The sequence below is a fragment of the Alligator mississippiensis genome, chromosome 13 (genome assembly GCF_030867095.1).
Source record: "Alligator mississippiensis isolate rAllMis1 chromosome 13, rAllMis1, whole genome shotgun sequence".
NCBI classification, from domain to species: Eukaryota; Metazoa; Chordata; order Crocodylia; family Alligatoridae; genus Alligator; species Alligator mississippiensis.
The window spans coordinates 48,515,035-48,647,237 of NC_081836.1; the positions used below are offsets into that span (position 1 = coordinate 48,515,035).

At 43.7% G+C, this 132,203-nt stretch overlaps 2 long non-coding RNA genes across 4 annotated transcripts; one reads left to right on the top strand and one right to left on the bottom strand.

Annotated features, from left to right (window-relative positions):
• The first annotated feature begins 1,041 nt into the window (after positions 1–1,041).
• Positions 1,042–24,505, top strand: LOC132244606 (uncharacterized). 3 transcript variants are annotated; one of them, XR_009456212.1, is made up of 3 exons: positions 1,044–1,645; positions 21,373–21,488; positions 23,536–24,505. It is a non-coding gene; the product is annotated as an uncharacterized LOC132244606 (long non-coding RNA). The 3 variants fall into 3 exon arrangements; XR_009456211.1 differs by having other exon boundaries at positions 1,046–1,645; positions 21,308–21,488; XR_009456210.1 differs by lacking the exon at positions 21,373–21,488 and having other exon boundaries at positions 1,042–1,645.
• Positions 21,488–78,899, bottom strand: LOC109284942 (uncharacterized). Its single transcript, XR_002092572.2, has 4 exons — positions 78,561–78,899; positions 78,091–78,325; positions 77,170–77,237; positions 21,488–21,580 (listed from the first exon to the last, which is right to left on the bottom strand). It is a non-coding gene; the product is annotated as an uncharacterized LOC109284942 (long non-coding RNA).
• Between the last annotated feature and the right edge of the window lie 53,304 nt (positions 78,900–132,203).

The window sequence follows — 132,203 nt, forward strand, 5'->3', positions numbered from 1 at the left end:
AGTTAAGGCTGGAGAATGAGAGGTCATATGCAAAGTGATTAAGTGAATCAAAGAAAGTGTATGTGATCCAATATGCATCTCACACCCTGCCATCCCATTCACTGCAGAATGCTACTTCCATTGTCTGATTAAGTGACATCTGGTTAGTATATTTGCCTGATTATCTGGTTCTCAGCATCACTGTGAGCAATGAAATCTCTTTAATTGGTACACAGAGTGTCTTCCAGTAGTGTTAAAACCAAGCAGATTATGTATCCATATTCTTCATGGCTGTTTTTACTATTATTGTTGATCCAAAAATAGTCAGATTCTGTGTTCATTCATTCACACAGTTACCATTTTTGCAACCTTGGAAACAATGTTTAGCTCTATAAACTGAGAAAATAAAATGCCTTAATTAATTTTCTGCATCGCTGAAATGGAGCTTTGTCAAATGGGGACAGTACACATCTATGCTGAGATCCTACAAAAAGATAAATGTCTTCTGGGTAGTGATGCTATATCCAGTGAGGAAACAGGCAACCTCAAAAGAATATAACCCTAGAACCACGGCTCTAGTGCAGTTCAGAAGCAAAGGGTAAGAGAATACCACAGCAGAGATTAAAAACCTGTTAATAAGAATATTTTTTGGATGAGATAAGCAAACAGGCTTGTAGCTGCAAGTAAATCTAATGTCCTTGTGTGTTTTCAGCTCCATTCTGAGTCCACCATACAGTTTAATTTGCAAAAAAACCCCAACAACCCCTAGTCCTATTTTTACACTTCAGGCTACAATATTCTGGATGGCAAACAACCTCTTTCTTTCACCTCCCTCCGTCTCCCCTCCCCCCCACTTCTTTTTAAACTAAAAACTAATGATTAGGTCCGCAAGATAGGAAGGCAGTCTATGCCTTTCTTGATAGCACAGCTTTTCTTGAGTATAAACAGATCTGATTTATTTGGTCTAGAGTGTTTTCCAAGAGGCAGCCATTAATTAGTCCCTGCAGGGATTTCTGTGTCTCTCAGAACTGAACCAACAAATCCATCCCATGGCTGAAAAAGATCACGGTTAGACATGTGCTCCCAATAGGGAAGGCTGGGAAATAAAGAAGCAGTCAATCTCAAGTTAAGGTTAGCAATTGATTAACTAAAGGGAGGTACAAAGAAGTACAGCTCCTCGAGTTATGGTTTCTGTTTCTTTGTGGATCCTGTTTGTAATAATGCACCTGCTTGTAATAATAATAGCACTCTGGATTTCAACTGCAGCTTTTATCTGAGCATCTCAAAAGAGATTGCAGGTATTAATTAAGCATCACAATATCTTTGCTATGGGCGGAGAAAGTGATAGATAATTTCTGCTGCACAAACATCAATTTTGAGATAGAATCACCCGTGACAAAGTGACAGAGACCGTGCGCGCTAGGACTTGGGGTTTTAGGAGAGCAAGAAGAATGATAAGAGGTTTGGGAAACATGATTTACAAGGAAATGTTGAGCAACCTGGTTTTTGCTCTGTCAGCTTAGGAGAAGACTGAAGGAAGACATGATAACAGCCATTCAGTATATGAAATAGCTTCGATCCAGAGGTCTTTTTGGCAACCTAATCTATGTGTTGGTCTTCTGCACTAACATGAGGTCTGCTCAACCAGCTCCACGTCTTCTCACAGGTAATGTAGCCTGTTCTTTTCTGCAACTTCAGACCAAAATTAGGGCTTTTATTGTCAGCACTGCACTGTACACTGAATTCAACCAGACTCCCTGTGCCTCCCACCTGGTGTATGCTGACAAGCAAATCAGAAAGTGAGATCTGAATTTATCTTCCTGATTTTTTGAACAAAAGCTTCACCTTCATAAGTTACTAGAGAACTATGTGGGCTGCGAGGTGCCCTGCCTGGGTGTCAGCTGACTGTCATTCCCCAGAAAGCTCCTGACGTACCAAGCAGTGTTGTGCTGAGACACCAGGATGCTCTTGCCTCCAAACAGCAAGTAGCAGAACTGCCTGAACATGGTGCTGCATGGAGCTAATCTGAGCTAATTCACTCAGGCACAGCCTGAATGCACCTAAATCACTGCTGTCCCAGGGCTAGCATGTGCAGTGCTAGCTCAGGCATCTCTACAGTGAGCACAGCAAGAGTAGCACTTGGAGGGTAGGCAACAAGGCTCTATATGAACCCGGACAGGAGTAGGTGAGCATTGTATGGGAGGCAGAGGGGAGGTGAAGTGTGGTTCTGTGTAAAGGGATGGTGGAAAGTGGGCTATGGGATGGAAGAGACAGTGAGGAAGAGTTAGACTAGGCCAGGCTAAAGGTAGGTTGTACAATCAAAACCACTGAGAATCACTGGGCTAGTGGTTAACACAGTCCTGGGAAGTGGGAACCCTAACCATACTCCTAGGACTGCTCAAGTATTTTTTTCTGATGACTGTTTCATTTAAAAGATAGGAATAGTCTGAGGAGTGGGGACCAGAACCCAGGACTCCCTCCTTCTTCCAGGGGAGCTCCCTTATCACTAAGTTAGTGAGGAACATTTCTCTTGTACCCCCTGTTTCTGGGCCAAATACTAGGATGTTATATAATGAAGGTGAGATGTGCACCACTGTCTCCTGTAGCTGTCTTAAAAGAGAAGAGAGAGACTTGCTTAGTTCTTTGAAGGAAGATGGAGGCATCTCTGAGGGCAATAGGATTGTAGGCTGTGGATCTTGATGGGCTGTCCTGGCAGCTCTGATTTAGTGCTGTGTGAAGCTTCAGTCCCTGATTTGATTCAGCAAAAATTCGGCCTGATTCGGCGGCCAAATCTCTGAATCTGAATCAAATCAGAGGACCCTTTAATCTCTCCAAATTGAATTGGAACCTTCCGAATTGATTCGGAGAGATTCAAAGATTCGGGCATAGAGACAGCTTTAAACGTTTTTTCTACATACCTCTAGATAGCTGGGGCTCATGAATGCTGCGATGCTGGGGCACATGGAGTGTCCACAGAAGCATGGGGGCTTCCCAGTGCACTCGGCAGCAGACCTGGAAGTAGACCAGAAACACTTCCGTTCCACTTCTGGATCAGCCAGGGAGCATACGGGAGGGACCGCATGTCCCCTCCAGCTCGGCAACTGGTGCCTCCTGAGTCTGGGGGGGACACCTGGGGTCCTGCCACAGCCGTTCGCTGAAGTGGAACGGAAGTGTTTCTGAACTCCCTGTGCACTCTAGACCCCCTGTGCACTCCCCATCGGACCCAGGAGTGGACTGGAAGTACTTCTGATCCACTTCCCAGCACATGGAGGGCCCCTCTGCACTCCTGTGGGATGCTCCATGTGCCCCAGCATCTTAGCGTTCACAAGTAGCACTGATAGCTCAAGGTATGTAGAAAAACATTTAAAGCTCTGTCTATCATCTGATCTCTGAATCAGCGTCAAATCTTCAGATTTTGATTTAGCTGAATCAAATCAGGGACAGTGATCCAAATCAACGAATAGAATTATTGTCCCTGATTCGGGTCAAATCCAAATCGAATAGGGCCCATTTCGCACACCCTTACTCTGATTGAGCTGTATCTATACAGGGATTGGCTATTTAACAGACTGGGGGCCCAATGAAATACAGAATCCACAATATACAGTTTCTATGCCTCACAAGCTGAGGAATTGCTGTGGTGAGGTATTCAATAGTGTTGTAATGTGAATATAATGGCTAGAGACAGACATTACACATACACCAGTTTAAGTGATCAGAAACTGGTTTAAACCTGTAACAGAACAGATGTTCAGTACATAAAAAACAGTTTGAAAAAGGCTGGAACCATTTGAGATAAACCGGGTTGAATGTAGTATCAAATTAAACTGATTTGGGTCAAACCAGCTTATACAATGTCTGTCCCAGACCCCTTGCTAGTTTCAGTTAAATCAGAGTCTTTCAGCATCCCAGATGCTTTGCAACTCTGGGCGGGGCCCTGCTCTCTGCTCCAGCCCAGCAGGGCTGGCCCCTCCCCTCTGCTCCCTGGCTGCAGTTCCAGCAGAGACTGCAGGTACAGTGGGGTCTGCCTGGCTTCCTCCTGCTCCCCCCTCTTTCCTCTCACCACTCCTGTGCAAGCAGGGGTTCTTCACTTCCCTCTGCCTTACATATACACCTCTCAGCATTAGTTAGTATACCACATTCTGGCTATGGTCCGTGCTGTGGGAGATGGCACAAAGGCAGACAGGACAATGTTGGCTTAGGGCTTTTTGGAGCTAATCAAAGCTGGTAATGGCTCTCCCTTCCTTCCCTGGAAAATATGTTTAAGAAGAGCTTGAACTAATGAGATGGGTTGTTGTTTTGCTGATGGGGTGATAAATGCTAACAACTCCCTTTTTTAACTCCCTGCTGTATAACTCAGTGCTGTTTTATCAACAGCAGGTGGGGTGGGGGAGCCCTTCCCAATCAGTGGTCCTGGCCACAGCCCTCTTAGCTCAGCACTATGGAAAGGAAGGGGGGGCTGCTCTAGTGCCCCCCAGCATCTAGCCTGAGCCACTGCAGGCATGTACCTGAATGTCTTCAGTCCAGAGGGGATGTCTGTGTGGTTACAAACCGGTTTAGCATAGCCAGATTAGACTAACCTCCAAAGATAAAATCAATTCAGACTCAGGTTTTGTGAATGTCTGTCTCTAGCCAATATGCATAACAGCAGGTGGAACCAGGGAGGCAGTTTGCAAAGTTGGGAAGTCTGTTAATTTGGACTGCAACTCCCAGAACCCCCCCCCCCCCCAAGGCTGTGGGACAAGGAAAAAAGGAAGAGAAGCTTGAGGTTAGAGTAAGGGGAAAAGACAGCAGCATGGAGGTGAAACATGATCAGCCCTACACAGAAGAGTACACAGTGAAGCTGGAGTCTCACTGGGCCAGGCTTCCAGGAACTGTGGACTGATGGAGCTGGACTTGGGGTCAGCTACAGGCTGCTGTTTGAGCACTCTAGGGCATTTATGGGAGGGGGGTGCTTTAATTAGAGCAGCTCCGAGAGACGCTCTAATTAAGGTGCCCAGAGCTCCATGTGAATCCGCATCCCCACGCTGGAAAATGGTGATGGGGGAGCTTGATGGGGGAGCTTTAACTAAAGCTCATCAAATGAGCTTCAGTTAAAGTGCCCCCAACACCATTTTTCAGCATGGGGAGGCTTATACACATGACACTGGAGTCTGCTGCAGTAATTCCCATGCTCCAGCACACTCGATTAATCAAGTCTGCTCTGACGCAGTGTAATTACAGTGCATCAGTGCCACTTCCTTGCATGTGTATAGGCACCCTTAGAGCCTAAAGATTTGTCTGGGGACACCTCCGGAGGTGTGGGATGGAAACTAAGGTGCTGCATATACATTACCACAATGTTGATGTTTCTTTACTTTTTACCTGTTCCCTCTCTTTTGCTTGTTGGCTTGTGGCTCTAATCCCTATGATTCTCTTTGTAAAAGTGGGAACTCCCCCTTGCTTGTTGTGCCAGTTACTGGGGCTTCAGGGTTGGCACGGTGTTACTTCTCTGTGACCCAAGTGCTTAGCCAAAACTAAGGAACCTGGCAGTTGTTTCAGCAAGGATGAGACACTGAAGATGGAGCCATGTATTTTTGACGCAGCTCTGTTTGTGTATAAAGAATGTGAAAAATCCTTTTTCTCTGAACACAGCAGGGGTCAAACACCAGGAGACAGTTTCTTTGCTCATATTCATAAGCTTCTTTCAGCCAGCACTCAGCCTGAACAAGCAGTGGGAGTATGGCTGTGAGAAAAGCCTACACACAACTCTATGCATGCGTGCCTTTTTTTTCCTTCTCCCTCTCTGGGGCTCTTTCTATAGTATTCTGCCTATTTTTCTCTCTCAGTCATATCTTTCCTAAAACAAGACCCAGAAAAATAATTCCCTTCATATGTATATTTGTTCTGGGTGGTAACACATTCCTCTGGGAGGAGGGGAGACTGCTATTGTTTCAGCCATCTGGATCCATACAGCGTCTTACTTGTTTCTTAAATTTATCCTAAATAAAAGGTGGTTGTTACACCCATCAGTGGTAAGAGTTATAACCCATCCCCATAACAATAGGCTTTTTGACCATTGGAAAAAACTAAATCACAATCTGCAGAAAAGATGGGGTCCCGGTACATCTAATAAGGATGAAATATGCAAGAGAATTGAGTAAAAAAAACCCCACTTTTATCCAGGCCCACTTATAGAGGTAGAGTATAGAAAAGTGAACTATATTAGTAGTGCATTAATTGCAAATACTTAACACCATTGGCATACTCCAAAGTACCCTTGGCAGCTATTCTGCCTGTAACACACACATACTGCTTTTCAAATCAAACGAGATAGAGAGTGACATATTGCTGCAACTGTTCATTAGCAGTACTGGATGGGTCTAGAAAACTGCAGAGAGGTGCTTGGTTTCAGCATTGGAAATATGACTGTGCATCCTACACTTCTGCATCTTTTGCCTCAGTGATGGTGGTGACAAATACAGAAAGCATTTATTGGCCTGGCATGGTTTTACAGCACTTGATGACAGAGAAGCCAGTGAACCCAGAGAGACATCTGATGAATCTCCTGCATGACTGCCTTTTCTTGACAGTTTGTTTCGAATGCTCTCTAGAATTATTCAGTCTGGTCCTCTCAAAACCTATTCACATTGCTTCTCTTTGCTGCTGTTATTGTAGAATTAATCACATACTATTTTATCTTGGTGAACATACTGTGGGTTTGAGGCCATGGAGCTACATTGTTACACAAGGTCTCTAGACTTGTTTATCAAAATAGGGCACTGGACTTCTTGGCTAGGTACAGAAATTACACATAAACCAATAGAAGTGATTGGAAACCAGTCTAAGCCTGTAACAGAACAGAAGTTCGGTGCACACAGAAAAATGGAGGGACCCAGGCTAAGATGGACCTAGATGGATGTCATATGATTTTTAATCAGGCTAAGTTAGACCGGTCTATCAAAATTCTGTGCCACTTCCCCTCCTGACTCAAGTTAGGACACAGTCCCCCAGTATCCCAGGATGCTTTGTGGCCCCTCTGCTAGCCATCACAGGGGAAGTGGGCTAGCCTTGACCAGCAATCCTCTCCCCACCAAAGGGCAAAAGTATATTCCGTTCACTCCTGATCCAAGCTACACAGCTTAGAGAAACCTGCATGGATTGGATCAATTCTGCCTTGGACTTTTTGACTGTCTGTACTTAGCCCTTGTAGGGCCAGCATGGTGGTTGAGAGAAAAAGCTTTATACTGTACACAGTTACAGGGCCCCTTATGACAGACAGATTGGTGCTGGCTTGCAATGCAAGTCAAAAACAGGCCCTCTCAGGGACTGTTTGTAGGTAGGTGTTGGAAGTACCCTTTGATATTTACAGCAAGTCCAGGCATGGCAAGAATGGCACTTGTGATAGCATTTTAACAATGGCTCTCTTATACAATATTACAACGATGCTAGCAGTTGTAATGTTAACTTACGTTGTTTTGCCAAATATAGCTAAGCCAACAGCCTGCAGTGTATTTTATTGAACCTCCATTAGTAAGCTCCAAGAAAGTGCTTTTCAAGCTGCCTCCTTTGTTCTCTGTGGTAACAGCTGATTAGAAGTTGCACTTCTGGAAGAGCTAAGAAACTTGTAACTCTACAAGAAATCAGCAGGCCTCATACATACAATCCTAAGAGATTTTAGATCAATGCAACAAACGTTTTGAGCTTCCTCATTCTAAGGCTGCATTATGTATTTTTATTCCTTTTTCCACTTTGTTGAATGTCAAACCATACAACAGACTCTCAACACACTTTCCATTTAAGTTTGTTATAAGTGGCCAAAGGCTCTATTCATATTTGTTATTGGCTTGGGTTGTACTAGAATGAAACTTTAATGAAAATGCCCGTGTTTCTTTCAGCAAAATTCAGAATCTCAGGGCACGTCCACACATCGCCGTATGGTGATGTTGCTATGGTGCTGTGCTTTAGTGCTCCCCTTTGGAAGTACTAAAGCACAGTGAAGTATATGCTGTGTGCATGGTGCAGGGTTAGATTTCACTGCTAAGTCACCATAGCAGCATGCTATACCAGGAGAGCTGCTTCGGTAATATATAGCAGTGATCGTGTGTAGACCTGCATGATCACTACATTGCTGTAGCACACCGTATAGACCCGTAGCACGTTGCTACATAGTCATAGGGCGATGTGTAGACATGCCCTCAGTGGGAGATTTCAACAAAATGTAGAATTCTGAAATTCTGTGAAAATGTCTGACTAGCAAACCCGAATACTTGCAGTTCATCTCCTAAAATCTACCAACAATTTCCTGCAATCTAATTTAAGTTCTAGTATTTGTTCTCTGGAGGTTGCCAAGTCTAGAGAATATAAACCAAATCCTCCAAGCCTGCAATTCAATAGGCCAAATTTAATTCTAGTTTAAATTGTTGTAATTCCATTCCGGCCTGCCCTAACCTTAAATGTTTGGCCAGCGTACCTATAGGAGTCTGAAAAAAAAATCACATCCACTAACTGAAACAGCTTTACTGGAATATGTTGCAGCATGAATACAGTCATATTGGCTGAAAGCCTTTTTGACAGTGTAACTTTTTTTTTTCTTAGATGTGTTATAAACTATACCAGAAAAAGATCTCAGGTATAAGTTGTGTCTTCTGGCATGACACAGCACTACACCAGGTCTGAATGCTGTTTATAAACTATAGTGGCAATTTACCTTGAGTAAGGATATAAGAATTCGGGGCTCTACTTGCTCCAAAGTCTCTGAGTCTTAAATCTCTGGACCTCAGTTTTGAGGGTTTATGTAGCACCTGAGTGGTCCACAAATCTTATCGTAGCTTGCTTTCAAGAGGGAGAAGTTTCAGGGAATTGCAATATGTGCCAAGCTGTGCTGAATATTAAAAACGTAATATTATTTTAAACTTAATTATCACTAGTACTGAAAGGTGCTATTAGCTGTCAAGTATGCCAAGCATCCTCCTTCAGGTGTTATGGAAGGAACAGTCAATCCCTTTCTGTAATAAAGAAGCCTACAAACAATGGAGCATCATATTCAAAGGAATATTCTGCATGACAGGTCAGATAGAAGACAGGTGGACTGAGGGGTTTCTCACTTGCCAGCTCAGAAGCCAAGATGTTGGTTTGTAAGCTGTGTGGCTTAAAGGCAGGAAGGCATCCATCACAATGACCTGGAGGAGGAATAGAGACAATGCTCCTTGCATAGAGAGCTCGCTGGAGTGGCAGATGAGGATGGCTATAACAAGAAAACCACTTGTTACTTGTCCACTGTGCTCAGGGATACTGGACTTTTTTGGAAACAAACCTGCCACGCACAATCATTCCCCCCTCCCCGCCACCCATGGAAACAATGCAACAAGGCCTAATATTGGCACTGGATAAAGTGGCAATGGTATCATCCTCCAGATTAGAACGTTTAGTAAAGGAAGTAAATAATTAGAATAAATTGAAAAATAAAATAATTATTATAACTGATGACCCTCAGATGAACCAAACAGTGTAGTAGGGTCTCTAAACACTACTGAAATGTTACCACACTCAAATGCCACTTTCTAAGCTTTGTTATTTGAAGAAAGAGCATCACATGAGTTGAGAAACAGCCTAGGTGGTCCACTAGATTAGCTTGCTTTTATACCCAGAAGCACACAAGGGAGTGGTGTAACTAGCTAAAGGTTTGCATCCAGCAATTCAAATCCACTGACTGAACAGTCAGGTACACATTTACGGCTGGGAATACTGGGGACAGCCTTTGGCACAAGTATGGGGTACGACTCAAACTCATGCCTCTAGACCTGTAGAGAGACACCTTAACCACACTGCTCCTAGGCCCCTCCTCTGAGAAGTAATTTGGACTCCATGCCATAAACCAGGGAACAATCCGGTTCAAGCCAATGGCATCAGACTGGTCAAACTGGGATGGGATCAGGTTACATTGCTGATGGCTAGATTTTAATATCCTTTTACATACCCTGGGAATTTATAGGAGAGATTTGACTAGTAAGGTACAATTCAAAATAAGTAACGCTCCAGGAATCTGGGCCTCAGATAAATAAGGATACAAAATCCATCAGAACCCCAGGAGTCATAGCATCGCAGTATACTGAAGCAAGCTCCTTGGGAAAAAATTCAGCAGAAATATATATGAGCTCCTGTTTCCTCAGCAACAGTGAGCATCTCTGCAGCTCTACACTCTAGGTGAATCTTCAGCTGGCAGGGGGGAGGGGGGCAGAAGGCAGAATCCATTTAATTCAAGATTCGGAAGGTCTGGGGCTTGAAATTAGTAAACAGCAGATTTGTGCGTCACTGGACTGTAACTGGAAGACTATTTTGCAAATAATCCCTCCGCTGAAACCACCAACTGTAAAACATTTTAAGAATATTGACATTTTGACACAACTATAGAAGCCTCAGAGTCAACTCATATCATTAAAGGACTAAACACATTTCACCTACATAAGTGAAACAACCCCCTGTACTCATAACAATTATGAGAACACCTTTTCGTTATTATGTTACCCTGCAGCAAAAAAGAGCGGTATTGATCCAGCCCCAGGTTCCATTTACAAACCATATTTATACCGTAACTCATATCGAGGGTTTTTCTGTGGAAAAGGGGTCAGGAGAAATGCTCACAGCTGTTAAGCAAACAACATTGAAAAGACTTTTTTTTTTTTCTTCCTAGAACTATATTGCTTTCAAGCCTTTCTTTAAAAAAAGCAAACAAAAACCAGGAGCCTACGTACAACCCTGGAATCAGGGGGAAGCAAAATCTGTCAGCACAGGATTAATCACTGCCATCATCATGAATAGTAATTTTGTGTTGCTACAGTGGTTTGAAAGGGGTAGAGTGGGAGTGCAGTTCTCATGCCTTTTCTATGGCTGTCACTCTCCAGACCTGGAAATACCCCAGTGAGGGCACTCCAGGGCATCCCTACATGGGCACTCATGACATATGCTCTTTTGTGTTTGCGAGTGCTTGCAGAGGGACCTGATAGAGGGAGTATTTCCAGTTTTGGAGGGTTGGAAGCAAGGCAAGGGAAGCTTGGAAACAGCCTAGCTGGGACATTCTGCCACTGCAATGTAGCCATTCATAGGCATGCCTTAACTACAGTAGTCTAATGGGCCGGTAGGCTCAAATGCACCTTTAATCATGGAGCCTTAAGGTCCCATCCAAGATCCAGGCCTTATTATACTAACCCTTGAGCCCTCCATTATTCTCTGCCCTGAATAAAGATAAATACAAAGGAACAGAAAAGAAACAATAAAGAATTATTGTCCCCATTTCATAAATGGGCAACTGAGAGAGTGTGAGTGGCTTGCTTAGCATCACCCCAGAGAGCTTAGGACAGAGCTGGAAATAAAAGCCAAGACATCCTGAGTCCCATTCCAGTGCTTTAACCACAACCTAGGCTAGGCCTGAAAAAGGGTGGAGGCAAGGACAGTAGAGGATCTTTCTCCCCATCTTGCAAAAGCTTCACCAGTCTTAGTCCCCAAAAACTGGAGTGAGCATGCTGGGAGTGTGAAGGGACAGGACCAAGATAACTGAAACTTTCTGCTGGCATGGTTCTCTCCACTTATATATCCATCCAGCATTTTCTTCTGTTCTATACTTTCCCTTTCCAGTCATTGGATCTACCATGCACCTAAATGGGCATAAACCCCTATGTGCATGTAAAAGAGTGCATATGCATGTGCATGTAGAACAGTAGGCTCTGATAGCACTTTGTTTCTTTGCTAGTTGGGACAGAAATTAGGTGTAATTTTTTTTTTTAATCACTGACACAATATGCCAAGGGAGGTAGTAGACCTCCCTCCCCAACTGGCTACCTTTACATCTTCAAGTTTGGAAGCCTCCTTCTAAAGAGATATACTCTGCCTCAAGCAGTTGTGCCTGGTGCAGTGATCCCTAGATAGAGATTTCTGATCTCTTATATGGCAACCTGGATTAGTTCGTCATGCATCTTCCTGGCCTTAAAAAAAATCTAGTAAACTTTTTGGGGTCTGCCCTTTCTTTTGAACAAAGGCAAAAGGAACACAGAACGACCTTCCTTCCCTAGATGTCTGCTGGATTTCACTCTATTTTTTATCAGTGTGCTTTCTTCCACCCCATCAGCTCCAAATGTCTCTGTTATCGTGGGCCCTTTTGTCCCCTACCATTGAGTACTGAACAGGTTTCCATCAAAGCCCGCTATTAATCAAAGCTTTGCACAAAGAGGACTATTTGAGAGCATTTAGTCAGACTAGCAGCTTTACTTATTCTGGGTGGCACCTTCTTCCTAGAAAGGTCCCACTGAAGCCAATGAGACAAAAACTATCCAACATGAGCAAGGGAAACATAAGCACAACTATGAGGGGCAAAAAATAGCAGTTGTTGCAGCTGCTGACCAGCCATCTTGCCACTGCTGGCAGCTGGTGCCACCCTATTGGCTACCACAACTACCCAAAATTGCCCTCTTACACCTCTGCAAGGTCCAGTGCAAAGCTCTTCCTCTTAGCCATTTGAACATAGTCCATCTTCCTCCAGCCAATCTCACTGGCATGAGAAGTAGGAGCAGACTATTAACCATTATAATTATGTTGCTGATGAATGAAAGTAAGAAAAAAAATTGAAGTTCATATTTCAAAACAGTGCTGAGAGACCCAAGTCACTGTAAATATTTTAGGGAGATGACCTTGTGCTAATGTCCTTTTGCTATATAAATAGAATATTGGCTCTAGTGCAGCCATCAATCTGCTGCAAGTGGCCAGCTATTGAGAACCTTAAGAAATGCTGCATTCATTGGGGTGATCTGTTCCCACTAACCTACAACATTTCAATATTTTTATATTTATTTATATAGGAGTGTGTCTATTATCTTAGTCACCCAAGTAGGATCTTTTGAATCTTTAAAAATGACTTCTCTCTGTCACTTGCGCTTTTTCCCCCCCATCAAAATTTGGAGTTTTGTATCCTCAGTTGTGTTGGTGTTTTGTCTGTTTCTGAGCTTTTAAAAACTAGGTGATTTCCTGAAACTTCATATAAAACATTCACGTGCCATGCAAAGGATTATCTGTATATATTACATACAATGTTAAAAGTCTTATCACCGTCTTACTGCTATTTTATAGGTCTTGTATAAAAACACAATATTTTTTCCTGCTTTCGCCAAATCAGCAACAAACAAGTACTTGCTAATAGTGCAGACATGATTAAAAAGGTTGCCTCAAAAGAACAATACTCTAATAAAGGGGTTGTCAACCAGGGGTACGTGTACCCCCAGGGGTACTCGGGAAGGCCCTAAGAGGTATGTGTAGGCGGGTGTGGACGGAGTGCCGCCACCCACCACCCGCCACCCCACACTGCCTCTTCCCAGGAGCATGGCTGCAGGGTTGAGGGCAGTGGCACCCCTCTGTGAGCTGCACAGGCATTGCCCAGCTGGCCAAACGTGGAGGGAGGGGGAAGCTTGCATGCAGTGGTGGCCACCACCACCCACCACAGTGCACTGCCGCCGCTCTGCATCCAGCCCCCCACTTCCCTCCTTCCACTTGGTATCCAGCTACTGAGGATACACTTATTAAAAAAGGTTGAAACCCCCTGCTCTAATAAATTAGGACACTGTGATTTCACATGTATTTCAAGTTATACATGTGAAAACAAAACAAATAAACTCTGTTCAAAATAGACTCAAAAAGACAGGACTGCAATGGAAAGGAAACTGTATTATGTTCACATTCTAATGTAACTTTTCTGCCAAACACCATTTGACAATAAAAAGGGCTGGGTTCAACTTCTGTAAGTTCTACTAATAACTTGAATAATACCAGCTTGAGCCCCCCTAACCAGAAACCTGAGAAAACTGAATTACACCATCTGGGCAGTCATGGTGAACCACATTTCTTTACTCATAAACAATGAATTGCAGAAGTAAACAAAACAGAACTTTATTGTGGGAAAAAGAAAATGTCACTAGCAACAACTTGGGAACACATGGATAACAAATCAACAAGAGGCTCTCCTGGGTTCTTTGGCAGTAGTCTGACCAAGTCTTCTCAGAGCTGAGGTACCATTATGTTCCACCCTACTCACAGTTCATTGTCCTAACTCTGAGGAATCTGGATAGCAGACAAGCTGATTTCTCATACTGCCACTGCTGAGCAGGGAGGCCCTTACCAGAGTAATCTGTCTAGGCTGCCACTTTCAGCTTAGTGCTTTTGCCCAAGCAGCTCACCTTTTTTGCAGCCCTACTGGTGTCAGGGACAGTGGTTGTTACCTTGCTAAGCAATGTGATTTTCCTTGTAACTGCAGCGAGTGCACCATACTTCTTCCAAATAACTTCTGCTCTGCCACTCCTAGTCTTTGTTGCTGAGGCTCCAGCTGTCCTCAGTTCTTTCTAGGCCAGATCAACACAGGATTCACAGTGTTACAGCTCTGTTAGGGAGAATCAGTGACCCTGAGTCCTTAATCAGTGACCCCAACAGAGATACATGCCTAGATGAAGTCTCTTCCTCTTCTTCTTCCCTAAGGAAGGACCTGTGGCTTGCATGGCCCCAACTAGCTCCTCACCATCCACACTCATAGATGATCATTGTTGTCCTCCTTGCTCTCTCTTCTTCCCCATCCCCTTCATTCTCTGCTTGTGCTTTGCCCAAGACTTCTTCACCCAACCTCTACAGGGTACAGCAGTCCCTGACTGCTGACATATTCAACATAATTCACTCCTCCATCAATTTTTCAAACATGACTAGCATTTCTTTATTCTACTCAAATTTTAAAACTTAACAGTAGTTAATGAAATTGTCCCCAGCTGTCATATCAGACAGGTTGATAACTTGCATGGGGGAGGGCTCCCTTCTCTCTGGGGCTTTTTTTCCTCTAATGTAGTGGTTTTCAACCTGTGGTCCGTGGACCCCTGGGGGTCCACAGACTGTATTTAATAGGTCTCTAAAAGATCACTATGATTAATCAAATGTATGTGACTCCCCATGCTTACAATTCAAAGGGTTCCACATCTCCACTGAAAATTTCCAAAACGGTTTGCACCTCCATTCAATTTTTTTAGGGGTCTGCAAATGAAAAAAAAGGTTGAAAACCACTATTCTAATATTCTTCAGGATCTTATGGCTTCTAAGTCTCCAGTTGGATTGCTCTATACTTTCAGAGCTTCCAGCCACAGGATTACACTTAAACAGTTGTAGAAAAAATGGAGAGTAGAACAAAAATTGCACTATTACATTCTTAACAGATTTTTTAGTTTTATGTCAAGCTGGTTAAATTATTCATTTGTGAATGAAGGGATTTAGCTCTTTACTCTGGTTATGAAGCAGATCTTTAAATATATTTTTCATTTTTACATGTTTACTATAACTGTAGTTGAGACAACCCTTTTCCAGCATAAGGAGGGAGGGCTTGTGAACTGTTCACTTTGATTCTTTCCTGGTGCGTGATTAATCACTTAACCCACATGGTGTTCTTTCTTCTCTGTGATCAGAAGACTGAATGTTTTTAAACAGAATGAGGACTGACAAACAGCAAATACCACAGAAAAATCTGGCATTCACACAGAGATCATTTATTACCCCTATGTTCTGGTATAAAGACATATATTTGTAGAAAAGTTCGTGACAACATGAAAGGAGAAAATATTGAAACTAACAGCTATTTTTGACTTTTCAGTCAGATACTGATTTGACCTATTCTTGGTTTAAATAAGTCCAAAGTACTTACAGAATTTCAGACAAGGGCAAAAATGTCTTATGTTTTCATGTTGCACATAGCAAAATGACAGCTGATTTGGCCCGCAAGGTATAAATGACATACAACAATGAAATGTATTCTGCATTATTCAATTTATTCATAACGGTTATTTATTATCACAAATAAAAATAAATGTCAGGCTTTCTGTTCCATACTTGTAAAGGATTCCAAATTAAAACAATAGACAACTTTTTCCTCTGACAGCAAAACCCAAGCAAATCCATAATCATTGCTATAGCCATTAGGGAGTTAACCTTCAACTGAGTTATGGCAACAACTCAGTAGGAGGGAGCTTACTGTTAATTGAACACAAACCCTGCACACAGTTCTGAATCATGTGAAACACTGAGTGTGCCTACATGTGCGCATTTACTGCGCAGCAACCAAAATTACTGCACAGTATAGATGCACGTCTACATGTGCACACCCATACTGTGCAGTAAATATGGGATTTACACCAACTTGTGCATAAATTTGATACCTGCATCATGCAGGTATTTACTCCTGATTTGTTATTACACAGTAACATACATGTAGATGCCTTACTGCACAGTAACCCAGGGGCCTCCCTGCTGGGTCCCCAGCCACAAGCCCCAGTTTCACCCTGACCCCTCTAGGCATTACACCTCCCCAGAGGAGAGGACCTCAGGTGATCAGCACCCTACCGTGCCCACCTCCTTGGCTGCTGCACCCACTAGCAGCTCAGGGACCCCTGGCCAATGGCTACTTTGCCAGCTCTGCACTCCACTGCCCTGTCACAAGGAGTGGCTGGCCATGACATCACTGCCCACCACCAGCACCAGCTCCACCCTGGGGGTGCCCCTGGTTGGGCACCAGGCCACCAACCACCATAGGCCACAGACACCAGGAAGAGACACTTGCCCATGCTGATGGGGAGTCCCACACTGAATCACCAGCCTTGCCAGCCCCAGACATGTGGTAAATCCCACATTGTGGGGAGGGCACTCTCAGTCCCTGCCCTGGCTCCTGCCGCTACTTCCTGCCCAGCCTGCCTGCACTCCCTTGTCCCTGGGGCCCCACTCGACAACACACAGAGAAGCAGGACATAGTTCAAAACTTTATTGGGCAGTGCGTATCCCAACAGCTGGGTGGGCATGGGCCTCTAACACCCCAAGGAAGGCATCAATGCCAGCTGTGATTCATGGCCCCTGGTGCAGAGCATCTTATCTCTGAACTGTTGCAAACTCTCACAAAAGGCTTTTGTCTATTGCCTCTGTGGAGCCAACATACGGACTTGGGGGAGAGGCCACGAGCCATAGTGCGGATGCAGGGTCTGGGTCACCACCAACCACTTCTAGAGATGCCCAGATGTACCAGCACTGGAAGCAGCATACCTAGGACCAGACCATCCTACTCCAGTGACTGGTGGTGGTGACCAAGGAGCAGGAGGCACAGGAGTGCAGGACCAGGTGCGGGAAGAGCAGCAGCTGGCATGGTAGGTGGAGGATTTTGCCTAGGAGGAGGCATTCCAGCAGGTGATGTGGGAGTACCAGGGCTGGATGGAGGCCCTTGAGAAATGCCACATCATGCTTCTCAAGCAGCAGGCCAAGAGCCAGGGACACGCAGTGGTGGCTGTGGACACTGACTGCCAGGCCCTGGATTCCCTCCTGAATCTGGCAGGTGTGTCTACGTCCCCTGGTACTGGCCCCTGACCCCAGCCCTAGCAGGGCCTCTTGACCCCACCTGTCATCCTGCTGTAATCCTTTCCCAGCATCTGGGAGGAGATCCTCCAGTACCTCCCACCTGCAGGAGCCCCTGGCCCTGGCCCTGCCCCAGCTCTGCTGCCTCCCATCTCCCACCAAGGCCTGGCCCCACCACTCACCCTGGCTCCACACTGCCAAGGAACCAGAGGTTCAAGGCATGGCCACACCAGGGGGCACTGGCCTTCTTGGGCCTGGAGACAGGCAGCCAGGAGGGGTGCCTCCCACCCTGCAGAAGCACTGGCCACCTGCACTGCAGCAGGAACCCACCACCCACTGTGGTCACCACAGCCCCCGGACACACAGAGGAACTGTTCAGGGCTGTGGTACTGGCCACCTGCCACTGGGCTCTGCACTCTATGTGGCCCCATCCCTCAGCCCCCCCCACCAGGACCTGGGGAGCAGGGTGGACAGTTTGGGGCTTGGGTTTTCTACTGTTGGTGGGTGGGAAGGATGGTGGAGGGGCACTGTTGATGTAGGAGGTGGGGGGGGCTGTTTGTTGAGGGAAGATGGATGGGAATGGGGGTTATTCAGGAAATAAAGCTGTTTTATGTCACCCATGTGCATATCCTGGGGTAGTGTTGGAGGTGGGCAGCAGGTCAGGGGTGTGTGGGCAGCAAGGCAGACAGGAGAAGGGAGTACAGGTAGAGGGGGTCAGACAGAGCCTCCTGAAGCTAGTGCCCTGTGCCCAGATGGCAGGTGCATGGCTGTCCTAGGGCCTGGGCAGGGGGACAGTAGGGCCAGCACCATGGCCAGCAGGAGCATGGGGCACTGGTTATTGCTGTTGGGGGCAGGGACATGGGGCAGAGGCAGGGGCAGATGTGGTGCAGGGAGGCAGGGTTGGCAAAGAGGGAGCTGCCATGTGCAGCCCCTGCACTGGGTACGCAGCTTTTGCACAGGGAAGGGGCTAGCCAGGGATCAGAGAGCAAGGGTGAGCTTCTAAGATGGCCACCAAGTGCTGGCAGCTGCCTCTGGCCTCAGCATGGCTGCCAAATGCTGACAGGCATGTGCCTGGAGACTGGATCTCCCCCCAGTGGCCACAGGAGCCCATGGCAGGCTGCTCTGACCTGGAACTAAAGATTTAAGCCAGAGTAAATGCATGTGTAGACACCCCCACTGAGTTACATTTGAAGTGCAAGTCATTTCAACAAGGCTTTCCTGGCTTACATTGATTGAATAGCCAGGGCAAGGGTAATGGAGTGAGTGAAATCTGAGGTTAAAATGTACGTCAGTTGATGACTGACAAATTCCTCTGGTTGAGAAAGTGAGGCAGGAAAAACTCCTTGCAGCATGTGTCATGTCATAATACAAATACTTCAGATATGTATTCCCTCTTATTTATTCTTATGCTGAAAAGTAACTGGGTTTCTATGATAATTAACTGACAACCTTTATTAAAGCCATTTCTAAAGCCCTGAAATATGTATAAATATGACCTCCAAATTCCTACTGGTTGCACAAAAATCTTTCCTGGAAATGGTTTAATCCAAATCACCAAGGGCTAGATTGCTTCAGCGCATAATCAGTTGCATATGGGGACAAAACCCGGCAAAGAGCCACATTAAAGCCCTGTTTAGCTAAAGGTTGGCTAGGGACAGAAATTACACATAAACCAGTGTAAGTGATCAGAAACGAGTTCAAATCTGTAACAGAACAGGAGTTCAGTGCACATAAACCACTTTCAAAATGGCTGACCAGTTTTAAGATAAACCTGGATGGATGTAGTACCAGACTTAACTGATTGAAACTAAATCAGTTTATTGAAATTCTATCTCAGATCCCCTCCAGATTTAAGTTAACTCAGAGCCCCTCAGCATCCCAAGATGCTTTGCACCTCCCCACAAACCATCCCGCCCCACACAGGGTGGGCAGGCTAGCGATGGCCCAAGCTGTCTGCTCTGGCTGAGCAGGAAGGTAAGCTCTACCACCACACAACTTCTGGCCTGAGCCACTGCAGGCATGTGGCTGCATTTCTTGAATCAAAAGTGAATGTCTGTTCGCTTGCTCATCAGTTCAATCTATGCAACTTAAACTAACCTGCGAAGGCCAATTCAATTCAGCCTCAGGTTTTTTGACTGTCTGTACTTATCTGTTGTGGCTCTAGCCACATAGAAGTAGGGTCATTATTTTTTGTCCCTACATCACCCTGTTAGTGTGTAAGTAGGGAGATAATGGGCCATTTCCTACACACCAACCTGAGTAGGTGGTCAGGGTAGAAATAGATGGAATAGGTGGTGGGGGAGGAAAGTGGGAGTATATTGCTCCAAACAAAAGGGTAAAGGACTGCCGCACTCTCCTCAAAATAGGAAGACTTCCAGTTCTCCAAATCATTAGTTACAGCCAGTTGCAAGTAAGGCAAGGTGATTGGGGCAGTCACCCTGGGCACCAGCTTAAGGGAGGGGGTGCAGAAAAAAATGGTCAGCTGCAGCCACATGATCACACCAGTGGTGTGGCAGCATCTGGAAATCACTGCTAACCCTGTGTGTGTATTGGCTGCCCCAGGTGCCAGGCTGCATCATTATACCTCTGATTTGGGACCTCTGAATTGGGACAGTCCAGTTCCCCTTCCCTGAGGCAAAGCAGCTCTAATCCTTGTCATCAAATAGCCCCCAAGAGCACTGAAAGCTGGACTGAAATCTCACTGCGCTCCTATCGCTCTTTTGGGAATCTCTAGTGATGCTTTACCTGCGGCAGTCTTTATGCCCCTAACAATGATGTGGCTGTGCACATAGTTGTGTCATTGTGAACAAGCCGGAGTCACTTTCAGCAAGTGCATGAGTGGCTCTGCTTGTTAAAACATCTATTCTTCTGTTAAAAGGGGATCCGGGGTTTGTGATTGTGAAAGCCTTAAAGGTTCCCACCGCCTGTGGAACACAGGACATTTGGCAGCCTAGCAGATAAACACATTTTAATCTTAGTTGAAAGGCCGAACTTTTCAAGGAGGTTTGTTTTCATGTTGTTATTCTGTATCTGTCCAGGCTCAAGAGCAAAGATGAACTAAAAAAGCAGGAACTGACTGGAGACTTCGAGATTGGTCTGTGTTTATTGTCTTCAGCTTAACTCAACCAGGGGTGTGGGAGGTCAAATATTCAAAATGAGAAAAATGCAAGCAAAAAATCTGTAGGGCATGAACAAGATCTTGAAAAATAAACATGTTGTGCAAAGTCCTATGTGCCTGACTCAGAGCCTACCCCTGTCTGTGTCGAAAGCCCTCCCTTCCCACTGACGTTCCAGTAAAGGCAACAGTGAAGGAGGACTGCAGTTAACAACATTACCTCTCTGCTTTGCTTAAGGAGCAGCTTGTGTTGACCTACTGACCATGGTATAAGCTAATACATTTGTTCTTTGGTACAAAAGCCTTTTCTTTCACATGCACAGTACTGAATGCAGTGGCACACTAATCTTATCTAGGACCTGTAGACATCATGGGAGTACTGATGAACAGATGAGGCTGGGATTTGCAAACAAATTAGGGATCAAGTCCCACAGAAACTCTCTGGAAACCCTTGAAAACCACAGCCCTATTTAAAAAAAAAAGAAAGAAAGAAAATATTGGAATATTTTCTTAGCCTTCAAGCCGGCTACATATTGCACAAATCACTCCTAAAACTAGACTGGTACTTACCAGAAGTAATGCATTTTCTGATCATTGTACTTTAGCATTTTATACATCACCTTGTTCTTTTCACCAGCTGTCGTTAGATTTCCTAAAATAAGAGTGTTCTCTCCATTGGCATCACTCACTTTTAGCTATGTTAACATATCAAAGTGAAATCCGTGCATGTAGTCCTATGCTTATTGGAAGAAAATAAGTGTTTGAATTATGCATAAAAAAGAAAAGCAATGTTCTGCTTGAATTTCCTTTTATTTTTTTCTTGACTAGTACAAAACACTTTCTGGAGCTGTTTTTCAAATATGTACAACCTACAGTATACAATATGCTTCCAGATATGACTGTCATGAGTAAAGGAAGAGACAATGGATTCAGTCCTAAACCAGAAGGAAATCTCTTGGACAGGTCACCAAGGTGGAGTCCAGTCCTATCCTCTTGGAAAACCTGAGAGGTAGGATCTTGCCACAAGGAAACCTTGAGTTAGTTGTGCATATGGCCAGTAATTCCAATGTACTCTGTCGCTTCTTTACTCTTCTGGCATAACTGCAGGCAAAGTCAATGTGAAAACAATTATTAGCCATGTACTTTAACACTTTCTGCTCCTTCCCTCCCCTCCCCCAATGCACCCTAATGCAAGAAGTTTCAACCAGCAGCTGAGCTAGTAAAAGTGCTCCCAGTACAGGCCAGGAAGTACTTTTCTTCTATATGGGTTAATTATAAGAAAACTCATTAAGCTTAATGTCAGGGGAAACAGTCTTACTAGGGAAACTCTACTGGCTTTTTGAATGGTCTCCCAGGAGAAATGATGACAGCATTAGCTCACATGTCATTTAAAATTGGGTTGGACAAAGCATTCAAAAGCTATATGGTAAGAATTGTCCTGTATTGTCATTAGTATAGATTACAATGGACATAACCTTTGACAGCATCGATTACAGTGACTGATGAATTCCTGAGGCGGTGGACCTCCTTGATGGTAGTTTTACATCCATTGTTGGCCTTCAATATCTTTTGTCTTGTGATGCAGCTGGGACTGGCCAAGAGTTTATGGAGTAAATTCAAGATAGTTATGTACGGAATTTATAAGGGGAACATGATCATTTGTGGGGCATTTAATCACCTTTTTATCACTGTTGTTAAACTCTGAGAACTCAAACTATCCCTACACTGCTATTGGAAATGAGATTTCACCTTGTATAGATATATCTAAGATAGGACCATAGGATACGTATTTAAGTGTTAGAAAGCACATTCTAATTCTCAGCCGTAATTGACTGATAGCTAGTGCATGTCTAGCTAATTGCCAACAGTACAACCAACACTTGGAGAAAGTTGAATTTTTTTGATCGATGTGCCTCTTTCCTTGGGTAGGCAATGCAATTTTATTTCACTCCTCTCAACTACAATATTCTGAAGTCAAATAAGTCAGGGAAGAACAGAGGTTGTTCAAACCCTAAGTCTCTCTCCCTTGGAAGTGAACCTTTGTTGCTCCTTATACCAGCAGGATATGTACAGGATCTGTCTATCCAATTGTACCACCAGGTGAAAAACCTGGTGTGTTTTTCTGTGTGTTTAAGTAATTAGTGATAGCTGTTGTGCTTTGTTTCTGCATTTGTGCCATATGTCTACATCTCATCCCATGTGTTATAGTAATAATATGGAAGACTACTTCCATGGGCACCTCAGTTAGGCAACACAGGAGATACCTGGGATGTCCAGTTCTATGTTTTAGTGTCATAGTCTAGGACTGGCAGACCTTGGAGGTTCTTTCTGGAGGGGCACTGAGAGATGTTTGCCTAACTTTTGATAGCTGGATGAAGTATGCAGTGCATATAAGCCAGGCAAAATTAGGTGCATGTGGACTCCTTTAAAAGCTCAGCAGTTGAAGGTAAATAACTTTACCTTTATTTTCTGTAATTTCCTACATCTACTATAGCAGGGATTGTCAACTGGGGGGCTGCGCATACCACCAGGGGTACTTTGAAAGGTCCAAGGGGATACGCAAGGGCGGGCGGGGATTAAGTACCACCACCCCATGCTGCCGCCTCACAGGAGCAGGGCTGGGGTGGGGCAAGAGCAGCGGTGCCCCTCTGTGGGCCAAACAGGCACTGCCCAGATGGCCGGACATGGAGGGAGAAGCATGCAGTGGCAGTAGCAGCTGCCATCCACTACCCTGCGCTACCACTCCATGTGTGGCTGCCGCCACCCCCCGCCCCTGTTCTGTGACTGGTTGCCACTACCCCCTGCCTACTGCTCTGCAACCAGCTGCTGCTACCCCCCATCCCACCCCTCAGCCGGCTGCCAGGGGTACACTGATCAAAAAAGCTTGAAAACCCCTGTACTATAGGACAATACAGAGACTAGTGCAAGAATATAGTGGTAAATTCTATATTATACATAAAATATTATGGCAAACATATCAAACTAAGGCAAAATGGACAAGAGTTTAAGGTCCATCACTGTTGTATCTATCATTGCTCATTTTTTTATCATCACAGGTAGAGAATCTCCAACTATCTCCGGTGCAGGAGAAATCAACCCCAAGACATCACTGGAGATTTATACCATACAGTTGTTTGGGTCAATAGGCTACTTATGAGGAACCTATAAACAGAAGAGTGTATGTGTTGCAATGCTACTCCAGTGGAGGACTAAACACATCGATGGAAAAAATAGAAAACCAGGACTTCATCTCCACTACAGATGTGCTTAGCATTATAATGAGTAGGCTCTCTATCTTATGAGGGAAGCTTGTCTGCCATCCTCCTCTAAGCAATAGGTCATGAAGGCCAGTTCCAATAACCATTAGTGCGTAGCCATTTTCAACTGCCCCACATCCAAATTGATGCGACAGCTGAGTCACAACAGTAGTTCAGAGGAAGAAAAGGGGAACAAAAACACTGTCTAGCTGATGACAAATAGATAGAAAATAAACTGCAGATGGACAGGCCACCTGAATTTGCTTATTCTTATTGGTTTAATTTTGCACGCTTGATCTTTCATCCTGATTTTCATTCTGAAACTGTCTGCTTGCAGTCCTAGTCCCCCTGCTCCTGCTAATATTGTTACAGGGCTTTGATCTGGAGATGTCACTCAGTTAGTAAAGACAAGATGCATGATTTACTGATGGAAATGTTTTTATTGTTCAAATATTCTGTATGAGAAAGTGCCAAGGTTTCTTATGCTGCTATTGTATACTGTGGTACCTCATACAAAAACTCAGAGGCAAAAGAACCAAAGCAAAGAAAGAGAAGAAAAAAGAGCCACAGAGAATGAGCAAAATATGACACTCATATCATTGCATGTCAGAAATGTCACATGGGTCCTGAATACTGTCATCATTCAGCAAGGACATCAGTCTGCATCTGTCTCCAGACCTATTTCACTAGGTCCATCAATAGAGCTCCCTAGATACTTCATTGTCACCTGTCAATCATGCTCTAAAAATAAAAGTCCAAATGACATTAAGTTTCTGGAATCCTTGCCTGTTTTGATATGCTACTCACTCATTTAAGCCACCGCACCAGCTATCCCTCTTAGATCTAAGAGGTGGAGGCAATTTCTAATGAGTTGTAACCTTCATAGTTTTGGTATCTCAGAATCTGAGAGCTCAGTTAACTTCCATTAATAGCTGTAAAAAATACATTAAAAATTGTGGGAGATATGACATTACCCAGCATCCTCTGGCAGTCAGTGTGACATGCATCTGCCATACTGATTTCCTGCTTACACATATCCTTTGTCAAATGCCTTCAAAGGTTTGAAGAAATGTGTTTACCATTTTCCCCTTGTACATCTGGGTTCCAGCTGGGATCAAAGGCTAAATTTCTGATGATAACACCTTGGGCTGTAGATAAAATATTAATCCTACTAATGAAAAAATTATTATCTCCAATGCACGTAGAGAAGATCAGCTGAAACTAGGGGTAATTCTAGTGAGTTATAAGAAACAAAGGGCTAAATCCTAATTCACCTTCATGGACCCAAGCAGTATGGATGTAGTCATGTTAATGGTTACAGTTCAGATTCTGTTTTCATTGGTGGTTACATAAGGTCCTCCTGCATCCCTGCCTGAAGTAAGACAGTAGCTCCATCCACCCTTCAGCACAACAGCATAGTGGCTAAAGCAGTTGCATAGGGAGCCCAGGGTAGGTTTGAACCTGTACCTCCTCTTTCACAGGAAGGTGTTCTAATTACAGCACAGGCTAAGAATTGCTCAGAAATTTTTCTAGCCTTCTCTTGAAGCTAGCCCACTGCACCTCACTTTTAACATTCATAGAATAAAATCGACAACCTACACAGGAGTAGTTTATTTGCACTGGGGGGGGGGGGGGATAGGGGGAGAAGAGTCCCAAGCTACAAGCCAGGGCTCCCTTTCTTCTGCAACAGCAGCACCCATTTTACGGAGGCATCCTCCTCCAGACTTGTCTGCTTCCTCCTGCCATTGCATATCTTCCTCTCCTTGCTTCCTGTTGGCATTGGATTTATGACTCAGATACCTTGTTCTGCATGGACCCAAACCCTTAGACTGAGCATAGCCTCTCCAACTAATCCTAGATGAATTTTATTGATACACAGTGCTAGCAGATAAGAATAATGCAAACAATTCTATGTCTACCAGTCCTAGAGCTGTCATCAGAGGGAAAGTATGCCTGGCCAGTCTTTGAGCTTTACCCTGAGGTTCTCTCTTGAATAGAAGATGTCAGCAGTCTGGAGGTTGTAGGCTAAGGCCCACCCCTCCCCCAGTGGGGTGGATGAGATGGGCTGGTGGTGTGTCCTCTGTCCATGGTCGCCTCAGGTTTGCCTCTCGGGGACCCTTTGCTGCTCTGAAATCCCTCTTTTTGTATTTTTTCTCCTCTCTGATAACTCTTCATCTCTGGGCATCATTGTTTGGTTTTCCTGTGGTTGTTCTACTGTCCACATTCTGTCCTGTCAGTAAATTCCTTTGTTTCTCAAACCCATCACATCCACACATCCTAATTTGGGCTTTTACCAGTTTCTCCTAATTTGGTCCATCTACCAAACCAGAAATCCCATGGGCTCTGCAACTGGGCACTGTGACCTAATGCCACCTTATCTCATGCTATGGAACAGTGTGGTACATGGCTTCAATTTCCCAGCTTGTGTGCCTGCTTGCTGCTTGCCTGTGTCAGGCACAGTTGAAGGAAACTTTGTCACAAACAGGCTTTTAGAAACCAGTTACCCCTTGCCTTTGCCCTGGACCACTGTTCTAATGCATATCTACTTTACCTACAAGATAATTTCCAAAACCAAACCTCTAAATATAATTTTCTATCCATTACTTCCCAGTGAGCCAACTTCAAGAGGAGGGCTAGAGTGTACAATGGAAAAAAATGGATAAGCAGCAATGAGATAGTTCCTACCCTACTCTGAGCTGGAACCCAGGACCACAACCTATCAGGGTATCCAGTCAATGTTTCTCTATGACTTAAATGATGGGACTTAGCGTTACCCACATGCAAAGGATTCTATTTCCCCATGGCACGTACACAATCAGTGAGCAGAATGCAGCCTAGTAAGCATGCTCAGAAGGAAAATACAAGGTGAGCTTAGCTCCTCGGAAGCAAACACGGGAGTTATACCTAAGTTCCTCTTAGGCACATAAAAGAGAAATAAGATTTAGCTCAACATGCCTAAACATGCTTCCATAGCATAGTGCAATGGGATACATAAACCAAACACCTGGCAGGAGTTGCTAATATTTAGAGGTGGTGGTTAAGAAAGACACAGTTCAGTTGAGGGAAACAAATCTCTTCTGTGTATTCCCTAAAGGGAAATATTAGTTGGGCCACAACCTACTCGGAAACTTCTAAACACTAGGGCCTCTCTGAGGGGAGGTAGGCCCGATGTTGTCTCCTAGGTTTCTTTTTCTTATCTTATCACTCTACATATGCCCTGCTTGTTAGGGCTGTATGAAGCTTCGACCCCCTGGTTCGATGCAGCTCCGAATCCGAATCAAATCAGAGGACCCTTTAATCTCTCTGAATCTAATTGGAACCCTCTGAATTGATTCAGAGAGATTCAGTGATTTGAACAGACACAGCTTTAAATGTTTTTTCTATATACCTCTAGGTACCAGGCAGCTCATGAGTGCTGCAATGCTGGGGCACATGGAGCGTCCCACAGGAGTGCAGGGGGGCCCCCCATCGTGCACAGCAGCAAACCTGGAAGCGGACCAGAAGCACTTCCAGTCCACTTCCGGGTCTGCTGGGTAGCATGGCGGGGGGGGTCCTCCGCATTGCCCTGGCTCGGCTACTGGCGTTTCCTGGGTCTAGGAGGAGCACCCGGGGTCCCCCCATGGCCAATCATCAATATGCAGGGGTATGGGGGGGCCTGCACGGTCCCTGGTGGACCCAGAAGTGGACCAGAAATACTTCCGGTCCACTTCTGGGTTTGCTGCTGAGCATGTGGAGGGCCCCCCTGCTTTGTGTGGGAAGCTCCATCCGCCCCAGCATCGCAGCACCCACAAACTGTGCCTGCTACCTCAAGGTATGTAGAAAAAACATTTAAAGCTGTGCCTATGTCCAAATCGCTGATTCTCCACATCAGCATCGAATCTTCAGATTCAGATTCAGTTGAATCAAATCAGGGACAGTGATCCAAATCAATACATCAAATCACTGTCCCTGACTCGGGCCCTACTGCTTATGTTCTGGATAAGATGATGCCCTGCATGCCCCCTCAAGGAGACACCGAATCTCTGTTCGTTATTGGTTTGTGCCATATCATCATTGTGCAGTGATTGTCATGAGGTCCAAAGTAACCTTCTTGACATATCCAGCCAAACTGAAAACAGGAAGCACAGTAGATCTCATTAGCAGTCCCATCCTAATAACCCCTTCAGTCTAATTTTGAATTTCTTTATTTGTAAAGTCTCAGTATCTACCCAAAGAGCCAAAATAAGGGTGTCCAGTCAATGTTTGCTACACAAATTGCTACATCATAGAGCATTTCCCAGTGTTAGAAATTGCTTACGTTTAAACAATTAAGCTTAAGTTTAAATGTTTTGGTCCAAATTGAATCCCTGTAGCAAATGTAGCATGTAATTCCCTCTCTCACTCTCTGCACTTATACTGTACCCATCACTTGGATATCAGGGGGGCTATCAAAATTAATTAAGAATTTGATCTTAGTTAAGGACCAAAGCCTTGGCATTTAACTTGCTTTCAATATCCAACGTATTCAAGTGTGAGTCCTTGGAATGTTTTTTTATTGATTCTGGACCCCCTGCAACAGCTGGCACTAGTACTGCCAGATGCCACCAAATTGAGTCAATCTAGCATTGAAAACAATCTAGCCCTAAGCCACAGCCTGGAAGAGTGATGTCATTTCAGTGGTTATATGGTCATACATGGCAGCTACACAGCACTGAGCAGGAACAAAGAAAATTAGTTGGAGAAACAGAGGGAGCATGTCTGAGGATTTCAACTTAAAAAAAAATAATAAACCAAAAACCTGTGATTAAAAAAATATAGCTTGAAGTTGCCAGCAACAAGAATAAATGGGCACCTGTATTCTCTAAGCCTACATTTTCCCTTGGCAATTCTTTTTCATAAGCGATTCACAGATAGACTCTGCACATGATTTATGGAACAAGTCTGAGATGCATAGACAAGGATAAGCGTGCAGATGGAGATATCACACACAGAAAAAAATTCGTTCTGGAGTCAGAGGTACAAACCTTCTCCTTATGGGATCATTTTAGGTAAAATGTAGACCATCAGAAGAAAGAACTTGTGTAGCAACATCGTGCCTAGCAATGGCCTGAGATAGCTCATAGTGGCAGCTGATGACATAGCAACATGCTTTGGATAGAAGCTGACAGCCAGGGATTAGTCACTTGATTTTTCCAGTCACTCGGTTTTACATCTTAAGCAGAGTATGGCAAACACAATGTAATAGGTCATAGCAGCATTATCCATGGGAGTTCTTGGGCCCAGGCTGCTTTGTGATGCACTGCTGATGCAAAGTAGCCTTAAAACAACAGTAGCTGGCACAGGAGGCTATCCTGGGCCTCTTATCCTGTAGTAAGTGAAAGCTAGCTTGGCTCTGTTTCACTATCTCAGGATAACAGTAGTCATAGACAGTTACTGAAGAACAGCTGATGCACCTCTCCCCTCACCTTTATATCACTGTAATTGGTGCATTAGGCCATACCGTGGGTCCTAATCTAAAACTTCACCCTGAGGCCAATATTGAGTATATGGCTAGTAGAAAATGATTGTGGTCAGGGCTTTACTATGACAGGTTTCAAGCCTTTGTGAACATTGGCCGCTAGTGAAAACTAGCCCTGGGAACTACCCCCGCACCCCACTGTATAGCTGGCTGAATGGGGTTAAAGCTCATGGATCATGCTATATAGAGGGACTGCTAACTTCAACAACCCTGTAAAAGCAGGGTTTCCTTGCTTTACCATAGCAAGTATCTATTTTAGGCAAAAAACAGGAGAAGCAGCCCTTTTGTGTTCATAGGGGCAGAGGAAAGAACCACTGCTTTACCAAATGCCTTGGCCAAACTTGACTGCAAAGCTGGCCCGGAGGACTAATAAAGCACAACCACTAACACACGACTCTGAAAACACATGTTCATAAGAAAACTTGATCACTCCCTCTCCCATCTTTAGAACACTTTGGACGCTTCTTAATAACTTAATTCCCAGGCAAAATTCCATTCTCTCATGCCCTCTCATGACCCATTACCAGCAGCATCTCGCCTTCAGTAGGGACTTTCTGTAGCACAGTTAATACATTCAGCTGCAGCGCATCTCTGCTGACATATGGGAGGATGAGGTGAGTTTCCTAGTGGAAAGTTGAAGTGGAAATATAAAGTGCTTCACTGAATGATTTGTGAAACTTGCAAAATATAATAGTAATAAAAACTAGTAATGAGCTCATTACAATAGAAATGGTCTCATTTCCAGTGTGAATGCCAATGGTATACGTGTCCAGATTCCTGATGGCACAGGGAGTCCTTTAGCCATTGTCCTTCCTCGCCCCAAGAAAAGAATCCTCCTTGGAAAATGTCCCATGCTTTCAAACTGTGCGCTGCCACCCTTCTGCTGCCTGCCTGAAAAGTCACCATTCAGTACAGAAGCCACTTGGACTATTGAGACCAAGTTCTTTCCTGAGTTAGCAAACTTTATGTAGTTCTACTGTTATCACCAGTCCTGCTGGGAGGAACACAGATGTCCAGTGCTTCAGTGTAAACCAATCATCTACCTACAGGTAACAAGCTGTTTACATCAAGTATTGTACGTATATCACACATTAGCCTCATTCTAATAATATGTGGAGGCTTTTTTCAGTATCCCCTAAACCAGTGGTTCTCAACCTTTTTTGGACTTGAGGCACCCCTCAATGGACTTTGTGAATTGAGCAACACCCAATTTCAAAAATGAACACATATCACAGTGCTTACCTCCTCACACAGAGGTTGGGCAGTAGGGCTGGGGGATCATCCAGGCGGGAACAAGTAGGGGTGTGCGAAACGGGCCGTATTTGATTCAGATTTAGCCTGAATCAGGGACAGTGATTCGATTCGTTGATTTGGATCACTGTCCCAATTCGATTCGGCTGAATCTGAAGATTCAATGCTGATTTTGAAAATTAGTGATTCACCCATAGACAGAGCTTTAAATGTTTTTTCTACATACCTCAAGGTAGCAGGCATGGCTCGTGAGTGCTGCAACGCTGGGGCAGATGGAGTGTCCCACAGGAGTGCACTGCTCAGCGGCAAACCCAGAAATGGACCAGAAGTACTGGGACCCCCCCCCAATCTCCTCCTGGCTCAGTGATCAGCTGCAAGGGGACCTCAGGTGCCCCCACCCCAGACCCAGGAGGCACCAGTCACTGAGCTGGCAGGGGATGGTCCCCTGTGTGCTCCCTGCCGGACCCAGAAGTGGACCGGAAGTGCTTCCAGGTCCACTGCCAAGTGTGCTGGGAACCCCCCTCTCCTCCCGAGCTCCCATGGCATGTTGCATCTGCCCCAGCATCTCAGCATTCACGAGCCACCTGGTACCTCGAGGTATGCAGAAAAAAACATTTAAAGCTGTGCCTATGTCTGAATCATCAAATCTTTCCGAATCTCTCCAAATCGATTTGGAGGGTTCCAATTCAATTCAGAAAGATTAAAGGGTCTCCTGATTCGATCTGGATTTGGAGATTTGGCTGCCGAATCGAATCAGTGACCGAAGCTTCACACAGCTCTAGGAACAAGCCTTTAACCTGGCTTATCTCCTTAATTTAGCTGCTTATCTCCTCACGCCTCATGGCACTCTTGCAAGGATCTGACGGCACCCCAGGGTGCTCTGGTACTGTGCCCTAAACAAACAAAGAAAATTCCACATGCTAGGAAGGATTCAGGATACGTCCAGATTAATAGGAAGAACCTGGATCATAATTCAGCTTCAGACATTTTAGGACAATGAGATTCAGAGCACAGTTCAAGCAGCGCATGTCGTAGGCAAAGAGACAAATCTTAGTGAAGTGATATGAGATACATTGGCATCAGTATGCAGCTGATACACAGCTTCATCTCTCTCCCTTGCTGGATGATCCATCTACAGCTGGATGTTATGGGCTTTTCTTAAAAAGTGCCTGGCAGAGATACAGTCCTAGTGTTTGATGCTCAGTCTGGATATGTAAGATATGGGAGGACAAGAAGCACTTAGAGGAGATTGTGAAGGGCCCTAAGCAAGGGAGTGAGCCTCCCCATTGCTAAAGAGATGCAGACTCTGAGTGCTTTTACAGCCCCACTGAATCCTAGATTCCTTGTAGCATTGGAATAGGGCAATGCCAAACAATGCAGAGAGTTGCTTGGGAATATCAATTTGACAGCAGATTTCAGGTTTGCCATCAGTCATGCTTCTCTGACCTACATTGCAGCTATATCCGAGCACCTTGCACTATGTATTTACCCACATACAATGTACCTGTGAGGTATACAAGTACTATTATTATATATTGGTATAACAGTCAGAAGAGCCAGGGATGCTAAGGTGCCTAATTCCTATTGGTCTTGTTTGGCATCTAAATACCTTCATTCACTGCGTCTAGATGCCCAGTTCTACTAAGAAAATCACAGCCCTGACTGCACAATTAACATGCAAGTCTGCTTGTGCATCCGGCTCTAACCCTGTAGAGTGGTTGCTCTTAGGTACTTCAGTTCCTAACTGTAGGTACCTGATGCCCAGTGGAATTCACAGCTCCAAGTTAGGTGAATGGGGACATGGATGAAGCAGAAATACTCAGGAGTAGAATCTACAAAAGCCCTCTTGATGGGCAGTAACCATCTACGGCTGCCAACAAGAAATGCTACCCCTATCATTTGTTACTCTGACTCTCCATGATTTGCTCTTGGACACAAGAAGTGTGGCAGGAGCAAGAACTTTGATTCCAGCTCTCCTGAGCCCCAGACTAATAACCTCACTACTGCACCATCCTCCCTGTACACAAAAATGTGCTCACACTCTTTACCTAGACTCCCAGGAATGTAGAATTAGGTCTAAATTTGCAAGGTAATAATGAGCCCTGTTCTGCAAAAATGTACAAGGATGAATGTGATTAAAGATGTTCTAGCCTGCAATTACCCACTACTCACTTGTGCTCTAAAAGGTACATTTTTTCACATCTTTCTAGGAAGTCGTAACTTTTCTAGTTTCTTTAAAAAGCATGAATGCTTCTGGCAATTATAGGAAAGCAGCCACAGCAGCCAGTTAGCACTATCTAGCACTGCAGCAGTCAGAAACGGGGCTTTCTGAAGATCAGCCAGTACCTGTAGGAACATGAAAAAGCTGCAGCGCTTTTTCCAAAGGTCAGCAGGTAACTAGTGCTAGATCTAACTGAGAGGCCCCTCACTGCTTAGGAGTGCTGACTGCTGGCAAAATTCAGGGTTTTCAGGATTTTAAATCCACTTTGGATAAGCAACAAAAAAGAATGTGGTAAATAACAAGTTGCTAGATGATGCAACTCTCCCATAATAAAGTTAATTTGTTTGAATCCAAACTAAAATTTGCCCCAGGAAAAGCCTGTGCTACAAAACAAGCCATAGCACACATCTACCCTGGGCAAACAATACATATACCAGGGTCACTTACTCCTATCTGGCTATTATATATTCCTCTGCCACCTAGTGCTGGGTTGCTGGAAGTTCTTACTGACAGCTCCAAACTGCCATGTGTCCAGGCCCCGTAGCTGAACTTCTTTGACAAAATTCAGTCCTGAAAAGTGAGGGGCTCTTATGAGAGTGGCAGTCACTCATACTGTGGATTAATTTGACACCGTAGAATTAAAGGGTATGGGGGGGAGTTTGCAAGCTCTTTGGCACTTCTGCTTGTTGCACAGCAGAAATTAATCAAAATACATGTAGACGCACAAATCTGACCGCCCACTGCTGGCACATACGTTTCTGATTTTTGTTAGCTCTTGCAATACTATAAGCAGGTTTAAGTCCTGGTTTTCTTGCACCTGAAATGAAATGCTATGACAGACAAGCAGCGGCCTAATAAACACATCAGGAAGCTGTTAAAAAAAAAAGATTTTGGATAAGCCATTGCAGACTGACAAGACGGCTTTTGAAGAATATTTGCTGTAGCTTTACAATCAGTTTGCTGCTGCTGCATCTCCAGATTAATTAGGCTAGAGTGTTTCCTCAGATTACTTTCTCATCTTCTGTGGCATGATGTTATAGTCACAAGGGGAAAAAAGGAAGTAGCCATTGTTAGTGCAGTAGGCATTTGAAGTGAGATTGCATTCCTGGGCTTCATAGGCAAAGGCAGGCTCATCAGTATTTGGATGTAATCCAAACTGTGATGCATTCCCTGCATTTCTGATGAAGACAACCATATGTTTCATCAAGATGGCTGTCACACCCTGCCAGTTGGTGTCTTTTCCTGTATGTCTTGATAGAAAAGGCAAAATACTGTAAGTAACAATTTATTTGCTTTTGGCCACACTTGTCTTTCATTGTTTTCTAGATTAAAATGTGTAGTTCAAGACAAAGGGCATTTCTCAGGGCGACACACTCAGCGTTCTGTCACTGGCTTTGCTCTGCTCCTTCCATATGCTTACATCTGTGGTATTTTCCCATTCATTCGCCCTCTTTTTTTACACAAACACATGCGCCCCCGCCCCAGTCGAACAATGCACAAAATCACTCTACCCAGATTGTTCAATTTCCTACATGGCGTTATACATGCCTTCGTTTGGGTTGGTGACATACGCTCATTTTAATTCAGCCACCTTTGATATCAGAGAGCCTGTTCCCTTGTTCCTATAGAAAGGGCAACAGTTGTAATCCCCCGTTTCGATGAGGTTTAATGCTATTGTTATTGATTGTTTGCAACAAGGCCTCTTACTTGTCTGCAAAGTACCAAAAGCGCATCGTGCATAATAATAATAAATAATAAGGCACTTCCAAACAGGAACAAGTTCCACATTATCTAGGCAAAGTGAATATTTATCTGGGAAAAAAATGGAGGGGGAAAGGTTTGCCCATTAAAAATATATATAGCAAGTTGACATCTTGAATACAGCATCATTTTACTGTATGGGAAAATGATTTCCCTCAGACCTTAAATAAATAACAGGATGCAGCCAGGCAGGGCAAAAATGAATGAGGGAAATAGTTGGTATTTCTGCACACTTTAATTTAGCTTCCACAAAATTTTGGACTTCGAGGCAGGTACAGTTGTGCAACAATTCCAGACAGTCGGGACACACAGACACTTAAACACTGCTTATGCATTCCTCCTCCAAACAAGTCAGTTTAATTACCCCTAAAACCACAAACTAGCTCATGAACCATAGATTTGACTAAGAAAATGGGGAAAGAGGAAGGCATCTTACTGATCAGAATTCTTGTGCCTTTATGTGAACTATATGGAGCACCGTGAAATAGGATGGGGCATTTCAAACAAGAGAAGCAAGTAGGAACAAGACAGGAAAGATTGACCGGCATGCCAGTGCTGGCTGAACTGTGGCTTTTGGGCAAGCCCAAACATCTGCATACATAATACTAGATATCATTGTGGAGAATTTAGGGCTGACACTAGTTGATCCACATTTCTGGTTACATCTTGACCTGGATAGAGCTGCACCATCTATAGTAGGGAGGATCTTGCCCTATATGTGTAAGCTAAAGACTGTTCCTTATGCTCTCTCCTCCCCAAGGTGTGGGGGAGTGGGAGCGGGAAGAAAAAAATAATCTTTGTCTCAATCTGAGGGAGATGGAGAATATCAGTTAACAAAAGCAAATGAAGAAACAGCAACAGCAGCATGACTAATACTACCAGTATGAACCTTACTGGCAGCCTGGAGTCGAGGCATCCCTATCAAAACAGATTGTGTCCATCTCTAACACTGGGGGGAAAGAATATATTTACACAATGAGAAATGTCAAAGTCCATAAAAGAATGATTAGCTTGCTAAAAGCTGAGGAACTGGCCAGGGACAATTTTGGCAACAATTGCCATTCTTTATCAGGGTTATTTAACATGCATCGTTTGCTCATTGTGCATATTTCAGCGGTGGGTGGCACATTTGTTGGCTAAAGACCCATACGCAGCAGCACACGAAACGATGAGCTCCTCACTTTTTCCAAACGACTCTGGAACATTTCCTGGATTGTACTTTTCCACCCCTGACCTACATTTCTAAGGATGATTGCAACTGAGAAGAAAAAGCAGGGCTGATTGCAAAAAGCTTTGAGTATGCTAAGGCAGGGGTAGCCAACCTGAAGCAACAAGTGGCACAGGTTGCCTGTGTGTGTGGCACGCGGCAGCAGAGCCAGTCTTAGCAGTGGGCGAACTGGTGCTATGGTTAGAGAGATGCCACACATGCGCACACACACTTGTGCACACACACAAAGCAGTGCTCTACCCCCACTCTGGCCTGCTCCAGCCGATCCCTGCCCCCAGCCTCTGCTCTAAAGGAGCCAAGCCAGGCAGTACAGACAGCTGCAGGAGCATCCCCCCCCATTGTTGACACTGGATTTTAGGAACCCAGACCCTATAGCTTTGTTCTGGGTGGGCACAACCCCCAGACCGACCACAACAACTGCTAGTTGATAACAGGCGAATTTATTGATACAGAGGGATAACAAAAAAAACAACAATACAAAAAATCACGCGATTCAATATCCACCAATCCTAGGACTATCATCAGAGTCAAAGTGCATCTGGTCAGGATGCAGGATCTGCTCTGAGGCTCTCTCTCTTAGGTGTCAACAGCCTGGAGGTGGGATGCCGAAGCCCACAGCCCCCCTCCAGTGGGGTGCATAAGACGGGCTGATCATATGCCCTCAGTCCACGGTGGCCTCGAGGGCCCTTCCCAGGGGATGGAGATAGGGATGGGGACCCTCTCAAGGAGCAAAACAGGGAGGGACAGGGGGGACAAAAAGGAACAGGGAAGGACAGGACAAAGGGAGGGACCCTCTGTTACTCCCAAGTCTCTGCTTTTGTATTCTCCTTCCCCCTTGATGATGTGTCCTTGTTGGCTTCGTTGTGTTAGACAACCTGTCTGCCTTCAGGGCCATGAGAAGCTGTGTATGCATCTCCCAAGCTCTTTAGAAAGCCATTTGACCCCCGCTGCCCATCTTGACCCCTTATAATGCATATATCTATACCTATAAGCCAATTTCCAAAAAATAGGCCTTTAAATACCATTTCTAAGCCAACACCATGTTGGGGCCAGGGAGACACCCATGGCATTAAGAACCAAGCCAGGGATGGGGCCACCAGCCCCATGTGGCTCCATGTGGACTCTCAGGCAGTAGTGGGCTAGGCTGCCAGCTGCCAGGTGGCTGCAGCATGGCAGCCAGGGCCAGGGCCACGCTGAGGATGGGGCCACCTGCTCGGGCAGCCACGCTCCCCTCCTTCTCCCGCCTCCACATCTGCCTCTGCCTGCAATAGCACCACTGACTTGGGGGGGTGCAAAATACAAGTTTATCCAGGGCATCATTTTCCATAAGGCCAGCTCTGCATGGCTGTTCAGGGAGAGGGCAGGCAGCCCAGAGGAAGGTAGGACGGGAAGCAGAAAGCAAAGCAGCAGATTGGGGTAGGGAGTGAAGAACTCATTTGTGGCACACCTGATAAAAAAGGTTGGCCCCCACTGTGCTAAGGCTTATCCCGGTGTTTTTACTCTAAACATACATCAATGCATTACTTAAAGCAGCTGCTCAGTGCACACAGTGCTAGAGTTAGCCTTTAATAATCTTGTCACTAGCTGGAAACACACAAACATGATCTATACCAAGTGCAAATCCTTCCATCACTCTGGGCTCAAACTTTCTCCTACTGACGTCAGTCAGCGTGTGTGTGTGTGATGGGGGATCTGCAAACTTCAAAGGGCATAAGACAGGCCTATGGCAACACAGTAAATATGCACATATATTTTAGATATTGGGAGAGAGAGCAAGCAAGACTGACCTTTGGACTAATGATTTACAGAGTATTTGCAAAGGTTATAAAATGAACTCATGAGTGGCAGAGAGAAGGTGCCCCATTAGTGGGTTGGCAGTGGTACGTAATTTCTCCAAGCATAAATAAAGTCTATGTGCAAACTGAACCACTGCTGCATTTTGTTTATACTCAGCACATAGGCTTTGGAGTTTAAAGTGAACTGAAAAAAAGATTCAGGTCTAGGGCCTGTGTGTTTGACTGCTGTAGTTACAAAATATTGCAGTGTACAGAGTCGTAGCATCTGATGAAGTAGGCTGTACCCTACAAAGGAGAGACAACCAAGACAGCATACAAATATGAATGAAGATTGATCTCTTCTAGTGGTTACTGCCAGCATTAGCCATTACATTCCTCTCATTAGGATATTTTATTTAAGTACAGTGCATGCAACAAGGTGAGGCTTTGCCATCTTGTGCCTTTTTGAGTATGGAAGAAGAGTAACATTTGGGAGGTCAGAATGAGGAATAAGGAGGAAGCCAAAGAAGCTATACCAGTGTACCACAAATCCTGTTGCCTTTTCATTCAGATCTCAGATCCCACAGGCAGAAATGCAAACTTTGCTCTGAGCTTCTGCCAGATGAGATGTAGTTAGCTGTGTCAGTCTGAAGTCAAACAGAAGGCAGGGGAGATTTCACCTTATAGGTAAAACTTTGACTTTGGCGTTGGAAACATTTTACTTTCATGAGATGCCACAATGCACAATTAAACACAACCCAAGCAGCCTGACTCAAAATAGCAGCCAATCAGGCCGGCGCATAAACAATTCAACAAGATAACAATGCTTGCTGAGGGTTGTTATTTGGGAGGGGAAAAAATAAAACTTCTAGGCATTCGAATGGGAGAGTTATCAGATACTTGCAATCCTGAAGAGATAAAAGCTCTAATTACTTCTGCTTTTTGTTTCTTTGAGTTACATTTCTTCTGAAAGTACAATTCTGTTTTTGGTTGTTAGATGTATAATTTGTTTAGGTCTTTTTTATCTTTTACCGTGTTGTTCTAATATTATCTGTGCTTCCCTCCCCAACCACGTGCTTCTTTTCCCAACAATGTATACTTTCTCTGCCGTCAAAGTTTCAGGAAAAGGAAATAGTCCTGAGTCAGGAAAGAACTCCTGAGTTCACTTCTGTAGAGAAGTTGCAATTTCTGGGGCAAATCTTATTCCACCTATTATGCATCTATAGTAGGCAATTCTATGCATGCTATTGGGGCCCATGAATAAACTCTGGACATTATAGTTCTGGAGTTTATTGTTTCCAGGTGCTGCATCTCCACATGTGCCTGGGACCTCAGCATGTTCAGCCAGCTCAGAGCAGCCCTGGCTGGCACAGAGCCTGGGAGAGTCAGCCTGCCAGCCCAGGGCTGCTCCCCGTGGCTCAATGCCATGCAGAGGGGCTGGCTGAGGCATGAGGGTGCTTCAGCAAGGGGCTGGCCAGTAGGCAGCTCCTACATTGAACCACCCTTATCCCCCAGCCAGCCAAGGTGGTGTCTACACAAGCACTGCTGCAGAGTAAAAAACTTCTAATTACAAATTCTATCCTGCTGTGGAGTTAATTAATCTACTCTGGCCTAATAGGGGAGCACGTGTAGATTTACTGTGCAGCTAATTAGTCAACTACACAGTAAATAGCTCATGTAGATGCTCCCTGTGTGATCCTATTTTACCTTGCTCAAGTCGCTGAATAAATGTTAATGTGCCTACACCGGTAATATGCTATCATTTCAGGCTTAAAATGAAGCTGCAAAAAACAACGATCAGAAGGAGAACCCAGCTCCCTTTTGCATTGTTCTTCAAGGACTTGGGGAGGGTGAAGTGGGATTGCATGTAGGCACCTAAATGCAGTCAGGAATTTAAAAGGTAGAATAGTATCTGGGTGACTTAATTCTCTTATCTGTAAAACAAAGACTGTTACCTACCGTTGTAATCTAGCAAATAGAACAGCAGGCTGGGATCCAGGAGACTTCAGCTCTGTTCCCAGCTCTGCCCCTTGTCAGGGTCACTTAACTTCTCTGGCTAAGTATAGACAGTCAAAAAGCTCATAGCTGAATCAATTCAATATTTGCAGGTTAGTCTAAATGGTGTAAATTGAGCCAATGAGCAAGCGAACAGATATTCACTTTTGATTCCGGAAATGCAGCCACATACCTGCAGTGGGCCAAGCCAGAAGCTGGGGGGGGCACTAGAGCATGCCTCCCTGCTCAGCTGGAGCAGACAACTTGGGCCAAGGCTAGCCTGCCCACCCTGCAAAGCATCTTGGGATGCTGGGGGACTGAGTTAATTTGAATCTGGAAGGGATCTGGGACAGAAGTTCAATAAAGCGATTTAACCTAAATCTGTTAAATCTCATACTACACCCATCCAGGTTTATCTTAAACTGGTTTGGGCCATTTTTTAAATGGTTTATGTGCCCTGAACTTCTGTTGTGATATAGAATTGAAGCAGTTTCCAATTAGTTTTACCAGTTTATGTGTAATTTCTGTCCCTAGCCTTTGTGTTTGAGTTTGCTCATGTATTAAATGGAGTGAATGACAAAAATCCATCATCTATGGGAATCTGAAATGTGATGCCAGTATATTATTTTGATTACCACAGCAGTGAGTAATAATGGTTCTGATTCCCTTTTTTCATGTTGCCAATTAGAGAAATATTCTTAGATAAGTTCCTGCTAGATTATGAGTTTCCTTCATTTTCCATAATGAGACAACCAGGAATTGTTGCTAGAATAAGATTTCAACAACTCCACTAGCCAGAGACTGGTGTAACCCTGAGAGGTTCCTAAATAGGTCTTTTGCATAATTAGGAATGTGATGGCAACATCATTAATAGCCCTAATAATACCACTTACCAGACACACATAAGACACTATGGCCCAATTAAGTGTTGAATTCCCATTTCCTTTGGGAAACTGAGGCTATAGAATGAGGTATCATCCTCCTCATTTGTTACCTTACTTCTGCATGCTACTTGGCAGGAAAGGAAATACATCAGTTCTTATAACCTCTGACAAGTCCCCAGAAAGTTACCTCCTCGTCCTAATGAAATCAATAGCAATTTTGATATAGACTGAAATAAGAGCAAGATCAAGCCCCTAGGGCAGGCTTAGAACATAACAAAATATATAAAAGCACACTGGAGTGACATTAAAAGACGATTAAGACCGCAAAGTCAAGCGTCCAAAAGTTAGGAAATGCAGGAGCTCAGGTTGCTCGCGTGTAGCCCCAGTTCAAATTCCTTGTGCGCATACATTAAGCGTGTGGTCTTTAATTATACAACCCCCTTTGTTCCTGTTCACTATTCAACACCAGGCCCAGACACAAGCCACAGCAGCTTTGAGCTGCAAATGCAGAGCGTGCCCCAGCTGGACTATACTCATTGCTGACACGAGACAGAATCTTTAGGGATTTAGCTGCTAAAATCCTAGGCAGTCTTTGCCGAGGCCATGCAAACTGTGGTTATTCCAAAGGCGTATGCGGTTGGCTAAGTTTGGGCAGATTTTCACAGGGATACCAAAGGCCCAGAGACCTGACATGAAGGAAACCTCTTGCCTGCCAAATTTCAAGCCTCTTCTCCAAACAAAGGAGCAATAGAGCTCTCTCTATTATTTTATAAAGAGTTGCCAGACTTTTTCAACATGTGCAAACCAGCATATTTTTCTTCAGCCTCGCTTTCCAAAACAGCTTGGCAGTTTGGGCTGAAATATAACAAGTATTCGGCCTGAGGCAAACACCAGCGTGGCAAATTTCAGAACAAGCGGTTAAAAATTGGCAACCTTTAAAACAACCAAGATGAGGGTTTCACAAGGGGGAAAGTGTCAGGCAGCCTTAATTACAGTAGGCAGCAATTGAGCCCCACCTATAAGAGAAGTGCAGGGTTGGGAAATGCATGGGTTATTAAAGTAAAATAGAACGATGTGCCGTGTACAAACAGCTTGTTATTTTCTAATCTCGACTGTCACCTTTTTTTGGAACAGGCAGTGTATATCAGATCTTTGCAATGGGAGTGCCAGGACTTCATTTAACTCTGCTGCATCGCCAAAGGCCTGTGAGTTTCTTTAAGTGCTTATTTTAAACAACCCCAATGAGAACAGTTCGATTATAGGCCATTTTTTTATGTCTTCAAAGAGTAAGCCATTTCTAAATCAATAGCTTTAGGTAGAGCTGATTGAAAGTTGGAATTTTTGTTCCATGGGAAATGTTAATTCTTCAACTTTTGGAAGGAAAAGTAGGAATTTCAAATTCTGAAATTTCATTCTCATTGAATGGGGGAAAATAGAACAAAGTTTTACTTGGAAATGTCCTAAGTAACATTGGACCTGGGAGCCCAAGCACCAAGGTTTCCATCACAGCCTTGGCTGACTTAAAGGCCTCTGATCCTTGTCAGCCATGAAGTGCTCATGTAGCCAGGAGATGGAAACCAAGTGGCCAGGAGCCTCCGAAACAGAGAGCTGAGGAATCTGTTTTTAGGAGTGGAAAAAGGAGTTACTTAAACAAAAAAAAACTTGAGGCCAGTTTCAAAAAGGAAAACCAAAATGCTCTGTTTGGAAAATGTCTAAACAAAATGTTTCAATTTCAAATAACCTTCAGCTTCTTTTGGGGTGAAACCCTTTGCTGAATTGATACCAAATTTCATGCATAGTTTATTCACTGAAAAATGTGTGTTGGGGTCAGCTAACCTATTCATCTGAAAAAAATCTTCCCAGATCCAATCTTGACTCCTAATTGGGTTTCATCAGAAATAACTGAAAACCAGTACTTTTCCACAAAAGTTTGACAAATTAGCATTTTTTTTTCTCAAAAATCATTTCATTTGGTTAAGTACAATTAGTTTGGAGTATAGTGATACTTAGGAGTCCAAAGCAAGAGTAAGGGCTCTATTTTGCTGTGTACCATACAACCAAGTAACAAAGCTAATCTCTACCTTAAAGAGCTGAAACCTTGGGTTTTGTAACTGCTGAGGACAACCTGATGGCTGTTGGCATGAAAAAAAATGTTAAACATCTTCAGGCCTCACTCATAATGCCTACCAAAAAAAAAATCCCCAAACAAAAAACACACCTTAATTCCAGCTAACAGCATGTTGACACCAGTAAACCAGAAAGGTTTTGACTAGCTGGAATTATATTTGATCACTTCACTACTACATTACAAATACATATCCTTTATAAGCAAGCCCAGAGGTCAAATTTCACAGGGAACTCTTTGTAAGTATGTAAGTCATAAGACCCAATCCCATAAGACAGAACTAATAGAGTCAAACCATATAATACCTTGAAACTTCAAGGATGGAAACCCCCGGAGAGAGGAGGATAAAACAAGCAAATGCACATAAATTTGGGTGGTGAATCCCATTTAGGATTTATTACTGGTTTTTTTCTGGCCTGTATACCGAACAATGCTTCCTGTATCATAGGAATAATTTAGCTCGGAGCATAATAAATATACAGTGCAAGCAAAGCCTGTGATGGTATAAAGCCTAATCATACCGTATATCTTTTCATAAGTGCTTATAACACACTTCACTATCTTTAGTGCAGTTAGCCTCAGAACATCCTCATGAAGCAGGGAATGCTTTGTCCCTATTTTACAATTGGAGGACATAGCGGAGACATACTGAGTGCATCTACACATACGCTTTAACGAGTGGTAGCCTATTTTACTGTGCATTAAAGCGCCGCATAAAAAACCTGTGTAATTACACTAATGCATAATAAAATAGGCTACTGCGTATTAAGCATCACTTAAAAACTGCGAGCATTCATTACTGCTCATTAAGGCAGTCTAATGTGCATTTGTTTAGTACCTCATATTGGAGGGTGGGCTGGAATTCCAGCGCGTTGGAGCAGCCTCGATTAATTGAGTCTGCTGGAGCATGGCAATTGCCACACTCCAGCAGCATCCTGTGTCTCTTGTATCAGCATCCCCACATTTAAAAATAATGGTGGGAGCACTTGTACTAAAGTTTGTTAGATGAGCTTTAATTCAGGTGCTCCCACCATTATTTTTAAGCACGGGGATGCTGATACAAGAGACACAGTGGCACTTTAATTAGAGTAGCTCTTGAAGCCGCTCTAATTAAAGTGCTGTCCCTGTCCCCCACCCCTGGAGCACATGTAAAAGTGCCCAGAGGTACTAAATTTAATGTGCATTAGGAGAAGCACCTTAACACACCTGTAGACACACTCACTGTGTCCCTGTCATGTCTGTAAAGTGATGTCTTCAAGTATGCCACCATAAGGACTGGCTTATAGGCAATTTTGAGGAATATGCATGCTGGCGGGGGAGGAAGGCAGAGAAGGGGAAGGTAGAAAACTACATGGACCAGAGAAGAATCCAAACCATGGGCCAATGCTGCATGAGAAGGCCAAAGCAAGGAGTCCAAGTCAAAGTCCTAGTCAATAATTAAGATCCTCATTTTTAGTCCAGCACCAGAAGGCAGGACACTCAAGCAGGGTGAGCAGGAACAAAGAACCAAGCAGCAGCTGGACTGAAGAAAAACAGGTAGAGGTTATAATGGGACTAAGCAGCCAAAGTTTAAGTGAAGGGCCTAGACTTATAGACAAGGGCCAGGCTACTCTGCATTCAATGCAGCTGGTACCATTCTGAAATCAGGTGTTTCTCATGAGGGTGCAATTTGCCTATAACACCTGCTGACCCTCATATACTCCAGCCCTGGGAATGAAGGAGAGAACCCACTTGGGAGTATCCTTCCACATTTGTTCCTTAGACCTTAGTCTTTAAAGAGCAGCTGCCCCTGCACCTAGCAATGTCTTCCCTTCTGCACTCTGATGGAGGGACTAGGAAGTAACTGGTGCTATACATGCTCTGAGCATTTCTGTGAGATCGGTCCATTCATAAATGATATGTATCCCCCTCCCCCCATCTACTTTGAGAATCCAGCTTTGGCCATTAGTTTGATATAGGGTCCTGAGCAACATCAGCCCTTAAGTAGGCTTACAAATACTGACTGGCCCCTATAGAATTAGCTGGCAACTGAGCATCAGATTTGAAAATGCTGATGGTACCCTTTAGGAGACTGAGACTATGTGACTTGCCAAAGATCACCGAGGACGTCTGGAGCAGACCACAGACCTGATTCAGAGTCTACTACCTGCTATGCTCCTACTCAAAACCCTGATCGGCCTGCCTCTCACACAGTTCTCTTCTCTTCTCTTATTCCACAGAGTACCCGAGTGCTAGTATTGATGCCACAAATCTCTTTCATGTTTTTGACTCTACTGATACTAATTTAATTGTCCACATCCCAATAACTGAAATAACTAAAAACCCTGCTGTTCCAGACTAAAAAGAACGCTCCCAAAAATAAAAACAGGACAATTATCTTGTTACAATAAAATAAAAGCATTTTTCCATCTCCCTGCTGGAGTGGGTATATGCAGAGTCACTTGTTTGTTCTGCAGCTGGCCTCCTAGTGACACGCTGGCCACAGAAAAACCTCTCATGCATAGTTGGTGCCACAGGACATTTTTCATGAAGGCACAGGATTTTAATTCAGTCCACAGGCTGAGACAGTGAATTCTCTAAATCCAACAGCTGCAAAACATGCAGAGCAATAAGGCCGTAACTGGAAGAAAAGTGGATGTGTCTACACAAGATGCTTTGCTGAGAATTAGACTACTCTAACGCACAGTAAAGTGTCAGCATCTACATGTGTGTGGGACTTACTGCACAGTAAATTAGGATAATGTACCATTTGCTAGTACCAACAAATACAGGTACTAAATTAATGGCGCATTAGCTACTGCACAATAACTCACATGTGGATGCTCAGTGGAAGCAAATTGCTCCTGGTCAGCCTAGCAGGCAGGGGGCCATAGGCAGCAGTGAGAGCTGTCCTGGCTCAGCAGGATGCTGCCTGCTGACCACCTGGGGATTGTGGCTAGCAGGCAGCATCCCCACCCAGTGGGGACAGCTCTCCTGGTCATGTGGCCAGGTCTCCTGGCTGCTGCAGGGGGGCAGAGCAGGGCAGGGGTAGATCTGAACTGGGGTAATTTGCTCCCAGCTATCAGGTGTAATTTGCTCCCAACAGGGGGCGCACATGTAAATGTGCACCCCTGAGCACTTTAATAAGCCTCAATTTTCGTTGCAGAAAATTCAGGCTCATTAATTGCACATGGAGACATGCCCAGTAAGGCCTTTGAAATGGGCTAATTGCAGATGTGACAATACTAAGGCAACCCCATTTTCCATTCCTCTTTGTTCCTTGCTTCATGCCTTTGCAGTTTAGGAAGCTGAAAATATGAGTGGTGGCAGGATGAGTGACATGGCTTCTTTCCTTGAAGGCTTCCCTCCTTCTCTCTTACTTAGTGGAAGGAGCTTTCACTTCAGATTCATTACTGCCTGTCAGTCTAACATGGGAACTGAAGAGGTGCACTGCTCTGGTGTATCCATTAGAGGACACAAAGAGAAAGAGTACAGAGAAGGTTGCTTTCAACTTGACCTTATACACGAGGGGCTCCTCCCTTCTATTATATGCTGGGGATGGCTCTCTCCTCACACCCTCATCCTGGAAGAGTTACCATTATTTTACTCTCCACCTCTATTTTTCACTTTCTTTTCCTCCTCTTTTTTCTCTTTCTCTCCCTATTTAGAATGCTGCTTTGCTTGGTTGGTTGCTTCAATTTTTATTTTTCTCCCTTCCCCTTTCTTCTACGCAAAATGGTCCCACTTCTCTTTCTTCCTGTGATGGGATACTGATCACCTTCGCTGACAATATATCAGTTATTCCTATCTTGTGAAAGAGAAGGCCATTTGGGTCCATACAAGCTTTCATGGCAGAGCTGAATGGCACATGTGGTAGAAAAACCCAACAGATTTGTTTCCGACTCCATCAACTCCTGCCATATAAGTGAGGCTGCCCAAGATGAGCAGGCATCACTGAATTGTGACAACCTTTCCTTCAGGTGTGCACACTGTGAAGTCAAAGACTCACCCCTTCCTATAGTTTTTCTTTCCTAACAAAGGCATTAACAAGCTGGTGTTAAGTTGAGCTCACTCCTCATCCTCAATTATTATTTCCTCTCAAAGGTTCTTCCATAAGTTCTGCTCTATCCCTTTCCTAAATAGGCACTCTCTACTCCCCCTACATCTGCAAGCTGGAACAAGCTGCCTGTCTTATTGAGTCAGCTGAATCAATTAATCACTCTCCCAGGAGCCTGGCTCCTGCTCCTTCTGTTAGAAGTAAATATGTGATGTGGGTATGGGAAGAGGCAGAGTTGCACCATGCTCCTTCTCTACTGGCCCATACCCATCTAACTGACTTTGCTCCCCATCACAGCAACAGTGAGGCTGTCAGCTGTGTTTTGATCCTTTTCTTCATATGCCCAAGAACAGGAGCCCACTGCCATCTTCCCTGAGCTACTCTGCATGCCCAGAGCTGTCTCCAGCAGCATATTTCATATCAATCATGTGCAGCGCTTCTGAGTCATCCTTACCCAGTGCTGAATCTCCAGCCACATGACTCTGTGTAAGAGAAGAGAGTGGGGAAGCAAGCATGGTGCTTGAGATTCATTATCCTGCAAGATCAGTGATGAACAGGGATTTCAAGCGCAGCTTGAAGTGCTGTGCGCTAACAGCTAAGCCATGGCAATTCAGCTCTGAGGCACACTCAGGTTGTCAGTACCAGTCTGAAGCTTCCCTCTTTGAGCTCGTGTGACTCAGCTTCAGTCGGTGAAGAACAGCAGAGCCATTCCAGGAACTTGAAACCGAGACAATGCGTTTGCCTCTTTGTATCTACTGGATTACCTACTTAATTTCGGAGACTGAAAACAAGCCCTAGTTGAGATAAGTGGTTTATGTATCAAGTTACATCCTTTTTTTTTCTTTAATACCAGTGTGAATTGTGCAGCCATACCGACTGCCAGCTAATTGTTCTACCCTGCGGTATGGCCAACTGCAGCTGTTTCAGTAAAAGTGCGAATCAAACCCTCCGAACATAAGGAGCTTATTTTTAAAGATCTCATGTCTTTTAAACTAATGACAGTGAGGTTCTTTTAATTTGATTTCCGTGTTTATGAGCCTTTTAAGTGTGCCCAAGTCATACTCCATAGCTGTTCTCTGCAACGAGCCAGAGGTAGCAGCTTGCTTGCTTTTTTTTTCCACATTGACAACTGAGATTTCTTAGCTTCAGGAACTTGGGCTTTAAGTAAATATAATAAGAAATATAATGCAATTGTGACCGATGACAACCCTGAACCTGCCGAACTCCTTAAGCACTAGGTCATAAGTCAACAAAACATCTAACTGCCTGTTTAAGGCTATCTCTACAGGGAAGGAGAAAAGAGCATGCTTATGGAAGTCAAAGCTGACAAGAAAGGATGTGTTCAAGTTTTTTCCTGAATCAGGGCCCCAGAGCTCTGCTTCACCACCATTTGGCACCATTGAAAAGGGTCTTGTTCCAGTACTATATTGTAACTACTCTTGAACTACTGTAGTTCATTGATCCATAAAATATAAGCCAAACAGAACCACAGTGATCCTAGAGGTCCACCTAACAAATACCTCAATAGTACATAAAGTTTTAAAAGAAATATTAAAGGAAAAAATAATCAAGAGGTCTGGAAGGAAACAGCAAACCAGACAAAACACAGTTTCACTTTCATCAAAAGATCATGTCCAACTAATTTTAATGTCCTTTTCTGATTAAAAAAACACAAAACTGACTTCTTGGGTAAGGGGAATGCAGTGGACTTAATTGATCTATATTTAAGCAAAGCTTTTAATATTGTGCCTCATCAGAAATTATCATCCAAGCCAGAGTGGGTAGAGATCAATGCTACAGTTGTGAGGTGGATAAGGAGTCAGCTCAAAGGGAGACAACAAGGGGCTGTGTTAAACAAAGTATTCACCTGCTGCTGCTTCCTTGGCTGTATATACTGAACTTGTTCCTCAGGAAAGGAAGGAAAGGGTAAACACTTGGATAAGACTTTGCTGTTTCATTGTTTGGTGGGGCACTAATGAGTACTTTGCAATGCCGGCCACCTGTCACTGAGATTTTGGTGGAGGCCATTTATATCCTATAACTCAGAGTCTAGGCCTTTTGCTGCAGAAACTAATACACTTAGAGACCAAAAACTGAACAATGCCCCTCATTAATATTTGAAGGAACAAATATTCATGAGACTATTCTGCACTAAATACCTTGCCCCACCATGCAAATAACCATGCAAAGCTGTTGGCTACAGTTTGCAATTAGGATCAGATACGGGACCAGATTCTTTGCTGCAGCAGTGGCACAGCTGTCAGGGAGCTTATGGCTCCTGGTCCTTGCAGTCGGGTCCTGGCACACGGTAAAATAGCCTTTGGGCTGTTCCAATTTGCATTAGGTAGCTATTGTTTCTGAGGGCCAATCTGGCAGGAGGGGACTGCTGGAGCGCCATAGGCTCTGTTTAGTCACAGGATACATCACTGAACCTCAAGCTGTGAGGTTGTAGGTGTAGGAGTTAATCCAGCATTATGTCCACTGGCACCTCATCTGTATCTGGATAATATCGAACAAAAGGTTTCCTTCTGCACCATCTGAGTGGCATAAAAGGAGTAGCGTGGAACGAAGCCCTTGCTCCTCAGCATTCAAAGTATTTGGAGACAATGTATAATCTATTTCTACTATAAGCCATTCTGATTGCTTTTTCTTCTTCTAACCAGAATACTGAAATGGAGCTAAGAAGGAGGAGCTTGAACATCCCTGCTGCGTGAAAAGGAAGGACAGGCAACCAGGATGGATCAACATGGACCATCATAGGCTGACAAGTGTTGTTTGAATTCAAATGTCACATTTTTGTTGGATTTTTGTGTATTTGTTTTGGGTTTTTTTAAAAGAGCTCTGCATTCAAAGACTGATTGAGATTTTTTTTGGCAGGGGGTTCCCCCCCCACCCCCAAATCTGCACTGGTTTCTGAACTCTTGAAGGTTCTGGTTTCAATGTCCTGTCTTTTTTTTAAAAAGGGTAATTTATCTGCACTTCAAAAACCTTTTAAAATAGAAATTAAAGATTGAAACCCCCCCATGGCTTTTGTTATTATTTCAGGCCATGATAGAGTCCAGAAGTGGAAGAAATGTAATCAGCCTCTAAACACTTGTGAATTTGGCTCTGTTAGCCAATTCTTCCTAGGAAACTGAAATCTTTTGTCCAAAACCGCAGAAAAGATCTGCTTGAATCGAGGGTCAAATCTGCTTTTAGCAAGCTTTCTTTAAACGTATGTACAAATGGAAATGATGTATGCACTAAAGGCCTCTAGTAAATGTTGAAATAGATTCACGTGGTGCATAAACTTACACTGGTCCTTTGCACAGCAGTGGTTTCTACCCTAAATTAATTTGTACAAGGTCCTACACTTGATGTGTAACCTTTTCCAGCTGATTTCACCACTGTTCCTCCTCGGAGTGGAGGAGCTGAACAGAATGTAACTGGAGGTTCAGCTTGTTTAATCAAAGAGACATTCTCCACATTTTATTTCCTATTTAAGAATGCTGACACATCCTAATTATAAACAGTTTGGGCTTCATTTGTTACATTTCTGTTAATCATATACTCCTGAGTGCCTTTGTTAGAAACTTCTACTTTAGAATCCAGGGGTAATTAAACTGTTTTTGCTCACTGGAATTTATTGTGAAACACATTTAACGTCTTAGGAAGTGAAACTACACAGTACTAGTTAGATATATAAAAATAAGGCATCAGCTAGTCGTGCTACAGCACAGTTATACTCATTAAGGATTGCCACATACAAGGAAATGACCACTTTTATCGTCCAACAATGAAGATTCAGTTCAATGATTTTGCAAGAGAAAAAGAAAAATTACTTGAGTTCTTAATTGTGATTAGGAGGAAATATATATATTTTTTTTTGTTCCTGCCCTCCTGCCCCCTATAGATTTTAATATAATTATAATGTTAAAATACTAACCAGGGCATTTTTGTTAGTTATGAAACAGGATCCACTTCTTATAATTGTCTAGTAAGATACCATTTGAGATAGTAAAGTAGCAGATTATTCCCCAAGTATCTTCCATTTCTAATATGGGCACATATTTACAGTTGTAAAATCATAGTTTGGAGGATGTGAGGAAATCACTGTAATGAAATGACAAGATTAGTTATTTAATTTCCAATTATGCACTCCAGATGTATGCACGCTTCTGCTGAGGTCAGTGGAGAGCTGACAGCAGAGTTAAGATTTCTGTATATCAGAAAGCAGGAATGTATTCAAGACCTTTCCATTTATTTGAAAAAATGACCTGACCAGAAACCAGAATCCTGTCCCATGAAAACTTTCAAGATATGAATATTTTTTTCTGTCCTGAATCAAGACAGAAATGTAAACCATAAATCCATAATATGTGTAAATTAAAGCTGTATTATGATCATTTCAAAATGCTGTGTTTGTATTTCAACTTTTCTTCTTCTTTCAAACTTGTTTTTCCTGAACTTACTAACATTTTTATAAATATCTATCTATCTATCTATCTATCTATCTATCTATCTATCTATCGTGTGTGTGTGTGTGTGTGTGTGTGTGTGTGTGTGTGTGTCTTATTAAACCAAACGTTTCATTTGGAAAATGGAGAAAAGCACTATTTATCAATTTCGAAAAATTTTGCTAATGATATTTCAAGTTGGGATATTTATCAAAATCAACACTATTTCACAGACAAGTTTAGTTTTCGTGAATTGGCTCTTTTGGCAAAAGGGAAGTTTGCGAAAACGCCTATCCAGCTCAAACCAGAACTATAAGCCATATGCTGTATCCACTCACCAATTAAATAATCAGCAAGAGTGAATCACAACAGATTTAACTTGATAGTCGGGAAAAGGGCTTTTGCTGCTTTTAAAGCAAAAGAACAGATCTTCATGCTAATTGTTAACTCCACATTTTCACAGTGCAAATAAATCAAGAGTTTCCTCGTGCATCAACTTCAAATGGTGAAGCTGGCAGGCATGAGCAGATATGACAGTTTCTCGCTGGCAGCAAATGATACTGGAAATGGCTGGGCTGATCCAAACAGTGCATATGTATCTGTATCTAAATGTTCCTTGGGTTGAGAGGCATTCCTACCTAAGGGTCTGATTCTGGCCCAGTCAAGTCTAAGCCTTGTGAGATGTGCGGATGAAAACTGCAAAGCATGTACTAACATGTTATCAGGTATGGGCCATGGTTGTTAGCAAGCTCTCTGGATGCTGTGAAATGCAGAGAAGAAATCTGTATGGATTTCCAACTATAATTTATGCTGCAATAGTGCCTACGGGCTCCAAAATAGTTTACTAGCCCTTTGCAGTGGTTCACATTGGGAGACAAAAAAGTTCCACTCCCACTGGTGTACCAGCCCTCTACCCCTTGAATCTGGAGACCCAAGGTTTCAGATGGCTACACAAGGCTATGTCTGTTTAAGAAAGGGGTCCTAGACCCATTATATCCTCATACAGTCTTGGCCATGGCAGTTATTTTGTTGTAAGTTATAGTCCATGTTTCTACTTACTGGGAGCATTACAAATATTTTCCTATTAACAGTGTCCATAACACTTCCAACTTCTGCTTTGTTAAGGTCATGGGACATTCCTCATAGTTTATTCATAGGACCTTTTCAGCTTGTTGCCCCATTTTCAGACCCATTTATAACCCTTTTCTGCAGCAAAATCTGAGGAATTATGAGACAGCCTAACTAATCCAATTTGATATAAAAAGCTAGAGGTAGAGTGCTCTGTGTGGTGTCCAAACCTGACTACCCATAAAAGTTTATAGCTGTAGGCTAAATTAGTCAAGACAGGTAACTAAAACTTTGCAAAATAGATAATCAACATTTTTTTTTTCGAGTCACAGTTTCCTGATGCTGTTGTTACTTTGTAACATGGTTAGCTTGTCCCATATTTTAAATGCTGTGAGTGTGACATAAGCATTTTGGTTTCTAGGCTATATCTACACTATATCAATGTCCATCACATTAATATAATGGTATTTTAGTCTTTTGACAACACTGAAGGTGCATCTACATCCTTTTGGAAGTACTAAAGCACAATGCAGTAACCACCCGTGCTGTGCCGTGTGCGGCGCACAGTTATAGTTGCTACTTCGCCGTAGTAGCGCACTAAAATGGGGGAGAGGGCTGCTATGAGGAAGTAGTTACTGGTCATATGTAGATTCACGTGATCGCTCCATCACCATAGCGTGTCACATGGCAATGTAGGGTGATGTGTAGATGCGCCTTGATTGATTTAAAATTTTAAAGAATCATGTTAAGGGGCCAGACGTTGTAATGGTAAATAGTTACAGGCTCACAAAAATGCCTTGATCATCATATAGCAAATCACAATCTGTTATAGCCATGGCTTTCAGAGTTAAAGCAGGAATAATTTTGGCATGTGATCTTAAAAGACTGAAACATAATTCTGCAGTAGAGTTATAACAGTACAGATTGGCCTCATCTACAGATGGAAGCCCTGTTACCACATCTGGTTGTAACCTGTGATGCCCTGCAAGCTGTTTTTTTCAAGTAAAAATGTTTGAAGTTAGTTTTAGAAGCAGTTTTCTCAGTTTTAATGTAGATTGAATATTTTCACTCATTCTTTGTCTTGAGGGGGATGTGATATAGTAAGCAGCATTTGAAGGAACTCAAGCCCTCATCTAGCCTTTCTGAGCACAAGGGTTAAGCACGTATCTAAGTGCTTTGTGACCCTGGCACTTAGTTTCCTTTATTCATTTCTTAAGTGATGTGATGCTATGCTTGCCTCCTAAGGAACCTCATGAAATGTGATGTTCCTGCTCCTTTCCTAAAATAAATGTGGGTTTCTATTCTTGGGGTCACTGAACGAAGATGTGCCATGAGTTTGGTCATCATTTCCAAGTCTTGGTACTTCCTCCTCCGATTTACTATTTCTAGAAATGACCTTTCAGAGCTGGAAACTCTGTCTTAGTGCTAAGGGAGTGACTGTCTGTTTGAGGAATAACACTATGGCATGTCAGTTTAATAAAGAAAACATAAAGGTTAGCACCATTGATGCACTGATACCACTACTGACCAATCTTGTCTCATTCACTTGACTATATAGTTATAATCCTGTGTTTGCCTTTATCCATCTTATATTTGTCTTATATTTAGATTGTGAACAATTTGGGCAAGGACTCTTTATTCTGTGTATTTACAGCACCTAGCACAATCCTAGTCCTTAATCAGGGCTCCTATTGTAATACAAATACATTATAGTAATAGTAGCCCAACAAACTGTTTGATCTAGGATGAAAAAAACTGTGAAGAGCAATCCTCTGTCACAGAAAGGTTGAAGGGACGCCTTTTATCCAACTCTTTCATCTTAGAATCACTAAAGTTAAACACCTCACATGATAGACAGGGATCATATTCCTCTAGGGGAGAGAAAAAAAGTGAAATTGTAAAAGTCTTTATCATTGCAATGGAGCAGATAATTAGCAATTAGTACTATTAAAAGTTGACAAAGCACCAGGACTCACATGAATAATGTCCCAGAATTTTGAAGGCAGTAGAATAAGAGGAAAGCCTTTGGCAAAGACTTCTGATTGCTCCCTCAGAAGGGAGACATATTGGAACTCGGGAAGGTAGCTTGAATTTCCTACCAGCCTAACTGGGAAGAAGTCATTCTGGGAGCAGAAATAAGAGAAAAAATTTAAATGTTTACGCCAGTATGATCTAATTAAGAACAATCTTTTCTAGGCATGTGCAAAATATTCGTGCTAATGCATAACTACTATAATTTTGAAGGTATTTCTCTCCTTTACATATGTATACATTTTTGTTTACATGTTGCTCATTGGGTGCACCTACATGTGCAATTATGCACCAATAAATTTAATGGGCATGAAGATAATATGCATTAAGCCATTTTTGGCAGGTGTCTACACATGCAGAGACGTGGCACTAAAGTTAGTCCCAAGTGCCTGGACTTGGCACTAAAGTTAGTCTTAAATCCTGTGGCCACCAGGGGGAGCTCCAGCCTCTGGCCACATGGTTGACAGTAGGGCTGTGCAAAATTTCGCTGGCAGTTTCGTTCCGACGCTATTTCAACTCATTTCGAGCTCGAAGCAGAGAAATCAAAATGAAATGGAGAGCTTCGAAACAGCCACGAGATGAAATGAGGAAAGTCAAAATGTTTCGAGTTTCAAAGCTCAAGCTGGGCTTGCCTGCAGGGAAACAGAAAATAAAGTAAGGAGGGAGGGGGAAGAGGGGGAAAGTTGGGGGGGGCGGGGAAGGAGCGCTCTCATTATTGACTGTGTAGCTGGCCAGTGACTGTCATACTTCCCTGAGGTCTCTTCCAATCCCAGCGCTCTGGGGGAGGGATGGGAAAACTGCATAAAAGGCAGCATTGTTTGAACTGCCCAGCTTTCTGCCTCGGTGTCAGTTGAGTGAGTGTTCACCTTAACACACACGTTGTCACCCACTCATGTCATGAGTTTTGCCTGTCAGCGGCTAGAGGTGCAGGGCCCCAGAACCGAGACTCACCTTCACCAATCTCCTTGACCGCTGGCAGGCTTCGTGTTTACATCAGGGCCTGGCAGGCCTGCAGTTTTCACCCCCTGTGCCCCAAGTCCCACAAGCACCCATGTCACGAGTTTTGCCTATCAGCAGCCTGAGATGCAGGGCCCCAGAACCCAGAAGCCCCTGCACCGATCTCCTTGAAGGCTGGCAGGCTTTGTGGCCTCAGCAGGGACTAGCATGCCTGCAGTTTTCACCCTACTGTGCTTCAACACACACGTGTCACCCATGGCACGAGTTTTGCTTGTCCGCAGCTTGAGGTACAGTTTCCCCCAAACCCCTGCACCTATCTCCTTGAAACTTGGCAGGCTTTGTGCCCTCAGCAGGGGCTACCACCCCTGCAGTTTTGACTCCACTATGGCTTAACACATACACATAACATGATTTATGCTTTCAAGACCTTGAGGTGAAGTTTCCCCAAAACTCCTGCACCTATCTCCCTGAAACATGGTAGGCTTTATGTCCTCAGAAGGAGCTACCATTCCTGAAAATTTCATCCAAATGAGGCCAGAAATGACAGAGTTGTAGGCTGTTTTGAGCTTCCGCATTATAGCCTATAGGGGAAATGTCAAAACAGCGTTGAAACAGCGAAACTGTTTCAACTAAATGAAACGGAACAGCAGTTATGAACTGAACTGAAATTCAAAATGAAATGCTGTTCTGTCAAAACGCAAGTTGAAATGGAACGGTGCCATTTTGCATAGCCCTAGTTGACAGCACTTCGCAGCCATGTTGAAGCCAGAGCCAGGTGCCAGGACCTGGCAGCCATCTGGGAAACTCTGATCCCTGGATAGCCCCTTCCCTGCCCAGGAGCAGCATGCCCAGTGCAGGGGCAACATGTGTCAACTCCCTCCTTGCCCACCATGCCTCCCTGCACCAGGGCTTCTCCAACTCCAGCTCCTGCCCCTGCCAGCAATGCCCAGCACCCCACGGCTCCAGCCCAGCCCCTGCCAGTGATGACCAGCACCCTGTACTCCTGCTGGCCATGATGCTGGCCCTGCTGGCCCCAGCAGGCCCCCACTGCCAAAGCCACAGGACAGCCACACACCTGCCAGTGGGTGCCAGGGCACTGGCTGTGGGTGCCCTGCCTGACCCCCTCTTCTTGCACTCACTACTCCAGCCTGCCTGCCAAACTGCCCACACACCCCATACCCCCTGCCCACCCCCAGCATGCATATGTGGGTGAAACAAAGAAGTTTTATTACCCTCACAACACCCACTCCCATCCCTTCCCCCTCAACAAACAGAACCCCCTTCTCCCCCTCAATCAACAGAGCCCTCCCCACCACCATCCCCTTCCACCTATAATAAAAACCCCACTTACAAGGGGAAAACTATTTACAATATTTTGGGTCTTCAAGCCCAGAGTAGGAGGCTGGGGGGGGGGGTGGGGGGGGCAAGGGGGCTGGGGGTAGGGCCGTGGGGCAGGTACCAACACCCTAACACCTAGATGTTCCCTTGGGCTGGGCTCAGGCCAGCCCCCTAGTGGCAGGGCAGACCTGGCATTAAAATTAGTGCTGGGGCCCATCTACACATGTGCTAATATGCATAATTAATTGTGCCCAAATTTAAGACCTGCATTTTCAGGTCTCAGATCTAGACATGGGATTAGTCTAAGTTCATGTGCATTAAGAGCATGCATATGTAGACATGCTGTCATATTGTACATTAACTTAGGCTAATGAGCATTAATGCATCTTGTGTTGGCACACCATTATGGAGCAAAGCTGCTTACCTTGGGACCTCCCTCCCTGACAATGGTACATCCCATTTAGCCCCATGAGCTATGTGAATATTCTGCAGAGGAGATACAGGCAGTCAGTTTCCCCATTCACGATGTCCCATCTTATTTTTTTCTCTGAAGCAAACTCCCTTGTGCATGTGCACACATGCATGTGCACACACATGTGATAAATGAAAGGGAATAGAGCAATAAGCTAGGAGCAAAAATCTGAGGTACAAGTTCAGTGGGTATTGTTTAATGGAAAAGTTCTTTAGAACTGTTTAGGAGCTGGAAATGTGGGGCATAAGGAAGGATGGGCCAACTCAGAATGGCAAGGGACCAAAGCACATTTCTGTTTACTGTGTTATGCAAAAAAACGATACGGAGGAGATATAATTTTTAAGTGTAATACTTCCGTTTCCAGTCTAGGCAGAGGAAGCAAAACAATATGAACTGATAGCTGCAAAGTTAAAGTAAAATGGTTATTGTTCAAGAAAGAGGAGTGTGGAGTTGTTCTGGAAAATGTAAGTACCAGAAGGGATGGGTGGAAATGACAGAAGTGAGATTTGCATTTAGTAAATGATGCTTACTTTATTAAACCCATATAAAGCCACTGATGAGCTCTTGAGTGGAATTGATGAAAAATTGGATTGTTTACATCTCTTCAGCTAAGCAAATGGGAACTTGAGCTTAATATGCCAAAAAACCTTGAAGATAAAAATGCTAGAAATAATTGTTACATTTTATGTGTCAACGATGTGCAGGCAAGGACTTTGCATCAAATCCTGACCGCTGGAAAAATATCGGGTGTGTGAAACTCTGCAATATCACTTATCTGCGGAGCAGGCCACCTGATGACTGACAACTTTAATTTTAGCGTGAAATTGGCTGACTAGCTTTTGAAACATCCATCCCTTTTGACAGGGATAGCGCAGAGTACTCTCTAGATATTTACCACCAGAAACGTCCAAAGGCAACCTCCTGCCCTAGCAGTGTTCATTTCATGCAATGAAAAGATAGTGTAAGGCTATATCACTGCTTTCCATCAATAAGCAGATCAGTGATTTTCTAATGAAGCCTGTCTCCAGCAGGGTGATCTTTGCATATGCATTGTTCTTAGCTGTATAAGAAGAAAGGACCACATGCAAGGGACAGAACTATTGAGGACTGAACGGACAAAGTGCAACCCTTCATTTAAAGACTGAAAGAAGATTAAATCCTTTATTTGGTCTTATATAATATCCCTAATGTGCGTGCAACCTGATTCAGGATCACGTATGGACAGGACTGAAAATGTGCCTACCCTTTCCCACACATAGAGTATTCCTTCTGCTTTCTGATGCTTGGAGGATTCAAAGTAGTTGTAAACCCTTTTCAAACCAGGTCTGTTGTTTGTTTGTCTTTCCAAAATGAACAAGGGGATGTGTCCTGATGTCTTTCCCTTTCCAGAACTGCCATCTAACCAATTGCCTGAGGGAATGATAAAGTCCATAAGAAACTAAATGAAGCATTGGCTTCAGAATTGGAACAGAAGTCTTCTGTAGACCTCCAGGATTAGTGCTTATGCTCATTAAAAAAAGGAGAACTATGTCTTACGATCAGACCATAGTGAATGCTGCAGCAGGCTACAGCCCATTAGTATGTAATTAATTAAAATGGCTTGGCACTCAGGCTTTTGCTACTGACACTGCTTGAGCTAATTTTGGCCAACTTCTATTCTCATTACAATTTGTGTCAGTAGGATGGACACTTTTTAAGCCATTTCCTGTCTTTGTTAGAATATTTTCCAGGAGAATAAGAAACTGAAACTATATAATGAGAGAGAAAGTATGTCCAGCTTTACAATACAGGAATACATTCTTCTCTGGAGAGATTATAATTTCAATTTAATTTGATGGAAAATTAACCCATTCTTGTAATTCAATAGAAAAAGTTTCTCTCATGACTGAGGAAACAATCATTTGAATGGTGATGGATTAATAACTTAAGGTTTAACGATGAATTTTGGCTTACTAGCCAAAATGTACATGTTTTGGATAAGATAGTCTCCTAACCACCCAGATCTGAACAGGTGAGACCCAGTCCTTGGAAAGAGTGAATACCTCAGCTCATCCTCAGAAGCTCTTGACCTCCTCTAAGATCAGGCTGTAAGACTAGATATCTCAAGAGCTTTCTTAAGGACCCATTCCCAAAGTAGTGAGCATCACCTATGGAGTGCTGCAAGTTCTTATCGCCCACTCGCTTGACTAAAAGACATAAGAGTACTCAACCCCTTAGAGCAGTGATTCTCTACCAGGGTGCCATGAAATCCTTTTTAAGGGTGCCATAGGCCATGCAATATTAGCACCATTGGGTATGGAAATGCCTACACGTGATTCCTAAGATAAACCCAGAGGCCATACCCAGAGGAACGCAAAAATGGGACATGCACACTGCACATTCAGGCATTTTCTGTGCTGTTACCTTGCATTGTGGGGGCAGGGTGGTGGGGGGGGAATGGTTGGACCCTAGCAGATCCTGGGGTCAAAAGAACCCACACAGAAAAAAAGTAGGGCAACACACGTAGCTACAGTGCGCGCTGCCCAAAACTGGAGCCCGGCCTACCAGAGCCATGCTGGTCAGGCTCCAAGCTGCAGGAGCCACATGCCTGCAGTTTCCCTGGCCCCCAGGACCCCAGGTAAGGCTGTTAGGGCTAACGCAGTTGCTGGCCTCAGCCTCCCCTACCCCACCCTGGGTAACATGCCACACACCGTGCATGGCACGGGGTGTGCCACTGCTTCTTGTCCCTGAGGAACCAAATGTCCATGCTCATCTGGATGCGGCCAGACATTTCAAATAGGAACCGACAGCGTCAAAAGCACTTTGATCTGTTGTGGTCTTTCTGAGTTCTTTGCAACAGAAGATCTGCTCTGTTAGTTTCCCATAGTCAAGAAACAAGTGAAAACTAAGAGCTGGCATTTTTCAGGGGCACTCTCGAGTCCAAAAAGGTTGAGAACGACTGCCTTAGATGATCAGACCCTAAAATTTCTAGTACTTCCTGCTTCCCATTAAGCTGGGAATATTCCAAGGTCAGTCTCCTCTCAGATCTTTCCCTTTGGCTGAAGAACAGAACTGGAACGGCACAGGCGCATGAAAGGGAAAGCAACTAACTGCACGGAAATGATCAAAACTTGTTGGAAACCTGGAAAAAAGCTCTTTAATTCATTTTTACACTGATTTGGATGAAATGACAACAAAAATGATCAAATTTGATTGTCCATAGGCAGAAAGTATTTTTCCTTAAATTGTAGTAAATAAGTAATTTGCTAATACAGCTGAAACCCCACATGCCTACCGTCTCCTTAAGTTTAAGAAGAAAGAGGAGCTCTGCAGCTGGAGTGCCAGGGACAGGCCCTCGGTTGCTGTTGAAGTCTCAAGAGTTTTTTGACTGCACTAGTCAAAGACTTACAACTGCAGCTCAACCATCTTGACAATATTGAGGTTTGTGCAGCTGCATAACATTTTTAACACAACACTTGAGGCCTTATCAAAAATGTTGCAATGTCACCAGAAGCTGATTAATTATCAAGGATTCCTGCACAGCAGCTAAAGGACGAGAAAGGGGCTTTGAAGAATGGCATCTTCAGTGGCAGCCTTATAGCATGGAGCTAATTATTTCTGTCGATGTCATTGTTGTTCTTGTCAGAGGGGAGAGGCTGGCGGTTCTCCAGCTTCTAGTACTTTGAGGTAATAACGAAGAGTGTCTCAGCATGCAGCACGTTAGGAAGAGATTTAACGTATTCGCTGAATGCTGTTTTGAATTCCAGATTTATGCCAGCAACGAGTTGCTAATACAGAAAAAAAAGTGCCATCAGCACCTGTTTTGCATATGTTTAGATGAGGGTGAGTTACATTGGAGAAATCCTGACTGTAGCCTTTGGTGTTAGAAGCAGATCTCATCTGATTTTTGAAAGGTTGTTAAGGAATCCATGGAAGCAGCAATATACTTTCTGTTCACTGCATGAAGGCTTCTAATACGTACTTTCCGGGACATGTGCCTATATTTTCAACGTGATGCTCATAAATCTGCCACTAGACAGACATCCTCTATGGCAGCACCATCTCCTCGCAACCTGATGGTTCCCATTTCAGCACAGATCCTTGACCAGCTTCCTTGCTACCTCCCAGACTCTTCTCAAGAACCTTTTGTTTTCTGCCTTTGGACGGTCTCAAGTAGATCTTGCATTTTGCACTGCCTTCTCTCCTGTCCTCTCTAGGTACAAAATGGACCTTAACTTACTATCTCAAGCTGCAAACCACCTAATCCAAAGAACTCTTGTGTATTTAGGAGGAGTAAATGTCCTACCTTATTATTGTTCTGCTGAAATAATTTCAACATTTCAAGAAAGATCGAAAAGAATCAAGACCCTGACTCCAAACATACTGCACACAACTCTAACCTGAATCTTGGTTCTGCACCCAAAGGTGAGATTTCACAGACATTAGGGCTGGAAGGGACCTCGTGAGATTATCGGGTTCAGCCCCCTGCCAAAGGGGCAGGAAGTCAGCTGGGGCCAGATCACCCTAGCAAGATGAGCATCCAAGCGACAGGATGACATTTGTCCTGTATCATGGCCTGTTCTGGTGGGGGCTTTGTGGTGCTGAAACCCCTTCAGAATCAGACCCTTGGAGTCTATCAATAAGATCTGAATTTTTAGTCCCCTTGTTATGGAGCTGGCAGGAAAAGATGCATCAGAGGTAACCTCATTGATGCTTCAATCAAAGAAGTCCAGTGTTAGCCAGTTGTATGTCGAGTGGTGCACTTTGGGACTAATAACAAGGATTTCTTTTAAGGTAGGAGCGTGTCAGTGGGAAAAGGAAGACCTGAGTGGACTAGTTTGATACAAGATGACTATGAGTATGACGCAGCTGTGAAAAAGGCAAATGCAATTTTGAGGTGCACCAGGTGAGGCATTTCTAATAGATATAGGAGTTTTTGCACAGTTTGTACATGGAACTGGCCAGGCCTCAAGTGGACTATTGCACATGGATTTGGTTCCCCACATTCTTCAAAGATGAATTCAAGGTGGAACGGGTGCGGGGAAGGGCTGCATGGATGCTGAGGGGAATGAAAAGCCTGAAAAAAGAGTAAGAGAACTTGGCTGGTTTAACCCTGCAGAACGAGGGCTGAGAGGGGATGTGACTGCTGTCTATAAATATATCAAAGAATTAAATGCCAGGGAAGGAGAAGAACTATTTAAGCAAACGGCATGAGATCGAGGGTATAAACTGGCCATGAGTTTAATTTAGGCTGGAAATTGGCAGAAGGTTTCAACCATCAGCCCCTCAACAGGAGTAGGTGGAAGGGGAGGGGGCAGTTAAGATAAATCTTGCTCGGTTCCTGAGCAGGACTGTGTCTGGTAGCTGTCTACAGTTCCAGGGCACTACATGTGATGACCTGAGAGGTCCCTTCTTGACTTGTGGTCCTATTATATCATAAGAAGTTGGGCTTGGAAGGGACCTCAGGAGGTCACATCTAGTCCACCCCCCTGCTCAAAGAATGCGATCAGGTCTCATTCTTCTTAGGCATGCTTTGCAGGGACCTCTGTGCAGGTGTATGAAAGGGGACAGCCCAAACAGATGTTCAGCTGTCTTATATCTACAGCTAAGGAGTTGGATTTCCCACAGGAATCAGCAGAAATCAACCAAGCTGCTGGCAGGTTGGGTCTGCACGAGAGCCCTGGCCCCCTGGTACTCACATGGTTGCTGGAGACTGAAAGGCTCCAGCTTATATTTTGATACCACAAGATCATAGACTCTTTCATAAAATATTAATAGCTTTTTTCTGCTACATATTCTAATTTTAAAACTCATCGCTAAATAATTTAGCAGTCTTCTGAAAAACTGGGGGGGGGCGAAATAAGAAAAGAAAGAAAACCTATCAGCATTGTTACGCACAATAGCTAAATTAAATTTGCCATAGATTAGCATCATAGTGTTCTTTAATATTTATTTAGCATTGCATATTTATAACTGCAGCATTTGGGCCTTTGTACCTTTCTGAGAGCAGGTTTTAAAAGTATTAGGCCCTGCATCGAGCAAATGCATATGCCAATATGCTTAACTCAAGTTGAACACATGCCTAAATGTTTTCAGACTTGGACTATCATTCTGACATGTCCACAATCCTAAATCATCTCTCTTACCTGCCAGATGCCAAAAGCTTACTAAAACTGTAAGGAACTGCCAGATCCTCCAACTTTGCCTGAGCACTTTTTTAACATGCTCATCTACACTGGCGTGTCAGGGACTGAACACAGAGACAGCATTGATTCATAAAGTTTAAGGCCATAAGAAGCCATTAAATCAACTTCTTACATGTCATGGGACATCACATTTCACTCAGTTACACCTGTTCTGGATTTAGTCAAGCCAGTAAGTTGAGTTGAACGAAACATATCTTCCAGGAAGGCATCCTGTCTTGATCTGAAGCCATCAAGACATGGAGCACTTACTGCTTGCCTTGGCAGGTTGTTGCACTGTCAAAAATCTGTGGTTCAGTCCGGCTTCTAGCCACTGGTTCTTACTATGCCTTTCTCTGATAACTTGAAGAGCTCTTTACTAGTCCGTATTTTATCCTCATAAATATACAAATACATGGTGATCAAGCTGCCTCTCAATTTTTATTTTTTCTTTCTTAAAGATTAAGCTTTGTAAAGGTTTAATTCCCTCTTCTCCATCTGCTGAATAGTTTCTGAGGCTCTTTTCTCCACCTTCTCCAATTTGTCCATAACCCTTTTAAAAAGGCTGATATCAAAACCAGTCAATGCCATGTGCAGAAGTAAAGATTATACATGCAGAGCATTTTCCCTTTTTTGTTGCATCATCACACTAGGAGTTCCTGGTCAGTTCTTTGACCACCTTAAATCCTTTTTAGGGTCACAGCTATCCAGAATATAGTCCCCCATTTTGTAGGGATAACCCACACTTCGTGTTCCTAACTTTGCATTTGGCTGCTGTATTCAAGCACGTTATATTTGAAAAGACTCGGGTTACCAAGAGATTCAGATTGCATTGTACAATTGCCCTGTTTTCTTCATTCCTTACTACCATGTCAATTTGTGCATCATCCAAAATATTATCAGCAGTGTTTTAACATATGCTTTCAGACTGACAAAAATGTTGAGCCGCATCCAAGCTAATACTGATGCTTGCAAAGCCCCAGTAGAAATGACTCACCCTTTGATGACGCCTCCCTGATGGCTCTCTGAAATCTGTCAATTAGCCACTTCTTAACCCTTTTAACATATACATTATTTATATGGTATGACACTAATTTTGATGAGGATGCCATGAGGTACCAAGTCAATAGAAACAACACTTCCTACAAAAGTCAACAACTGAAGAACTCAGATACTTGCGTTATTCAACGTTTTCCGTGAAAAAAGTTGGTCTAATGAAGAGCCAGATTGTTCTACTTTTACTAATATGAGTTGTCCCAGGAAATGTGCTAATGAGGGTCAACTTTGCCATCATGCATAAAGATGATCTCACCCTATACATTTCCCATCTAGCACTAGAAAACTATGTATGCAGATTATTGAGCAACTAGAGAATTCCCAACCTTCATGGCACTCTCCAGACTACAGAATGTCTTGTTGTCTTAATGCAAAAACATGGTGTGTCCCCTGGAACAACCAATATGCCTGCTGACTTTCCATATTTAATTAAGTCTTGCAAATGGCCTTGTTAAAATAGACTTAGGAGTTCAAAAGATGAAAATGAAAAATTGTATTTTAATGAAGCACTCCTCAATATTGAAAAAAAAGTTTCCATTATACAGTACTGAATCCATGGAAACTCCTGTGAGAAACAGCTGGTTTGCCTTTTATGCCATCAATAATTTATAACTTAATTGTTGTATATTGTTTGGTAGAGGAAGTTTATAACTTTAACATTTGCATATTTTTTTAATTTGCTGGGGCGAAATAGTTCTTCTATAGTGCAGACGTATTTACATATTTGTTCATTTAAAAACAATATAATGGCATTCTCCCCCCCTCGTGTTATTATTTAGTCTCTGAGAAATTAAACATATCCATTCTCATGAATGATCAAAAGTGTCTGTTCATTAGCAAACTGTTCTGATGACCTTTTTGGAATATACTTTCAAGCCATTAAGGCAGGCATCCTTTTGATGGTAATCTTTGAGAATTACAGCCTCATTTAACTGTGCTCCAGCTCAGTCAAATTTCTTGGTTGAATATCCCAACTTCTGCTCTCTATTTTACCTATTTATCTGAATAAACAGAAACAGTCTGGAGAAACAACATTGCACCATGAACCATTAAGATAGCAATATTGCAACCCCTTTCATCCCAAGCTATAAGCCTGATACAGTGCCCACCCACATCAATCAGCAGAAAAGTTCTTATTGACTTCTGGATGCGCAGCACTGCCAATATGCAGATGTGTCTGGGCTAAGGAATGACATTTGGCGCACAGCAAATGGCACCATAGTTTTGGAAGGAAAGATTCTGCCCAAGGTCACTGACGTAGAGCCCGATTTTTATAAAAAAGTGCCATTGAACCTTATGATGATTTTTCAGATTGCAGAAGACTTGGGTTCAGATTCTGGGCTGTCCTCAGGATAAAAACAGCTCCTATGTAATTTAGAAAGCTCATGGAGATGCCCTTATTTATCAGAACCTTCCACCAGCTAGGTTCACAGGCATGCCCACAATTTCCACAGTGACATGTACTATGTATTGTGAATCCTCTGACACATCCCATACACTAGAAGAGAGGTTGAGGGGGAAAGCATGCAATGCCGGGAAACATATAGATCTGCTTATGGCAGCCCTGCCTTCCCTTCCCATCCCCCACTCTCACCAACTTGTGCTAGCACCAGAATGGCGCATAGGGTATATAGTGGAGGAATCTGTCTCTTGGCTTTTAAGATTGTATCTGAAAATCCTCCCTACAATTAACTGCACAAAGCTCAGGTTTATTTACTTGGGCAGGATGAAGGGTGGACCTAACGTCCCCCACCTCCCCACCACTAAGTTAAAAGGTTGTGGTTCCAGCAGTCTGTTCTGATGCTAAGATTCCTATCACACCGCTACACACTACAAAAAAAGTTTTGAAGGGCAAAAGAACCCTGCAGGATTAGAGATCACAACAAAAAATCTACTGGGCTTTAGTGGCAGAGAGAATTAGTCTGAGGTCCTAAATCAGTGACCTTCTAATAAGCGACACCCTTTAGAACCCCGCTCAGAGCAAATTATTTTCAGCTCTTGATTGAATGAATGAAAAGGAAAAAAAACCCTCAAAATCATCCAGGATGGGTGCGCTTGTTTTTCAGTATCTCCAGCATGTGCTAGAAATACTGCATGGATCAGATATATCACACAAAGAGGGTAAAAAATAATGATTTTCAAAACAGCCAAAGTCACTTAGCTTCATAAGTCCAGTGGATGACCTATAGACTTCTGCCTTTTGGAAAATTCCACCTAAACCTTTTACATTAAAGCTAAAAAGAAACATATACAACATCCTTCATCATAAAGGGCACAAAAGACAATATCTGGGGTCCTGGACCTGTAATCTGATATATATATTAATTCATGGACCTGAAAGGACCATCAAGTCCGGGTCTTCACACCAAGCAAGTTTTAAACAGACTAGACAGGATTTCAAGCTGTGACCACCTTCATGTGGCATACCCTACTTTTCATTGCTATACAGTAGACAGGCAGACCCTATATCTTCTCCTGAACCCCACTGAATTCAGCACTTTTATATAGACACAAAAGACCCAACCACAAAAAACAACTTGCATGGGCAGTGCTCAGGTAGAGGGACCATATTTCCCAAGTCTTGAAATAGGAAATTCCACTCCTCCTTGGTCAGCTCTGGTCTCAGCTGAACATGCCAGAAAGGGAGGGGAAAAAGGAAGACAAAGGAAGTACAGGACTTTAGAGAAGGTAGAGCGTGGAGGATCATCAACCTCACATTCCTCCAAGGCTAAAGAGCATTGCCACTGCTGAATTTATTCTGAAAACAGAAGAAAAGTTTTCAATTGACCAAACTGGGATGCCCAAGACAGGTTTTGGAGACAGGGAGTCACCAGCTATTCTGGAATAGGCACATGTGACAAAGAGCTCAGTCAGTCACCTTCTGAAAACACCAGGTTGGGGGCTTTTTCTATACAGAGAATATGAATTCTGTTTCATATTGGGAAAACTCTCTGTGCATCATTGTCAGACTGCAAACTCCATGTTGAACGTGGAGCTTAGTTACATGGGCGGCTGGTGCCTCCCGAGTCTGGGGGGGGGGGGGCACCAGAAGGGCATGACCAGGGGGAGGGGTGCGATCCCCCAGCAGCCAGCCGGCAACCGGGGAGTTCGACTAACCTGCCCAGTCTTCACAGGTTAGTCTAAGCTGTGTAGCTTGAACCAAAAAGCAAGGAAACAGACATTCACATTTGATTCCAGAAATGCAGCCACATGTCTGCAGGAGCCCAGGCCAGAAGCCTGGGGGCTCTAGAGCCCACCTCCATGGTCTGCTGTAGCAGACAGCTTGACTCTGGAAGGGATCTGGGACAGAAGCTCAATAAACCAACATAGTTTAAATCAGCTAAGTCTGATACTACATCCATCCAGGTTTCCCTTAAACCAGTTTTGGCCATTTTGAAAGTAGTTTATGTGCACAAACTTCTGTTGTGTTACAGATTTGAATTGGTTTCCAATCACTTATACTGGTTTATGTGTAATTTTTGTCCCTAACCTTGAGGACCCTTCTAAATCTATGATTCCAAGATCAAGGAAATAGTTAGAGTTGCAGCATATTCAGACTAAGGGAAGCTCAAGAGTAGCTGAGCCAATGTGACAGGACCCAGACAGAGCAGAATGGTCAGTTCCAGTTGTGGGAATCTGAACCAGAGCTGCATGGCAGGAGACATTGTAAGTCAATGCCCTCTCACATTAAGGCCAGGTATAGACATTACACTCTTACGGGTATGAGTGATCAGAAATTGGCCTATATTCACAACAGAATAGAAGTTCAGCACACACAGACTGGTTTTAAAATGGCAGAACCCAGTCTAAGATTTACCCCCCCACCAAAGGGTGAATGTGTGTTCTGTTCGCTACCGATCTAACCTACACTGCTTACAGAAAACTGCATAGCTGATATTGATTCCATCTCAGGCTTTTTTAATGTCTTTACCTAGCAAAGGAAGAAAGGAAATTATAAGGTTAGAGACCTAGGAATGCTGCTGGAAGATAAAATACGAGCAAGGGATAGCCAGCCACGGCTCCCTATAGCTTTAAAACCATAAGAAATGGATTGGCTTCAGCCCCAAACTCAGACACAAACATAGACAGTGTGATCTCACTTGTAAAATATATGTATAAATATATAAAGATATAAACAATAAGTATTATATATCAAGAAGGGTTTGCACTGAATGCCTCATGAAGCAAAAGAGACATATTTCATACAACTCTAACTACCCTTTTTATGTTCCTGTTTAGTAGCAATATTATGGCCTGAAAGCATCAATATTTGACAAGTCTATACAGCATACAGCTTCTTTCCTCAGTTTCAGTTACATTTCAGCACACAGTAATCACACTAAATAAAATTTCTAGAAGTTGATATCCCCCTACATATTCAGAATCTATAAAAATACTTGCATGTGTATTAGTGAAGCTTTTAATTAATTAAGCAGAGCCGCACAATAATATTTACTTAGCTAATGCCATTTAATAGCTAATGGATTTCACTAAGACTTATGTGCTGCTCATGTCTCTTGTTTTGAAATGTTTGTACTTTGGTCACAACACCTGGTACTTAGAGAGACTGTACAGTCATCTGAAAATAACTAGTATTGCAGAACATAAGGAACAATTACACGCCTCCTAGGTGACCAGTGATATTTTACTGGTTGCAAAGAACACAGATCCTGTCAAATTATAGTCAGTTTGTAAACTACTGCATTTTATCTTATGTTTAAATGACATTTCTTCACTGGAGTAGGTATATCATCAGCTTTTCCTGGTCACTCACTGAGGAGCATTTTAATGTTCATTATCTGCAAACAACAATGACTAGTGAAAACCAGGCATTATCCTATATTGTTATGGAGACAGAAACAAAGGAAAGAGATTCAGCATCCCCAAAACTGTTTGGGAGGGAGAGAGGAGCAAATTTAAAGGAAGTGCTTCAAAGACTGTTCCATCAAATGTATCGACAGCTTATCACTGTTCCTAGAAAAGTGATACTCAGTCATTCACATATAAGACTGATCCAATTCTTACTGAAGCCTGTGGAAAAATACCTATTCAATAGGAGTGTGCAAAATGGGCCGTATTTGATTCGGATTCAGATTTGGCCAGAATCAGGGACAGTGATTCAATTTGTTGATTCGGATCACTGTCCCCGATTCAATTTGGCTAAATCCAAATCTAAAGATTTGATGCTTATTCAATGCTGATTCTACTTACCTTGAGGTACCAGATGTGGCTTGTGATGCTGCAATGCTGGGGTGGATGGAGGGTCCCACAGGAGCACGGGGAGCCCCCGTGTGGTTGATGGTGAATCCAGAAGTGGACTGCAAGTACTTCTGGTCCACTTCCAGGTCTGCCAGGAAGCGTGCTGGGGGCCCCCCCTGCACTCCCTCTGGCTTGGTGATTGGCTACGGGGAGACCCCAAGTGCCCCCCCAGACCCAGGAGGCACCAGTTGCTGAGCCAGGGGGACGCGGGGGAGACCCACCCGCATGCTCCCTGGAGGACCTGGAAATGAACCTGAAGTGCTTCTGATCCACTTCTGGTTCTGCTGTTGAGCACACCGAGGACTCCCCTGTGCTGCTATGGGACGCTTCATCCACCTCACCATCGCAGCATTCATGAACCACCTGGTATCTTGAGGTATGTAGAAAAAACATTTAAAACCGTGTCTATGTCTGAATCGCTGAATCTTTCCGACTCTCCGAACTGATTCAGAGGATTCTGATTCAATTCAGAGAGATTAAAGGGTCTCCTGATTCGATTTGGATATGGAGATTCAGGCACTGAATCAGGCCAAATCTCCACTGAATTGAATCAGGGACTGAAGCTTTGCACAGCCCTACCATTCAATGAGTTTGGGATCAGACTCCAAAGGAAAAGCTTCAGTATTTAGTGTTTATGAGTTATATTTTAAATGTTTTCCCTTGCTTACCAGGGATCTTTTTATACTCCCTCATACCTGAAGGAACTGAGTTTTCATGTAGGCCCTGGATGTATATTAATAATATACTTCATTTTCTCATCATAATGAAAACATTTCAGATAGCTAAGAAATTAATCTGAGCTAACACAGCAATAATATTGCTACTAGGGCTGTGCAAAGCTTCAGGTGGTGATTCAATTTGGAGGAGATTTGGCCCGATTTGGTGGCCGAATCTCTGAAGCCAAATCGAATCAGGGGACCAATTTAAAGGTCCAAATCGATTCAAAGCTCTCTGAATCTTTGGAAAAGATTCGGAGAGCTTTGATGATTCGGGGCGTCCCTGGTGGCTGCAGCAGGGAGCTGCAGCCGACTCTGAGCTGGTAAATACTAGGGGTGGGGGGGAGGGGGAAGGGGACCATGTGGGGAACCCTGCCAGCCCCCCCATCACCCCCCACTCTCCCAGGCCCCCATGGCTGCCCCGCCCACCCCAGCTCCCAGTACTTTAAAGAAAAGTGCCAGTGCTCACTGGGTGCTGCCAGGTGGGAGGGAAATCCCCACTGCCCCCCACTGCCTTATGTTGCTCCCCCAGCCCCCCTGCCCCCTGCCTGGGTCAGCTCCAGCTCTTTAAGAAAAAAAAACAGAGAAAAGCCCCGGGACTCACTGCTCCTGCAGCAGCCTCAGGGCTTCGTGGGGCTCATGCAGAACCCCCCACATGGCGTGGGCAAGGATAATGGTGAGTCTGGGGGGGTTTCAGTTTGTTTTTTTTCTTAAAGGGCTGGAGCTAGCCTAGGTGGGGCAGCCATGGGGGGGTAGGGAGCAAGGGGGGGTTGGGGGGCTCATGCAGAGCCCCCCCACACAGCATAGGGCACTGGGGGGCAGCGGGGATCACCCCTCACCCAGCAGCACCCGCTGAGTCAGGGATTTTTTTAAACAAGTGCCAGGAGCTGGGGCGGGCGGGGGATGGGCCTGGCTGATTCCAAGGCAGCCGACTCTTCGAATGAGATTCATCCAAATCGAATCGGGACAGTGATTCGAAACACCAAATCGAATCACGACAGTGATTCGAAGCACCAAATCAAAGCACTGTTCCCCAAATTGGCCAAATCCAAAACCGAAGCAAATACTAGCCACTTCGCACAGGCCTAATTGCTACAAGCATACATTTCCCCCATATAGAGGGCTTCATACTTTTTCTTCTTTCTTTGCATCCTGTCTGGTAACTTTGAAAAATAATTATTCAATGTCAGTTTATCATCTCTGCATCCAGCTATACTACTGGTTGTCAGATGGGGGGAAAGAAACTTTCATTTCAATTTCAGATCTACTTAGTTTTTGGCAAGAGACTAGAGACCGAATGCAAAGAGGGATTAGCAGCTCTCTGTAGGCAGGTACTCATTAGGGAGAAGTTCTTATTTTCCCTTTGCAGAATTACCTTTGCAAATGTCATGCTCTTTTGAGAAAGGACAGCCCAGGTTACAAGAGAGATTTCGTAATGCCTGCCATTTATTAGCATGAGTGTCAAAAAGCACAGATTCTCATTATGTTGATGGAGTAAACAAAAATGCCACAAAGCAACTTGCTTTAGTCTCACTGCCTCATGAAGCAAGAATGGGCATGATTTCTCAACAGATATGAAGTAGTTCACCGTACTCATAAAGTATCTGGCTCCATGAAGATCCCAAACAGAGATACCTAGTGCCAGAGCTTGGCAAACAAACATTGGAAAGTCATAGAAAGCCAAGAAACCCTTCAGTGGGTCAGTCTGAGGGCTTCCCCTGTCACATCTTGGATTATACATGTCAATCCCTAATATTTCTAGGCTAAAGACTTGTAAAGGGGAAGAGAAAAGCTAAGTCTGCCTGCTTTTTATTTAAAACTCGGTTTGCTTAAACACTGATAAACATGCATCAAAGGTCCTGTGCTCAATCGTCCCCAGAATGCATACAAGTTTCATAAAAATATTCAAAAAATATTGCCAGGATTTTCAAAAGTAATACATGATTTTTAAGTGTCCAGCTTTAGATATTTGAAAAGGGGCTTGATTTTCAGGGAGTGACTAGTCATCAGCTTCTGAAAATCAGGCTCAATTTAAGCCTTCTCAGGATGGACACACACAGACTGAGACACCTCCAATGTATATCCGAGCCAGCATCATCATTCTATGCAAGTTTCTCTGCATCGGTGCAGTAGGGTCACTAGACTGCAAGGCCTAGCTCCCCACCCGGTCTTCCAAACACCTTCCTGAGGGTTTCATATATTCAGAACTCTCTGCCCCAGTCTTTCTGCCTATGTGATGTTAGGAAATTTAGGGCCTTGTTACACGTTACTTGCTAAGCTGCACAAATGTTGTTCGGCTTAGTGTTGTTCAGCTTAGTGGACCAGTTACACCTTAGGGTGAAAAACCATCTCTATCCCTCACCTGCACAGTTGTGACTTGCCACTAGAGGCTTGGTGAGCAGGGGCTGGACCGACTCTGTATTTATTCAATGAATGTAGGATACGTCCAGTTAAAGAATGAGATGGGGGGATTTTCCCAAGTGGGGATTTTCCACTGAAAAGGAAAGCATGAGAAAATAAGAGAGATAATGTGATGGTTAAAAAAAGAAAAACAAAGGGGGTCTGTAAATATTCCTGTGAATCCTAAAGCTGAGCTCCTGAGAAAGCTCCTCACTATCTCCAGTGGCTGCGATGCCTCCCACTGCTGCCCAGACTGGATCACTGCTTGAGCTGTGAGACGCCCGATCCGTTTTTAATCTGGAGATCCCCCCTCCTTGCCCTATCCCTCCTGGTGCCACTGCTGTCTGGGCTGTCAGCTGACCAGGTTGTATCCCTTTTTCTCTGGAGCTCAGGTGGCACCCAGGTAGCTGGCAGCTTGTCCAGTAGTGGTGCAGGGGGTGAGAGCTGGAGAAAAAAGGATCAGTCCCTCAGAATTCAGGTGGCGTTCAGCTAGCCAACAGCCCAGGGGTGGTGCAGGGGGCGTAGTCTCTAAAGAAAAAATAATTGGGCCCCAGAGCTTCCCATCCCATCCCCACCATGCCATCACTGGTTCAGCAGTGGTAGCAGCAGCAGGCAATGTGGCTTCTTGGCACTCTGGGGCTGTGATGCTCACTCTGCCCAACATCCTTGTGGGGGAAGAGGTGCTGTGCCTGTCCCTACTTCACCCCAGTGTCTCTGCTTGCCCTGACTCAGGAAAGGCCACTGCATCCTAGGATGCCGGAGGACTTCAATTTGGATGGAATAGATGTGGTAAGCGGCCACATCTTAATGGAACAGGCGCAAAATTAGGTGGATTAGAGATAATCATAGCCTGGAGGGGTGTAACTTTAAGCTGAATAACAAGTGCTTTAAGCTTTAGGCGATTTAAAGGTGTTAACGTGCAGCCAATCCAGGGGTTAAGAGCTCCAGAATGTAACGAGGCCTGTGGTCTCTCCATCTTGATGCATTTGTTGCTTCCCACAAAATGAAACTTGTTCTCTACCCCAGTCTTGCCCTTCTTTCCCAGACTGTTTCCTTCCAGAAGAGTTCTCCTTCTCCCCATATCCCTCCTTTAAACCACCTCCTCCCTTTTCTCCCTTCCAAATTTTCTGTCCCAGCTCACGCACTCATCTCTCACAGCTCTCTTTTCCTCAGCCCTCCTATGCTTTATTATCTATTTTTGTTGGTGTTCTGTCTCCTACTTCCTTTCCTTTCCTCTTCCCTGCATTTTTTTCTTGTGCCCTGATTTCCTATTTTTTCTTTCTTTTCTGACTGTCCATTTCCTGTATTTATATCATGCCTTCTTCTCCTTCAGTTTCTTTTCCATTATCCCTCAGCCCCAGTGGTTCCAATTCGATCTCTGGTCATGCACTGTACCTTCAGATCCAACAATCAATGCACCCTCTTGAGTCCCAATCCTTCTGCCTTTTCTAGCCCCCGTAAGTTATATTCGGCCTGCTGTCTTTCCTCTTTTTACCAAGTCTCCCAAAGGAATTCAGTCTGTCCAATTTTCTACCTGCAACAGTCTCCCCAGTATTATTCTCTGGTCCAGACCCATGTAATCGATTCCCCCAGTCATCTTCTACCTTCAGCTCATATTTTTCCCTCCTCAGCCCATGCTGTAAGTGCTCCTTCCTTCTCTGCTATCCCTGGCCCAGCCATAATCTTTTGTCCATAATGAGTTAGTATTATATTTCCCCCCAAATTTTCCCCATACCCAGATTCCTAACCCTTCTTTGTCCTTCATAGTTCTCAATTAGTATTCAACATTTCACTGCCCTCCTGCACATGCATCAGAAGTAGGAGGCAGCCAGCCCCTTAGCAAAACACAATGGGAATTTTTGGACATTGCATGAAGAATACAGCTTTCAACAATCATGAGCATTTGCATTCTGGGGGCCATTCTTCTCACCCCAGATGATTAAAGCATTCCCCCAAGGGTAGTAATTGAGGAACTAGAGCTGTCTTGCCAACAGATTCTCTTTTCTGGTCTCTGCTCAGAAGACCTGACTAGGATATTAGCTAGTCTTTGGGCCGGAGAATTTGGGCATACTAAATAGTCATGTTCCCTCCAGTTCAGGTATTAATTCAACCTTCTTGACCACAACAGGTGGTACCATTGAAATGGTGTGCTCAAGAGGTACATATCATGGGTCTCACAGGGCCTCCGGTTTCCAACTCAGCAGTGGCAGTTGTTAAGAAATATTTATAATTTTCCTTTTTTTTCCTTTTAGATTTTTTGTTTTTCCTTGGCACTGAATTGATCATATAAATGCTCCCTTTCAACCCTCGTCTTCCTTCTTTTTTTCCTTTGCCCTGTGTTTTCCATTCATTGCCTGCATATATATTAACAGACTCATTTTACAGCTCATGCAGGAAGAAAATTCCCCTCTCCCACCTCAGCAGCAAACACACATTAACATTAATGGGAGATGTGCGTGCATGCAGACTTGAGGAGGAGAAACAGGCTGGGTCATGATTCTGTGGCTCGTAGCACCAGTTGCTATGTTACCTTCTTTATTTTTGAACCTCCTGTTGCTTTTAAACAGAAGCCTGGCAATTTGTGGCAGGTTTGAAAGGCATACCTTCATTTTCTCTGTCGTAACTACTGGCAGGGTTGCCACATTCATAGGGATGAAAGCAGCATGACAGTAGAGGAGAACTGAAAATGGCAGCTAAGGACAGAACTGTGTTGTGGGGGATTTCTTTGAACCAATCTCCCTAAACGTTTTACACCTTCATGGAGCCCCCTTTCATGGAGCACTGCCATGTTCCAGAGAGAAATCTCTTAAACACAATACAGAAAAAAGCAAACCAATTAAGCCACCCCCAGAACGAGTTAATTATGTCTCAGCCTTTGTGAACTACAGAGTATTCTGCTAAGCACGTGAAGCAATCCCCATGTAAAACTCAACTGGGAAAGGAACAACCTGATGGTCTGGAACAGAATCAGAGGGACATAAAAAGCTCATAGTGAGAAAGCTGGAAGAACTGGCCTGAGGTTCTTCATAAGTGGCATATCCATCTACGTGACACTGGTCAGGCCGCAGCTGGAGTACTGTGTCCAGTTCTGGGCACCACACTTCAGGAGAGATGTGGACAGCATTGAGAGGGTCCAGAGGAGGACCACTCGCATGATCTGGGAACAGCAGGGCAGACCCTACAATGAGAGGCTATGGGACCTGAACCTGTTCAGCCTTCACAAGAGAAGGCTGAGGGGGGACCTGGTGACCGTCTATAAACTCACTAGGGGGGACCAGCAGGGTTTGGGAGAGACCCTGTTCCCCCTAGCACCCCCCGGGGTAACAAGGAATAATGGCCACAAATTGTTAGAGAGTAGGTATAGACTAGACATCCAAAGGCACTACTTCACAGTCAGGGCGGCTGGGATCTGGAACCAACTTCCAAGGGAAGTGGTGCTGGCTCCTACCCTGGGGGTCTTTAAGAGGAAGCTGGATGTCTACCTGGCTGGGGTCATTTGAGCCTGGTTTTCTCCCCTGCCCAGGGCAGGGGGTTGGACTTGATGATCCCTTCCAACCCTACTTCTATGAATCTATGAATCTAGCACTGTCAGCTATGAGAGGCAAGTAGAATTTAAAAGAAACAAATACAACAATCTTATTTTAAAATGCGATTGCATAAAAAGAGCCTCTACCTGCACCTCACATACCTTTTTGTCATGTCTTTGACTATGCAAATTTAAGGCAGATTTCATAGATTTCATAGATTTTAGGGTCGGAAGGGACCTGTTAGGTCATCAAGTCTGCCTCCCTGCCCTGAGCAGGAAAGAGTGCTGGGGTCAGATAACATGATCACCTTTGCTTCATCTGCACCCTTAGCCATCTCACAGACTAGGGTGCAAGGGAAAAGCAATTCAGCTCAGGATAATTGCTCCAGAATGATTAACACATTGTACTTGTGCTGAGCCATCGAGAATTATATTTGTGCATTCTTTGTGTGTTGTTTTACCTCACCTGCTATAAAAGCTATCCAGTCGTAACATGAGTTACTCTGTCTGTGCATAAAAACAGAATTACATTATGCTGATATTACTAGAGGAAGCCAAGTTTTATGCCTACCAGCTCTGCAAAGCCAATACAAAGGGAAGGGAGCGAACTGGAGCCAATTATGTCTTTTCCTGTCATCAAAAATAACACTGGCTAGATCAGCTTGATTTTAAAATTTCCCTAGTTCAGATGCTGGCAAGTTGGAAACCTTGTTTTTGGCTAGTAAGCAATGCCCCACAGCAATACTTTCACAGAAAAAAACTGCCTGGCTATAACCACACTTCTGTACTTCAGGCTTTTTATCCACTAACTTCAGTGGATGAATTGACTTCATTATATACAAGTCTTTGCATTAATCATTTGGAGATGCTAAAACATGGGATTCTTTTTAATGGACTGCTAGACTTGCTGTCTGGGATTCTTAGAGGTCTGCTGCATTGGTTTTGAAAAAAAGAAACCCCAGCACCTACATTCATAGCTAGGCAGGCTAGACATCATATAGCGTGTCGCGTGAACTTCCATATAGCCTTGAGGACAGTAATGTAAATACAAATATTGCATATCTTGGCTCACTAGCCAATATGCTGAGAGCCGAGACAGTGACATCAAAAGACATTCTGAGCAAGGACTGTAGGCCCTTGTACGGCCTGTAAATATTTTTCAAATTTCTTCTCTTGCCCTCATCAGCATGACCTCCCTTGAAATGAAAAAAAACAAGCAAGTTCACAGTGCAATACTTACATTTATGTTTGGTTTGTTGGGTTTTTTTAAACATTCCAGGTTTTGGTTCCATCTGCGCAAATCAAAAACTATGATGGGATAAAACATAAAACCTTATTAAAAAATACTAAGCTAAATTATATGCAAATTAAGGTTTCATTGTCTTTCATCTCATAATGGCTAACAACACTGCAGATGACAACTTTCTTATCAAAAATAGTTTCTAATACAAATTGCTTTTGACTGTATTTATGGTGTCACGTTTAATCAGTTAAATTGTCAGGCTAATGCACTTTTACAATCTGCATTGCACAGAAAAATATAATGAAGAGGGGCTGGGGTGCAATTGCTGCAGGCTTAAACCAGCTGTCTATTTCATGCCAATTATTATCTGTTTAGTAAGTTTACTTTCCTACCCACCTTTGGCAAATGCTAAGTATAAATGGACTGTTTATTCTGAAGGAGGCAGGATCTAGAAGAGAATTACTCTACTTAGACTGAACATTTGCCTATGTGATTACACTCACCCTACTGAGGAATTAGTAAATACAAGCTAAAAATAACCATTGGAGTGCAGATACCCTTTGTAATTGTTGCTCTACTATTATGTCACTCTCAGGTAGAGTTAATGAAAACACTCTATTTGTGTGATTTAAGGGCTTTATTCAAGACACTTTTATCCCTGCAGGGGAATTTTCTCTCTGTGCATACTCCCTTTCTCATACGCACAACCCTTCTACAAGGACAGAGGCATTACCGGCATTCAGCATTCAACTACCATTCTAAAACTCAGCCACACGCTGGCATTTTCTGCACAGTTTTCCCTAGTGCATGTTAGACAGGGTATGTGAGATAACAGGTACAGCTATTTCCCCTATACAGAAAGAGCAAGCGTTTAAAAGCACATAGTGCGGATCTGAAGCAGGAGAAACTACACCTTACGTTAATGGTCTCCCAGATGAGCACAGCAAATCCACTGCACCAGTCCAGTCCTGCACATCCCTTGTGATCCAAATCCTTTGCCCAAGATGCTGCTCTTGCAGACTTGAGCAGTGAATCAAGGATACTACCAGAGGAAGTGCTGATTCTGAAGGTCATTCAACAACGTGAGTTGTTCCATAGTTACAAGGTCTGTAGCAAGTAGAGACCTGGAAGGCTACCCTGTGGTGCATTGTGGCTATGGGACAAGGTAGAGAGAAGCCAGAGGAATGTTACAATATTTTGAGGGCTATGTCCTCAGCTCTTTCAAGCCAACACGTAATCAATGGAGCTAAGCTGATTTTTTCCCCACCCCTGTCTTTTGCCTTCTTCACAACTCACAGGTCCTGATATTTTGAACTGAATGATTTTGAAGCTTCAAATTAAGTTTATTCTTAGTTTCTGATTTGGATGTAATAGGCCAGAGCACTTACCGCTTTGTAGAACTGAGGCCAACATGAACTTTAAAGGGTGAAAAATTCTAGCCCTCTTAAGTCGTTGACAAATACACCCACTGATTTAATGGAGTCAGTATTTCACCCCAGGTGTTTGAACACTGGGCTGGGTTTTCAGAGTTGCCTATTGGGGATGGGGTAGTTCAGCTCCTCTGAAAAGCAAAGCTACTGGATCCATTATATTGAGGATTTCAGCATGTAGAACCAAACAGCTGCTTTGATGGGTATACCCCTATGCCTTTAGAGCTGTGTGGGCTATTCTTAATGCAAATCAAGGAGTACCGCATAGCCAAAGTTCTTCAAAGCACTTGACAAACAGCCACTGAAACATAGAAATAAAAAAAGTAAAGACCCAATGTCAAAAGCAATCTATGATGTCAGCATGGTTCTTGCAAGAATTATGGTTTATGGTCATTTGATATTTGTTTGAAATATCCATGACATCATGAAAGTGAATTGTGAAACCAATTTCAGGGAGCTGTAGGAATAATTGATTTTTTCAGTTCACTGGCTAAACCAAAATACTGAAAAAAGAACCCTTTCAGGTTAACCTAAAATAAAAATTCTCTGGTTTTTTGGGTTGTTTTTTTGTTTGACAAACTGAAAAAAAAAAATTTACATCAGCAGAAACATTTCATTGAACACCAAATAAATCTTCTTTCTTTTTTAGGTTTTTCCTTAAAACATATATAAATGTGGTTTCAACACATCATTTCTAAATGACAAATAAAATAGCTTCTTTTTTAAATGAAACGTTTTTTCTGTTTTCTGGGCAAAACCATTTGCTGAATTTGGCACAAATTCATGAATAGTTTTGGACAATTCAAACTTGTATCTTTTTGGTGAATAATGTGTTTAGTCTGAAAAATTTCACACGGCTCTAACCCTGAGTTCTGCCCAGTAAAACCAAAGTCTACATGGCTGGCTGATAGAAAGTAGGAGCTGATTAATAAAGGAAAGGATCAGTGAAGACTCACTGGGCATGTCTATACGAGACACTAAATGCAGAGTAGACTAATTCTACTGCGCATTGCACGTCATGGCAAAAGTCGTGCTAATGAGCTAACGTGCAGCAGAATCAGTCTACTGCGCATTAGCAATACTGAAAAGGCATGAGCCAGCACTACTGCGCTATAGGGCTGGTTACCGCGCATTGAGTTAGTATCTGTATACAGGTACTAAATTTAATGCACAGTAACTATGACACATTAATGCACATGTAGACACTCCCACTGAGACTCAAATTCCTCTGAGAACTGAACCATGGTAATGAAATTTCTCCTGTTGCTTTTTAACATGGACTTGACACCTGGGTAAGTTATGCTTGGTTTGCAAAAGTGATCTCAGGCATATCACCTACTAAACTCATACTGTCCACTCTGGTCACAAAATCAGAGCTCTAATTACTGACACTAAGCTGAGACTATATGGAACGTAAAACAATTCTGACGATATAATTTTATCTATTGAACATCCCTGCTTTTCCATTTGTTTCCCATCACCCACCTGTAATATTTCTCCCAAAGTACGCTTATTAAGCAGCAGCCCGACATATGATTTATAGGCAAAGCTGCACCCAGGTAGAATATTGTTCATGATGTATTAGCAGATATTTAAAGCTAATTGTCAAGGTTGTTTTCCCAGTTATGTACCATAGTATTGGAGTGGTGGGGGAGGGATGAATTGTACCTTAAAATATTTATCATCCTGACAAAATAGCAAAGTGTGGGGGGAAAAAAAGCACATCTGAAAAAAGCTTTACATCTACGTAATTCAAACTATAATGGATTAAAATGTTGGCTTTTAAGTGACAGCAGCTGGCTAAGTGCTGGAGAGTCATATGCCCTATAAAAATTTACATATGAATTTACTTTGACTGAGGTGTGTCTCAAACTGGCAGAGTCAATTAAATTACCAAGTACTTCCCCGCAAGATGCGCACCCTCTGTTGAGAGCCAAGTCCCCACAAACAGGTTCCTCTACTGCTGGGTACGGCCCTGGTACATCTGGCTAGCCTGTCATCAGCTGCTGGCCAAGTAAGATCTAGCTTGTGGCAGAGGGAAGCTTTGACTTGCTAACCTGCACATAGACAAAAGTGGGTGAGGAGCCTTAATGCCCCAATGTTTTCTCTGAGCATCAGTATCCTGGTGGGCATCTTCAGAAACATTCCTGGCTCAGGGAGCTAGCCTGGCAACCCTTCCAACCTCTGTTTGAGCCTCTCTTCTCTCACTCCAGTCTGAAAAATGTAATTTGCTGGCTGCTTCATCCTCAGTGTCATGGAAGTGTCTTCTTCCCAGTCCCAACAAAGATGCCCTGTCCACAGAGGAAGAAGCTTGCTTCTCTAATAGAGAACCCTAAGTCATCCTTCATAGCACACAAGGTGCCATATGATTCTTGAGAAGAGGACCATCTCCCTTTCCCCGGGCACCATTCAGACAAGGCATACATGAGCCTTGCCAATGAGCAAATACAAGGCAGGATTATGATTCTTCATAGTTATTTTATGCTGCCTCAAGGGGAAGGATGGTTCTTGTGGTTAAGGTACCGATCTACGCCTCAGGAGGTCTGGGTTCTGCTCTCATAGATTCATAGACATTAGGGCTGGAAGGCACCTTGGGAGATCATCGAGTCCAGCTCCCTGCCCCAGGGGCAGGAAGTCAGCTGGGGTCAAAGGATCCCAGCAAGATAAACACCCAAATGTCTCTTAAAGGAGTCCAGAGTAGGTGCTTGCACCACCTCTGGCAGATATCGAAAAGATCCTCAGTTTCCTTTGCCTACGTAAGCTCAGTTCTCCAGTTGTGGAGTAAGGGAAATACTTCCTTCCTCTCACTTTGTATCTGTTCAGTCTACGTAAAGCAGGGGTGGGCAATTATTTCAAGCAGAGGGCTGCTTACTGAGTTTTGGCAAGCCATCGAGGGCCACATGACAGGCAGCCAGGGGCAGATAAATATTCATTTTCTAAATTTCTTGGAGGGCCTGCAGGCTGGATAAAATGGCCTGGTGGGCTGCATTTTGCCCACCCCGATGTAAAGTATGAGCCCTTTTGGGCAGCACATGCCTTTAACCATGTCTGTGTAGTGTGTCTAGAATAATGGGACCACAAAATGTTTAGGGTCCTCAAGGTACAACAAAAAATACCTACATTTTATAGAGCTTATATGACTTACACAATAACTGGTAAAGATCACAGTCCTCTGAAGGATTAGGCACATTTAAAGAACACATGTACTCTCTCAAATCAGGTAGAGGAATAATGATTTTAAAATTCCAGTTGTAAAACTCTATTGTGTACTTAATACATAAGGCACTATGCCTCAGTCATTTATCCCCCACGCATTTACAATCTATATTAGAAACCTGTATTCTGGAAACTCTGAATTAACACCTATTAAACACCATCTTAATTCAAAATATTAAAAAGCATAGCTTATACAATAGGTTTAAACTTACGTACACAGGTTAGTCACACAAGGCAGTTATATGTTCCAGTTCTGTTTCTTGTGATAAGACTAATTTTTAAATTCCCATCTATGGGAATCCTGCTTTTCTGGTTGAGAAAAAATATTCAGGAGAACAAAACCCAATTTAAAAACATTATAAAATGGAGGCAGCATTTATCTTCTCAGTGTTGGGTAGCAAATTGTATTTTTTAATGTGATGAGTTAAGAACATCAAAGAGGAAAGGACAAAAGAATTAAGTTAATAGAGCTAACTAATAGTCCTTTTCTTGAGAAATATATATATATATATATATATATATATATATATATATCCCACTATATATATAGTGGGATTCATTTTCTCAAATCCCAAAAGACTGATCTCTTTTTATTTTTTTCCCTTTCAGAATGCAATTCTCATTCTTTTGATAAATTTGAAGGATTTTAATTTCCTTTTTCATTATGGTTAGAATTATAAACATAGGTCTAAACTGGATTTCCGAGGATTAGGTATTAAACAGAAAGGCGCAAGTCATATACGTTAATTCTAAGCAATTTTTTTAAGGTACAGAGTCAAAAGGACACTTAGCACTGTTAAAGAAAACAGTAAGCAACAGGAAAATGTTTTGCTGCCCATTCTTTGTTCAACGTTGATAACTGGGGGCTGAAAATACACTATTTATATATTTTTTGAAATGTGGATAATCTTGTCTTCTTCCAAATGCTGCTGCTAGAATTTTTTTGATGCCTGCATAGATTAATATCAAGTACATGACACATTCAAGATCAGGAATATCAATATTTGGACATTTCCAGTATGAAACCTTTGGTTTCTGTAGATCCTGTACCATCCTCAAAGTCCTGTTGGGTGTTACAATGAGAAGTTCCTCTTCTTTAGGGAAATATATTTAGATTCCTCCCCAACCCCCCAAACATCATTCTAGGTTTTACATTTAGTATAAAACCTCAAAACTATAGTGATTATTTTTATTGTAGTTGTTCTTTTCAGAATTATAACTACATTTTACACTATGTACAACATGCTTGCACCCACTGCAGTCAATGTCAAAACAACTCTTAACTCCAGTCTTACAGTACCAAGATTTATGAGTAATTGTAGTATAATTTGCCATGCCTGTTCTTAGCTTGACACTGATTTCTCGAGCCAGCCAGCACTGCAGTATCTTTCTGGGCAAACAGTTTGGCCAGTGATGAGGACTCCTAAGGTACCAGATATTCTTACCTACCATGTCTTGGTATAAATTAATTAGGGGAGGAAGATGGATCTATATCCTTTTCCGGTGTCTTATGCCTACGCAACGTCATTAGGTCTTGGGGCTCCGTCTCCTCTATACCCCACTTAACACCAACCTGATGGTGCACAGTCCTTTTATAACAAACGCTGTCTGAATGCAATTTCTTTTCCTCCTCTAGGTTCGTCGTTGCTCCAGCTCTGGCTCTTTGGGTCAGGCATCCGTACCTGGTCCGCTGGTAAGTAATTTGACTCCTTTGAGTCAGCTTGTGACGTCTATGGGCCCTACGTCTGGTACCACCCTTCGTCTGGTAGCCCCTCCCCCTCGTCCCGCCTGCCATGACTTGGATGTTAAGTGATTCGAAGGAGGGGTTCAGTGGAGATCTTCTGCCAGAGGGGCTTGCCCGACGTGAAGGGGGGTACTCACAGTTGGGTCCTCAGATGTTCCACGGGGCTCCGCCACCCCTACACCCCGTCCACTCCCCAACCGGTCACTTGATGAGATGGTCATCCACCGCTACTTGCAGCCCTTCTTATTGACAGGCCTCCCCGAGACCAACGGTCGTCTTCAGGCAGCCTGGCTCAGCCTCCGCCTGACCCGGCCGCTAGCTCAGGTCTTTTCCTTTCTTCTCTCCCCTGTTCTCAAAAATACTGCTCCTCTGGAATGGGGGAACTTCCTGAGTTGCTGCTCTGGTCCCAGCAACCCCTGGGGGTCACTCCTCCTGCCCCCAATGGGGCTTCCGGCTCTCGCCTCAGCTGCTGGGCTGATGCCCAGTTGCCTGCCTGAGGCTCTGGCTTTGGGGAAGCAGCAGCAGCAGTGACGTGCTGCACGCCTCCTTTCCCCTCATCTGGCTTCCCCCCTACCGTGGGGTTTGTCGGGGCTTTTAAACTTCCCACGGCAGCTGCAGTGGCTGCCGCGATTGGCTCAGCTGCTCCCCTTGTCGGGAACAGCTGTTTAAACAGCCGGCGTAATGGCGGCCGTGTCTGCTGCTGCAGTCCCAGCTCTGATGCCGCCGTCCCTCCCGGGGGTGAGTAGCCTGGCCCGTGGCTTTCTTGAGGGGGTGTTGTTGCCCCCTTATCCTGCATATCCTCTGCCTGCACCCATGACGGCGGCCCGTCGCCGTCACACAGCTCCATGGAGTCACCCTCCTGCTTTGGGCCTCCACTAGTCACCCCTCCTGGGGCAAACTGCCTCACAGTGCGGTCTCTGCCAGTGCGGGGAATTCACTTCCGGTCCCCTGTTGCTAGTGCTCCGTGTGGGTTTTTTAAGAGCATCCAGGTTCTGGCTGGTGAATCACCACTGGCACGTGCTGACAAAGCGTGTCCATGCCGGCACCAGATGTTCCTGTTGTTGCTTTGTCTTCTGGTTCTCTGGACGGTCGCCGCACCGGTCCCATCCATCTGATACATCTCTTCTCCTGGCAGCCTCTCTCTCACTGCCACATGTAGGAGTTTACTGGTGTCAGATGTTCCTCCAAGGGCACATCCACACACAAGTATGAGTAGCTTGCTACTGATTTGCCTTAAGTCTCCTAGAGTCTAGTTTCCAGCTGCTAATGTGTGGGCCCAGTTGGGCTATTGGACTTCTAAATGAATTATAATGAGTGTGCCATAAGACTATCACAACACTTAGGCACAGCTCCATGGATCTGTAGTGCCTGAGGAGGTGAATGTCCAACACTGTGCTCCCTTCAGGGGATGTTGTGTGTGAAGGTGGGATATGGAGACAAGTTGTGGTATTGGCCCTCCCTTTACCTTATAGTCATTGTGGTTCAAAGGACTAGCAAATGGCCCATTCGATCCTACAAGATTCTTCAGTGGCAATGTGTAGATGCAACCATGGAGAGTCGGTTTTCAAAATGTGGTCTTTCCTCTCATTGGCCTTGTGTACCACGTGTTGGCAAAATGACTATACGAATGTTTATTTCTGAGTCTCCCAATACTACTCCAAGACAATTATTCATGTCTGTAAAAACACATCAAGATCTTTGGAGGAAATAAACCCTATGAATTATTCCCAGGTCTGAAAACTGATTAGGACCATTCTGAAATAAATCCTCTTAGCTAAAACAACAGACTAGTGGATCACATTGCTTCTGCCTGAAAGCACTTATCACTCAGACCACCTCCTTGGAAATCAATGGGAAAACTTCCACCAATTCCAGTGGAGGCAGGATCAAGCCCATAGTTTTTCTTCAGTAAATTATTTATAACCAAAGCTGACGAGGGAGGGGAAAGAAAAAAAAAACTTTTCTGTATTTTAGCCCATGGATTTCCCAATATTTTCTCCCTAATTTTTGAAGCAAACAAGCCCATTTCAGTTTTGAGAACTTGCTTGCCTTTTCCTGCACCTGTCAGGATGCTGACTTTTCCAGGCAGAGTATACCAAGCCACAGTGCCTACTCTCAAAGCCTTGCCAGTTGCCCTCTTATTAAAATGGCCGTCAGCAAATCACACGCAATTGCCCCACTTGGGGCCTTTAATTCATGGAAGCCTCATTAGTAAAGACTCACTGTATAACGTGCGCATGAGGAAGCTGAAGCCTCAACTTCTAACAAAATATTCTCAGTACTATTCTCTTCATGCTTCATTAATAAAGAACAAAATGCCTCTAGACTTTTTGTAACATATGCACTGAGTGATTTCAAACCAGACTGAAATTCTTTTCAAATGAGGGTTATAATGTACTTGAGCAATAAAAATGCACTTTTTTATTGCTTAGCTTGTAAAGTTGTTTCCATGTTCCACTAGGACAAACCTATTTGTCATTTTTGCAAAGTATAGCTTATTACTTTGATGGCTTTTAGGAACTTTCATTTTAAAACTTTCTAGTCAAGGTTGAATGTCTCCTATACCTGGATTATGAGTTTAGGTAATTGATGGTGAGGTATGGGACTCTCACGTTTGCTATAGGAAAACATTTTTTGTTATCACACATAAGAGATGTAAAAAAAAATGCTGTAAGCCATATTAAAAGCTAGACTTCAGAAGCAACATCTACCTACATGTCATTTGCGTTTATCTTGTTCAGATCACAAATAACTGTTTACTAGTAATATCAGCTGGTCCTGGAATAAAGCATCCCTTTTTGAAGAAATGTTTCACAATCATTACACATCACCGCAAGAAAGGTCGAAAATACCCTTTCAGTTTCTTTGCAAAAAATGGATTTCAGCAAAACCAAAAGATGCCTCTAGGTTTAACCTTGAATGCATGCAGAACACCTGATATAATGTCTTTAGGAGCCTCATAGTGGCTCACATCTCTCATGAGGGTATAAGCATCCTTACAGAGTTTGATGAGGGTTGAGGGCTGGAGTTGCTCAATACCTATTCATGATTTGGCTCCATTATTGGATTTTTTTTTCACTGCAACTATACAAACTGTTTCCAGTTTTTTTTGTTTGCTTCCGTTCCAAGGTGTTCTGGTCATATAGCAACACTGATATAATACAGCCAAGGATAGGAGTACTTTTCACCTTGTTCAAAACAGAAATCAGGCCCTTCACCTGAGATCAATACAGTAAGTGACCCATTCAATCTGAGGGCAGAGGGTATTTAGTAGGGCTTTGTGAAGCTTCAGTCCCTGATTCAATTCTGCAGAGATTCATCCCTATTCAGTGGGTGAATCTCTGAATCTGAATTGAATCAGGGGACCCTTTAATTTCTCTGAATCGAACTGGAAACCTCCAAATGAATTGAGAGAGATTTGGAAGATTTGGCGATTCAGACATAGAGACAGCTTTAAATGTTTTTTCTACATACCTCTAGGTACCAGGTGGCTTGTGAGTGCTCTGATGCCAGGGCACATGGAGGGTCCCACAGGAGCACAGGGGGCTCCCCAGAGTGCTCAGTAGCGGACCTGGAAGTGGACCAGAAGCACTTCTGGTCCACTTCCAGGTCCACCGGAGAGTGCCTGGGGGGCCCCTCTGTGCCCCCCTGGCTCAGACACTGGTGCCTCCTGGGTCTGGGGGGGTCACCTGGGGCCCCCCGGGGCCAATTGCTGAGCCAGGGAGGTGTGTGGGGGGGGGTGCGCTCCCTGGCAGACCCAGAAGTGGACGGGAAGTACTTCCAGTCCACTTCCAGGTTCACCATTGGGCACATGGAGGCCCCCCACACTCCTGTGGGACCCTCCATCTGCCCCAGCATTACAGAGATCACAGGCTGTTCTGGTACCTCGAGTTATGTAGAAAAAATAGTTAAAGCTGTGTCTATGTCCAAATTGTTGATCCTCCAAATCAGCGTCGAATCTTCAGATTCGGATTGGGCTGAATCGAATCAGGGACAGTGATCTGTATCAACAAATCGAATCACTGTCCCTGATTTGGGTCGAATCCAAATCTGAATTGAATAGGGCCCATTTCATGCACACCTAGTATTCAGGGCCACAAAAAAATTCTCACCATCTTTCAAGATGAGGCCTCTCACAAATTGTCTTGTCTGGGCTGTGCTAAATATTCCCAAGTAAAACAGGGGTTTTACCTTAAGCCATTTTGAAGCCATTTTCATTCATCTGATAAAAACTGAAGGCATATTGCCAGTCTGGCAATGTCTTTATCTTTCCTTGAAGGAGTTTTATATATTCCTTCTGGGGAATTTAGGAGCAGGAAAGGGAGGACATCTCTGATTCAAATAACTTTTCAATAGGATGACTGGAGATAAATGAATCCCATTCAATGTTGATTAAGCTGGATAAGATGCTTCAGAAAAATGTTGACAGGAATTTCCCTTGAAAAGGGTAGGAGAAATAGTGATATTATTACTGGTATTTGTAGTATGGCAGGTATGTCAAGTGAAATCAGAGACTCACTATGCTAGGCACTGCACATCTACATTAGTAAAAGACAGGTTTGAAGACAAGATAGAGCAAATGGAGGAAGAAAGGCAGGATTATTACGATGGGTCCACAGAGCAGGACTTTCAGACTACCTTTCTGAAATGACAGCATTTACCCCCACTATTACCAATATAAAAAGTACACAGTATAGACAGCAAGAAACGCAATGCAGTATACAAGAAGGGACCCAAGAAAGTGAGTTGTTCTATGATCAGTTTAGTGAGATCCTTGATTTTATATATGTCCCTTTCATTCTGTGGTGATGAGCAAAATAAAAATAAGTTGGCTGTCAGATGGGTACAGACACTGATCAGGTAGAATCTGTTGTCCGATTCTGTTACAAATAAAAAGCAAGTATAACTTGCTGATGACACATATGATCTCTGTCTCTCTGAGGGTGACAGGTACTCTGATATCTGTCTGAAAGTGACTGAAGAAGTGTATTTGTTGTCAGTGTTCACCCCTGGTGGTAATGGGAATAAAGTATTCGAAACTTTTATTAATTAAGCTGAAAGTTTCATAGATTTCATAGATTTCATAGACATTAGGGCTGGAAGGGACCTAGGAAGATCATCGAGTCCAGCCCCCTGCCCAAAGGCCAGGAAGTCAGCTGGGGTCATAGGATCCCAGCAAGATAAGCATCCAGTTTGCTCTTGAAGGTGTTCAATGTAGGCGCTTGAACCACCTCTGGTGGCAGGCTGTTCCAGACCTTGGGGGCTCGGACAGTAAAGAAATTCTTCCTTATGTCCAGCCTGAAACCGTCTTGTAGTAGTTTATGACCATTCGACCTAGTCGTCATCCCTTGGGGCGCTCTGGTGAACAAACGTTCCCCCAGATACTGGTGGTCACCCCTGATAAACTTGTAGGTGGCCATCAGATCACCCCTGAGCCTGTGCTTTTCCAGGCTAAAGAGCCCCAGGGCTCTCGGCCTGTCATCGTAGGGTCTGCTTCCCTGACCTCTGATCATGCGCGTGGCTCTTCTCTGGACTCTCTCAAGCTTCTCCACATTCTTTTTGAATTGTGGAGCCCAAAACTGGACGCAGTACTCCAGCTGCAGCCTCACCAAGGATGAGTACAAGGGGAGAATGACGTCCTGGGATTTGCTTGAGAAGCATCTATGGATGCAAGCCAGTGTTTTGGTCACTTTACTAGCCGTAGCATCGCACTGCAGGCTCATGTTCATCTTGTGGTCAATGATGACCCCCAAGTCTCTTTCTGCCACGGTGCAACCCAACATAGCACTGCCGAGCCTATAAGGATGCTGCGGGTTTTTCTTCCCAAGGTGGAGAACCTTGTATTTATTGGCGTTGAACACCATCAGATTCTCGTCCGCCCACTTGCTGAGCCTGTCCAGGTCAGCCTGGATCACCCGCCTGTCTCCTGGTGTGGATGCTTTGCCCCAAAGTTTGGTGTCATCGGCGAACTTGGCCAGTCCGCTTCTGACAATTGGCCAGTTTCTCCAAGAGGTGATCATGGGAAACCAGATCGAAGGCTTTTTTGAAGTCAAGATATAGGACATCAATCTCTTCTCCCTTGTTCAGGTGATAGGTCACCTGGTCGTAGAAGGAAATGAGATTGGTCAAGCAAGACCTACCCACAACAAACCCGTGCTGGCTATCTCTTAAGATGTTGGCGTCGGCCAGTCCATTAAGGATGGCCTCTTTAATAAACTTTTCTAAGATCTTCCCTGGGATAGAAGTCAGGCAAATGGGCCTATAGTTAGCCAGATCCACTTTCCTCCCTTTCTTGAAGATAGGCACCACATTGGCCTTCTTCCAGTCTTCGGGCACTACACCAGAGCGCCAAGAGTTTTCAAAGATCCATGCTAGAGGCTGGGCTATGATGCTCGCCAGCTCCTTGAGTACCCTGGGGTGAAGATTGTCAGGGCCGGCTGACTTGAAGGTATCCAGCTTCTCAAGATGTTCCTTCATGAAGTCAGCATTAATGGAGGGCAGGGGATCACCCTCACCCGGACTTCCCTGTCCCGTAGTGGGCATGGGCGTCCCATGGGACTGATGAAAGACCGACACAAAGTACCCATTTAATAGGTTGGCTTTTTCCTGGGTGTCAGTTGTCAGTTGCCCCATCTGGTTCAGCAGGGGTCCAATGTTGCCTCTGCTTTTCCTCCGGCTCCCCACATATCTGAAAAGGACTTTTTATTGTCCTTGATGTTCAAAGCTAGCTGGAGTTCAGTTGCAGCCTTGGTTTTCCTGGTCTGCTCCCTACAGGACCGGACCAGTGCAGAATAATCCTCCTTGGAGGTGAATCCCGTCCTCCATCCTTTGTAGGCCTTTTTAGCCTCAGGAGGTCTGCTAGGTCCCTGGAGAGCCAGGGGGGCTGCTGTGCACTCTTGCTGCCTTTCCTCCGAGATGGAATAGACTTAGTTTGTGCATTGAGGATCGCTCCCTTGAGGAGCAACCACTCTTCTTGAACTCCCCTCTCCCTGTGGTCATGGTCCCTTAGGGCCTCACTGACAAGCCTCCTGAGCTTGTCAAAGTCGGCTTTCCTGAAGTCAAGGACTTCCGTGTTGCTGACTGACTTGCCAGCTTTTCGGCGGATGGTGAAGGTGATCAGCTCGTGGTCGCTGTCACCCAGCTTCCCATCTATCACTAGGTCACCGACTAGGTCATCCCCAGTAGCCAGTACCAGGTCGAGCAGCGCTTTGCTTCTCGTTGGCCCATAGACTTCTTGAGTCAGGTAGAGGTCATCCACGCACGAGAGGAAGCTTTGTGACCGCTCAGATTTTGCTGAGCGATCCTCCCACGAGATGTCCAGGTAATTGAAGTCACCCATGACAACCATGGTCCTGGAGCATGCGGCCTCAGCCAGTTCCCGGGCAAACTCCTGGTCAAGCTCAGGACTTTGGGTGGGAGGTCTGTAGTAGACTCCCACCATTGTGTCCCCTGTGCCGTGTTCCCCATGGATTTTAACCCAGAGGGTCTCCAGCCTTCCACCCTGGTCACCAATATCGGCTTGCAGGGACGTGTAGCTTTCCTTAACATAGAGAGCTACACCCCCGTCCCTTTTCTCTACACGATCCCTCCTGTACAGGGTATAGCCATCTATACCCATGGTCCAGTCACGGGTGGAGTCCCACCAGGTCTCCGTTATCCCTATGACATCATAATTATTTTCATGGAGCAGGAGGATGAGCTCCTCCTGCTTATTCCCCAAGCTCCTGGCATTTGTGTACAGGCAGGCAAGTGTCTCCTGGGGGCTCCTTCCTTGCCCACAGATTTTACCAGGGCTGGGGCAGGGGTGGGCTCGCTTAAGTGCCTTGACCCGCTGGCTTTGCAAGGATTGCTCAACGGGCCAGCAGTGGCGGTAGTCCCCCCGTCCCCCAGCGGGCTTAGTTTAAAGCCCGGTGGAGCAGGTCAGCCAGTCTGGCTGAGAAGAGCCTCCTCCCTAGGGGAGAGAGGTGGAGACCATCTCTTCCCAGCAGCTCGCTGCCTCTCGCCAAAGAGCGGGCTGTGGTCATGAAAGCCAAAGCCTTCCCGACGACACCAGCGCTGCAGTCTTTGGTTGACCACATAGATTCTCCTCTCCCTCCTCAGCCCATAGCCTGAGACTGGGAGGATCGACGAGAACAGCACCTGTGCCCCCAGACCCTTTAGCCTCGCTCCCAAATCCCTGTAGCGCCTCATGACCTGGCTGGGAGTGCTCCGAGCCGTGTCATTGGTGCCCATATGAATAAGGAGCATGGGATAGTGGTCTGTGGGTTGGAGGAGCTTTGGGATCCTCTCCGCAATGTCCCGGATGCGGGCCCCCAGGAAGCAGCAGACTTGCCGGGCTAAGAGGTCGGGGCAGCAGATTGCCTCCTCAGTCCCCCTCAGGAGGGCGTCTCCCACAACAAACACCTTACGTTTTGTCTTGGGGAGAGCAGGGGCGGTAGCTGCAGTTGGGCCCATGTTGCCTGTGGGGGAGTGGCAAGAGGTGCATACCTGTTGCTCAGTTCTGGTGGGGGAGGGTCCTTGGTGCGGCGGGCCTTAGGGCCCTTGACCACCTTGGTCCATGCCCCTGGCTGGACAGAGCGGGAGGTCCCGGAGTCCTCCTTTGGCCTGGAGGGAGACTGTGGTCTACCCTCCGCCTCCTGGGGGAGAAGGGCCTGGCAGTAGGAATCTATCTCCTGCTCGCAGTCCCTGATGGCACGCAGTCTCTGGACTGTGGCCTGGAGCTCCTCCAGCTGGCGTGCCAGAGACCCCAAAAGGGAGCAGAACCCACAAGGGGAGGTAACCATGCTCTCAGGCCCCAGAGCCCAAAAAAGGGACAGGCAGCCCCCGCAGCTGAGAGCCAGGGGCTCCGTCTGCGTGGAGCCCGGAACCAGGGGCTCCGTCTGGGTGTCCGTCTCTGAGGTGCCAGAGGGGAGGGCCGTGGAGCCCGAGGGGATCCTCGGGGTGCGACGTGTGCCCATCCGTGTCATGCCTCCGGGAGGCTGGCTACAGCTGGGACTGTCTACCCTGGGGGGTGCACAAGCAGGGTCCTGGGCCCTCCCATGCGAACTCCGTGCTAATTCACGCGCCGGCAGAGAAGCGCGCCTGTTTGCGCAGCCTGTTCGCGTGGCTCCCTGGGGGGCTGGGCCAAGTAGGGGCCTGGGAAGGGCTTGACCCGGCCCGGCTCCACTCAGCCGCCTCCTCCCACTCACTAAGGGGTTAGCCCCCTCTCTCCACGGGCCCCGCTTACCTCTGGCTGTGCTGGGGGTTGGTAGGGGGCTCAGCGGCTGCTGGAGGGTTACTGGGGGGCTTTGGGGGAGCAGGGGCACATTGGGATTTCACCCGCACGTCTCTCGCAGCTTCCGAGCCTAACTGGGCTATTTGTTTGAAATATTTTCATAACTCAGCGTATGTACATTTAATATGCTTCACTTTCATCGCAGGAGTCATCAACTGTGTTATTTATATGCTTAAACTTAAGCTTGGTTTAGGATTGGTTTAATTTTTTCCATGGAAACTTCCCCTAACCGATGGAAAATGGGATGTTTGGGGAAGAAAAACAAAAAAATTCTGCAAGAACAGAAAAGATTGGAATTTTGGCTTCTTTCGGCAGGAGAGTTTGGGTTTTAGCAGCTTTCAGCCCCTTAGATTTTTAATGAAAAGTCAAAAATTTCCATAGGAATAAAATTCCCAACTATAATAAGATTATGTAATTGCTCTTATTACTTTCTATTACATTACATTGTAGGCATCTCAATTAGTAATATTTAGCCTTACAAACAACCAAATATAAGCACAAACGGCATTTATGGGTCTGTAGTTTTATAAACAATGGTCTGTACATCTTTTTGTATTTGTTACTCATTAATAGTTGCAATGGCCTGGCTTGCCAACTGATATGAATTGAATTTGATGGGTAAAAGCAGTGAATTAAGTTTTGCATGTACAGGATATTTTCCTATATTTGGCCAGTGAAACAAAAAGACTTCCTAGAGTGAGAATGTTATTAAAATGCTAATAGATCTTATTCTAATAAGGATGTTTGCTCAGACCCCAGCGGGGAACAGATACATTTTCCAAAAGTTCTAGGTGCATGTTTTTAACTTAAAAAGCATCTCTTTGACACCAATTCCAAACAATCCTTTGAAACAGGCCAATATCATTTAATAAACCCTATGCAAATTAAGAAAAAGGAAAAAATAGAGAGGGTGAATGAATTTATTTAAATATACAGTACTATATATATGCTGTAAACACATGTTGTATATGTTGAACACAAAACAGGCTGCTAGGGAACTTCTAGGAAGAACAGGTTAGAGCATGTTACCATGCAAGGTTGTATTACTCGTTACTCTAGATTTTAACCTAATAGTTGCTTAAGGCATCAACTGTGTGTGTGTGTGTGCGCAAGTGTGTGTGTGCATGTGTAACAATGCAGGTGTGCACCCGGGGCAGCTGCCACACAGGGGCAGCAGCAACTTCTGGTTGCTGCTGCACTGCTGGTGCAATGATGTGGCTGTAGCAACAGCCATTTTTTCCAGCCTCCCCTTCCCCTGCTTCAGTTGGCACCTGGGTTGGCTGCCCCATTGCCCCCCCCCCTTGTTATGCCACTCTTGGGCAACTGTGGCAGCCAGGGCATTAACAGCAGTAGCTGCCTCCATTCTCATGCCCCCCTTGAAATTGGTAGCTGGGAGTTAATGCCTCCCTTGGCCATTTTTGGTTATGCTACGGACTTATGCCAAATAAATTAAACAAATGGAGGGTGATTTCTGCATGGTCAGGAGATAATCCCTTTTGGGTCACTCAAGAAGCCCTAGGTCCGGATCTGAACTAGGGACTAGAGGTAGGAGGGAGGTCATAGTTTGGGCCCAAACGATGAAGAAGACAGGGCAAGTAGCTGGATAACTGCTGTGTAGGGAGGGGAATAGAACAATTCAGTGTAGCTACTGGTTGTATACTTTATAATGTAGATGAATTCAGATAATCCTCTGGATAAGGGGAGCAGAAGGATGGCTTATATTTCTCTTTTCCCACTATCAACTGCACAAGAGAATAGTCTGGACAGGACATACATTATCTCAGTTCCAAAAAATGCTGCTGTAAGGCCCAAATGTATGCTCATTAGTTAAATGGGTGGACCAGAACCAGATGCTGTTCAACACTGAGAAGTGTAAAGTGCTCCATTTGGAGAGGAAAAATCCACGACAAACTTACAGGCTCGGTGGTGCTACGCTAGCTAGCACCATGTCCAAAAGGGACCTGGGGTTTATAATTGACCATAAAATGCATATGAGCTGCCAGTGTCATGCTACAGTTAGCAGAGCAAACAATACGCTGGCATGCATCAACTGATCCAACCCGATCAAAATTAAGGAAGGTATTCTCCCACTCTACTTGGCACTGGTGTGGACACAGCTGGAGTACTGCAACCAGTTTTGGGCGCTGCACTTCAAGAAGGATGTGGAAAAGCTTGAGAGAGTCCATAGAAGAGCCACTCATATGATTAGAGGCCTGAAGAGCAAGCCATATGAGGAAAGGCTGACAGATATGGGACTGTTCAGCCTGGAAAAGAGAAGACTTCGGAGGGATTTGGTGGCAGCTTACAAATATATCAGGGGTGAGCATCAGGGGTGAGATGAACCACTAAAAACACTTCACCAAAGTGCCCCAGGGGAAAACCAGGAGCAATGGTCATAAACTCCTAGAAGGAGGTGTCAGACTGGATATAAGGAAAAACTTCTTTACGGTTGGTGTGACCAGACTCTGGAAAGACTCCCAGTGGGGGTGATGCAGGCGCCTACCCTGGAGATCTTCCAAAGGAGACTGACTGCACACCTTGCTGGGGTTATATGACCCCAGCAGTCATTCCTGCCAAGAGCAGGGGGCTGGACCTGATGATCTCATGAGGTCTCTTCCAGCCCCAAACTTCTGTGAATCTGTGAATCAATATTCTATATTAGATTCAAAGATTAGTCATCTACAAGAAATTAATGCAAACCTTTATGACCAGCCATTTTGAGTTGGTCTCAATGTAACAAGAAATAACTTCAAAAATGATGAAAAGAAGGCAATTCTAAATATGTTGCTAAATGACCCAATCCTATAGCCAGTGAAAGGAACAGCAAAGCTGCCATGGGCTTCAGCGGTCCAGAATGGGATCTCTTAACATTTTGCTCATTCTGTGCTTCAGAACTAAAACTCTGTGTGGCAAAGAAAGATGAGAATTCAAGAAACCTGTACAAACAGAGCCCAGGTTTGCCCGAGAGCTGTAACCTTATAGAAACCTAATTAAGCAAACAGCACTAGTGTTTGGAGTTGGAATCTCTGTTTAAACATCCACTGGTTACTTTATTTGAGAACTGAAATAGAAAAGGAGTTCACATGCTGATAGAAACCAAAATATGCTTTTGTTTTTTCCCCCTTTCTGCACTTTGAGTAAACTCATGGGCAGGTTAATTGGGTCAAGTGTGACAGGTTGCTGGGGAAAAGCAGTTCCAATCCTTGTATTTTAAACCCCATTCTTCACACTCAAGTCACAGACTTCTGCCCTAATTTGTGGAAATACTCCCATTCATCCTGAGTAATGGGATCCATTACATCAGGGTGAGGAGGTCTATGGTGTTTTAGAGTTAAGTGCCATATCCCTTTAAATTTAAGGACCATTTTATAAGTAACTTCCTTAGGCTCCTTTGAAAATTGAAGTCGAAATCTTGAAACTTATATGTCCATTTTGCATGTACATGGGTATTTTTATTCATCCATTTCATACAGGACATAATCTTCCACATCCTCAAGTAGGGCATAACACCAGCTATATGTCAGAGAAGGTGTAAGAATTCAACTTTTCCAATGGACTCCTGAAATAAAGCTGTTATGGGTTTTTGCTCTCCTGAAATAAAGCGATTGTGCCTCCTGGAAGTGTATTTTGCCAAGGGACATTTGAACTGAAACGGCGTATGTTCTCTTTTTTTTCTTTTTTTTTTGGGTGGGTGGGGGAATGCAAGGGCGGCAGGGGGGCTTTATTTTTGCAACAGAAATATAAAAACAAAATAATCTATTTTTTTTTTACAGCTCCCACAATCAAATTGGTAAAGGGATGCATGCAAATTGATACGATAAAATCCACAAATTGAGTATATCTCAGAAGTTTCTGATGAAACAATTACCAGATAGTGCTCATTCATCAAAACTTGTGCTTGCATCTATCAGTTATGGATTACGGTGCATAGACTTTACATCAAGAAGGCAAATGCACATTACTATTACATTTTTAAAACCCCACTTGACTACTGTATAAGTCAGCTAAAACATTAAATGCTTATTTTAATGAATGCCCTATCATTTTTCTCCTGGGTGACTGTCAGCAGTCTCCTGGAGATTTATATCTAATTCCTGGAGACTCCAGGGCAATCCTGGACATTGGCAATCCTATTTCTAAGCTTCTGGCTCCATATCAATCTACTAGAAACACCAGGACAATAGGATGATTGGCTGAAGAGGCACAAGTAACCCAGCTCAGTTTCTGGCCTATGAGCCCATTGCCTTCTGTCTGTGGGCCTCTTCCTCCCCACGTCCCTCAATTTGTGGCTTGGCCTGGGGAGCACAAGCTCTTTGGAGAAGGGACTGATGTGTGTATATATAGGACTAAGCACAACAGGGATATGATCTCATCCAAGACTTTTAGGCACTAGCAACTTTAGAACAAAGAATTCTAGTTATAAAAAGCATAACAGACCAGAAAAAAATGAATTTTCTCATTATTGAAATCATTGCCGGTTCAAAAGAGAGGGCCCTATAACCCTCTCAATATCTTTACTGGGTATAATATTCTATAGGTTATAGGTTAGAGGAATAAAAAAATGAAGTCAAGTTATAGAAGTCTGCACACTCAGCATGTCAGCTGACAGTGAACTCAAAGGGAATGACTGGAAAACTTTTGTAGGGCTAAGAAGTCAGATGACTGATTAGTCTTTGGTTTGTGCTGCGTTTGTTTCCGGATGAGATGCATAGTAAAATATGACATGCATGCAGTTGAGCAGATACTTGTTTGCTTTCTGTTTGGGTCCCTTTTCAGAGCAATCGAATTCCCGGCCATGTTAGCTGAGTAATGCTGTGTCCCCTGTGCTAATTTACCCTCTCACCACTGGAATCAGAAAGATGTAAAATATTTCATGTTCTAACCCATTCATTTCATTACAATGCCCTTAAACCTGCAGCAGGTCTGAAAAGGAGAGGGTACGTGATTTTTGAAAACCTTGCCAATGACCAGTAGTGCTCCCGACAGGGCCAAAGAGTGATTTGCCTTGGAACCTGGCAATTTTCCTGGGGGAAATATATTTCCCCTACTGCATGATCCCATTGTCCCCATCATAGAGCTGAAGGGGTGCATTTTACCCCAAATTGCACTGAGGATGGAATTACCACTTTGTGAAGAGAGCTGGAATGAGGTCCATGCACCATTAATATTTTGACTTAAGTGGGACATAAGCCTCATGGGGTGGAAGTTTTTCATTCTCAGTGTCTCTGAACAAATGGTTTCGAGCCCTGCCTTTCACAAGATACTCAAACCCATGGGAGAGCAGTTTTAATAATTGAGTTTTTGTTGTTCCATTATTTTCCTTTGTTATGATGCATTTTCTGAAAAGTGCAGTCTTCAGAAATGTGCATCATTAGCACCTTTGTTAACAGACACACTGCTTATTATTTTCCAGTTGCTTTTAAGGGATTTAGTGTATGTGGTCAGATTACTCATCATGTTTGCTTTGTAGAATGAATTTGACTACGACCTTGTTCTAAAGTTTTTAAGTAAAATACATTATTGCACCTGTAACTTATTTTGAATCATCTTGCATGTTGTGGCTAACAATTACCTCACCTCTTAATTTCCATTTTACTATGTTAGGATCCTGATTGGAACTGGAGATGCTAAAATACAAAGAAAAAGATTTGTTGTCATATTCCCCGCACCACTGGAAACAGAAAATATTGGAAAGCACACCATTAAAGACATTCTCATCTCATGGGGTGTCAATTAGATTTCACAGATGTGCCCAAATCAAACCCAAGTTCCAAAGTATTCTCTGAAGTTTGGAGTGTCACCTTTTAAGTATCCATATATTCTAAGTATTCAGATCCAAAGATTCAACACCAGATCCTTCATCCCACTGATCTCACCTTACTGAGACTTTGAAAATGAAATAGGTGTGTGTTCAGTGTGGTTGATACTATAGTTCTGCGTATTTTAAATCATTTGTGGAGGATTCTACCAAGAATCAGAACACGATGAAATGTAAGAAAACCCCCTCATAGGGCATGTCCAGATGAGATTGGACATACAGTATGTGGCACCGCAAACCCATCTGCGGCACCGCACACTGCACATGTAGACATTCCCTGAACTTCTACTTTATGGCATGGGGGTGTTTTTTGACCCCAGGACATTCCAGGGTCAAAAATACCCATGACAAAAAAAAGCAGGGCGGTGCACATGGCAGCAGTGCGCGCTGCCCAGAACCAGAGCTTGGCCAGGCATAGCAACACTCCAGCGGCTGGCCAGGATTTCTGCTGTGGCTGCAGCTCCCAAAGGCCCCCAGACCCCCAGATAAGGCTGTTGGGGCCAGCACAGTTGCTGGCCCCAGCCTCCCCTACCCCATTTGGAGTAATGTGCTGCGAGCCAGAGCATGCGTGGTCCCGCATTCCCTGGGGACAAGTAGCAGCAGCACAAGGTGTGCCACGGCTACGTGTCCCTTGGGAAACAAATGTTCCCGCTCATCTGGATGCACCCCTAATATTTATCTATGCTTATCATGATGATGAAGAGTTAACTAATAAAACCTCCAATGAAAAGGTTATGTCATCCTTTGCATCTTGTAGCTAATAGGTATTGGGTAGTAGACTTTTTAACACAATGTGTAAGCCCTCTAACCACTACTTGGTCACTGGAGACATTACAGACTACTTGAAGAGACAGTATGCAGTTCCTAGATACATCACCAGACTCTCTTGATAAACAAGTGAAATCCATTTATATTCACTTTAAGATATTGGCACAAGGTAAAAAACATACGGTTTTCAGGAAGTGCAACTATCTAGACAGTTTATTAAATTTTCTAAATCCAGACTATCTAATCTCCTATAAATCTTAAAATTCCACAGTGACATGAGACTTTTATTATAATGATGTTAAAATTGATTAATTCAAGAGTCTATTTCTATATTGGACATTGATTCCACTAAGTCGTATAATGGTATCGTGCCTTTTTAAAATGCAAGATTTTATCTTGACTGTTAGGGTATCTGTTCAGTAATCAATACACTAAATACTAATTGCATCAACTTAAACAGTAGTCATGTTAAATGCAGCATTTCTATTTTGAAAAATATTCTAGAACAGGAGTCAATTTATTCTATTCGTAGTGTGTCAGCATAATCTATCATATACAAGGCAAATGTGAATGTGTTTCACCGTATATATGCTGGTCTTCTTCAGACTATACAAAAATTGCACAAATTAATTGCTACTTTTTAAAGAACATTTGGAAAACCATTTTGGCAATTAGGTTTGGCTGTGAGTTAAATATAGGGAGTGCAGGAAGTAGTAGATGGCAGTTAGAGCTGACTGGTAAATAACAAAAGCTTAATGATTTGCATTTTTTTTTAAGATTGATTATTGGCTTGCATAAGAGATGACATGGGAAAAAGAAATGACTGAACCTGATGCAATAGGACATGATCAATGAAGAGCTGACAATAGTAAAATATCCTGGCTTTTTATTGATAATTTAGCTTACCAATTATAGTCAAACTATAATATAAACCAATTAATTCAAATATTTTCTAAGTAAAAATGTTTCCTAGGATGTAAGCAAGACATAAACTATTAGTGGGGATCTGTGGGCTTCTAGGAGAAGGATGCTACAGTTACAGGGTATACATATATAACCTTTCAGACAGGCTGTTGGCAGCAACAAGGCCCAGGTTCATTAGCAAGGGGTTCCTTCCAAAAACATTGCATTGGCTCAAACCCCAACTCAGAAACCTGGGAAACCAAATTACATTACCTGGGTATCACTGATAAGCAATACTTCCCTACTTATGGTGCTGAGACCAAGGATTTAGAAGAAAACTTTACAGGGGAGGAGGAGAACACAGAATAAGCTCCAAAAATGCAAACAATTTATATTTCAACAGTGTCCATTACCTAAGACATACCCCAGACTTTCCAGCATCAGTCATAACCTTAATTCTTCGTTTGGTCATGAATGACTAATGAGACAATGCATTTGAGCATTAGCCACTCTTCTTTGTCGTATAAAACTCAGAGTTTCATAGTCAGGGTTGGAAGACTCAAAAATATGGGCAGAACCATCTCTTATTTCTAAGGGACATGAGACTTCAGGGGGCTAGGGACATGGGACTATTTATTCTAACAGAGGACATTGCAGGTCTGGTCCTGGTTAGGGAGACAATCACTGGCATCCATGAGCTAGACTGCTGCTCTGTCACTTCGGCAAAAGCAATCTCAGCACCACTCACCAAGAAAGTTACTTTTTTATTTATAACTGGACCTTGTTGTTTCCTTTCTTTATAGAAAAATGAAAAACAATGTTCAAGTAACCAGAGAACAAATTGAAACATTTTATCTCAGGTCAAAAATCCTGAGGGTAGGACTGTTGGTTTGGCTACCAAACCAGAAATTCATTGCTCCTACAGTTCTACTTTTAATCTGTAATTAATAATTGATGTAGAGATGCAGGCATTCAAGTATACACAACACAGCAGTTATATAAAAGTCAGCACAATGCCGGTTCTGCCTTTAGTCTGTGCATCTCAGAAGTGTGGCTTAGCTTAAGACCGTTCAGCAATGTGACCAAGGGGAATAGAATAAAACCCACTGATTTCAGCAAAAAGAAACGTTCAAGTTCCCAGGTGACCTACTACAGTGTCACACATTGCACTGAATGGCTCAACAATGTCACTAGATGAGGCAATACGTAATTTAATCGGATATGACAGGCTTGATCAGGAGTAATGCGTCTCAACAGACCAAACCAGCTGCGGATTTCTTTTTAAATCGGCTCCTTGCAAAACACAGTTTCCATTGTCATTGCAAAAGAGAAATGCTATTTTTAAATGATTATTGTTTTCATTAATGTACTCCACTACATGTGAAATAACTGTTTTTTTTGCAAATGTAGTCACTGGTTTATGCAGGAAATCATAACAACCACTAATCACTAGCAACAGGGTTATACTCACAAGAAAAAAAAAAGGGTTTGCAGTAAGTATGAGCTTTGGAACTACAGTGTTTATACACTGTCTAATATTTCGATCAGTATGAGTCCCAAATGTACCAAATGGTGAAAAATCCAAGGCATCAGTCAACACTTACATTTGCCCCTGGTCATTTTCATAGTTATCATATTTCGAATTCTCTAGATAAAAGATAATGTTACAAGTCTGGGAAACACAAGAAAATTAGAGAGGTACAAATGCCATAGAGTGCCATGTGCTTTCTTCAAACTTGGTTCAAAAAATGAGTCATTCAATATGAATTCAAGTGATGTTTAAAGCGTGCCCCACTATGATAGACAGGTCTTTTTTGAGTAGAAAAAGGTAGTTAGCCATGTTAGTCTGAATTCAGGCAGAAGGCAGGGCAGAGTGGCACTTCGAAGACTATTTTGTTCAGAAAGGCATAAGCTTTTGTAGGCAACAACCCATCATTGCCTATGAAAGCTCATGCCTCTCTGAACCAGTTAGTGTCTTAAGGCTAAGTACAGGCGTTCAAGAAACCTAAGGCAGAAGTGCTCTAACTTTCTAGTTTTAAACACCCACAGGTAAATCATTAAGTCAAGAGCATGCAAAACACATTAGCCCTTGTAGGGGGTGGGGGCTTGGAGCCTGCCTGCACAGCTTGAGCCCAGCAGGTGTGTGTGGGGGGGTGTACTCTTGCCGTGGGCTCCCTGGGCTGCCAAAGACTCTCGAGCAGAGCTGCAGAGCTAAGCCACTCCTGATTGGCTGGTGGAGACATCATGGCCACCCACCTGGACCTGATGCATCAACAGCTCATCATGGCATGTGCCATCATGACCACAAGTCATCAGCCCACTGTCCCATGCATGCCCACCCAGAACACTCTGCACCCCCAAGATTGTGTGTGTATGTGTGTGTGTGTGTGTGTGTGTGTGTAATGCCTGCCTTCTGTGTGTGTGCACATATGTCCCCCAAACACTTGTGGTCTGTGTGTATATGCGAATGCCCCAAATGGCTGGGTTCAGTGTGTGTATGTGTGTGTGCATGCATGCATGCATGTGTATGCCCATTTGTGTCCCAGATGCCTGTATTCTCTCAGCGATGCTGGTGACCCCAGCCCCACATAGCAGCAGGGTGTCCAGATTCACAAAGCCCTGGCCAAGTAGCTCCTCACCCATGTGGACCAGAAGCCCAGATGACTAGGGCCAAAGGGCTTTGAGTGCCCCCCACCCTGGCACCAGGCCATGGACCTCCAGCTCCGGGATCCTCTGGCCTTGTGTCACAGGCACCACTGCTCACAACCCAGGCTGCACAGGCACCGTTCCTCTTCCCTTCTTCCTCCCCCCAGGGGCACATGCTGGGGCTGTGGGGGAATGCGGCCAGAGGAAGAGACCAGCCTCATTTTAAACAACTGTTAAAGCTGCCAAACTTTTAGTGTGTTTATTAAACAAAAACTATGGCATGCTGCCTGCTCCGGAACTAGGAAACTTCTCAGTTAACACTGAGAGACTGGGGAAAGACCCTGGCTGCAACGGGAGGTTATGACTTTGAGCAGGCGATGGGGGTAGGCAGCCATAGGGGCTCAGCTTAACAAACACAAACCTAGGGGCAGCAGGGGGAATGCCATGCACAAAACTGCCACCCCTTGGTTTAATTAAATGCTGCAACAGCCAAACTTTTCATGTGCATAACAAAGAAAAACTGTGGAAAGCTGCCCACTCCAGAACTTGAACCTGAGCCGAGGGGTCTACCTAGTCTCAGGGAAGCTGCACCACTCCCCCACAGTAGGACCCACACCTGCCGTGGCCTGACCTGGTGGACTGCTGAACCGCAACCCCTTCCCCTCCCAGTTCTGAGCACTCCTGTCCCCTTCTGCCACTGACCTAGAACCTCTTTGGGTTCCAGGTTACACCAGCGACCACCAGTGGCTGGGGGTAGCAAGTTGGCCCTGAAGGTGGACTGAGTCAATATTGACTCTGGCACTGGGTCTCGGGCAGCTTGGTCTCCTTCCCCTCCCCCAATGCTGCTCCTTGCACTGAGCCCTGCCAGATGCCTTCCTGGCTCCTTGGATGACAGATCAGGGGCTCCCATGTGCCAGATCTCCTATTCCAAGGCTCCTCCATACACCAGCATCTCCTAATCAATGCACAGTGTGGAGCATTCCCCCATGCCTTCCATCTAGCCCCATCACCCCCTCTTCCTCCCATGGGACTCTCAGGCATGTTTTCCCAGGGAAGAGACCCTGGACTGGGGCTCCCCATGGAGGGGGGAGTGGGCAGCAGCTTGTTCCACCACTCTGGCCCAGGAGGACAACAATCTCCACACAGGAGGCAGTGCTAACGCTATTCAGGGGTGCTGTAGCTGGATCCTGAACAGTCCTTGACCCTGGGCATAAACTCTTTATCCTGGCACTGTGACTCTCTGAGCACCATAGCAGTGCAGGCAGCCTCCCTCAAACATCAGGTGGCCAGCTGTAGACCTCGTTCTTGAACCTTCACAGTGTGTTCCTGGGCCTGGATAACTCATCAAGTGCTATGGCAGCATGGGTGCAAGCAGTCACCAACCTGCCCATTCCAAGCCCCAACAATGAGAGTCCCATTTGGTCCTCATTGCACCGGCACCATCTATGTACATGTCTCTGGCCAGCCATCCTGGATCCAGACTGGGCCTCCTGCACACAAATGTGGAGTCTGCAGACAAGGGAGACACCGAGGGACCTCTGGTAAGTCCCGTATCTGGAACCTTTCCCCCACCCAGGGCTGGAAGCTGTGCAGCTTCTCACAGCCTGACACTGAGCAATCATGGGATGCCTGCGTTCCACCTTCCAGCTGGGAAAACCCAGGTGCCTGGGAACCTAAGCATCCAGGCCTGGAGGGATGAGCCTTCTGTGGTTCTCCAGGACAAGAAAGAGGGAGGAAGGGAGGGAGTGCAGGGGTTTTTGCTAGGGGGAATTTCCATTTTCTGCTGTGCCTTACCTGCAGTAGTGCTCCTAACTAGGTTCTTTGCTGCACACTGGCCAGAGGTGCCCCAGTGAAACCTGGAGTTACAACTGTTTTAATAACTCATCTGTGGGACTCAAAAAAAGCTTTCAGTGTCTTTCAGGGTCTATTTGGGTGCCTTTTTGTATAAAGTGGTTCCACATCAATACACTGGCCTCTCTCAAGAAAGCAGTGCAACCTTGAGGGATGGGGTGGCCAGCTGTCAGTTAACCAGATTTATGGCTCCACTCAATGTAACACAGACTGATAAGCCCCCCAGCAACACTAGGGGGGTCTAACCCTAGCAACTCTTCTTTGTTGCAGGCCAGTAGCACAGTGGTTGGGTTGGAGGGCGGGCGTGTTTGAAAAGCGGCTCATTATACCAGTATCACCGCTCTTCCACATGGACAATCATTGAGCCAAGAGCACTCTACAACTATATCCGATTCCCCATTAGGCAACTATATCCTTCCCCATTAGCATACCCCAAATTATCAAGGAGTCACATTAGACTGTTCCCTCACTAATGAACATAACATTCAGAAGGTCAGCAGTAAAGTCTCTGCACAGATAGCTGTCTTAAGACATTTAACCAGCACGACATGGGATGTCAACCTCAAAGTGCTCAGAGCCCCAGCAGATTACTGTGCTCCTGTATGGTCCAGAAGTTGTTGCACTAAAAAGCTCGACACTGCATTTAATAGTGCACAGAGACTCGTAACAGGCTGCACAACTTACACACACATGTATTCCCTGCATTTGTGGGCATTAGACAAAGTGACAAAAAAGACAGACCCTAACTAATCACTCCCCTGCTGCCAGGTTTCTGGGCCAGTGGAGAGACCAGCAGGCTGTGTACTCTGGCCTTGTGTGGTGTGCTAAATCTAGGTAAGGGGTGAGGTGAATGGAAATGAAATGATCATTCAGAGTAATCCAGTCTGAAATGTATTCTATAGCATTTTATACCAACACCAAATGAATGTCCTCTTGGGCATGACCTTGACAGAGAAGCATGGGTCAAGATAAACAGACTAAGATCTGGATACAGATGCTTCAAAACAACACTGTACAGGATGAACATGTTGGACAGCCCCCTGAGTGAATGCGGTGTCCAGCAGACAGCACAGCACTTAATCAAAGCTGCAGTCTTTACAAATACCCAGATGGGGTAGAAGGAGTCTGCTCACTGAGCGATAGTACAAGACAGCGGCTCATAGCGGGCTGGGGGGAACAAGGGAGAGGTTAGAAACAGGAGCTTCTCTGACTCTTATCAGAGACAGCTCAAGGGCAGGGCTGGCCCAGCACTCAGGCAGAGGGGGAGGGTGCAGGGTGCCGGCAAAGCCCCATGGGTTACTGGTGGAACATGACCTGACATGTGTTGCGATGGGATGTGTTACAGATGTTCCCAACCTACAGCACTGAAGTCTGATACCACATCCATCCAGGGTTATCTTAGAGCGGGACCCACCATTTTTACAGTGCTCTGTGTTCAGCAGTCTATATCCGCCATTTTTACAACGCGTTCAGTTATGGTTGTAGAGTGCTTTCTGAGCACTTACCATGCAATAAGTGTAATGTCTGGCCTAAGGTGTCTGCCTCTCCTGCAGGTCCATCTTGAGATAATGCAGTTAAATAAGAACCCCACGAAGGATATGAATTATTGAAGTTATTCCTTCGCATATGCATTGCTTTCATTTTTTTTAAATTAGATTTCATCTGCTATTTATCTAAGCAGCAATTCTGAGATTCTCTGATATTCCCCAGAGTCTTCAACACAGTCATTTCTCACATTTTCATGTTCTCTGATCCACCAGCACTGCCAACATTTTGCAGTATCTCCAAAGTCTGCATCTGGACACTGGTCTATATATAGGTAAACCAGACATGTGAAAAGTTAATATTGTGCTACTGTGACATTAAAATTAGCTCTAACAGTAAAGAGGAACAGTTGTCTCAAATAGTTTTTTACTCCGAACATGAACAGTTGGATCATTATAAGTTTGACTTTACAATCTGCTGCTTGGAAAAGCTCCTCCATTATAGTCTACAGTTTTGCAGAAAGATAGCCTCTAATGTGAATTATAGACAGCTGGAGCTGGATACCAGGTTTGGGGGCGGCAAAGTATAACACAGTAGACCTTCCAAGACATGTAACTGCAAAAAACCCAAACAAAACAAAACAAAACACACACAAAAAAAGAAAACAACTCCCCCCCCGCCGAAGATATCAGTTGTTCTTTCATTTTTAAAACATATTTATTTATTCTGAACTATTTTAAGTAGTCTCTTCAAGGACATTCCATATTATAACCTGGTAATTCAGAGACCTCGAACTTGCCTCCCCCCCCCCCCCCGCCTTTCTTTATGTGGATTGGTGGAAAAGAACAGCTGTTTTACACCTAATTGATGGCAGTGGAAATGCAGTCCGGATTTCAGAGCTGGGTATGCTTGCAGAAAATTTGTATGCCATTGCTGACTTCATCTCTTTCTTTCTCTCTCCCCTCAACAATCACCTAATTGGATTTTCATGTCCAAATCCTGTTCTCTTAATCAAAAGGCAAACAAAATCAATCTTTTGAGTTCCCAGAATCTGAGTGAAGCATTTAGTCCTAAAAAGCCCTAAAAGACTTATTCTGCGAGGCTCTGTCACATCCAGCCTACTAAATTGGTTAACCCTTATCACTGAAAGCTGTGGTAATCATCGACTGGATCTGCTACAATAATGTATCCTTTTGTTACATCATGAAAGGCTTTATTTTTCTCTCCCCCCTCCCCCTCCAAAACCTTTGCAAAGTAGCACCATTGACACAAATGACACTTCTTTTTTCTTGGTGACTATTATCAACACCCATGTTCCTGAGGTCTGTTGCTTCTGTACTCATAGTCATTATGTAACCTTTGTCCTGGAAAAAGAAATTAAAACATGTTTATGGGAATTGCTGGGTATTTCCTGTAGTGAAGCAGGTCCTTAGAATTCAGAAATCAGCCTTCCAGCCTCTACTCACTTTTCTTTTCTACCCTTCAAACACTTCACGTTTTAGGACATAATGGTACAAGTGCCAGATTCTCCCTTATGGTTGAATCAATTCAATGACACAAAGGGATTGTAAAAAGCAGTTTACATAGAGAATCCCCCACAGCATAAAGTGGCATATATAATGTAGGCGTAGCAGCATTTCAAAGCATAGCAGCTTTGAAACCAGTAGTATAAGTATGGCGTGGGGAAAATCAGGCTTGGGCAGACACTTGCAGGAGAAATAGCAGCTGCCACTGCTGCCGGTCCAGCACCACAAGTGGTAGCCTGGCCCCTGCCATTGCCCCATGACTTGCTGCTGCCCAGGGCACAAAACGGCTTTCTCCCCACTAGCTAGTCCCAGCTTCCAAAAACACTTGTAGGGGCCACAAACAGCTGGGTATAGCCTGAGCACTCTTTAGAGCTGCCCTCATGTATGTCAGAGTTCTTCATGCTCAAGCTGGACCCAAGTTACACAGCCACAAAATCAGACAGCTTTTCTTGCCCGCACCCCCAGCTTTGGCCTTGACTCCAGTGTAATTCAGGACCAACCAAACAATCTACCCCAAATCTGCATAACAGGATTAACTGCACTAATGTCATATTGGCAGTGCTGAAATGAAGCACGCTAGGAAAAGGTGATTTTAAAGGCTTGAAAAGGAACCACAGTGTCTCAGTAAGTGTTTAAATTAACTTCATTTAGATACCTGGTGCTCTAACAGTCAATAACCAGGGCAGTTCCCCCACAAGCAAGAAATAGATATTTTTCAGTGGCTATCAGAATACTGCAAAGATTCTCAGCATAACACAAAGCTATTTGGCAAAAGTATTTAATGGTGATTCACTGGGAAAATTCACAGCTTCCAATGACCCACAAATTCACAATTTTCTCTGTGTGTAATGATGGCTTCCTGGAGGGTTTGAACATTGGCCTGCAATAATAATACTAGCTGACGTGTGACTACTGAATGCGTATAGGGGGTTTTATCTTTCTTTCTCCTGTGTTTCTTCTCTGATTAAACAATGTACCATTGTTTATTTAAGGACAAATTAATCTTAAAACACTGCCTTTGAGTCTCAGGCCTCCCAGGTTGCAAATAAGTGAAATGCCAACATTTCTCATCAATGGAATGTAACACGGATGAGGGTGGCTGTTGAGTTTATCCTAAATTTAACCCATGGTAACATGAGTCACCTAAAATCAAGTGCCCCTGAAAGGTCCTGAAACACCAGAGCTAGGGACAGACATTATACATATACCAGTTTAAATGATCAGAAACTAGTTTAAACCTGTAACAGAACAGATGTTCAGTGCACATAAACCAGTCTCAAAATAGCTGAAACCAGTTGGAGATAAACCTGGTTGAATGTAGTATCAGACTTAACTGATTTAGCTCTAACCAGTTTAAGTCTGCCCTAGACCCCTTGCTGTTTTAAGATAAACCAGACTCCCCCAGCATGCTCTCTGAGCTGGGCAGTGCTCTCTACTCCACAGCAGAGCTGGTCCCTCCCCACTGATCCCTGGCTGGAGCTCCAGCAGAGACTTTCAGGTACATCAGGGTCTGCCTGACTTCCTCCTGCCCACCCCTCTCGCTGCTCACTGCTTAAGCAGGAATCCCTCCCTCCCTCCCTCCCACCGCATGGACCCCAGCTCCATATACCCTAGACATGTGATATGCTATCTAATGCTAAGAGGGGTGTGTGTGTGTGTGTCTTTCCAGTTTCACTGGGACAGGCAGACAAAACAGTGACCACTTAGGGTGTTTTGGAGCTAATCAACAGGTCAGCTGGTAAGATGTTTAAGAAGAGTTTGAACTAATGGAGAGAAGCTGGTGTTTTGCTGATGAAGTGATAAACACTGTTAGCCCCCTGCTGGCTTGCTCGCCTGTCAGTTTGCTGCAGACAGTATAAAGAAGCAGGGAGAAGGAAATTGAAAAGCTCTATATCATCAACAGATACATGCACTGCCCCCGCCTCCCTTGCGCACCCCCACTCTTGCCTCAGAGTGCTACCTGGGGGCTGGGGGGCTGGCAACACTCCTGCCCCTTGAGCAGCAAGTGGGGAAAAGCCTGTGATGGTGCAGGCAGACCTCCCTAATCAGAGGTCCTCCCCAGGCCTGGCCACACCCCCACTCAGCTCAGTGCTATGGAAGGGAAGGGAGGGATGCTCTAGCACCCCCCGGCTTCTAGCCTGATCCACTGCAGGCATGTGCCTGCATTTCTGAGATGTCTGTCTGGTTACAAAACTAATTTAGCCAGCCAGGTTAGACTAACCTGCAAAGATTGAATCAATTCAGGATCAGGCTTTTTAAATGCCTGTCCCTAGCCCTGAAGAGACTGTCTCACCAGAAAGAAGAATGGAAAGTTTTGTTATAGGTAACAGGCATATATGGTGGGTGGTATTAAAAGGTCCCCTTTGTACACTCTCCCCAGCAAGCATAATAAGTATATTTTAGCAGGTATCTGGCCCTTTACAATCAACAGCAATTTTTTTGTAAAAATATACATCTATATATATATAGAAATAGAGAAAGAGAGAGAGTTTATACATACATACATACATACATACATACATATATATATATAATACACACACACACACACACACACACCCCTTCTAGTCATTGACCATTGCCTCCTTAACCCACCATAGGAAACTGCACACCTGTTACAATACTTGAACCCGTGGAATGGCGCACCTGCGCACCCATCCGCAAGTTATCATTTACAATCAACAGCATCACCAGATTTAAGTTCTCCGTGGCCAGTCACTGGGCGCAGCACTGCAAGGGATCTGTCAGGCAGCCAAAATTACACTCCCTGATAATTGAGCGCAGCCCAGAAACACCACATAGTTATCCAGATGTCTATGATCCACCCATCGCAGCCTAACTGAAGAACCTGGGTGTAGCTGGAGGACATCAATATGTTAACTATGGCATTAACCCACCCACTGCACCATGGGGCTTGTAAATAGTTCATATTGTTTGGTATTGCCTGATGCCAGGGGAGTGGAACCAGACAGAGTTATTCTCTCAGACAAGATATTGCATTCTAAATGGAAGTTTTAAAGCAAATTTAGAAGCCACAGGGTCTGGAGATGCTTCATTATAGCTGTATGCATGATTCATACAAGATCTTGTTTGGCACTAGATAGACCTCTCTTTTTAAACTATTAAACCATGTAGAAATAAAAAGATTACAAGACATCCAGGCCCACTAAATTGAGCCTGCTGGGGTCAGTGCTATCAGAAAACAATTGCTTCATTTTAAATGTGCCGTTCTGCCTATCAGTGCAATAAAACCATGTGGAAGCTGGAACGGAAATAAAAGAGAGATTGTGCCAACCCCAGTGACGCTTAGTCAAAACAGTAGATTTGATTTTAATAACAACAATGTTACAACATTTATTCTACAGGAAAGCAATCAGGCCTAGGTACCAATAATGTTTTATTGAAATGTACACTAGCAGCATGGAACATGTGTTTTAACTTCCCTTTTATTTTAATGGGAAGAGAAAATAATGTACACATTCCTCTGTGCTCATCCAAATTTTTGAATATTCAAGCTGTTTAGGCAGGGATCATTAGGAAAAAAATGCATGGTACCAGGGTAGAAATGGAAATGGCAAAATTCAGAGAAGAATTGAGCTCACCATGTTTACAAGGCTAAAGAAAGCAAAGCTGAATTTTCAACATTTCTGAATAGTTTCTTGGCTTAAAGCGAGAAGCTAAGTTTTCCAACAGGATTTATGTCCTCAGCATTTGAAAAAAAATAGTGTCAAAGCTCCAGTTCTTCAACCAAGGAGAAGGACCTTGAAAACACTGTCAAGATCAAAAACAATGAAAGCTACAATTTCATAGAGGTTGGAGGTGGAAAACACCTATTAGGGCAACATGTCTACTCCCATCAATGTACAGCAGGATTGCTGTCCTACACTTTTGACCATTATTATGCAGGAAGGAACATGGAAGTTTTGCAGTTCAGAGAACATAGCTAAAGTGGACACAGAAAATGAGACACAGACACTGCAATACAGTTAAGTGTGGAGGTCACAACTTTATTTAAAAATGATTACCTATTCCAGTGAGGGATTTCTGCCACTCAAATGGAATTTCTCATCGAAATCCCTCTGGCATGTAACCTCCATAAATAAAACAAGCCCTGGAAATGATTTTGTGATACTTAAATCAAGCCACCCTTCAGGTTGGGGTCATCTTGTAAATTAGACTTGCTTATATTGCAAATACTGGAGCCCAGTTATCGAGTGCCGAGGGAAACTTCATTCTCTTTGCTTTCTCCCAATCCTTCTTAGCTGACACCACTACTATATCCCTATTCAAGTTGGGAAAAGATCCACACCTTCCTCTCACTACATCTTTTCTTTGCCTGTTTTTAACAAATAGCAACCCAAACCACAGCTTGTTCAAGTAAGAGGCCAGCTCATGCATGGCTCTCAGTAGCTACACTTCTTTGGTGGTAAATATTACCATCCAACCAAACAAGAACCCATCCCAGATTTCCAGCACCATTTTGACCACTTGAGAAGAGCCTGGCATCAGATGCAGCCAGTGGCCTGCTCCTGACCTCCCATGTCCTGTAACTTGAGGAAGATAGGCAGAAGGAAATGGAAGAAAGAAGAGGAAACAACCTTCATACACTGAAGGCAAAGGGCTAAGTAATGTTGAGGCATGTTAACACTGCCTTAGCTTCTTCCAATTGAAACTTCTCCCCCAACCACAAGCTCAGAGGCTTTACTATTTCTCTCCATCACATCAAAGCCATGCTGTGGATAACAGGTTGAACACTTGCTACTATTATTTGAACATGTACTGACTGGACTAGTGACTCCACTCATTCAATGAGCATATCACTAGAAATTAGATGATACATTTATTCTTCAATGTCCTGGTTCTGTTGTGCTCAAAGAATGCTTAGTGCTTTGGTTCAGAGAGTTCTGTATCAGCAACCCTCATCACTGTATGTCTGCTGAGCCTTTTTTAGCAAGCATGGCAGAAGACCAGCTTGGCTTAGCAGGGAACTCTTCAGTAAGCTAAAACACAAAAAGGAAGCTTGCAAGAAGTGGAAGCTTGTACAAATGACTAGGGAGGAGTGCAAGAGTATTGCTCAGGCCTGCAGGAATGAAATCAGGAAGACCAAAGTGTAATTGGAGTTGCAGCTAGCAAGGGATGTGAAGGGTAACAAGAAGGGTTTTTACAAATATATCAGTAACAAAAGGGAGATCAGGGAAAGTGTGGGTCCCTAGTGAATGGGGGAGGCGACCTAGTGGCAGAGGATGCAGAAAAGGCTGATGTACTCAATGCCTTTTTTACCAAAATCTTCACAGGCAAGGTCAGTTCCCAGACTACTGCACCTAGCAGCACCGTTTGGGGAGAAGGTGAGCAGCCAACAGTGGTGAAAGAACAGGCTAGGGACTATTTAGAAAATCTGGACATGTACAAGTCCATGGGGCTGGACATGATGCCCCCAAGGGTGCTGAGGGAGTTGACCAGTGTGATTGCAGAGCCACTGGCCATTATCTTTGAAAGCTCATGGTGATTAGGAGAGGTTCTGGATGACTGGAAAAAAGGCATAGATAGTGCCTGTCTTTACAAAAGGGAAGAAGGAGGATCTGTGAATCTACAGACCAGTCAGCCTCACCTCAGTCCCTGGAAAAAATTGTGCAGTAGGTCCTGAAGGAATCCATCTCTAAGCACTTGGAGGAGAAGAAAGTGATTAGGAACAGTCAGCATGGATTCATCAAGGGCAAGTCATGTCTGACCAACCTGATTGTCTTCTATGATGAGATGACTGGCTCTGTGGATGTGGGAGGAACAGTGAACATGATATACCTTGATTTTATCAAGGCTTTTGGTATGGTCTCCCACAACATTTTTACAAGCAAGCTAAGGAAGCATGGGTTGGACAAATGGACTGTAAGGTAGCTAGAAAACTGGCTGGATTGTCTGGCTCAAAGGATAGTAATCAATGGCTCAGTGTCTAGTTGTCAGCCAGTATGAAGTGGAGTGACCCAGGGTTTGGTCTTGGGGATGATTTTGTTCAATATCTTCATCAATGACCTGGTACAGGGGATATAAAGCATCCTCAGCAAGTTTGCAGATGGCACTAAGCTGTGGGGAGTACTAGATGCATTGGAGGGTAGGGCTAGGATTCAGAGTGACCTAGGCAAATTGGAGGATTGGACCAAAAGAAATCTCATGAGGTTCAGTAAGGACAAGTGCAAAGTCCTGCACTTAGGACAGAGCAATCATTCCATGCACCAATATAGGCCAGGGACCAACTGGCTAAGCCCCAGTTCTGTAGAAAAGGACCTGGGGGTTACAGTAGACAATAAGCTGAACATGTGCCAACAGTGCCCTTGTCATTGTTGAGAAAAATGCTAATGGCATACCAGGCTACATTAGTAGGAGCATCGCCAGCAGATTGAGGGAAGTGATTATTCCCCTCTATTTGCTACTGGTGAGACCACATCTGGAGTACTGCATTCAGTTTTGGGCCCCCCACTACAGAAAGGATGTGGACAAAGTGGAGAGAGTCCAGCAGAGGGCAATGAAAATGCTTGGGGACTGAGAGACATGACTTGTGAGGACAGGCTGAGGGAACTGGGTTTATTTAGTCTGTAGAAGAGAAAACTGAGTGGGGATTTAATGGCAGACTTCAACTCCCTTCAGGGGGGTTCCAAAAAGGATGGAGCTGGACTGTTCTCAGTGGTGGCAGATGACAGAACAAGGAACGATTGTCTCAAGTTGCAGCAAGGGAAGTTGAGGTTAGATATTAGGAAAGACGTTCTCACTAGGAGGGTAGTAAAGCACTGGAACAGGTTATGGAGAGAGGTAGTGGACTCTCCATCCTTGGAGGTTTTTAAGACCTGGGTAGACAGAGCTTTGGCTGGGATGAACTGTTTTGAGGAGGCGGATGGACTAGACGACCTCCTGAGGTCCCTTCCAACCCTAATTTTCCATGATTCTATGATTTTCCTGTATGTGAGCCTGCCCCATTACCTTTTGAAACTCCAAGTTCAAATCAAACTCATTTTCAAACCAGTGTCTCCCGATATTTAGAAAAGCACCCACAACTGGCATAAATAAGTCTTCCGAAGACCTTCACTCTTGTCTTTAATTACACATTTGCACAGAATCATCAAGACAATCCCATGGATTCATCTCTTTCCTTGCTGACCTATTCCATTGGCTTTTAGTGGTGCCGAGTTTCTGCTGTCAGATTTATGCTGTCAATTCTCTGAAAAGCCATTTTGAAATCTGAATTTACATAATGGATGTGGTACATTATGCGTCCCTTCTAGACAAGAGATCTGGAGGTTTGTCATGAGCCTGGCTATTGCACATTTTAAAAGGCTATAAAGCTGCTAAGAATATGATGAATAATGGAGGAAATACTGATTCCTTTACAGTTCAGGGGAGACTCCTCCTTTAGGCAGCTTTCACAGGCTTCCCAAAGCTATGCAACGACTTCCCAGCAAGGATTATGGAGAATGTTTGCGCTGAAATCATGCTGCATTATGTCAGCTGGGAACATCTCTTATAATAATGGCACACAACTCAGAGCTAACACTCACATTAAATGTAACTATTGTAGGTGTCTAACATAAGTGGCCCAACCCAACCTTATTTAACCCTCCCTGGATGCTAAAATGAGAAACAAATTGCATTCTAATGGACACAGTATATTTTATTCCTCTGGTAACATTATTAAGAACCACATCATGCAAACAGCTTGTAAGGTAATTTCCAAAAAAATGTGAATACATTGTGCAATCATTAAGCACAACTACACTATTCTAGCATGGCTGGTGAAGGAGGGGTATGTACCCACTACTGCTAGGAAAACAAGCTTCTGGCCTTCCCTTAGCCCAGAACCAGCTTTTCCCCCAGCTCCCCATCAGTATTCTGCAATTGTAGTCAGCCTTTTTGCTGAATTAAATCTTAATAAAAAAACCAGGCTAAGAAGGGTTGAATTTTAAAAACCACACTCATCGTTAAAAGGATTCCCACTGTACTTGCAAAAACAGATAGTGTAACTCTAATAAAGGACAAAGGAAACTCTGTATATGCATCAAAATATTTGTAAATCTGTTTTTCATTATTTAGCCAGCTGTATCCATTACCACACACCAGAATCTGGGGCTTAATCCTATTCACATTGACATTGATGGCAAAGCTACTGATGACTAGCAGTGATAAGTATCTCATATAGTCCATATTTAATTACCATGCAGAAAGTCTTGGTGTCTGCACAGTGTAGATCACACTGAACATCATGCTGTAGCTGAGACAATCCCCAAATCCCAAGATGATTGATTTTCATATCAGGCTTGAGGAACAGTTTGTGATAAGCAAGAGCCAATACATTGAAGCCAGAGCTTAACTGAGAACACGTGAACTGGAAATATAGGCAGAATTCAGGCATCAAGGAAGATGACCACTTGGTAAACAGCTGTGCACATGTTGCCCACCGCACAACAGAGCTGCCCTTTGTGACAATTACCCTGCAGTTTTGAGAAGGGGAAGTCAGGCAGAGCAGAAATTCGGAAGTCACGTCTTAAATTGCTGATAAACTCTAAAAAAAACCCCAGTCATTCATCCCCTTTAAATGTAAAGGGATGGAACCAGGAAGGGAAGACACGGTTCAAAATGCTAGAGGTCAAAGCAAATCCCAACACAATCATCACAGGAAAGTTTCTTATCCTGATACTATCCAAATTTATAAGCAAGTTGCAGAATTATCCTTCATGGATCAGAGTTTTATGAAATGTCACGTTCCAGAAGCAACTGAAATCAGAAAGCACAAATGGTTTGCCAGCATGTATAATGGTTGAAAGATAAGTAGTTTAATGTTTCATATGAGGTCAGGTTAACATTCAACTATCTAATGCCTTGAGAACCTATCATCACCAGTGTGTCAGGATAACTTTATTGAAATTAAATAAAGAATAAATAGGCACAAAGAAGCTGAAAATCATGCTCTTCCCTGCTTACTCTAAATTCACTATAACTCTTGCTCAGAAAATTGAGATAAAAAACTTGGAATCTCAGTAAAAAGAATAGATGGAATACAGGAGGATCAACAGGAACTGGGTGTTTACAGTGTTTTTGGCTCTGGGGAAAAAAAAAGAATAGATTTGATTTGATAGTCAATTTTATTTTTCATGAACAAATTCATGCTTCGTAGATGGTTAGGTGGATTTTAATGAATAAGCTCTAATGTTCATGCCCATGTGCTGGTCCCATAGGTATGTTTTTTCATCAAGCTTGCCTTATTTTACAGGGGCATAAATCTGTACAAATTACACGCAGGCAGTGATAAAAATAGAATAGTTTCAGTGGACATTAACTTTTAAAGCTTTTGTAGCAGACAATAGATAAAACTGTGCCAGGACAACTCCAGCTCTTAGACACCTTGTACTACATTCTGAAAACTTTACTGACCTATAAAGTGCCACACAAGCCTGCAAAGACCCAACGGAAAGGAGCATGCTCTAGTTCAAATGAGCAACATGGCTTTTTTCAGAGCGTAAATATAATTGTGTAAAAATAGGCAGCGAATGCGTGATTCTGGGTAAATCATCTATGTGTGGCTTTCAGTGGCAAATTAACAGAGCTTCTTTTGTTTCTATTATCCTGGGCCATTTGGCAGCATTTAAAAGGTTGACTAATTATTAGAGCGGAGCCCTTTTTTTTTGATGCATTCATTAAGGATGAACTGGTACATTTTAGATATGATAAAGCTTTCTCAAATATGGAGTGCATTCAAAAGAAGGAACATTTTTTTTAATAGATACTTTAGTAGTGGGGGGGATCCCCTAAAGACTAGGGAACAAAGGTAAATAGGTACAGAACAGTACAGTCCTGTACAAACATCAGGGATAGGAAGAATTGAAGCCAGCTGGTGTTTTGCAAATATGGAAGTGACGCAGGGAAATTTTAGTGAAAACATTGTATACCAAGGAGAAATGAGGAGAAGGTCATTTAAATGTTGGTGTGGAATGAAAGGGACAAAGGTAATACATGAGAAGGAGTGAGAAAAAATATATTTGGAAGCTCAAGGATGAATCACAGTCAGGGTGGAGTACTAAAGCATTGGATCTTGGTGATGAGATCTGGAAATAAAGCCAAGTACAATAGGAGAGAGGCTAGGCCTGAATGATAAAAACAACATTGTCCATGTTTGTTCCTGAAAACTATCCCAGAAAACCTTCACTCCTTTTATTCTTTCTTCAAAGAACAAATACAGACTATGAGCTATCCTGCATTGCTGCAATATTACACAATGCTGACAGCTTTTTCTTGGTTATGAGAAATTCAATTTTTAATCGTTAATGTTCATACACCAAGTCAAAATTCAGCAATTAAAATCTGAATCACATTGCTATTTATAATGGGTATGTGATAGCAATTGTCTCAACTCAAATCAGGTAAAATAAAAACACTAAAAGTTTTACCAGGCAAGAGGAAACAGTTTCTCATGTATTGAACTCTTTCCGTCTCTTTATTTATTCTGCTGCCTAATACATTTATGTCAACCTTGCTAATATACCAGGTATGATAAATAATTCACAATTTTGGAAGGCGGGTTTTTAAGCACTCCCTCGGTTTCTGGGATCCCAGATTTCTGTATCAGCAAAGAATATGGCATAGTTAAGTCTCCGTCTCTAGCAAAAGTGGCTTTCATTAAATTCCACGGCAGCCTTGTTTACTCTAACAGAAGACCTGTTTACTGTAAAACGAGATTGCTAAAAGAGACGTACTGTGCTTAACTAGGAGGCTTGAAATGCCATGTATTCATTAAGAAGAGCATGCTAGTGCCATTAACCAGAGGTCTGAAAGTCAATTGCTTCCAGCTCCAATTAAGTAATTCATCCCATGTCAGAAAAAGCATATCCAGCACATGACTTCAGTGGATATGTAGACTGCAAGGGACAGGAACCCTTTTTTGTGTTCCTTATTTCCAGTGTGATAATAATACAAATCCTTTGCTAAGCAGAAGTCTCTGGTTGTCCTCACTTTAATTAGTCTTTAATACTTAAGTGAACTGTAAAATGCAAGCTGAAAACCAAACCTGGGTTGTATATTTAGACTTATTCTTGTTCTAGCAATTCCTTTTTGTGTTAGGGATAACGGATTTCCATGGCTTTCAACTTTTCTATACATTCTTTGGTCTTTTGTTTAACCTTTTTAACTGCTAGCTTTCAGCCTGATTAGAACAAACAAAGATCAATGACACTAGCATTCCTCAAAATGATGAAGACAAATGTAATTGCTATTGAAACTTCACAAAAGGGGGAAAAAAGAGCTAAAACTTCAAAAACAAAAAACATAAAAAACCCCTTCTAATCGATTGTGATTAGTAAAGTCAATACTTAGTGCCGTTGTCTAGGTTACAGGATTTATTGTCCCCTTTCAACAGGCTTGGCCATTACTTAACTCTTGGATTGATTGTATGCTGAACAAATCATCTGCCATTTCATTTTATGACTCATTAAGCAAGTATAGCAGATAACCATTACTGCTTTTTGGCATAGCAAAATTTCAAAACTTATGCGAAGCTAAAGATGCTGGAATTAGCAAAGATAAATATCTGGCATGCAAAGGTGACAGGACACAATAATGGGATGCTTATATGCCCAAAAGTAAATTAAATCAATTTCCTGAACCTTGTAATAGGTACAAAACTGAAACAATGAAGAAATGGCAATTCACTTACAGGTGACACTTGGTGATACTCTAATGTGCAGTATCCCAAAGTGCATAACTTAATGATAGCTACTAGGGGTATGCACAATGGGCCATATTCCATTTGGATTCAGCCTGAATCGGGGACAGTGATTCGATTCATTGATTCGGATCACTGTTCCTGATTCAATTCGGCCGAATCCAAATCTGAAGATTCGATGCTGATTTAGAGAATCAGTGATTCAAACATAGACACAGCTTTAAATGTTTTTTATACATACCTCGAAGTACCAGGTGCAGCTTGTGAATACTGCAATGCTGGGGCGGATGGAGCATCCCACAAGAGCATTTGTGGCGGGGGGGGGATCCGCGTGCTCAGCGGCGCACCTGGAAGTGGACCAGAAGTACTTCTGGTCCATTTCCAAGTCTACCGGGGAGCTCACAGGGGTGTGCCCCCCCCCCCACCCATGCCCACCCAGTTTGGCAATTGGCTGTGGGGGGACCCCAGGTTCCCCCCCAGATCCAGGAAGTACCAGTCACCAAGCCGGAAGGGCTCAGGAGGGGGCCCCAGCACGCTCCCTGGCGGACCTGGAAGTGGACTGGAAGTGCTTCTGGTCCACTTCCATGTCTGCTGCCGAGCATGTTGGGGAGCCCCCTGTGCTTCACTGGGACACTCCATCCACCCCACCATCACAGCATTCACAAGCTGCCTGTTACCCTGAGGTATGTAGAAATAACATTTAAAGCTGTGTCTATGTCTGAATCGCTGAATCTTTCTGAATCTCTCCGAATTGACTCAGAGGGTTCTGATTCAATGCGGAGAGATTAAAGGGTCTCGTGACTCAATTTGGATTTGGAGATTCAGCCACTGAATTGGGCTGAATCTCCACCAAATCAAATCAGGGACCGAAACTTCATGCAGCCCTACTAGCTACTAAGCAGAGTCACTGTTAAATATGGAGGAAAACTGCAGTGGAGACAGGAAAAGTCAATGCTGGCTAGAAATGTGTCTGCCCAGTTAGGAGATTAATACTTCATGAAAGTACTGAGTTCTTGCCAAAAGAGAATGCACTAGATGACCTTCATATAAGGACTATAGTGACTTGGTGACTATTACTGCTTCACAAGATATGGAGTTTCAACCAGAAGGAACTAATAAGATATGGAAGTAACAGGGCATACTTCAAGCTTCCTCATCCACAATGTGTGATCTTCCTTTAACTCACTCACCCTCTTTACAGCCCCTTGCAGAGGAATATCTACTCTGAATCCTTGGAGCATGAGGATGGATGATTATGACTTCTATTTAAGATTTCTTCAAAACAACATGTGCATATAAGATAGCACAGGCAGTAAGTGATTCACCATGTGTATCTGGAGAGAAAGAATGGAAATAATAATAAATGTAGTGAAAAATATATGGCCATTAATAACCGTTTGCTTAATATTCATAACTTTTTTTTAGGAGCTCTGTGGAATGGATCAAGAGACCAAAGAGATGAACAAAATGAACACATTCATATTCTTCTCATACCTACTCTGATTTCTGACCTTTTCTTTAGCTGGGGGCACAATGTTGCTGAACTGTCAGATCCTTATGCAGTTTTTTTTCAGCCAATCTTGAAAGTCAATGGAAGTTTGGCAGTCAGCTCCCATTTGTCTTTTGAGGGGAAAGAATACCCTCTCATACCCTAGAAATCGTTCTAGGTATTCGTTGGTGATCTACATCCTTGAATCCATGGATAATACCAAGGGCTTATAGGACAGTTTATTAACTTCACCCCAAAAAATTTAGTTACAGGCTATAATGTTATATAGACTCCCTGTACATGGGCATTACATTAAAGGTCCTGAAGCATCCTACAAATTGTCTATATTGCTTAAGGTCTCAATGGGTTAAACAATGTAGGATGTAGTGAAGCTGCTCTGGTGAAAGTGTAGACAAAGAGAATTATAGCAGCAAGGAGGAGGCAAGGTCAGGAGTCTGAGAGAAGTCAACCTTAAGCACACCCTGTTTCTCTCCTTCTTTGGAGATACTATATACCCCAGCTGGGAAACAAAAAGACTTTATTAAGGGCTGAGGCTAAAACATGGACAAGTGGCAGCCTTTCAAAAAGACCCCATGTTCCATTGGAAAACAAGGGGCTAGAGAAGATGGAGGGGATTTTTTTGGATGGGGGAAAAGCTGAATAAAAGAAGAGATTTACACTAAATGTAACTGGCTTCAGTCCTTCAGCTAACCTGGCTCTTTTGAATATGGACATGCTCCTTCCATACATTTTTCATAGTCTAAACGGTGGCCACAATACGGAAGCAAGACCCCCCCAAAATAGGAAAGTGATAATTCTGTGGGATTGCTTCTCTTCACATAAATAGTCTTGTCTATAGCTTCCATTATAGCCATTATTTCTGGTATGAATACATTTCTATGATAAAAGCATAGGGGCATCACATTTCTCTTAGAACAGAACACTTTAGATGATGTCCTTTGAAATTAGTTATACTTGAATAGGGTAGCTAATTTTTCACTAGTTCTTTTGCTTAATCCCATCATGAGTGTGTGGCATCAAATATCCATGCCAATTTTTTTCCTCTGTTAGAAGTCTACTCGCACGGTCCTCAGTACTTCCATTTCCCTTAGCAGTGCATTTGCTTTTATATACGAGTTACAATAAAGGCCATTTATGCACAGTATTACTTTCTCCTGCATCTCCACATTTAAGTTTTAATGTGTCTTTTGATAAGCAAAATCAGCTGGGCCCTCAGTGCCATTAACCTCATTTGCATACCAAGAGAGAATGGGCTTTGTTGTGTGGTGGTTAAAAACTCTCCTGCTGTTTAGCTTTCTTTACCTCACTCAGCTAAGTTTCCTCATTTAAAATTAACACATTATTATCTTGATGATGTTCCTTTAATTCCCCCAAGACACAACACACCTCTGCAAGATGCCTGGATCCAGTACACACAATCATCTCATTGATGTCAAGGGAAGGTGAGAAGCCTAAAAACAGCCTTTCAGATCATCTGGAGGACTAGCAGCAGAGTATTTCTTTTTCTCCTGTACAACTTCCCATAATCTCCCAGCCTTGATTATTCAGTTACTGTTTACAAAATGCTTTGAAGAGAAAAAGCACTAGACTCACTAACTACCTATTATTATATTGATTTCGTATTTGTTCAGAATCTGCCGCCTTTTCCTTAATCGCACAAAGAAATTCATTCATCAGTGCAGATCAGTTCATTCTTCCTTTGTCTAGTCCGGGCCACAGCATACTACTTAGTGTTTTCCTCAAGTAGCTTCTTTCCGACCGGTATCTCACCCCATTTAACATGAGTACATCCTCTGGCTGCAGAAAGCAGATGACGTACATTACCGTCTGAATGTAATGAAAGCCATTTTATGCTGCCTTAACTTTTAATTTCTAGTGCTTTGGATGAAATTTGGAGAAGCATTTTGCTTAACAATAGGATATCGTTATTAAGCAAATAACAGTTAATGACCATATCATATTGCTTTAAGCATCCTATACTCCATTGAAATATTATACAAATCCATTATTTTTCTGTGTAGTAAAGTCAAAGTACCCTACTAGGAAGACATTTTGGTTATGCTGCCAATTAGCATCTTTCATTCTGAAAGTTCAGTTAAAATACTTTAGCAGTTTGAAGTACAATATCATATGAGATCTTGTTTTATAGAGCCGGCAAAGGTGGCTTATTGTCTTATGCAGCAGTTAAAACCTCCTGTCCGTGACCCTTCTGCTGAGCACCTGTCAGCAGCAACAAGGCCCGGGTTCAATTTTGGGGTACTAAATATATTTCACCTTGGCTTGAGCCCCTACCCAGAAACTACCTGGGAAACACTAAATGAATCACTAGGGTGTCCAATAAAACCAACAACCCTTCCGTCACAAGCAGTATAAACACAAAACCCAAATTTATTACAAAGAATAAAGAAAAAACAAAAGCAAACACTATAATTTTAAAACACCACAGACTACAAAACAAGGTGGCACCTTCTACAGACTACAAAACAAGTGGTACCTTCTTTGGGGGGATTTACCCATTAGGGCTGTGCAAATCTTCAGTCCCTGATTCAATTCAGTGGATATTCGGCCTGATTCGGTGGCCAAATGTCCGAATCCAGACCAAATCAGAGGACCCTTTAATCTCTCCGAATTGAATCAGAACACTCCAAATCGATTCAGAGAGAGATTCAGAAAGATTCGGAGGTTCAGACATAGACACAGCTTTAAATGTTTTCCTACATACCTCTAGGTAACAGGGGTTCATGAATGCTGGGGTGCATGGAGTGTCCCACAGGAGCGCCAGGTCTATTTGTCATTTAATCTCAGCTATACTGTTATGCTGAGACCTAACAGCTATGAAAGAACTAAAAGGGGCCAAGCCTACCTTGGCAAGGGCCTAAACTACAACTAATGCCCAACCATACTGCTTGGTTGGGGCATAAACTGCAAAAGGGGCAAAAGGAGGCCCAGACCTATTTTGTTGACCCTGGACTGGGCAGCAAAAAGCTGGCCAGGCCTATACTGCACTGAGGCCTGGATAAACAACAGGAGGTGCCAGGGCTTCATCTTGGTTCAAATCTGGCAGCCAAACATATGGCTGGTGATCAGCCCCATACATCTGGGCTGAAATGCAATAGCTGTGGAACAGCAAAAGGGGGCCCAGGCTTATGGCTGCAGCCTGGACATCCAGTTTCAGCTATACCACAGTGCTAAGCTAACACAATCCCCAACACAGGGGGCTAGTAACTGCCAGGACCCCGTTCCTGGTCAGTCTGCACTAGGGATTAATACACTTATGCTACCAGCCCACTCAAGGCCTACATGGCCAAAACTGCAAGACATGCATTCAGCCACACATCTAGGCTGGAACCAAAAGAAGTTGCAACCACAAGTAAAACATACCAGGCTCTTAGCCCTGGCCCAGAGCATGCCAGCAAAACTGCTAGGCTCCAACCCTGGCTAGTCTTCTGCATGGATTTGATACTACCCCCTCCTCCCCCCCGCCCCCACGGTTTCATCTCACTCAAAACCCAGCAAACAAAAGGGGAAAGAAGAGGGAGAGAACAGGGGTCTCAAGCCCTAAGACAGACTTTCTCTCCCTGAGGCTTTCCCATTACATAGCTTTTTTTTGCCTCTCCAGTGAAAAGCGGGGGAGACCCCACCATACGGAACAGGTTTTCACCCCCACCCCCAGCAATATACAACAACCAAAATCACACACCTTACCACACACAACCCTAAGTGTGTATGGGTGTTATAGTTCTAACTCACCTAAGTTTTCAGGTCAATTTAACTAACCTAATATACATAACAAGTTTCTAGTGACCTATTTCTTTGTGGCATTGTGGTATTATCAAGATTTAGCTATTCAGTGCCAACTGGTGGTAAACTAAACCAGAACAACTGGACCAACTACATCTTGCAATTTAAACAAGCTTGTTTGTATGAGTGCAGCATTTATGAGATTCCATGAGACTTAAGTATGTGTGTCCTATGTGGTATATTGAAAAGAAAATTCAAGTACTCAAGTGAAATGGATCTGTGATTCTATTTTTATCCATCAAATTCCATTTAGCAATTGTGGGCAAAAGAATAACACTGTGAAGTCCCTAAATGAACATAATGTCTTGGAAATCCACACATATATGAGTAATTACAACATTCATGCAGATATTTGTATAGTTAATACTGGCTGGGTTACTGTACCAAAGGTATAGGATTTCAAATGCCTGTCACCAATGCCATGGTATAAAATGAGCTCAGCAAGGATTTAAGTTAGGAATGAACGTGAAATGACTTGGGTCATCACTAGCATAAGCTCAAAGACTAGGGCTAAGTACAGATAGTCAAAAAGCCCGAGGCTGAATCGATTCAATCTTCACAGGTTAGTCTAAGCTACGTGGATTGAACCAATAAGCAAGTGAACAGATATTCATTTTTGGTTCCAGAATTGCAACCACAAGACTGCAGTGGTCCAGGGCAGAAGCAGGGGAAGGGAGGGATGGGTGCTAGAGCACACCTCCCTGATCAATTGGAGCAGACAGCTTGGGCCAAGGTGAGCCCACCCACATGGGGGGGGGGGAGATGCAAAGCATCCTGGGATACTAGGGGATTGTGAGTTAACTTGAATTTGGAGGGGATCTGGGACAGAAGTCCAATAAACTGATTTAACCTAAGTCAGGGAAGTCTGATACTATGTCCATCCTGGTTTATTTTAAACTGGAGTGGGTTACCTAGGCTAGGGATAGACATTACACATAAACAGGTTTAAGTGATCAGAAACTGGTTTAAACTTGTAACAGAACAGAGGTTCAGTGCACATAAACCAGTTTGAGAATGGCTGATACCAGTTTAAGATAAACCTGATTGAAAATAGTATCAGACTTAACTGATTTGGCCCAAACCGGTTTATGTAATGTCTGTCCCAGACTCCTTGCTGGTTTAAGGTAAACCAGACACCCCCAGCATCCTGGCATGCTCTCTGGGCTGGGCAGAGTTCAGGATCAGGCTTTTTGAATGTCTGTCCCTAGCCCTGGAGAGGTGGTAGAATCTCTATCCATGGAAGTTTCTAAGGCCTGGCTCAACAGAGCCCTGGCTGAAATTTTATAGGTGGAGATGGTCCTGCTTTGAGCAGGGGGTTGGACTAAATGACCTCCTGAGGTCCCCTCCAACCCTAATTTTCTATGATTCTATGACAGAGATTCGTGACCATGCATAGAGGCAGAGTTCTAAGTACCCAGGGAGCTTTATGGTCAAAATCATCGGTAGTGTATAGCTGAGCAGGGGAGTTTCAGGACCATAATTGTGGACTTAAGATTCTAACCTCCCCTCCAAGTTTACCTTGGAAGGAAACTGCATTTCCTTATGTAATAGGTACAAAGGAAGCCCCTACCATTCACTGAATCATGGATTGCACACATATTTTCCTGTGGATGTGATATGAAATAATTAAAATATATTCATTACAGATCTTAAATCTCAGCCACTGAATTTTCATAGGAGTGATGCATCTGACATGACTCAGGGGGATGCCAAAAGAGAAAGGTTTAAGAACATCTAAAAGTTCCTTCTCCTTAAGATACCATCTGTCTCAGAAAGTCAAAACCTTCAGTGTCTTCTTCAAACCTTCCTCTTGACTAATGCGTAGCACATGATCAACCAAAAAACAAAATAACACCATGTGACTTACACAAAATCACCACTGTTAAAATGTTATGTTGCCTATAAATGCACACCAAGGCTGCTCCAATGTGCTGTAATTACAGCACATCAATTAAAGCACTTGATTAATCGAGTCTGTGGAGGTATGGTAATTACTGCTCTCAAGCAGACTCCAGCGTCACATGTATCAGCATCCCCACACTGAAAAACGGTGGCAGGGGTGCTTAAACTAAACCTCGCTTGAAAAGTTTTCAGTGTGGGGACACTGATACCCATGACACTCCAAGAGCTTTAATTAAAATAGCTCTCAGAGCCACTCTAATTAAAGCGCCCTGCCCCTCACCACCCAGAGCACATGTATAAAAGCTAGGGCTCTGAGAAATGGCACCATTCCATTTTGACTTGCATTTCAATGGAACAGCTTTTCATTTCGAATTTCATTTCAACTCGAAACTGCTGTTCCGTTTTGTTTCGTCGAAAAAGTTTTGTTGTTTCGACGCTGTTTCGACATTTCACCCATAGGCTATAATGGCGATGCTCAAAACATCCTATAGCTGTCATTTCTGGCCTGATTTGGATAGAATTTGCAGGAATGGTAGCAGGAAAGGATGACAGTCCCTGGCCAGCTACACGGTCAATAATGAGAGCACTCCTTCTCCCCCTCTTCCTCCTCCCTCTCTTTACTTTACTTTCTGTTTCACTGCAGGCAAGCCAGCTTGAGTTTCAAAACTCGAAACATTTCAACTTGCCTCCTTTCATTTCAAGGCTGTTTCGAAGCTCTCTGTTTCTTTGCAATTTTGCTGTTTTGAGCTCAAAATGAGTCGAAAGAGTGTCAAAACAAAACTGCCGGCACAATTTCGCACAGCCCTATTAAACACCCTAACTTATCAAGTGCTTTACACTCAGAAAAAATGCACCTGATCAATCCATGATGTGAAAAAAAATGGAAATCACAAAATAAATCTGTAAGTGCATTCCAATAATGAATAAATATGAGAAAATTGTGGTATGCTCTTTCTCAGAGGAAAAATAGAAATTGATCAAGGAAATGAAATGCTGTAAATGATTTGTTTTAGATGAGACCTACAGATCTATATAAAGGATAAAAAGAGAACCAGATTTTGCATCTGTCTTAGTCAAAAATACAAGTCCCTGTAATATCAGTGGACCCACATTCCAGGTTTATGCTCTATATGTGATCTGTGATTTTGTTTTGTTACCATTTCAAGGCATTCATACTGTGTATTTTGGAGGTATGGGGTCAAAGTCATGGAATTAACCATGTTTTAAGGGAGGAGAACAATTAATAGAGGGTGAGAGTTCCAAGCATAAGCATCAGTGTATCATCAACTAAGGTGCAGACTTGAGTGGGAGGAGAGGCATAGGCAGTTTGTTAAATAAAGTGATGTGGAGACAACAAGACAGGGATGGAAATAAGAGCAGAGATGTTAAGGCAGACACTGTACAATTCTGGAGTCAGTGACATTGTGTCCGATCATTAGGTCAGACACTCCTTAGAACTAGTTCTCCGACTGACTTAGGTTGCTAAATGCTCCCACCCCCATTCGCTGCCACCTGCTTTTAATTTTTCAGAATTAACCCTTCTTATATTTCCTTGCATCTGCTGTGGTATCAAAACTCCAAACCAATTGTTCAGTATTTTGAGGCAGATGGTTATTGTATGTTATTTTGCAGCCCTTATGGATCGATAATGTATTTCTTTAAATCCTTGAAATTTAAGTAATACTGACTTGACATGTTTTAAACCATTTCCAGTGCTACCTGGAAAAATTTCATGTTATGTGACGTCACTAGAGGACCAGCTTTCTATGTAAAATATGAGGTGTATTTTACAAAAAAGACACTTGGGTAAAAGACACATATTGACATTAAATGCTTTATTTCATAATATTTAAAGACATGCTGATCTGTATTCTGTTTCAATGCGTGTATAACTCCAGTTATTGTTAATGGGAGATATGTGAACATCCAGAACAGCAATATGTCCCTAAAACTGGTCCAACAACCCTCATCATCTAGTACTTTAAATTTGCATAAGCGATTCACATCTCATTAATGTCTTATTAGGAACACTGTACCATGTGGGAAGAAAATATCTGAATGTCTCATTTGAAGCTGTGCTAACTCCAAAGCAAAAATAAATTTGCTAATTTCATCCTGGTTTTCATTTGTACAAAAAAGAGAAAAAAAACACCCACCTACACTGTTTGGCAAAGATGAACACAGTTGCTTAAAAGAAACCTATACCTGAAATAGCAGGAAATGTTTCTTATTATGATGGATGTACATGGACAAGGCTTTGTTGAGGGCGAAGGAAGAACCTGGTCTCTGAACATCTTCCAGGTGTACCTTGGCTTTGGAGGAGAGAGTGGTGAGATGTAGTATTATGGCCCTTAGTTTCTAGGGAAAATGGTCTTATCTCAGTCTGGCCATACTCCTGGAAGGAATACCTATTGCCCTAGTGATAGGGTATTTCATTGTGCCTGTGTAGCAGAGTTCTTGACAATAATCCTTGCTCAGGAGGAAACCTTGGTCTCAGGGCTTTTAACCACTTGAATGTAAAGGCCTAAAACCTTGAGCTTGTTCTGATTCTTCACTGGAAACCATTGCAGACAGTAGAGAAATGAGTCTGATGTGCCCACAGTAGCCTCAGAAGTTGAGAAGACCCTCTCCAATGTCCTGTAGGACATTGACTATCCTAAGCATGAATGGCTTCATGATGAAAATGAAAGGTGCTGAAGGGTATGTTACCACGGTCAGGTTATCTTCAGCTGGGATGAAGACATGAACCTCCAACCAAAATGAGATGGTAGGAAGCATGGCTTCATATTGGAACAGCTCTATCATATTCTTTCATATTTAAATCTAACAAGACTCAAATTAACAGGTCATGGAACATACATTCGGAGGTGTGTTTATAAAGCAAACCTGCTTTTGTAGCATTCTACCACTTATTTTAGCTATTATTTTTACAGCTTTTGTTTTCTTTTACAGGAGCAGCTGCTAAACAGAGCACTACCACTTCAGAGATTCCCAAAGGAATTTGATAACAAGCTGCACGTTGCTTTCCAGTTGTTTTTTTATTTCATGATCAGACTCAGATATAGCCCTGCAGTTTATAATCAGGCTATGGTTTCACATGCAAAGTCTTGGTTCTTGCATTACTGAAAGTCTTCTTTGCACATTTGGAATCTTATTGTATCTTCAGTTCTGTAGCAATAAGCGGCCAATTTTAATGGAGGTCTCCTCCACTATAAGTACAGGCCTGCATCTCCAGAACTAAAGGAACCAGCAAGGATTGGGAGAGCATAGCAGAAAATGGCCTGTCTTAGAAATGGGAAAAGGATGAGGGTTTGGGAAAAAATTAAGGAGCTACCACAGACAAAAAATAGCACTAGCTGGACAGTTTGACGTGACAAATTCAGAGTTGCCCTCTCACATACAACACACCCCAGAATATAACATACACCATTTTTTTGACAGGCAAAATGGGGGGAATTTTTTTTTCAGAGTTATGGCTGCATAGAGCAGGGAAGAGCCTAGTCTTCAGCTGATTCATCCTCTGTTTCCTAAACCCTAACTAAAAACCCAAGCTACTGCTGAAGACTGGTCTCCATGTGTGAATCTATTACCCTGATAGGAGCTTCAGAACTGTGAAATAGGAGGAAAGAAACCAGGAACAGCTAGTAGACAGCTAAATTTGTTGGCTACAAAGGACCAATTCTCAGGATCATCATAAATTCTAGATTTTAATTCTAGTTTTTGGACAGGATGTGAAGTTACCAATAAAATCCTAAATGAAAACTTTGATTTATGAGGGGTATTAGTCACCTTAACACATACTCACACATACACTCACTCATTCAAACCCATGGAGTATAGTATATAGTAGCTGCTGTAGTGATTGCCAAAATGCCATGGTAAAGGTGAGACATATGAGACAGATGAAATATAAAAATGCACTGTGAGAAATATATAAAAATGTAATGTGAGGTAGTGAGGATCAAAAGCTACTTGGGACAGGTAGTGAGTTAGGTTAGCAGCAGGATATATTTACAGTCTCTGAAGTGGATATTTTAGTGCTTTTGTTTTCTTTAGTGATACTGAGCTTAGTTGATATGTAGATGTAGTTTGGAGGTTTCTCCTACAGAAAGCCGCTTCAGATTTCCGGCTTGCCACAGCCATGCAATGAGTGTTCTAGGCCTCTACCAATACTTAGAAAAAGAAATGCACAAAATGGGGGTGCAGGCAAGAAGGGGCTTCTTGTTACAAATTAGAACTTGTTAGAAAAGTTAGCTTGATCTGTGGAATATCAAGACCATTAAAAAGGAGAGACAATCCTTAACACCTGTGGAGTGAAGGACAATGAGCCATTAAATCAACTATTAATGACCTGTGGGTACACACTTCTCACAAGAAAACCACTCTCTCTCCAATCTCTCAGTTCTAATCCTCAAAGGGAATTTGCAAAACACCTTTCACAGACAAGCCTACGAACTTCACTTCATCAACCTACTGGATACAAACAATCATGGACTAAATATAGACATGGGATTTATGACACATTATAACCTACCTTCCATTTGATAACCCCAGGTAACCTGTCTGCATTTCACCAGCTACATTCTATCCTGCCCCTCCACATACCTGGGCCTGTCTCACACCTATTGTCTCCCATTCCCTCTGAACCTTTCTGCCACGCATTTGCATTTTCACAGACCTGCATTTTGCATATTGGCTTCTATTCTACCCAGGAGAGCACACAAAATGTGCCCAAAAGCTTGCAAAGAACAATTTAACCAACTAATTAGTTGGTCTAATAAAAGATATTAGACCAGGGTGCAGAGGAGAGCCACACACATGATCAGAGGGCAGGAAAGCAGACCTTATGAAGAGAGGCTGATAGCCATGGGACTCTTCAGCCTGGAAAAGCACAGCTCAGGGGTGATCTGCTGGCCACCTATAAGTTTATCAGGGGTACTTACCAGGATCTGGGAGAACATCTGTTCACCAGAGCACCCCAAGGGATGACAAGGTCAAATGGTCACAAACTCCTCCAAGACCATTTCAGGCTGGACATAAGGAAGAACTTCTTTACTGTCCGAGCCCCCAACATTTGGTATAGATTGCCCCCAGAGGTGGTTCAAGCACCAACTCTGAATGCTTTCAAAAGACATCTGGATGTTTATCTTGCTGGGATCCTATGATCCCTGCTAACTTTCTGCCCCTGGGGCAGGGGGCTGGACTCGATGATCTTCTGAGGTCTATGAAATCTATGAAATATTACATCTACCCAAAGGACCTTGTCTGCCTATGTCCTTAGACCAACACAGCTATAACCAACAACCCTAAGTCAACTGACATACTCAGTTGCCTGAATAGTAATGCCGCAGCTGGTGCACTGTAGAGCAAAAGACAAAGCAATCAAAGCAGGGCACATCTATACCAGGCAGAAAATCAGCTCCTGTGCTCAATACACACACCCCAATTTTGGAGGAAAA